Source organism: Marmota monax, unplaced genomic scaffold, assembly GCF_021218885.2.
Source record: "Marmota monax isolate L192 unplaced genomic scaffold, Marmota_monax_Labrador192_F-V1.1 WCK01_AAM20220418_F8-fsc00025, whole genome shotgun sequence".
NCBI lineage: Eukaryota > Metazoa > Chordata > Mammalia > Rodentia > Sciuridae > Marmota > Marmota monax.
The window spans coordinates 13,121,058-13,265,236 of record NW_026691950.1 but is presented as its reverse complement, the minus strand read 5'-3'; the positions used below and the strand labels follow the sequence as shown (position 1 = coordinate 13,265,236).

Below are 144,179 nucleotides of genomic sequence, written 5' to 3'. Positions count from 1 at the left end.
TTGTCCTGGTTACTAGTCACTGAAGAGTGGGTGTCTTTAAAAGCAATAAATATTTTAAATCTTGTCACCTTGACTTTGCCACTGAAACCATCTGTTGATGAGAGAGGGCCTTTATTTTGTAACTATATCTCCTAGAAATCTGACCTCCTTAAGGAACTGGCAAGTTAGCACTCTACCACAGCACACGTGGAATACAGTTCAAAGTAGATTCCATAAAAGTGGAAGCCACTCTTTGCAACCAGATTGCCTGACAAACAAAACCAGAATTCTTAACCACCCGTGCAATTGTATGTGTGTGTCCTGGAAAAGAATTTCAAGTTACGTAGGATTTCTTGTGCAGAGGTGACATCTGAACGTATGCCATGACATACACTTAGGACAAATAAACATTGGATATATTTTAGTATTTTAATATCTGATCCCATGTACTTGAATGCCTACAAATAATGTAGCATGGTTTATAGACCTTGTATTTAGAATTGCTTATAACATTTCTGGGGGAAAATATAGCACTTTATGGGCCAGAACCTGTGGTCACATTTCTGGAGGCAAGAAAATGCAATTATTTTGAGAAATTCCTTCCATTTTTTTTTAATCATCGTTTCTTTAAATTTCGTTGTGAAAGTATTTCAGTAAATGAAATACTCAGTTAATAACACAAATCGTAAGCTACTCGGAAGCGTTGGGACCTAAGCTTCAGCCTTCCTTGTCCTATCACATATGGCCTCTTGAATCACCCCTCCAGTGCTTATGCTCTGATTATTTGAATTATTAAACTGGTCAAATGGTAAGCCTACCCTGCTTTCTTCTGTTGGGTAAAAAATAACCTGCTACTGTAATTTATACTGAGGTTTTTATATAAAGAAGAAAAGGGGGTTAAAATAAAAAAATAATAGGGCATGTTAGAAATGACTTTGGTTTTCACCCAGAGGAAATAAATAATTGTTAGGCAAAAGGGACCGAGAAAAATATCCCTTGCGGTGGGGGGAACAGTACGGGGTAATGACTTAAATATGACACAATGTAAAGAATGTGTTTTAAAACTTTCTTCCACAAATAAAATCAGAAAGGCGACACCTCAGCATACATACTTTCAGCGTCAGCTGTAACCTTCAGGATGCACAGGGAACTGAGAGCCCATTCAGCCTCACTCTGGAGCTGTTTTGGGAAAGCCTCCAGAGCCTGGTGTGTGGGCCAGCGTGGCACCTATTAGCAGCCTCCCTGGAAAGCCTCCTTTCCCTCCCTGGAAAGACTTGACAGACTCCACATAAAAAGAACCTTCTAGCACCAGCCAAGTGTCTGCAGACTTGTTTCCTGAATGGCCCGACTTCACCTGCTCAGTGTCTCTTGCTTGGCTTTCTGGACCCGCTCTGCCTTCTGAGAGTTCCATCAGTGGACTCTTCCCTGGTAGCCTTGTAAATGACGCCATCTCTCCCAGATCCTCCCTGCCACCTTTCATGCTGCCTCCTTAACTCACTGCTCAATTAACTCTATCCAGGATTGGATTAACTCTATTCAGGGTAAACTCATTGTCTTCAACCAAGCTAAAAGTCACTCTTTCCCTGAACACACCAGCAAAGGGCACCCCCACCCCCACATCCCAGTGCCTCCCAAGTGAGACAAAGCCAACAGAAACTCAAGGGAAACTGGAGTCCACTTATCAAAAAATGGAGCAAATGGTATCTCGTCCTTGCCTTCTCCTAAAAACCCAATAATAACTTCTCAAATTAGGCAATACTAGTATTATCTAGATGCTACATTAAGTACAAATATAGGTAATAAAAATAACTTAATTCAGGCATGCATTGTGGCATACATCTGTAATCCCAGCTACTTGGGAAAAATTACAGGAGGAAGGAGGATCATGGGTTCAAGACCAGCCTCAGCAATTTAGCAAGGCCCTGTCTCAAAATCAAATGAAAAGGACTAGGGATGTAGTTTAGTGGTAGAGGTCCTGGGTTCAATCCTCATACCACAAAAAATAATGTTAATTCACACTACCATTCTGATGCAGCAGTTATAGGCTTTTATTCAATGTATTGCATTATGAAACCAATAAAGCAATAATATTAAAGAAAATTCTGAAAAAGAAAAACAGAAATTTACCCACTACTGCATAACCATAAAAAAACAACTATTAACTAAGCTTGGTGGGTACACCAGTGACTCTGAAGGTTAAGGAGACAGGATAGCAATTTCAAGGAGACTAAACAAGACTCTGTCTCAAAATAAAAACTAAAGAGGGATGGGGAGATGGCTCATGGTAAAGTGCCCCTGGGTTCAATTTCCAGTACAACGACAAAAACCAAGAACAAAAAACCACGAGTGCTTTGGAAATATATCTTTCACTCTTTACCTCATACATATTCATTTTGAGAGCAGACATTTTCATATTTTGGTGCCTGAGCACTTCTTTCCCACCTTTCATCTGGAAAATTCCTGCTCTCCTTTCAAAACCCAGCTCCAATAGGGTACCTTCCCAAAATACATGCAGGCAGAGTAGCTGCTGAGCTCTTAAGGTCTCACAGTATCCCAACAATAACTCCGTGACAGCACTTATCCCACCGTGGTAGAATTCATCTGTTTTCACAACTATTCAATGACAAACTACTACTCATGAGAGCAAAGGCCTTTCTTATTCACCTTTACATCCCCAGAACCTAATACACTAGCTACAGAATCTATATGAAGAGAGGGAATCAATCAATTATAGATTACACATAATCTGGGTCCAGTATTAAATTCGTTTTATATCTTAAATATTGTCCAATACCCTTCTCTTGCAACTGCTAGAAGGAAGAAATTTGTTTGCATCACAATCAAGGACTACAAAGCTTAGATGTATCCAATGTGGTAGTTAGCCATTAAGTCCTTTAGGAAACAAGTCAAGATGTGAGTCTATTACACACACACACACACACACACACCTACACACCTACGTACATTACACATTGTCAAGATGTGAAGGGGACCTATAGCCCAGTGTCAGGAGAAGGCCCCACTAGCATATTTTTGTACACAGAGAGAAAACCATGCCCCTATGACAAGTAATTCAGATAAAGTACAGCATGATATAGTTGAAAATGAACTGAATTTGGTTGTTTAGAAAACTCAAGTTCAAGTTATTAACCTGTGAGTTTAGTCCTCCATAAACAAAACATCCTCACACTCTGCTGGCTGCTGTACTCGGTGATGAGAGTCAGGCTTCCCTCACAAGGCTGCCAGTCTGGCAGAGGAGACAGACAGTGAGTACTGGGTCAATATACAGTAGCATGACTGATGCCATATTGGAGGGCCAGGGACAGTATCCTGGAGGAAGCCAAATCCTTAAAGAATTTAGCAAAAGAAAAGGGGATGGCATATAGTGGAGAGGCAAGTGGAACAACATGCCAAAAGGCCCAAGGGCATCTATAAAACAGGAATCTTAATGCCGAATTACCTTACAGAGCAATTGTGTTTCAAGTTGGATTTTTATGTGGAAAGGTAAATTCCTATTAGTGAGATTATCACATTGAAAATCAATTTTGCAATTCTTCAATAACACAGAGAATCAAGAAAGAAACATACCTGAAGTTAAAAAACAGGGGGGTGGGGATAAAAATAAATTACTCAACATCAGTATTTCTCAGTTTTTTTTTTCATTTTCACCCCCGTATTTGTTTCTTAGGGCCACCAAAACAAAGTATCACACACCCTGGGTGGCTTATACAACAGAAATTTATTTCTCAGAGTTCTGGAGGCTGGAAGCCTTGAGACGAGGTGTCATCAGGGTTGACCTCCTTCTGAGGTCTCTTTCCTTGGCTTGCAGATGATGTCTTCTCCCTGTGCTTTCAAATGGCCTTTCCCCTGGGTGTGCCTGTGTCCAAATTTCCTCTTGGCATAAGGACACTGGCTATATTGGATTAGGGACCACCGGTATTACGACCTCATTTTACCTTACTTAACTCTTTGAAGAACTATCTGCAAACACAGCTCCATCAAGGGCAATTTCATCTGTTTGGTGCCCACATCACTCTCAATGAGAGTGAGGACTTCAAAATGTATATTAGGGAGAAACATCCCCTAAAGGAGGCTTTTCTGACATCTTTCTTCCTAATCAGTTCCCTCTCCCATGAAGTCAGTGTTAAAATATCACAGGCACAAAGGTTACACAGAAATTCAGCAAAATGTGCTGGGTTTCAGGGTAAGAGGCTGAAAGAAAGAGAGAGACAGAGAGAGAGAGAGAGAGAGAAAGAGAAGAAGAGGAGGAAGACAGGGATGGACTTAGAAGAGAGGGAGACAGGAATACTGAAATGAATAATGTAGCAATTTTGTCAGCCTGCAGGCAATGAGCCCATGTAATGAGGGCTTGAGGAGGAAAATATGAGTCTATTTGGAACCCAATTTCCACAAAATTCTAGTGTTATAAAAGATAAGCATTTTTCATAACCAGGGCCCCTCAATGGAAGCCATTGCCTTCAGTGGGTACTCAACTAAAGAAATGACTATGTCCAAAACTGGCTGTGTTGCTGGGTTTGGTGGCACATAACTGTCATCTCAGCAATTCAGGAGGCTGACCCTGGAGGATTGCAAGTTCAAGGCCAGCTAGGGCAAACTAATGGAACTCTGTCTCAAAAAAGGGCTGAGGATGCTGACTCAGTGGTGGTTATGGACACTTGGGCTGAATCCCTAGTACCATATATTTTTTTTCTTCTGTGTTGTGTCAACATAAAATGGTGCTTGCTCTCCAACACCACACCTTCCTAAGAAGTTTCAAGGTCAATTTCATCTGTGTGGTGCCTTCCTGCTGACTTTATAACCTAGCCTCATCAGAGATAGTCCCACTGTATACAAGGGAGATGCTCCCCCAGTGCAACATGAGTATCACAGAAGAGTAAAGCCACCTTCCACAAGACAGTGTGGTACCGGCATCAGGACAGACACGTAGATCAGTGGAACAGAACTGAAAGTCCAGAAGTAATCTACACTTAGGGCAAATCTTCAATAAGGGTGTCAGGATAACTCAAAGGAGAAACAACAGTCTTTTCAACAAAGGGTGCAGGACAATAGCATATCCACATGTGGAAGGATGGAACTGGAACCCTACCCCACTCCATGTACAAAAACCAACTCCAAATGTATCCAGGGGCTGGAAGCACAGTAAGAATGCTCATCCAGCATGAGCAAGGCCCTAGTTTTGGTCCCCAGCACTGGGGGTGGGGTGGGGGATCTAATACCTAAACACAAGAGCTAAAATGAAGCCTTTCTGAAGAAAGCACAGGCATAAATGTTCAACTATGGATCAGCCATTAGTTCCTCAACACTAAAAATCACAAATGGAAAAATAAAAAGCAGATGGTGGACTAGGCCACTATTTAAAACTTTTGTGTCTCAAAGATCATCATTAAGAAAGTGAGAGGACAGTCTACATAACGAAAGAAAGTATTTGCAAATCACCTAATAAGGAACTTGTATCTACAATACATAAAAAGCTTTTATCACTCAATAATAAAAAGACGGCCCAATTTTAAAAAGAGTGAAAATACAAACAGACATTTCTCCAAAGATATACAAATGGCCAATAAACAGATCAGAAGGTGCTCAACATTAGCCACTATGGTAATGCAAGTCAAAATCACAATGAGATACTACCTCATACCCACTAAAAGGACAATAATAGCAATGTGCTGAGCCCAGGGGCACACACCTGTATAATCCCAGCTACTGGGGAGGCTGAGGCAGGAAGACTGCAAGTTCAAGGCAAGCCTGGGCAACTTAGCCAGATGCTGTCTCAAAAACTATTTTAAAAAAGGGCTGGGGGGCTGGGGCTGAGGTTGTGGCTCAGTGGTAGAGCACTTGCCTAGCAAGTGTGAGGCCCTGGGTTCAATCCTCAGCACTGCATAAAAATAAATAAAAAATAAACGTATTGTGTCCAACTAAACTAAAAATAAACTTAAAAAAAAAAAGGGCTGGGGGTGCAGTTCAGTAGTGTAATGCTTGTCTAGGCCGGAGGCTTGGATTCTATTCCAGAAACACACACAAAAAAACAAAAACAATAACAAATGTTGACAAAGATGTGGAGAAAGTGGAACCCTGGTGCATGGCAGGTGAGCATGTGAAATGGTAGGCTGCTTTGGAAAACAAGCTGGCAACTTCTCCAAATACATGGAACAGAATCCCCTTTGACCCAGCAATTCCACTCCTAGGTATATACCCAAGAGACTGAAAAATACGTCCACACAAAACCTTATACATAAATGTTCAAGGCAGTATTATCCATAAAAGTTAAAAAGTGAAAAAACTCAAATGTTAACTGGTGAATGAATAAATACAATGTGGAATATCCACACGATGAACTGTTATTGTACAATGAAAAGGAATGATCAGTGATACAAGCTACACACAGAGATGACACTTCAAAACACTATGCAAAGTAAAAGAAGCCAGAAAAAAGGCCATGGGGCGGGGGGTTAGGGTGGAGGGGGCTGGAGATGCAGCTCAGTGGCAGAGCACTTGCCTGGAATTTAGAAGGTTCTGTGTTTGACCTCCCGTCCAAAAAATAAAAGATACATACAGGGGCTGGGTTTGCAGCTCAGTGGTACAGCACTTGCCTAGCATGTGTGAGGCACTGGGTTTGATTCTCAGCAACGCATATAAATAAATGAATAAAATAAAGGTCTATCAACAACCAACAAAAATTTTAAAAAAAGATATCTACATACATATATACACGGTAGAGAGTCATTTATATAAAATGGACACAACAAGCAAAGCCATTGAGACACAGGGTTGCCAGAAGGAGGGAAAAGGAGTGACGCCACTGGCTTCTTTTGGGGTGATGAAATGTTCTGGAATTGGATCTGGTAATGGTTGCATGACTGTGAATATCCAAAAAAATACTAAATCGTGCACTTTAAATGGGTGAGTTTTACAGTACATGAATCATATCTCAAGAAAGCTGTTACTTCTTTTGGGGGGGTACCAGGGATTGAACTCAGGGGCACTCGTCCACTGAGCCACATCCCTAGCTCACTTTTGTATTTTATTTGGAGACAGGGTCTCACTGAGTTGCTTAGTGCCTCGCTCTTGCTGACGCTGGCTATGAACTCATGATCCTCCTGTTTCAGCCTCCTGAGCCACTGGGATTATAGGCATGCATCACCGTATCAGCCTGTTACTTCATTTAAAAGGAGAACAGTAGATGACATTACAACAAAAGTTAACTTGCTTTAATTTACATCATTACTGGATCTGAAGCAACACTGACAGTCAAGCAAGTAAGTCTCCATCTCCATAAACTGTCTTTCACTAATGTTAGCAACTTCCAATGAATTACCTTCAAGTTAAAACTATGAGGGGATACAATTATGGGATGCTATAAAACAGAATATGAAAAGATGCATCCATTCATTCAAAATTTTATGTACACCTTTATGGCACATGAGATAGGAGGCTTTGCAGAAGAATAATTGATGGGAGTGCCTGTATCAACAGAAGCATACCTGTGCTTCTCACACTGTGAGCCTTAGCCAGAGTTCAGACTTTCCTTCAGTAAGAACAAAAATAAATAAATACAAGCTGCTCTAACAGTAACTGAGAACATCCCAACATGTTCAGGTAGAGGAAAACTTCCTAGATCTTCCCTTGACAGGGTAAATATTAATTTTTGACAGAAGAGCAAAAGTAAAGACAAGAGGACAGATCATCCATTACTGTTGCCAAAGAAAACCGATGTTTTTCTGCCCTTGAAACAATAAGGTGTCTATCTGAAAAGACACTGGTGGCTGTAGGCCACATCACTGTAATCAGCATCTTCCTTGCCAGGAACCAATTTTTCTCTTTTCCTGGGTTATCATAAGTTTATTCTAGAAAAAAAGAAAGTGATACCAAAACAAAAGATTTTTTTATTATTATTATTCTTAGTAGTTGTCAGTACAAAGGGGCTGCTATACCAGCTATTATAATTCAGATAATGTTATGGAAAGGATCCAATGTTTTGTTTTTTTCCAGTGCTGGGGATTGGACCTAGGGCCTCATATATGCTAGGCAAGCACTCTCTCTACCACTGGGTTTTACCCCCAGCCCTAGAAAGACCCAACTTACAAGGTATTTTTTACAAGGTAATAAATGCTGACGAGTTTTGAACAGGCCAAGCCAGACACCACACACAGGTTCTGAGAGCAGGGCTCTACCCGGGCAGTCACCAGGTGAAAAACAGTGATTCTCTGCCTTCCTCTAAGAACCCCCCAAAGTAAGCCTGCCTACAGAACACATGGAAACACACACACACACACACACACACACACACACCATAGTCCCTGAACTGCTGCTTTGGGCAGAACTTAACCAGCAGGGCTCCTCTCTGTAATATGGGCAGAAAAGTGTGCAGTAGGCCAGAGGACCGGAAGCTCCTAGGGTTCTGCTCCCCATCATCACAAACCAGGCAGCAACTGAGGCACCCAGAATGTGTCCTGGGAATCAGGGCAGAGAATTTCAAAGCACAAGAGAGTAGGGTGCTGCATAGGTCAGGAAAGAATCCCCAGGTGGCGGACGGATGTCTCATTGACTGTTCTTTCCTTTTCTGTAACTTAAGGAAATCACTGTTGGCTCCTGAACACCCGGCCCTGGTCTGCAAAAGGAAAGTTAAGCATTAAAGAAGTGCTGTTAACAATAATTATATAAGTTGCTCACCCAGAGTTGTAGCCTAAGCTTACATACACATTATCACAATAAGTCCCTTCTAGTCCCTTCCTCTGACTATTTGAAAGACTCTATGATTCTAATTCCTGCTTTGATCTAGTATATTCTCTTCTGGATCAGGGGAAAAGAGAGACCAAGACAGCTTCTTTGCTGCTCTAGTACAATCGTGGCAACTTTCCACTGCCCATATTGAACAGGATTAAGGGGCCTCCCTGTTTTTTCCTCCCAAAATATAAAATGTTCCCTGGGTGCAAGTCATCTGAGGCTAGCATTGGTAAGTTTGACCTGAATCTGTTTCCCTACTTGGACGACAAAATGTGACCCAAGGCAGCCTCTATAGAGACTGCACTGTAGCTTGATGTATAAAAATTTGTAACCCAACTGTGTTCCTCAGCTTTGCTGTGACAAAAATACCTGGCAAGAAAAACTCAGAGGAGGAAAGGTTTATTTGGGCTTGCCGTTTCAGTCGTTCCATTGCCCTGGACCCATGGTGAGGCCCAGAATATCCTGGTAGAAGAGCGTGGGGGAGCGAAGCTGCTCAGTTCATGATGAGTGGGTGCAGCCAGGGCAACCCAGCCATGCCCACCTGCCTAGAGTTACCCCCACAGCTAGTCCATTCAAATTAGGACAGACTGATTAGGTTATGGCTCTCATCATCTAATCATTTTACCTGTGAACATTCCTGCCTTAAGGCAGGAGTTTCTGGGTAACACCATATGCAAACTGTCATTCCAACCTAAGAGTACACCCCTGTAACCAAGCAACTGAGACTCAGCCAATCATAATAGCTGAGCTTCCAGCCAACCAAAGGCTGAAATCCACCACATGACGACCAAATAAGGAAAATGCTGACTATGGCCAATCAAGTTGTTTCCATATGTCACTTCCTTTTTTCTGGCTATAAATAAAACCTGCCCATGTGCTGGGGTAGGGCATTCTGAACCAGTCCCAGGTGGTGGTGAATTCATCTCAGATTTCTTATAACAGGAACTAAAACTGAGTGCCTTAAAAGTAGGAGGTATCTAACTCAATACATAAATTTTCCTTTTGATACTCAGAAAGAGAAAAAGATCCTGTGTTTTTTCCCCAGAACTTCTGCCAGAATGAGTCCACTAGCTGATCTTCCCTAGCTGTTCCTCACTTGCTCAACCTCTGAGCCCCAGGACTGGATCTTTGGATGGATTCTCATCTCTAGACTCTCCCCCTGAGGATCTCACCCGCTCTCATTGGTTTGAACAGCATCTCTATAACAACTCTCAACTTTGTATTTCCAGCCCAGATCTTTTCCCTGAAATCCAAAGCTACTTGTTATTTCAACATGTACCTGTTGATACTGTAACAAATGACCACGAATACAGCAGGTTGAACAAAAACTTATTCCTTGCTGATCTAGGGAGCAAAAGTGCAAAATGAGGGTGTCAGCAGCACCATACTTTCCCCAAAGTCTAGGGGAGGGGACTTCCCTGCCTCTTTGAGCTTCTAGTGGTGCCTAACTTTCCTTGACTCATGGCAGCATAATTCCAATCCCCATCTCCATCTCCAGGAAGCCTCTCCCTGTGTGCCTCTGTCCTTTTCTTATGAGAGCACTACTCATTGGATTGAGGGCCCACCCTAAATCCAGGATAATCTCATCTCAAGATCTTTCACTAGGACTGGGGTTGTAGCTCAGTGGTAGAGCACTCACTTAGCATGTTGTGCGGCTCTAGGTTTGATCCTCAGAACCACATAAAAATAAATAAATAAAATAAAGCTATTTTTAAAAGATGCTTAATTAATTACCTCCGAAAAGACTCAACTTGCAAATAGGGATGTATTCTAAAGTTCTGGAGGAGTTTTTGGAGGGTCACTAGTCAGCCCACTATAGCAATTTAAACTGTCCTAAACCAAACTCCTAATTTCCCCTCACAAGCTCACTTCTCCCTTTAGTCTTTCTTCTTGGAGTCCGCCTTGTTTCCTCTTGCCTCACCCCATCCCCGCTCCCCCCACTCCCACCCAGCTTCCAGACTACAGGTAATCCCCACTGGCTGTGCCTCCACAGTACATCCAGAACCTGACACTTCATCTCCACCACTCCAGCCCAAACTCCAGGCAGCTGTCTAACTGGTTGCCCACTCTTCTGGCTGTTCCCCTGAAGTTAATACTTGATACTACAATGATCCTTTGAAGATATAAGTCAGATCAAGTCCCTCTGACACTTAAAACCTCCTATGGCTTCTTTTGGAGTAAAAGCCAAAAGTCATCAGTCCAGGGGCCCACAAGGCCCTTCAGAGTCTGTCTGCAGTGACTTCCTTTGTGGCTCAGACATGGCACGGAGGTTCTGCCTGTGGCCCCGTGGACTTGCTATTCCCTTCACCTGAAATTCTTTTCCTCTAGGTAACCACATGGCATCTTGCTCCCGGCCTTTCTCCAGGTCTTTGCTCCAATGTCAGCTTCTCACAGAAGGTGTTCTGACCACCCTGTCTAAAGTCACCATCTCCACCATCTCCTCCTCCTGTTTCCCATTCTTCCCTGCTTTTTTCGTGTCTGAACCATGACCTGAATACGTTATATTTCCCATATTAATCTGTTGATGGACCACCTCCTCCCATACACACTAAATGTGAACTCCATGAGGTCAAGTTCAGTCTACTCTGTTCACTGTGCCTTCTCCAGGACCTATTGTGGTCTCAGGCCCATAGCAGGCAAGCAATAAACACTGAAGGGTGGAATCCGGTTCAACCATCTGATCTGAAAAACAAGGTGATGAGAACTCGCCTTATCGTGCAATGGGTTATAGAACTGAGACCTGTTTTTCTGTTAGATGATTAGTGCTCATTAAGCACAACAGTAAGACATGCCAATAACAAGTTATCCCTTCCCAGGCAAAGAATTGCATTTTTAAGAGGAACCCTGGATACCTGGACAGGTATCCAGATCCAAAGAAGTGAAGCAGATGATGGAAATGTGAATACTATGAGGCATTTGGGGAGCAGGCACATGCTTCAGCACAATGTCTGACCAGAATTCCCTGCAGTTGAGCCAGGGAAGAGAACTGGCTCCTGACCCACAAGGTTCACCCTTGCTCCCTGCCCAGCTCAAACCCTCTCCTCCTGCTTCTGCTTTTTCTCCGGAAAAGAATTGTTTATCTGAGTTTAAAAGTTGCCCCAAAATAAATAAATAAATAAAAGTTGCCCATTAGGCACATGTCTTAGCACTCAGGAAGCTGAGGTAGGAGGATTACCTGAAGCCAGGAGTTCAAGACCAGCCTGGGCAACAGAGCTAGACTCCCTGCCCCATTTCATTTTTTCTCCCTTGTTCTTCCTCTTTTCCCATTTTCTACTCCCAATATCCCTTAAGAAATAGAGGCTCTGTGGCTGGGAGGGGGTTGGTGTGGCTCTGCGGTACAGTGCTTGCTGAGCATGTACCAGGCCCTGGGTTCAATCGATAGGGGGGTGGGGGGGAAGGAAGGAAAGGAAGGAAGGAAGGAAGGAAGGAGGGAAGGGGAGGGGAGAGGAAGGGAGGGGAGGGGAGGGGAGGAGAGGGGAGGAGAGGGGAGGGGACAGAGGGCTTCTGGATGAAGACTTAACATTCTTTCCTGCAGATGCAAGTATCTATGATCTTGATATGCAACCAATGCTTGTTCTAGTTTGCAACTTTCCATCTGAACCATCTTGTCTAATTCCAACTTAAATTTCTTTTAAATGCATCTAACTCTAAACTTTGTTCTCTTTTGTCTTAACCCATTTATTTTTCCCTTTCTCCTTTTCTATGCCTTTTCTTTTTTTTTTTTTTTCTATGCTGTTTTCTGGTCACATGAACAACCAGCCACTCCTACTACTTCGGCATTCATTTATTCTTTCATGCATTGATTTGACCAGTTATTTATTTCACTTTTTAATCAACAGAGAACTGTGACAGGTCCTGCATATATTGAGTGTTTGAGGCAAAAAGTGTTCCAGGTAGACACAGAGGGCCAGAGCAAAGCGGTCCTGCTCCCAGGGAGAGTTACCGCTATCCCCCACTGCCCTCTTCCCCACATCTGAGAGGATGAGGACTATTAGATAAGCTACTGACACCAAACTATGATGGACAATTCCTCATGCAGAACCTCATAGCTTTGATAGGTACTTAATAATGCTCCAGGGAGCACTCAGAGGTGGAAGTAATAATATGGTGGTCAGATTTCTTATCTTTTGCATGCCTGGATGGCGGTGTTGGTGGAGAACCACAGCCTCTGCTCTGCACCATAAGGCATTCCAGGGGCACCTTCCAAACTAGCCACTATCGGCAAAAGGTGGAAACAACCCAGATGCCCATCAACAGACCAATGAATCAACAAAAGGTGGTACAGCCCCACAATGGACTAGTACTCAACCATAAAAAAAGAAATAAAATTTTCACAGGTGCTACCACGCAGATGACCTATGCAAAAGGTCTGACACAAAAGGCCACATATTGTATGACCCCACTCACATGAGGTACCTAGAATAGGTAAATCCTAGATGCAAAAAGTAGAAGACAGAGAATCTGGGCTGCAGGGACCAATGGCGGGCAGCCCCATTTGTCGGTGGGTAAAAAGGTTTGATTTGGGATGAGAAGGTACTGCAGGTGGAGAGTGGAGGTGACTGCTCGACGCTGTGTGTACACTTCGTGCCACAGAACTGTACATTGAAAAGTGGGCGGGATGGCAAAAAGTATGTCATGTATATTTTGCCACAACTAAAAACTTTAAAAAGTTAAAAAAAAATAAAATAAAAAACTAGCTGGCCATGAGCCCAGCAAGTGAGCAGGACAGCACGCACGCACTCAGCTACTCCATCTCTCACTGGAGGCTGAAGGTGGCACCGAGGAGCCAGGACTCACCTGCAGGAGAATGAGAAAAAGACAAAGGTACTTCTCTACCAGTGGCCTCTCCCACAGATGGAAGGAAGGAGACAATCATGGAAAGGAATGTCCCCTGGGGCTGGGGTTGTGGCTCAGTGGTGGAGCACTTGCCTAGCAAGTGTGAGGCCCTGGGTTTGATCCTCAGCACCACATAAAAAGAAATAAAATAAAGGTCCATTAAACTATAAATAAATAAATAGTAATGTCCCCTGTCTGACCACAAGGGCCCACACTGACAGGTTCCAGAGGCCTCGTCATTTTCCCCAAGGACTCTGAGAAACACCATGGTGGAAGGACATGACAGAGGAAAGCTGCTCAGCTCTTGGCAGCCAGAGGTGGGGGCGGGAGTGGGCAGTAGCCCATTCAAATTATTAATCCATGAAATGGGTTCACCCACTGATGAGGGTGTAGTTTTCACAACCCAATCATTTCACCTCTGAACATTCCTACATTGCCTAACACATGAGCTCTGCAGGAGACACCTCATATCCAGATCATTACAAAGGCAAACTTCTGAAGAACTAGGGAAGAAGACGTGGATAACCCCTAACGGACATAATGTATATGAACACACTTTCCTATAGTGGACAATGTATATGTACCGTCCACCCTAATATATGTTGTCATTTTGCAGCATGTGCCAAATGTCAAGAGAACAGGCATGTCAAAACTAAGATCTGGAGAAAACCTAAGACAGTGAGGCAGTTACGGGAAATACCTGGGAAGGAGAGTTAGGAAGAGAAGCAAATTCATTATGAATTTCCTGAGAAAAGCTGGAGGCTGAAACATCTGAGAATGAAGGCAGAACTGAAGTGTATGGAACATTCTTGAAATAATTGTTCTGAAAAATTCAATAATGAAGAAGCACAATAAAAAGTCATTGCAATTTTTAAAAATTCTATTTCACTGCTTTTATGCCAGTACTGTATCGGATTTTAAATTTTTTTTGAAATTTTTAATGGAGACATAATTGTACATACTTATGGGGTACAGCGCAATTTTAATTAGTATGTTAATGGAAATGCTTTAGTCCTGGACAAATAATGATGATCCCATCAAGGACAGGGAACAGAGGTGTGTAAGCCTGTGATGAGAGATGGTGGCCAAGGGAGGTGCTCCAGGGTCTGCCAGCCTGGGGTCCCAGGCAATGTTTACGGGTGCTAGGATGGCAAGTGCTGGGGAGAACGGAAATACTGGCTCAGGGTGCCCACACTGAGTCCAAATGTAGGAAAGTGAAAACAGGAGACCGATGCACTGGGCAGCTAGAAAGGGGTAAAAAGGGAAAAGTTGCCGGGCACAGTGGTGCGTGCCTCTAATCCCAGCAGCTCGGGAGGCTGAGGCAGGAGGATCATGAGTTCAAAGCCAGCCTCAGCAAAAGCGAGGCACTAATCAACTCAGTGAGACCCTGTCTCTAAATAAAATACAAAATAAGGCTGGGGATTTGGCTCAGAGGTCAAGTGCCCTTGAGTTCAATCCCAGGTACCCTCCACCTCCCAAAAAATCAAAGGAAAAGTTCTAATAGTGGCCAAAAGGACAGACCAAAGACTGTGAGTAAACGGTGGGGTTGAAGCGCAAGACTTTGGTGAAAGTGGGAAGTTGCAGGCTGCAGGTGGTGCAGGAAGTCCACAGAATAACAAGAGGTGGTTATAAGCCCCCTGAGTCCAGAGTTCAGTCCTGAATCCTGGTTGTCTAAACATGTTTCTCCTCTTTCAACAGTGAGAAAATATTTAGCGGTAGTGGACAAAATAAGATCTGTTAAAACCAGGGCTTCAAACTATTAAAAAATTCTAATTTATTTTGCTTCTCTGATTGCAAGCACAGCAGATGGAATAAAATTTATTTTGAACTATCCATATCACTGGGACCTATGCTGACACCTTCATAGCAGCTGACGGAAGAAGGCCAGAAAATACTGCAAGACTCTCACCTGAGGCCAGGTAAAGGACTCGCCCAGTTCTTTTACAATACTGTTTGGTGCAGTAAAACTGAAATACCCTGAGGGAATACTTGCTTATTGCCTTTTTGAAGTGCTGGGACTCTCTAACCATACACAAATACTACATTTTGAGAAACTACCTGTAAAGATGATGACACAAAAACAAGTCATACAGGGGCAGGGGTTGTGGCTCAGTGGTAGAGCACTGGCCTAGCGTGGGTGAGGGACTGGGTTCAATCCTCAGCACCACATAAAAAAATAAATAAATAAAAATAAAGGCATTGTGTCCACTTACAACTACAAAAAATATTAAAAAATAAACAAGTCATACAGTGACTGGAGGTGTAGCTTGAAGGTTGTACACTTGCCAAGCGTCCACAAGGCTTGGGTTCGATCCCCAGATCACATACACACAAAAACTGTCGCACATACACACATTTATACACATTTCAATAATCCAGTAACCAGAAATTGTTCCAACAAAGCAGTTTTATACTTTTATACCATTATTTCTCTACATAAAAATGAAGATTCAACTGTAGCTAAGAGAAACTCATTGGCTTATACAAAAAAAAAACAAAAAAAACACCCTCCACTGAGTCTATTTGTACAACACTAGGGTCATGGAATTTGCCCATTCTTGAGAACTGAGATGACATCCACACGACTCTGGGAGTTCAAAGGATGTGATGACTAGCTCTGTTCCTGCTTCGATATGACCAATGCTCATTTGTCAATGCTAATTCTGCAGCACACTACACTTGGTGGTATCATGTACACAAAAAGGAGTTCCTCTGGGTTTCCTCTCATCATTTAAAGATGCAACTACAGAAGCAGCTTCCACCTTCCATCTAGAGAAGTGTCAGGAAGCTCCACTACTTCTAAACTTCTTAATAACCCTCAGTCACCTACAGAATTTGTTCTGTTTTGAACTTATAAAATTAAAGCCAAGGGATCCCTTACGGCAACTTATGCTATTTACCTCATGCTGCTCCTCCAACACTTGAGACAGAAGAGTCCCTGAAAATCTATAGGTGAGTGTTTTGCTTCTTTTTCAGCTTCACATATTACCACAAAATGGTCTTTGCCAGATGGAGACAGCCAGCAGGTATACTTTGGTGTTTTCTTCCAGTTGTCCTGAGAACAATGGTGAAGGCGATTTTCTTCATTTTGACAATGAAAACCATAAGCATACACCACAGTGCCAGGTTGTAATCAAACAATGGGAATTCCAGTCAAAAAGGCACATTTCTGGAGAAACTTGGATACAGTCATTGTCAATGGATGGTTTAGAACAAAAAACATTGTTTTGATAGAACAGGAATATAATCCTGTCCCCCCGAAAATAACCAGAGTTATTTTTAATAGCCCTACCTGGTTCTACTGAACCTGGGTAGCTTTTGTCTCACCAACATCAGCGAAAGAAAGAAAGAGAGAGAGAGAGAGAGAGAGAAAGAAAGAGAGACACAGAAATGGCCAATGAGCAACAAATTCATTAGAGCAGTTATTATCCAAAGACAGAAACTAACAAATACTGGTGAAGAGGTAGAGAAACTGGAAACCTTGTGTACTACTGGTGGGAATGTAAATGGTACAATCACTAAGAAAAATAGTTTGGCAGGTAGTCAAAAAATCAAACACTGGGGTTGTAGCTCGGTGGGAAAGCACTTGCTTAGCATCTGTGAGGCACTGGGTTTGATTCTCAGCACTGCATATAAATAAACAAAGACAATAAAGGTCTATCAACAACTAAAAAAAAAATTTTTTTTAAATGTCAAACACACTTGGGCATGGTGGCACAACTCTGTAATTTTAGCAACTCAAGAGGCTGAGGCAAGAGGATTACAAGTTCGAGACCAGTCTCAGCAACTTATCAAGACCCTGTCTCAAAATAAAAAATAAAAAAGACTGGGAATGTAGCTCAGTGGCAAAAACACCCCTGATCAATCCCCAGTTCAAAAAAAAATTAAACAGAATTACTATATGATCCAGCAATTCATGTCTAAGTATATATCCGAAAGAGTAGAAAGCAGGATTCCAACATGCTTAGACACCAATGTTCATAGCGCCCAAAGGTGGAAATGTCCACCAAGAGATGAATGGATTTTTTTTAAAGATGTGTTATAAATGTATAGTGGGATATTATTCATCAATAAAAAGGAATAAAGGCCTAACACATGCTACAACATGAGTAAACCTTGAAAATATGTGAAGTAAATACACAAAAGGGAAAATACTGTATGAACCTAGTTAAATGAGCTTTCTAGCAATAGATAGTAGGACAGAGGTTATGGCAGTAGGAGGAATGGGAGGAATGGGAGGTACTGTCTTATGGGTCCAGAGTGTCATTCTGGGATGATGAAAAAGTGCTAGAAGACTAGGGATATAGCTCAGTTGGTAGAGTTCTTGCCTCACATGCACAAAGCCCCAGCACCACACATACACACACACACACACAAAAAGTGTTAGAGATGGTGGGTGGCGATGGGCTCGATATTTTGAATGTCCTTCATGCCAGCGAACTGTACACTTAAAATGGTCAAAATGGTGTTATGCTATACATACTTCATCACAATGAAAAAATGGTTTTAAACACTTGAAGGAAGAAAAAAAAAACAATAACAAGAGAAATTCAGAGATAATAAACAAACCAAATACCAACCCGTCCTGCTAGTCCATGTCCAAACAGAATTTCCTTTCTTCTTTCCCTACCCATTTCCTTCCTTGCTTTCTTAAGTTTCATATGAAATAACTAAACATTCTGAGAAAGATAGATACATGGGGAAATTATGATTCGAATTTAATTTTTAAAAGATAAATCCCATCACAAGAGGGACCATCAGGATGAGGCAATGCAGATCAGAGAATGTAAACAACAGCTGAACCAAAGACCCAGGAGGCCTTTCTATCTTTAGCAGAAGAGAAAATGCAGAAAGAACAGAAACACATTTGCAAGCCCCAAACCTGTAAGTCATGCAGTCCTGTAACAACTTCTTGCAACTGTCTTTAAAGATGAGATGAATTAAATAATTCATGCCGGGCTAGTTTCACTGGCTGTGAACTACTAGCCAAGGAGACAGATCGACACGGCCTGGATTCGGTGCCAGCACGAGGCCAGGGATTACAGCCACCAGCGCTCCATCTGGCTTCCCCACACTGCGGACACCACGTTAGGAAAACCGATTCAGAACCCCTGGCGGATGAGCCTCTGTCGATGGTAAATCCAGTTCATCCCACCTCGTGTCTCACACACAGAACAAGTCACTTTTAAGCACACCCTTCTGCTGATGATAACTGCTCAACTCTTGCACATCACCAAGAAAAAAGGCTGAGGTCCAAACACAAATGTTTGCCTTCCAAAGTCTTTCATGTGACTCCAGAAGAATCATCTATAAACCAAACTGTAAGACCTCAGGCTAGACCCAGCTTATTAATGATTCTTTTAAATAATCATCATGACACTGTTATGATTATAACAGGCAGACTGGTCTCCTAAGATGCATTCCAATTGTAATTAAAACCGGGCAGTCCCAAAGCTCCCACTTAATTTTAATTTATATTAAAATAACTTAGAAGAGCTCTTGGATACACTGAACAACTGCCTTCAATCCAGCTGGTTAAATGTTGGCAACTTCCTCTTCCACGAACCACTTGATTTTTAGATGAAGAATGTACTGGGGGAAAGAGGTGGGATCCAAATTACCAATGAGTGGCATTTTTTTCTCACGACTATTTTCTAAAATGAGGTGATGCTATACTTAGTGAAGCTATTTAAAAGATGTAGTGCTAAAAAGACTCTGCCCAGCAACCACCATATTGGTGGAACTCATCGAAACTATTAATGTCTACTTGGAAATTGATTTTAATCAATTTGAAGAGATTGAACTCCGATAGCTTTTTACTTAGCTAGATTTATAATTGTAGACCAGGAAGAATTTCCAAATATTCCCACGGCTTCTTTAGTTTCATTCAAATCTCTCTGGACTGTTCTACCTGGAAACAGCACTACATTTTAATCCACGTACTCGGCTTTACTTTCTTTATGGCATTTATCGATACCTGACAACATGCGGTATACTTCTATGATAAATAAATAATTTGGGATGGTTCACGGTCTCTCCCCCAAGGATGTCATCTCCTAGTGCAGGACCTGTATCAGCACGCACAGCAGGCCTAGGCACTGAATAAGCGTCTTTTACTAGACTCTCACCTACCCTTTTCCCTTCCACATGTGACACTTGAGGCCCCAGGGAGTGGAGTGACTTGTCCAAAGTCACGAGGCTAATCAGAGGCAAAGCTGGGTCTTAGAACTAGGTCTCTTAACTCCCAGCCATCCTTCCAAAGTAGATGTGATCACCTCACGTGCTGCCCTGACAGCTCCCCACTCCTAAAAATGCCAACACTTATCTGTTCAGACTGCTGTATCCAGAGTCCATACACTAAGTGGCTTATAAACAACAGAAACGTACTTGTCACAGTTTGGAGGCTGGGAAGTGCAAGATCAAGGTGCTGACAGGTCTGTGTCTTGTGGAACCTGCATCGTCATTTACAAATGGCACCTTCTTGCTGTGCCCCGCTCAGTAGAAGGGGCAAGGGGTGTCCCTTTGCTGTCTCTTTTATAACGGCACTGATCTCATGGACGAGGGCTCCACTTCATGACCACTGTAATCACCTTCCGAACGCCCCACTTCACAGTTCCATCACCTTATTGGGATCTCAATATTTAAACTTTGGGGAAACATCAACATCGCACTAGAGCACTCTCTGACCTTTCAAATCTCTTCTGTTTTTCTTGGTCCACTTTCCTTGTCTTCTCTCCTGCCACTTCTTTGCATGCCCAATGTTTTTGGCTTCCTCTGTTTCCCACCTTGGTGATACCTCTCCGTCTTCTTCCCATCTGTTAATTTCTGCTCATCCTTCAAAATCCAGCTTCATATCACTTCTTCTGTGAGATACCTTCCGTTCCTTCCTCTTTCTACCAGAAAAAAATCACCCCTTCTTTCAAGGTATCAAAGCACTAGGACCTTCTACCTAGCACACTTACTATTCTGCCTTGTCTTCTATACCACATTGTGACTTCTTTTTTTTTTTTTTTTTAATTTTTTTAGTTGTAGGTGGACACAATACCTTTATTTATTTTTATGTGGTGCTGAGGATCGAACCCAGGGCCTCACATGTGCTAGGCAAGCACTCTACCACTGAGCCATGGCTCTGCCCAGATTGTGACTTCTCTATTTTTATATGCACTAGCAACTCCACAATGCCTGGAATAAACAGCTGGAGCAGGCAGGAGAAAAGGGGACACAAGGGACATGTGCCACCTTTCCAGGTTTAACCCCACTCCCAATATCCAAACTGCCTGCCCCAATGACCCTAAGGAGAGAATCTGCTATTGCTAGAAAGGGGTTACACCATTAAATGTGACAGCATGCAAATGGATGCTAATGGATTGTGAACTATAAATCGTATCTGTTCTACACCAACATAAAGATGCAACATTTTTTTTTTCCAAGTTGGAAAAACAACAACAGTTCTGAATACTTTGAGCTGAGGTCTAACATGGTCACATTCAAGTTATCTGTGGTTCTCTGCATGCTGTGCTCCTGGTGCTCAGCACATGGTATATGTTCAGTACAAGGCTTGGTCCCATCAGTTCAAATGGGTTGACAATGACTGGCTGAATGGGCTGTGGCTGACCAGAGTAGTTTTCATTAAACTTCCTAACACAGGAGAAGGTAACCCTTCAGACTGCTGCCTTGTTTTGTTTCTCTGTACCTAGGATCAAACAGGTTGTTTGTGACAGACCAAATACACAGAAAAATGAGAGGCCATTATCATTTATATATACCACTATTCTGGTGGTAATGACATCTCTCCTCATGGCCTCTGCTGCCTCTTTACATGGACAAATTCATGAACATCAATAGCTAGTCTGGATCATGAGACTATCTGAAGTATCAAGAGTTCCCTGACCAAACTATTTTTCACTAATTGTGAATACTTGTCACTGGGCCACTGGAAACAATTAAGTCCCTCAGAACTCTGCATGGGCAAAAAAAAAAAAAAGGATAGTAATATTGTAAATAAAATATTACAGTCACATCTTAACTGCCTATGTTGGCTGGGGGTGGGGGGAAAACTAAGAATAACACAACAAATTTAGTCACAAGGTTTTCCTCCTTCTTATCCTTGCCAATTTAGAACCATTATTTTCAACAAAACTGACAGGAAGACCACATTCTGGAGCCATGACTTTGCACAAGCAAATCGTGGCTCTTTCTTCCTCCCTGGAAACAACAGGGGCATAAGAGATAGGAACTATCAGCTCAGAAGCTCTTTCTTCAGCACACACACAGAACCCTTCACTTCAGCTCTCCCCCACACAGGAGGTGAGGGAGAGGGGCTCAACCCTCTCAACCCAGAGTATTGGTGAGGGAGCAGGACTGTCTTGACCAAGAGACACACAGGAGGTGAGGGAGAGGGGCTGACCTGACCAAGAGACACACAGGAGGTGAGGGAGCAGGACTCTCTTGACCAAGAGACACACAGGAGGTGAGGGAGAGGGGCTGACCTGACCTAGAGACACACAGGAGGTGAGGCAGAGGGACTGACCTGACCAAGAGACACACAGGAGGTGAGGGAGAGGGGCTGACCTCACAAAGAGACACACAGGAGGTGAGGGAGAGGGACCGACCTGACCAAGAGACACACAGGAGGTGAGGGAGAGGGGCTGACCTCACAAAGAGACGAACAGGAGGTGAGGGAGAGGGGCTGGCCTGACCTAGAGACACACAGGAGGTGAGGGAGAGGGACTGACCTGACCAAGAGACACACAGGAGGTGAGGGAGCAGGACTGTCTTGACCAAGAGACACACAGGAGGTGAGGGAGAGGGACTGACCTGACCAAGAGACACACAGGAGGTGAGGGAGAGGGGCTGACCTGACCAAGAGACACACAGGAGGTGAGGGAGAGGGGCTGACCTCACAAAGAGACACACAGGAGGTGAGGGAGAGGGGCTGACCTCACAAAGAGACACACAGGAGGTGAGGGAGAGGGGCTGGCCTTACCAAGAGACACACAGGAGGTGAGGGAGCAGGACTGTCTTGACCAAGAGACACACAGGAGGTGAGGGAGAGGGAATGACCTGACCAAGAGACACACAGGAGGTGAGGGAGAGGGGCTGGCCTGACCTAGAGACACACAGGAGGTGAGGGAGAGGGGCTGGCCTGACCACGAGACATACAGGAGGTGAGGGAGAGGGGTTGACCTGACCAAGAGACACACAGGAGGTGAGGGAGAGGGACTGACCTGACCAAGAGACACACAGGAGGTGAGGGAGATGGGCTGGCCTGACCAAGAGACACACAGGAGGTGAGGGAGAAGGGCACATGAGGTGAGGGAGAGGGGCTGGCCTGACAAAGAGACACACAGGAGGTGAAGGAGACGGGCTGACCTGACCAAGAGACACACAGGAGGTGAGGGAGAGTGGCTGACCTAACCAAGAGACACACAGGAGGTGAGGGAGCAGGACTGTCTTGACCTAGAGACACACAGGAGGTGAGGGAGAGGGGTTGACCTCACAGGAGGTGAGGGAGAGGGGCTGGCCTGGGGCTGGCCTGACCAAGAGACACACAGGAGGTGAGGGAGAGTGGCTGACCTGACCAAGAGACACACAGGAGGTGAGGGAGCAGGACTGTCTTGACCAAGAGACACACAGGAGGTGAGGGAGAGGGGCTGACCTCACAAAGAGACACACAGGAGGTGAGGGAGAGGGGCTGACCTCACAAAGAGACACACAGGAGGTGAGGGAGAGGGGCTGGCCTTACCAAGAGACACACAGGAGGTGAGGGAGACGGGCTGGCCTGACCAAGAGACACAGAGGAGGTGAGGGAGCAGGACTGTCTTGACCAAGAGACACACAGGAGGTGAGGGAGAGGGACTGACCTGACCAAGAGACACACAGGAGGTGAGGGAGAGGGGCTGACCTGACCAAGAGACACACAGGAGGTGAGGGAGCAGGACTCTCTTGACCAAGAGACACACAGGAGGTGAGGGAGAAGGGCTGACCTCACAAAGAGACACACAGGAGGTGAGGGAGAGGGGCTGACCTCACAAAGAGACACACAGGAGGTGAGGGAGAGGGGCTGGCCTGACCTAGAGACACACAGGAGGTGAGGGAGAGGGGCTGACCTGACCAAGAGACACACAGGAGGTGAGGTAGCAGGACTGTCTTGACCAAGAGACACACAGGAGGTGAGGGAGAGGGACTGACCTGACCAAGAGACACACAGGAGGTGAGGGAGAGGGACTGACCTGACCAAGAGACACACAGGAGGTGAGGGAGAGGGGCTGACCTGACCAAGAGACACACAGGAGGTGAGGGAGAGGGGCTGGCCTGACCAAGAGACACACAGGAGGTGAGGGAGAGGGGCTGACCTGACCAAGAGACACACAGGAGGTGAGGGAGAGGGGCTGACCTGACCAAGAGACACACAGGAGGTGAGGGAGAGGGCTGACCTGACCAAGAGACACACAGGAGGTGAGGGAGAGGGGCTGACCTGACCAAGAGACACACAGGAGGTGAGGGAGAGGGGCTGACCTGACCAAGAGACACACAGGAGGTGAGGGAGAGGGGCTGACCTGACCAAGAGACACACAGGAGGTGAGGGAGAGGGGCTGACCTGACCTAGAGACACACAGGAGGTGAGGGAGAGGGGCTGACCTGACCAAGAGACACACAGGAGGTGAGGGAGAGGGGCTGGCCTGACCAAGAGACACACAGGAGGTGAGGGAGAGGGGCTGACCTGACCAAGAGACACACAGGAGGTGAGGGACAGGGGTAAGAGACACACAGGAGGTGAGGGAGAGGGGCCGGCCTGAACAAGAGACACACAGGAGGTGAGGGAGAGGGGCTGACCTGACCAAGAGACACACAGGAGGTGAGGGAGAGGGGCTGACCTGACCAAGAGACACACAGGAGGTGAGGGAGAGGGGCTGACCTGACCTAGAGACACACAGGAGGTGAGGGAGAGGGGCTGACCTGACCTAGAGACACACAGGAGGTGAGGGAGAGGGGCTGACCTGACCAAGAGACACACAGGAGGTGAGAAGAGACACACAGGAGGTGAGGGAGCAGGACTGTCTTGACCAAGAGACACACAGGAGGTGAGGGAGAGGGACTGACCTGACCAAGAGACACACAGGAGGTGAGGGAGAGGGACTGACCTGACCTAGAGACACACAGGAGGTGAGGGAGAGGGGCTGACCTGACCTAGAGACACACAGGAGGTGAGGGAGAGGGGCTGACCTCACAGGAGGTGAGGGAGAGGGGCTGGCCTGACCAAGAGACACACAGGAGGTGAGGGAGAGTGGCTGACCTGACCAAGAGACACACAGGAGGTGAGGGAGCAGGACTCTCTTGACCAAGAGACACACAGGAGGTGAGGGAGAGGGGCTGACCTCACAAAGAGACACACAGGAGGTGAGGGAGAGGGGCTGACCTCACAAAGAGACACACAGGAGGTGAGGGAGAGGGGCTGGCCTTACCAAGAGACACACAGGAGGTGAGGGAGACGGGCTGGCCTGACCAAGAGACACAGAGGAGGTGAGGGAGCAGGACTGTCTTGACCAAGAGACACACAGGAGGTGAGCGAGAGGGGCTGGCCTGACCTAGAGACACACAGGAGGTGAGGGACAGGGGCTGGCCTGACCAAGAGACACACAGCAGGTGAGGGAGCAGGACTGTCTTGACCAAGAGACACACAGCAGGTGAGGGAGAGGGGCTGACATGACCAAGAGACACACAGGAGGTGAGGGAGCAGGACTGTCTTGACCAAGAGACACACAGGAGGTGAGGGAGAGTGACTGACCTGACAAAGAGACACACAGGAGGTGAGGGAGAGGGGCTGACCTGACCAAGAGACACACAGGAGGTGAGGGAGCAGGACTCTCTTGACCAAGAGACACACAGGAGGTGAGGGAGAAGGGCTGACCTCACAAAGAGACACACAGGAGGTGAGGGAGAGGGGCTGACCTCACAAAGAGACACACAGGAGGTGAGGGAGAGGGGCTGGCCTGACCTAGAGACACACAGGAGGTGAGGGAGAGGGGCTGACCTGACCAAGAGACACACAGGAGGTGAGGTAGCAGGACTGTCTTGACCAAGAGACACACAGGAGGTGAGGGAGAGGGACTGACCTGACCAAGAGACACACAGGAGGTGAGGGAGAGGGGCTGACCTGACCAAGAGACACACAGGAGGTGAGGGAGAGGGGCTGACCTGACCAAGAAACACACAGGAGGTGAGGGAGAGGGACTGGCCTGACCAAGAGACACACAGGAGGTGAGGGAGAGGGACTGACCTGACCAAGAGACACACAGGAGGTGAGGGAGAGGGGCTGATCTGACCAAGAGACACACAGGAGGTGAGGGAGAGGGACTGACCTGACCTAGAGACACACAGGAGGTGAGGGAGCAGGACTGACCTGACCTAGAGACACACAGGAGGTGAGGGAGAGGGGCTGGCCTGACCAAGAGACACACAGGAGGTGAGGGAGAGGGGCTGACCTGACCAAGAGACACACAGGAGGTGAGGGACAGGGGTCAGAGACACACAGGAGGTGAGGGAGAGGGGCCGGCCTGAACAAGAGACACACAGGAGGTGAGGGAGAGGGGCTGACCTGACCAAGAGACACACAGGAGGTGAGGGAGAGGGGCTGACCTGACCTAGAGACACACAGGAGGTGAGGGAGAGGGGCTGACCTGACCTAGAGACACACAGGAGGTGAGGGAGAGGGGCTGACCTGACCAAGAGACACACAGGAGGTGAGGGAGAGGGGCTGGCCTGACCAAGAGACACACAGGAGGTGAGGGAGAGTGGCTGACCTGACCAAGAGACACACAGGAGGTGAGGGAGCAGGACTGTCTTGACCAAGAGACACACAGGAGGTGAGGGAGAGGGGCTGACCTCACAAAGAGACACACAGGAGGTGAGGGAGAGGGGCTGACCTCACAAAGAGACACACAGGAGGTGAGGGAGAGGGGCTGGCCTTACCAAGAGACACACAGGAGGTGAGGGAGACGGGCTGGCCTGACCAAGAGACACAGAGGAGGTGAGGGAGCAGGACTGTCTTGACCAAGAGACACACAGGAGGTGAGGGAGAGGGACTGACCTGACCAAGAGACACACAGGAGGTGAGGGAGAGGGGCTGGCCTGACCTAGAGACACACAGGAGGTGAGGGACAGGGGCTGGCCTGACCAAGAGACACACAGCAGGTGAGGGAGCAGGACTGTCTTGACCAAGAGACACACAGCAGGTGAGGGAGAGGGGCTGACATGACCAAGAGACACACAGGAGGTGAGGGAGCAGGACTGTCTTGACCAAGAGACACACAGGAGGTGAGGGAGAGGGACTGACCTGACCAAGAGACACACAGGAGGTGAGGGAGAGGGGCTGACCTGACCAAGAGACACACAGGAGGTGAGGGAGCAGGACTCTCTTGACCAAGAGACACACAGGAGGTGAGGGAGAGGGGCTGACCTCACAAAGAGACACACAGGAGGTGAGGGAGAGGGGCTGACCTCACAAAGAGACACACAGGAGGTGAGGGAGAGGGGCTGGCCTGACATAGAGACACACAGGAGGTGAGGGAGAGGGGCTGACCTGACCAAGAGACACACAGGAGGTGAGGTAGCAGGACTGTCTTGACCAAGAGACACACAGGAGGTGAGGGAGAGGGACTGACCTGACCAAGAGACACACAGGAGGTGAGGGAGAGGGGCTGACCTGACCAAGAGACACACAGGAGGTGAGGGAGAGGGGCTGACCTGACCAAGAGACACACAGGAGGTGAGGGAGAGGGGCTGGCCTGACCAAGAGACACACAGGAGGTGAGGGAGAGGGACTGACCTGACCAAGAGACACACAGGAGGTGAGGGAGAGGGGCTGGCCTGACCTAGAGACACACAGGAGGTGAGGGAGAGGGGCTGACCTGACCAAGAGACACACAGGAGGTGAGGGAGAGGGACTGACCTGACCTAGAGACACACAGGAGGTGAGGGAGCAGGACTGACCTGACCTAGAGACACACAGGAGGTGAGGGAGAGGGGCTGGCCTGACGAAGAGACACACAGGAGGTGAGGGAGAGGGGCTGACCTGACCAAGAGACACACAGGAGGTGAGGGACAGGGGTCAGAGACACACAGGAGGTGAGGGAGAGGGGCCGGCCTGAACAAGAGACACACAGGAGGTGAGGGAGAGGGGCTGACCTGACCAAGAGACACACAGGAGGTGAGGGAGAGGGGCTGACCTGACCAAGAGACACACAGGAGGTGAGGGAGAGGGGCTGACCTGACCTAGAGACACACAGGAGGTGAGGGAGAGGGGCTGACCTGACCTAGAGACACACAGGAGGTGAGGGAGAGGGGCTGACCTGACCAAGAGACACACAGGAGGTGAGAAGAGACACACAGGAGGTGAGGGAGCAGGACTGTCTTGACCAAGAGACACACAGGAGGTGAGGGAGAGGGACTGACCTGACCAAGAGACACACAGGAGGTGAGGGAGAGGGACTGACCTGACCTAGAGACACACAGGAGGTGAGGGAGAGGGGCTGACCTGACCTAGAGACACACAGGAGGTGAGGGAGAGGGGCTGACCTCACAGGAGGTGAGGGAGAGGGGCTGGCCTGACCAAGAGACACACAGGAGGTGAGGGAGAGGGGCTGACCTGACCAAGAGACACACAGGAGGTGAGGGACAGGGGTCAGAGACACACAGGAGGTGAGGGAGAGGGGCCGGCCTGAACAAGAGACACACAGGAGGTGAGGGAGAGGGACTGACCTGACCTAGAGACACACAGGAGGTGAGGGAGCAGGACTGACCTGACCTAGAGACACACAGGAGGTGAGGGAGAGGGGCTGGCCTGACCAAGAGACACACAGGAGGTGAGGGAGAGGGGCTGACCTGACCAAGAGACACACAGGAGGTGAGGGACAGGGGTCAGAGACACACAGGAGGTGAGGGAGAGGGGCCGGCCTGAACAAGAGACACACAGGAGGTGAGGGAGAGGGGCTGACCTCACAAAGAGACACACAGGAGGTGAGGGAGAGGGGCTGACCTGACCAAGAGACACACAGGAGGTGAGGGAGAGGGGCTGACCTGACCTAGAGACACACAGGAGGTGAGGGAGAGGGGCTGACCTGACCTAGAGACACACAGGAGGTGAGGGAGAGGGGCTGACCTGACCAAGAGACACACAGGAGGTGAGAAGAGACACACAGGAGGTGATGGAGCAGGACTGTCTTGACCAAGAGACACACAGGAGGTGAGGGAGAGGGACTGACCTGACCAAGAGACACACAGGAGGTGAGGGAGAGGGACTGACCTGACCTAGAGACACACAGGAGGTGAGGGAGAGGGGCTGACCTGACCTAGAGACACACAGGAGGTGAGGGAGAGGGGCTGACCTCACAGGAGGTGAGGGAGAGGGGCTGGCCTGACCAAGAGACACACAGGAGGTGAGGGAGAGTGGCTGACCTGACCAAGAGACACACAGGAGGTGAGGGAGCAGGACTGTCTTGACCAAGAGACACACAGGAGGTGAGGGAGAGGGGCTGACCTCACAAAGAGACACACAGGAGGTGAGGGAGAGGGGCTGACCTCACAAAGAGACACACAGGAGGTGAGGGAGAGGGGCTGGCCTTACCAAGAGACACACAGGAGGTGAGGGAGACGGGCTGGCCTGACCAAGAGACACAGAGGAGGTGAGGGAGCAGGACTGTCTTGACCAAGAGACACACAGGAGGTGAGGGAGAGGGGCTGGCCTGACCTAGAGACACACAGGAGGTGAGGGACAGGGGCTGGCCTGACCAAGAGACACACAGCAGGTGAGGGAGCAGGACTGTCTTGACCAAGAGACACACAGCAGGTGAGGGAGAGGGGCTGACATGACCAAGAGACACACAGGAGGTGAGGGAGCAGGACTGTCTTGACCAAGAGACACACAGGAGGTGAGGGAGAGGGACTGACCTGACCAAGAGACACACAGGAGGTGAGGGAGAGGGGCTGACCTGACCAAGAGACACACAGGAGGTGAGGGAGCAGGACTCTCTTGACCAAGAGACACACAGGAGGTGAGGGAGAAGGGCTGACCTCACAAAGAGACACACAGGAGGTGAGGGAGAGGGGCTGACCTCACAAAGAGACACACAGGAGGTGAGGGAGAGGGGCTGGCCTGACCTAGAGACACACAGGAGGTGAGGGAGAGGGGCTGACCTGACCAAGAGACACACAGGAGGTGAGGTAGCAGGACTGTCTTGACCAAGAGACACACAGGAGGTGAGGGAGAGGGACTGACCTGACCAAGAGACACACAGGAGGTGAGGGAGAGGGGCTGACCTGACCAAGAGACACACAGGAGGTGAGGGAGAGGGGCTGACCTGACCAAGAGACACACAGGAGGTGAGGGAGAGGGGCTGGCCTGACCAAGAGACACACAGGAGGTGAGGGAGAGGGACTGACCTGACCAAGAGACACACAGGAGGTGAGGGAGAGGGGCTGGCCTGACCTAGAGACACACAGGAGGTGAGGGAGAGGGGCTGATCTGACCAAGAGACACACAGGAGGTGAGGGAGAGGGACTGACCTGACCTAGAGACACACAGGAGGTGAGGGAGCAGGACTGACCTGACCTAGAGACACACAGGAGGTGAGGGAGAGGGGCTGGCCTGACCAAGAGACACACAGGAGGTGAGGGAGAGGGGCTGACCTGACCAAGAGACACACAGGAGGTGAGGGACAGGGGTCAGAGACACACAGGAGGTGAGGGAGAGGGGCCGGCCTGAACAAGAGACACACAGGAGGTGAGGGAGAGGGGCTGACCTGACCAAGAGACACACAGGAGGTGAGGGAGAGGGGCTGACCTGACCTAGAGACACACAGGAGGTGAGGGAGAGGGGCTGACCTGACCTAGAGACACACAGGAGGTGAGGGAGAGGGGCTGACCTGACCAAGAGACACACAGGAGGTGAGGGAGAGGGACTGACCTGACCAAGAGACACACAGGAGGTGAGGGAGAGGGGCTGACCTGACCTAGAGACACACAGGAGGTGAGGGAGCAGGACTGTCTTGACCAAGAGACACACAGGAGGTGAGGGAGAGGGGCTGACCTGACCAAGAGACACACAGGAGGTGAGGGAGAGGGACTGACCTGACCAAGAGACACACAGGAGGTGAGGGAGAGGGGCTGACCTCACAAAGAGACACACAGGAGGTGAGGGAGAGGGGCTGGCCTGACCAAGAGACACACAGGAGGTGAGGGAGAGGGGCTGACCTGACCAAGAGACACACAGGAGGTGAGGGACAGGGGTCAGAGACACACAGGAGGTGAGGGAGAGGGGCCGGCCTGAACAAGAGACACACAGGAGGTGAGGGAGAGGGGCTGACCTGACCAAGAGACACACAGGAGGTGAGGGAGAGGGACTGACCTGACCAAGAGACACACAGGAGGTGAGGGAGAGGGGCTGACCTGACCTAGAGACACACAGGAGGTGAGGGAGCGGGACTGTCTTGACCAAGAGACACACAGGAGGTGAGGGAGAGGGGCTGACATGACCTAGAGACACACAGGAGGTGAGGGAGAGGGGCTGACCTGACCTAGAGACACACAGGAGGTGAGGGAGAGGGACTGACCTGACCTAGAGACACACAGGAGGTGAGGGAGAGGGGCTGACCTGACCTAGAGACACACAGGAGGTGAGGGAGAGGGGCTGACCTCACAGGAGGTGAGGGAGAGGGGCTGGCCTGGGGCTGGCCTGACCAAGAGACACACAGGAGGTGAGGGAGAGTGGCTGACCTGACCAAGAGACACACAGGAGGTGAGGGAGCAGGACTGTCTTGACCAAGAGACACACAGGAGGTGAGGGAGAGGGGCTGACCTCACAAAGAGACACACAGGAGGTGAGGGAGAGGGGCTGACCTCACAAAGAGACACACAGGAGGTGAGGGAGAGGGGCTGGCCTTACCAAGAGACACACAGGAGGTGAGGGAGACGGGCTGGCCTGACCAAGAGACACAGAGGAGGTGAGGGAGCAGGACTGTCTTGACCAAGAGACACACAGGAGGTGAGGGAGAGGGACTGACCTGACCAAGAGACACACAGGAGGTGAGGGAGAGGGGCTGACCTGACCTAGAGACACACAGGAGGTGAGGGACAGGGGCTGGCCTGACCAAGAGACACACAGGAGGTGAGGGAGCAGGACTGTCTTGACCAAGAGACACACAGGAGGTGAGGGAGAGGGGCTGACATGACCAGGAGACACACAGGAGGTGAGGGAGCGGGACTGTCTTGACCAAGAGACACACAGGAGGTGAGGGAGAGGGACTGACCTGACCAAGAGACACACAGGAGGTGAGGGAGAGGGGCTGACCTGACCAAGAGACACACAGGAGGTGAGGGAGCGGGACTCTCTTGACCAAGAGACACACAGGAGGTGAGGGAGAAGGGCACATGAGGTGAGGGAGAGGGGCTGGCCTGACCAAGAGACACACAGGAGGTGAGGGAGAGGGGCTGGCCTGACAAAGAGACACACAGGAGGTGAAGGAGACGGGCTGACCTGACCAAGAGACACACAGGAGGTGAGGGAGAGGGGCTGACCTGACCAAGAGACACACAGGAGGTGAGGGAGAGGGGCTGACCTCACAAAGAGACACACAGGAGGTGAGGGAGAGGGGCTGACCTCACAAAGAGACACACAGGAGGTGAGGGAGAGGGGCTGGCCTTACCAAGAGACACACAGGAAGTGAGGGAGACGGGCTGACCTGACCAAGAGACACACAGGAGGTGAGGGAGCAGGACTGTCTTGACCAAGAGACACACAGGAGGTGAGGGAGAGGGACTGACCTGACCAAGAGACACACAGGAGGTGAGGGAGAGGGACTGACCTGACCTAGAGACACACAGGAGGTGAGGGAGAGGGGCTGACCTGACCTAGAGACACACAGGAGGTGAGGGAGAGGGGTTGACCTCACAGGAGGTGAGGGAGAGGGGCTGGCCTGGGGCTGGCCTGACCAAGAGACACACAGGAGGTGAGGGAGAGTGGCTGACCTGACCAAGAGACACACAGGAGGTGAGGGAGCAGGACTGTCTTGACCCAGAGACACACAGGAGGTGAGGGAGAGGGGCTGACCTCACAAAGAGACACACAGGAGGTGAGGGAGAGGGGCTGACCTCACAAAGAGACACACAGGAGGTGAGGGAGAGGGGCTGGCCTGACCAAGAGACACAGAGGAGGTGAGGGAGCAGGACTGTCTTGACCAAGAGACACACAGGAGGTGAGGGAGAGGGACTGACCTGACCAAGAGACACACAGGAGGTGAGGGAGAGGGGCTGACCTGACCTAGAGACACACAGGAGGTGAGGGACAGGGGCTGGCCTGACCAAGAGACACACAGCAGGTGAGGGAGCAGGACTGTCTTGACCAAGAGACACACAGCAGGTGAGGGAGAGGGGCTGACATGACCAAGAGACACACAGGAGGTGAGGGAGCAGGACTGTCTTGACCAAGAGACACACAGGAGGTGAGGGAGAGGGACTGACCTGACCAAGAGACACACAGGAGGTGAGGGAGAGGGGCTGACCTGACCAAGAGACACACAGGAGGTGAGGGAGCAGGACTCTCTTGACCAAGAGACACACAGGAGGTGAGGGAGAAGGGCTGACCTCACAAAGAGACACACAGGAGGTGAGGGAGAGGGGCTGACCTCACAAAGAGACACACAGGAGGTGAGGGAGAGGGGCTGGCCTGACATAGAGACACACAGGAGGTGAGGGAGAGGGGCTGACCTGACCAAGAGACACACAGGAGGTGAGGTAGCAGGACTGTCTTGACCAAGAGACACACAGGAGGTGAGGGAGAGGGACTGACCTGACCAAGAGACACACAGGAGGTGAGGGAGAGGGGCTGACCTGACCAAGAGACACACAGGAGGTGAGGGAGAGGGGCTGACCTGACCAAGAGACACACAGGAGGTGAGGGAGAGGGGCTGGCCTGACCAAGAGACACACAGGAGGTGAGGGAGAGGGACTGACCTGACCAAGAGACACACAGGAGGTGAGGGAGAGGGGCTGGCCTGACCTAGAGACACACAGGAGGTGAGGGAGAGGGGCTGACCTGACCAAGAGACACACAGGAGGTGAGGGAGAGGGACTGACCTGACCTAGAGACACACAGGAGGTGAGGGAGCGGGACTGACCTGACCTAGAGACACACAGGAGGTGAGGGAGAGGGGCTGGCCTGACCAAGAGACACACAGGAGGTGAGGGAGAGCGGCTGACCTGACCAAGAGACACACAGGAGGTGAGGGACAGGGGTCAGAGACACACAGGAGGTGAGGGAGAGGGGCCGGCCTGAACAAGAGACACACAGGAGGTGAGGGAGAGGGGCTGACCTGACCAAGAGACACACAGGAGGTGAGGGAGAGGGGCTGACCTGACCAAGAGACACACAGGAGGTGAGGGAGAGGGGCTGACCTGACCTAGAGACACACAGGAGGTGAGGGAGAGGGGCTGACCTGACCTAGAGACACACAGGAGGTGAGGGAGAGGGGCTGACCTGACCAAGAGACACACAGGAGGTGAGAAGAGACACACAGGAGGTGAGGGAGCAGGACTGTCTTGACCAAGAGACACACAGGAGGTGAGGGAGAGGGACTGACCTGACCAAGAGACACACAGGAGGTGAGGGAGAGGGACTGACCTGACCTAGAGACACACAGGAGGTGAGGGAGAGGGGCTGACCTGACCTAGAGACACACAGGAGGTGAGGGAGAGGGGCTGACCTCACAGGAGGTGAGGGAGAGGGGCTGGCCTGACCAAGAGACACACAGGAGGTGAGGGAGAGTGGCTGACCTGACCAAGAGACACACAGGAGGTGAGGGAGCAGGACTCTCTTGACCAAGAGACACACAGGAGGTGAGGGAGAGGGGCTGACCTCACAAAGAGACACACAGGAGGTGAGGGAGAGGGGCTGACCTCACAAAGAGACACACAGGAGGTGAGGGAGAGGGGCTGGCCTTACCAAGAGACACACAGGAGGTGAGGGAGACGGGCTGGCCTGACCAAGAGGCACAGAGGAGGTGAGGGAGACGGGCTGGCCTGACCAAGAGGCACAGAGGAGGTGAGGGAGCAGGACTGTCTTGACCAAGAGACACACAGGAGGTGAGGGAGAGGGACTGACCTGACCAAGAGACACACAGGAGGTGAGGGAGAGGGGCTGGCCTGACCTAGAGACACACAGGAGGTGAGGGACAGGGGCTGGCCTGACCAAGAGACACACAGCAGGTGAGGGAGCAGGACTGTCTTGACCAAGAGACACACAGCAGGTGAGGGAGAGGGGCTGACATGACCAAGAGACACACAGGAGGTGAGGGAGCAGGACTGTCTTGACCAAGAGACACACAGGAGGTGAGGGAGAGGGACTGACCTGACCAAGAGACACACAGGAGGTGAGGGAGAGGGGCTGACCTGACCAAGAGACACACAGGAGGTGAGGGAGCAGGACTCTCTTGACCAAGAGACACACAGGAGGTGAGGGAGAAGGGCTGACCTCACAAAGAGACACACAGGAGGTGAGGGAGAGGGGCTGACCTCACAAAGAGACACACAGGAGGTGAGGGAGAGGGGCTGGCCTGACCTAGAGACACACAGGAGGTGAGGGAGACGGGCTGGCCTGACCAAGAGACACAGAGGAGGTGAGGGAGCAGGACTGTCTTGACCAAGAGACACACAGGAGGTGAGGGAGAGGGACTGACCTGACCAAGAGACACACAGGAGGTGAGGGAGAGGGGCTGACCTGACCTAGAGACACACAGGAGGTGAGGGACAGGGGCTGGCCTGACCAAGAGACACACAGCAGGTGAGGGAGCAGGACTGTCTTGACCAAGAGACACACAGCAGGTGAGGGAGAGGGGCTGACATGACCAAGAGACACACAGGAGGTGAGGGAGCGGGACTGTCTTGACCAAGAGACACACAGGAGGTGAGGGAGAGGGACTGACCTGACCAAGAGACACACAGGAGGTGAGGGAGAGGGGCTGACCTGACCAAGAGACACACAGGAGGTGAGGGAGCGGGACTCTCTTGACCAAGAGACACACAGGAGGTGAGGGAGAAGGGCACATGAGGTGAGGGAGAGGGGCTGGCCTGACCAAGAGACACACAGGAGGTGAGGGAGAGGGGCTGGCCTGACAAAGAGACACACAGGAGGTGAAGGAGACGGGCTGACCTGACCAAGAGACACACAGGAGGTGAGGGAGAGGGGCTGACCTGACCAAGAGACACACAGGAGGTGAGGGAGAGGGGCTGACCTCACAAAGAGACACACAGGAGGTGAGGGAGAGGGGCTGACCTCACAAAGAGACACACAGGAGGTGAGGGAGAGGGGCTGGCCTGACCAAGAGACACACAGGAGGTGAGGGAGAGGGGCTGACCTGACCAAGAGACACACAGGAGGTGAGGGACAGGGGTCAGAGACACACAGGAGGTGAGGGAGAGGGGCCGGCCTGAACAAGAGACACACAGGAGGTGAGGGAGAGGGGCTGACCTGACCAAGAGACACACAGGAGGTGAGGGAGAGGGGCTGACCTGACCTAGAGACACACAGGAGGTGAGGGAGAGGGGCTGACCTGACCTAGAGACACACAGGAGGTGAGGGAGAGGGGCTGACCTGACCTAGAGACACACAGGAGGTGAGGGAGAGGGACTGACCTGACCAAGAGACACACAGGAGGTGAGGGAGAGGGGCTGACCTGACCTAGAGACACACAGGAGGTGAGGGAGCAGGACTGTCTTGACCAAGAGACACACAGGAGGTGAGGGAGAGGGGCTGACCTGACCAAGAGACACACAGGAGGTGAGGGAGAGGGACTGACCTGACCAAGAGACACACAGGAGGTGAGGGAGAGGGGCTGACCTCACAAAGAGACACACAGGAGGTGAGGGAGAGGGGCTGGCCTGACCAAGAGACACACAGGAGGTGAGGGAGAGGGGCTGACCTGACCAAGAGACACACAGGAGGTGAGGGACAGGGGTCAGAGACACACAGGAGGTGAGGGAGAGGGGCCGGCCTGAACAAGAGACACACAGGAGGTGAGGGAGAGGGGCTGACCTGACCAAGAGACACACAGGAGGTGAGGGAGAGGGACTGACCTGACCAAGAGAAACACAGGAGGTGAGGGAGAGGGGCTGACCTGACCTAGAGACACACAGGAGGTGAGGGAGCAGGACTGTCTTGACCAAGAGACACACAGGAGGTGAGGGAGAGGGGCTGACCTGACCTAGAGACACACAGGAGGTGAGGGAGAGGGGCTGACCTGACCTAGAGACAACCCTCTCAACCCAGAGTATTGCTGCTTCGTCCCTCAAGGTTCACTCACGCTATCTGCAATCCTCTTTGTAAGAAAAATACATTTTAAAATATGCTTGAATGAGCACTGAATCTATTTATCCCAGGGTTACAACTGTTAATGTCTAAGATCTTAATATGCTTTTCTCAGAACTAAATAAAGCTGCCAGGCCTCTGACCTACATAGGAAGGTAAAATAGCCAAAATAGTAACATTGTAAACAAAATAAAGTCCCCCCACCCCAAGTACCTGAGCACATTATGTGTGAACAACTAGCATAATGTATAAATACATGAACACTCACAAACAAGTCAAGAGGCCCAATATGGGAGGACTCAGGCACAGATCTTACAACTTACAACTGCATGCATTAAATGGTCCTCTGGTGGTTTGAGGTTCCTGCTTTTCTGCAACCTACCCTATTAGCAGGGAGAGTTATAGGCAATGGTAAACCCGGCTCAGTTACTTAACCTCCGAACCTTACCTTTCTCAGTTAAATGAGGGGTTGGTCTAGATCAGCACTTCCCCACAGAAATATAATGTGAGCCAACATGCAAGCCATACATGCAATTTTAAAATTTCTAGTAGACAGACTAAAAAACATAAAAATCAACTGTAATGTTATTCAATCCATCATAGCCAAAATGTTGCTATTTTGATATGTAATTAACATTTTAAAATTACCAGTGACATATTTTAGTGCATTTTCTCATCTCAAATGTTTGAAATTTGGTACAATTTTAAGTTGATAGCACATCTCAATTCAGGACCAGTGGGATCGTTTAGGAGAGAACAGGTAAGACGATCTCTGACATTTCTCTCAACCCTTGAAATTATTTTAATAAAGGAAACAACAGGTTTTCAGATTTAAGTATACTTAGACCAACTGTAACGTGTTTCCCCTGAACATTGTTTATTCTCATTCAAATGGTATTTATTTTCTTTTTTTAACCTTGATTCTTTAATTCAGTGGACTTGGATCTGTAAACCAATAAATAGTTTGATCTACTAGGCTTACTACTATAGTCACTGTCCTTACAAACCTTGGAGGGAGGTTTGTAAGGACATTGAGGACAACATGTAACTGCTGAAGAGAGACACCTAACCAATCCTAACTAGAAAGATAACTGGTAAAATGAGTTCCATAGAAATGATGGAGAAATACATCTGATAACCATGGTATCGTCCACAGATTAAGATAAGGCTGTGAAGCACAAATCTGCATATGATTTGGAATCATCTCTCTAATTACTCAATGTCTTCAGAAAGAGTTCTGTGGCTCCTCCCACACAGTCTCGCTTATTAGTCCCTTTGTGATCAGTGATCTGCCTTGGCCAGATGGCTGGTCTGGGTTAAGAGCACAATATGAGATCAGAGAACAAAGCGAAGAAAGGGGCCTTGCCAGGAACTGAACCTACGATCCTGACCTCATTAACTCTAGGAAACAGTTAACCCGTCACAAGCATGGGCAGCCCCATGATAAATAAATCCAGAAAAACCCACTGCATCTGTCACCCTGGCCATCTGGGAGAGGAAAAGAATCACTCAAGACGTGCTAAGAACTTTTCAGAGGAGAAAGAGACATTTACCAGCTTTGAACATTACATAATACAGGCATGTATCAAAACATCACATGGTACCCCATAAATATGTATAATTTTTATGTTTTCGTGTCAGTCAAAAAAAAATTTTTAAAGATTTTTTTAAATTAAAAAAAAATTGTCTTTTCTTTTTTAGAACTGGGGATCAAACCCAGGGCTTTGCCACTGAGCTACAACCCAACCAGACTTTTAAAATTGAGAAATCATAATAAAAAAGGACTTTTCAAAATATAAAAGAAATTCTAAATGCAATGATTTAGGGCAACCTGGAATTCACCAGTAGTATATCAGTAGTCTTGGCTCCGTCTGGCACCAGACTCCCATATATTGACGGTGACCTCCTGTGGAGCCGGTAAATGGCTTTGGCCATGAGGTTAGGAGTAATAAAAAGATTCCTCTTCAAAAAAAAACAGTGATCTCGGGACTCTCATCTCTCCAAGTTACTTCTCCCAAGTAAGCCATGGGTTAACCACTATATACAAGAATCCAGCTTATCCGAACTAAATAATAACCAAGTTTTCAGGTAACCCTGTTTCACCCTGCAGTGTCCCTATACCTCCCTCTCAGGTGAGTGTGAAGGCCGCTGGGCCTGCTGGTGGGGTTGTTCTTAGCTGCCCCAGCCCAATACCTTTTTAGCAAGTTGTCCTTCCCTTTCTTATAACTGGGAATCATTTCTCTTAGCAGTTACTACCTGCTCTTAAATTCTGTTTGAACAACCTGTGTCTAGTGAGAGAAGTGCTGACTTCTGATTTAAATATTTCCCTAAGTATCTCAGGGTTGCAGTGTCTGTGTCTTCTCCTCCTTAAACTCTTAATATTTAATAGAGCACCAGTTTTAGAAGTAAACTTATTGAAATTTCCTCTTAACCCCTAAAGTATGCCATTTAATAAATCCCACAAATATCTAGAGGAGCTGAAACTTTTAGACTTGCTCAAAAATATATATGCTTTTCAGTTTTGTTTTTTATTGTTGTTGCTACTGTTTTGGTACCAGGGACTGAACTCAGGGGTACTTGACCACTGAGCCACACCTCCAGCCCTATTTTGTATTTTATTTAGAGACAGGGTCTCACTGAGCTGTTTAGCACCTTGCCATTGCTGAAACTGGCTTTGACCTTGCCATCCTCCTGCAGAGACAGACATGAGCCACCATGCCTGGCTGCTTTTCAGTTTTGACATTTTAAATTGTATCACCTTTTCACATATAGACTTGATTGAATATAAAAGCTTATATACAACTTGTGTTCTATTTGGCTTCTTCACTATGTCTGATAACATGTGACTATAAAAATATCCTTTTAAGGGTCTTTTATTTTCACAAAATTACTTAACCTTTCCACACATCCCGTTACAATGCCAGCGACTCAGGAGGCTGAGGCAGGGGCATCACAAGTTCAAGTCTAGCCTCAGCAATTTAGCAAGACCCTGTCTCAAAATAATAAAAAGGACTAGGGATGTAGCTCATAGACCACCCTAGGTTCAAACAGAAAAAAAAAAGTTACTTAATTTTTTTTTAACTGATGGATTAAGAGTTTATAATCTTGGAGCTGGGGGGTTGTGGCTCAGTGGTCGAGCACTTGCCTAGCATGTGAGAGGCACTGGGTTCAATCCTCAGCACCACATAAAAATAAATAAAATAAAAGTATTGTGTCCATTTACAACTAAAAATTTTTTAAAGAGTTTATAATCTTGTACTTCTCATATGTATGGATATCTTAGATCTAAACCTAAAATATTCATATGTATCTGCCTCGCTTACATGTTAGTACAAATAAATATCTAAATTGATTTAGCTTTGATTGCTAAGAATTTTCGCATTAAGAATAAAAAGAACACATATAATGGTAACCACTTTGCTTATCTACTTGAACATACAAATTACAGTGACAGTGACTATTCAGTAGCTATAATGTTTGTTTGTTTCTTTCTTTGATACCAGGGATTGAACTCAGGGTGCTCAACTAGTGAATTACATCCCCAGCCCTTTTTATTTTTTATTAGACAGGGTCTCACTAAGTTGCTTAGGGTCTTGCTAAATGGGTGTGGCTGGCTTTGAACCTGCAATTCTCCTGCCTTGGTCTCCTGAGTCTGTGGGATTACAGGTGTGCACCAGGGTGCCCAGCTAGAATGTTTCATTTTTACAAAAACTATAACAATCCATTAAGGGTCAGGTGTTAGACAAAAGGAATAAGTTAATAAAATAAGCATAAAACATTAGTTTACTACAAGAGTTCACAATTTAAATAGCGGCAAAAAGACTTTTGAGGACCAACTTAAAGATGAAATCTCGTGTTTAACAATAAATGCAATTATGTATTCACTTTAAGGAAAAAATGAGATTGAAAAACAAAAATATGTGGATTTTCAGTTTGATGCTTTATAAGGAAACTGAGGCTTTGATTAAATTATTTGCCACATAAATCATGAAACTGCTTCTTTATCTAATATATCATTGTGTTTACATTAATTCTGATTTTAAAATTGTCATCTTTGAAAAGACTAACCTTAATTCAACAAATAAACTGCTTAAATATATGATTAGAAAGTTAGCCAGGCACAGTGGCTCTGTCCTGTGATCCCAGCTAGACAGGAGGTTGAAGCAGAAGGATCAGGAGTTCTAAGCCAGGCTGGGCAATTTGGTGACCCTGGCTTAAAACAAAAAGGGCTGGGTAGCTCAGTGGTAGAGCACTTGCCAAACATGCTGGAGGCCCTGCATTCCATACCCAGTACCACAAAAGACAAACAAAAAGTTTTAAGCTCCATACAAAGAAGCATCCAAAGCTATAATGCAGAAGTAAGTTTCTATACCTTTAAGCACCTCTTATCATTTTATTTACAAGGTACATTTCAACATGTAGACAGAAATAACGCAAACCACAGGAGTTTGAATCTGTAAGATGTAAGTGTAAACAGTGAAATTTGCTTTTCCATTATTGTTTTAAATTATCTCTGCATATTCTATGTACTATTTTAAATACATATTCCTTAAAAACTGTTTTAATTATTCTGATAATATTTTTTTTAGGTGTAGATGGACACAATGCTTTTATTTTTATGTGGTGCTAAGGATCGAACCCGGATCCCGCCCATGCTAGGCGAGCGCTCTACTGCTAAGCCACAATCCCAGCCCCTATGATAATATTTTTAAGAGGAGGAAAGCCCCAGAAATACCACAATATTAAAATTAAAATGCTATTACAAATGTAAAGAACTGAAATACAAATATACGTATATATTTGGTGATTTCTTACAAGTACTTTATAAATACTGCCTTGTGATTTTGAGACCAATCAATATACTATAAAGCATCCTTTGTAGCTCTTAAGTCTCGTTTGGTGCCTAACAGCCGACATTCATTTGTAATGAAGTCTTTTTATAGTCACACAGCTATTTCATGTCCCTTTTGTAGACACATTAAAACTTTGAGTACTCCATAAAAATGACCAATTAATTGGCTCTATCATGAAAACCTGAAAAGCTACACCAAAATATTTACATCAAAGACCAGCTAAAGCTAGAATGAATTACCAGTCCCCTCAGTAAGCTTCTTTACTTCACCAAGTTGAAAACTGACTTCGAGTCCTTTCAAAAGAAAACCACAGAAAGGACCAGAGTGGGCAAATTCTCAATTTAAACATAAGAAGGAATGAGGTATCTTCAGGAATCACCATGAGGGGACATCAGAACTGAGCACCGGGGCTAAGAGGGCAGACAAGCTTTGGGGTCCAACAGAACTCAGTTTAAATCCTTGCCCCATTCCTCACCTAACTCAAGGACCTTGGGTAAAGTTAAGAAAAAGCTCCTTGAGTCTTAGTTTCTGTTATCAAATGGACACACAAGGCCTCCCAACAGGGCTGTTGTGAGAACTACATTAGAGAATATGTATGATAGACTGCTGAGCACAGAACTTTGACCAACTGTGAATCTCAACTAGCAGTTTTTAAATAAAATAGAGTAAAAATATAAGACCACATTGCACATAGGCAATCTAACCATTATTATCACAATTTTTTTGAAAACTTTACACATATTTATAATGTGTCTATTTAATAGGCACCTCTCTTACTGTGTTCCCCTTCCCCAAATTAAATCCAGTACACAGTTTGTGCTAGACATTATGCTAATTACATACACACATTATACACACAAAAATCCTATAAGGGAAATACTATTACCTCCCCCATTTCACAGATGAGGAAACTGGGCTTTGATGAAATTACTTGCTAAGGATAAAGCATTAGTAATCAGTAAACCCAGGGTTCAAATTCTGCCACCTAATTCCAGACCTTGCTCATTTTACCCACTTCAGAAAGTACTAGGTGGTAAAATACGACTTTTCTTTATATAAAAATTACCCAAAGCCAGGAAAGTGGCACATCCCTATAATCCCAGTGACTGAGGATGCTGAGGCAGTAGGATCCCAAGTTCAAGGCCAGCCTGGGCAACTTGGTGACACCCTGTCTCAAAATCAAAAATGAAAAAGGCTAGGGATAAAGGCTAGCGGCAAAGTTTCCCTGAATTTAATCTCTCATACCAAAAGTTTAAAAATAAATAAATAAACAAACAAAAAAGTTATGCAAAATGTAGACCTTTTCAGGCAGTCTAATTGGAGTAAGATATGCCGGGAAGCAGCATATCATGGAGAAAAGTGTGGTTAAGAGGTAAAAGCACTGGTGTGATTGTTGCTTTAGTGGCATGGAGATGGCAAGTCATTTAATCCCACTGTGTCTGGATTTCCTCACCTACAAAATGGGAATGATAGTATCTGTCCTGCCTCCTCACAGGTCATTATGAGAAAGTATAAAAACAAATAAAGTTCTAGTGTCCTACTCAGTTTTAGGAGATGATCATTAAAACCACCCTATAACTCATAGAAACACATAGCAATTATGATCCAAAAAGAGGCTTCCAGGCTTTTATGAACTACACATGGCAGCACCCAGCACAGTTCCTAGCACATAGTAGGCCTTCAGTAAATGCTCATTAAACTAAAAGAAATAAACCAGTTCTACCTATATGAACCTTTTATCCATTTTCACTTTATTTTTCATTAGTTCATTCTTTCTTAATTATTGAACACCTACTGTGTGCCAGACTAGAAATATGGGCTAGAAAAAAGGATTACAGGACCATTCCTTGCCCCAAAGAATTCCATATTAATTTCAACTAATTATTCCAATATTGTGTAAGAGAAGATGTAATATCTAGCTTCCTCATCTAGCAATAACAACAACTTACATTATTATAGTACAGTCCCTTTTATTCTTAGACCAATTGTCTAAACCTTTCAAGTAGGTATTATATTCAGGACTCCAAATTCAGTACTCTGTGGGTGCTGCAAAGTCTTGAGAGTCAAAGTTTCTCAATTTTTAGAGATGACTATAATAAACATAAGCCTTTGAATCAATTACATTTTAAAGAATCAATACTAGAAACAAAATTAATAGCATGTTTTTTTCTTGCACATTTCTGAGCTAAAATAATCCATAATGTAACCCCATACCTATATATAGCACATTTTCCAAAAAGATTTCTTTAAAAAATATTGCCTTGGAGAAAATTTTTTTACAGGCAATTGTCTTTAAGATACTAAACTAGGATTCTTTTCTCAAAGAATAAAGGAAGTAGTAGTGAAGGTATCTTCTCTTTGTTGACTTTTTCAAAATTACTCAAAATTGACTGTTGTGTTCCTGAGTCACAAACAATGCCAAATAACTGTTAGCCATATTATATATAATGCAACCACTACAACAGATAATTTTTACAGGAGAACACTGATTTAACTGACAATTTAATGAATTGAAAATCTGCCATAAGATTATTTACTAATAACCTAATAAAATTCCCTTATCCTTTGTATTCTGACCACTCCCTCTCCACCACCGCCACCCCCAACACACATACACACACAAACACACACACACACACACACCCTCACTTACACCAGATCAGTTTCCTGGCCATTATTCATAAAACCATATTAAAATTTCACAACACATGGTCATAGTTACTAGGTTCCCCCTCCCCCTCCACTGAATCAATGTGTCTTTAAATATAAATTTGCTCTTGAAACCCACAATTGAGAAAAAAATGGATATAATGCAAAGATCTACTGTAAAATTTAATCGACTGCTCTTCTGTTTACTAATAATCATGAAGAAGAAGAAGAAGAAAAAGCCCTACCCCACCCACCGTGTCCGTAGGGTTAGGAGGTCCAGTCTCTCCACTACAGAGCTCTGCAAGAAAGGACGGTTATAGTACCAGGAAAACGGTCGCAACCAGCCCCGGGAGGAGATAAGGCAACATATTTTACACACTGGCAGCGTGCGGACCCCGGCTCCAGTGCTTGGTAAACAGGGGAAACCTTTGTCTCGCCTCAGCCATCAAACTGGTGGCTCATCAGAACTGGGGCCACAAGAGTTTGTGCGAAACGGTTTGGCAGAGGTTAAACAAAGCAATGCAGCTCTAGGGGAAGAGGGCTCAGCCGGGTCCGCGTCCCAGCTCCCGGACGGCGAGCTCGGGCTCTGCCCGCGCCGCAGCGGGGTCCCCGGGACACGGGAAGGGGAGAGAATGAAAGGTCCCACGCTCTCGCCAAGTTCCCGGGGCGCAGCCCATCGGCAGGTTCCCTCGCGGGGATCCAAAGGCGCGCGCATCGCGCGCAGGTTCCTTGGGGAGGGTCCGCGCCCCGCAGCCAGGGACACCGCCCCGAGTCCTCGGCCAACCGTGCTAGCCCCTGCCCAGGCAAGGTCGGCAATCCCGGAGCTCCGCGGGGGACGGCCCGGAGGGCGCGAGCGGAGGGGAGAAGCCCGCCCGCTGCCCCCATTGTCTGGCTCCAGCCGCGAGCCGAGTAGCTGCTCACCTGCGGTCCCCCACTGGCGCCCCGGCTCGCAGAGCGGCTGGCAGGCGACGCGCGGTCTTGGAGGGCACAGCGGCACAGCCCGCGAAGCCTCCGCAGCAGCAGCAGCAGCAGCAGTCGCAGCAGCAGCCCGGCAGCGCACCCGCCTCTCAGGCGCCCGCGGCCTCCATTGCTCTCCCCGCCGCCGCCACCGCGCGGCACTGCACGCCCAGCCCCGCGCGGCGTGGTCACATGCTCTGCCAGCGCCCAGGGCGCTCGGACCCGCGCCGCCGCCCCGCCCGGCTGCGCCCCAGGACAGTCGCGGGCTGTCGCCGGTCACCAGGAGCGCGTGTTCCCTCCTGCGCCCAGCTGTGCTGGAAAGGCGCTCACCAAAAGACACCCTGGGGCTGCCCAGAAACCCCGAGCCGGCCCCAATAAAGGGCGTGGGACTGATCACTGCCCTGACCACTACTCCAGGGGATGACCGGAGGGAGGCTGAACACGTGGCCTCACAGGTTACTGTAGTGGGCTCACGGCGAAGTGCACCTTGCTTGGGTTAAGAACCCAAGACCATCAGTCACACTTCACGGGACTTAAATCGGCCGTACTCACTTGAGCCGCAGACTAAAGAGCGATGTGCTTCCCAGAGGCAGTTTGGACCTCCAGAATCCCAACCATAAGAATGTCACTGAGAGTCTTACAAGTTGATAGATGAACTTCCACCCCCGAAATAGCAAAACTAGAAATGGTATTGCAGAGTCGCTGTACATCCCAAAGGAGTGATATTGGCATCAAGTATTATTACCCCCCACCGTCATAATGAAATTAAATACTGACTTTGCTGTTTTAAGGAAAATAGTTCCTTATCTTTTCCTTTTAAGGATGAAGCAGAAGCACTGGATAGCTTTCCTCCATACGTTTTGCTTTGGCTATTTCAATGGAACCATTTAAAATCTAGTGGTCTTTTTTAGTTGCTATACTTGCAAAGCTGCTTTAAAAATAATTTAGTGTCTTTTTAAATAGAAAATTTAAATCAAAGCAAAAATCTTTTGTCTGCCACAAAAAGTAGAGAAGATGGAAGATAATCTAAATATGTACTGGATATTGAGGCAAATGTGCCAATGCCAAAAATAAGACAAATAACTTTAATGCAGGTACATGACTTAGGAGGAGCAAAGTTGATCCTGGAAGAATGTAGTTCATTTTGCCCCATCTAATTGTTTTTTTTTCCCTAGTAAATACTTTAATTAATAGTATAAAAATAGGTTGTTTATTTTTGTGAACATAGATATCTTTCAGTTGTTCAATGCTTGCCTATCCTAAACTATGTCTGCTTTGTTCCAAATAAGAATAATGAAGAGTTATAGAAAGAGTTGAGCAAGTTCCTTTTGACTTGATTTAATAGCACTAAAAGTTCCCAGGAGCCAAAACTCCAATCTGTGCAGAACATGTAATTGGGTTCTTGTAGTCTTGCCAACTACATGAGAACTATCCTCTACAAATTCAGATTAACATAAGTCAAGTATAGGGCTACTGTCTTTTTGTTTTGCAGAACAGCCAAAAAAATGAAATCTGTGCAGAACATGTAACTGAGGTATTTTTCTTGATTATTGTAGTCTTGCCAACCACATAAGAACTACTCTACTAATTCATGGCAGGGGCTACTACTGGGCGTGTAGAGAGCAGAAGCCAGAGATACTGTGAAATACACTGCAATACTCAGGACACAACCAAGAATTATCTGTCATGGCCAAAATACCCATAGTGGCAGAGTTACTAAGTGCTGAATTAGACTAAGAACTTCAAAGTCTTTTGAGTCTATAATCCACCATGTCTGGGGATTATCCCTTTCCTGTGTGTATCCACTTTGAATTTTAGAACTTTGGAAAGGAGTACATTCTTTGGATGAGAGATGAGGCTAGAGAACTGAGTGAGACAAAAAAATAATTGTACGAATAAAATCATATCGACAAATAAGAGGAGAAAGCTGAAGTAATGGGAATATTGTGTGTGATGTATCTTAACTGTGCCTTGCAACTTCTTCATAACATGCCTACTCCCAACAGTTTTATCTCCAAAATGAGAAACTGACATATCGCCATTTTGAAAGTTTCCATTAATCTGGCATAAAGCTTTTAATTCCTTGCTGACTCTGCCAGTGTTGTTGGGAATATTCAGAGTCCAAGATGAGTGAGGGGGCTTATGAAAATGGCTCAGGAGACAAGCAGTATTTCCTGAGATGGGTGAGAAGCACAGCACCTCTTCTTTTCCTGTCTGTGGTACTAACTTTATGTGCCTAAGGACAGGACCATCACTTACCTTATATCACTTAACTAAGGATATCTTGGGACATTTCTTCATATCTGTAAAATGAGGGAAACTGTTATATATCACACATGTTGTTGTTGATGTACCAGAAACTAATGCGGGATCTTGTTCGTGTTAAGCAAGCACTCTACCCCTGAGCAAATCCCCAACCCCACAACCTACTTCAAAATTACAAAGTAATTATTGCATCTGAAAATAAAGTAATGGAAAATATAGTAGGCAAATACTAGAGGAAGAAAATATGTAGGCCCCGGCCTGATGGAACATGCCTAAATCCCAGTGACTCCAGAGGCTGAGGCAGGAGAACTGACAAGTTCAAAGCCATCCTGGGCAACTTAGCAAGACGCTGTCTCAAAATTAAAAAGAAAAAAGGAAAGAAGGGAGCGAGGGAGGGAGGGAGGGAGGGAGGGAGGAAAAGAGAGAAGGCTGGGAATGTAACTCAGTGACAAACTCCTCTGGTTCAATCTCCTAGTACACACATACACACACATACACACACACACACACACAAATAATGACAAAAAGCCTGTGGGGGTTATAGCCCAAGAGATTCTCAGTGAAGATCTGTAGGCTTTAATGCATAAATTGGAAAACAAGAAAGGTCAAAACTAAGCTAAGTATAATCAAGAACATAGATGAATAAAAGAGAAAGCAGGAATAAGGAAGGAACGAAAGCAAAAAGTAATGAGATAGAAAATCAACAGTAGATTTGAACATCAAAGTTAAAAATAAAAGTTGATTTTTGGAAAAAAAATTTGATACTCTAGTTTTTATCAGTCAGGAGACAAAAAATAGAAAGACACAAGAAAATAGGAAGTATAGGATGATATTTAAAAATTAGATAAAATAGAGCTTATCCAGAAAAAAATAATCATTAACTAACTTAAGAAGGGGAAGAAATTTTGATTCGTAGAAGCAGCTGAAAAGGTGGTCGATGTTTTCCTATGAGAGTGACACCTGCCTAGATGATGTAATGAGTCCGGCTCCAACAAACTCTCAAAAGAGCTAATAATTTCCATAGAATGCAAAAGATTTCCAGAATATGGGGCTGGGGATGTAGTTCAGTTGGTAGAGTGCTTACCTCGCAAGCACAAGTCCTGGGTTCAATCCTCAGCACCACCAAAAAAAAAAAAAAAAAGGGATTTCAGAACACGGGGAAAAAGGAATTCCCAACTCAGTCCAGGAAGCTAGCATACTATGAGGACAGAGGGGAACAATGCTGCTTGTACACAGCAGCTTGCTCTGGGCCAGACCCACGGGTGAGCATCAATAAAGAATCCAAATAAAATACTAGACACTCAAAATCAATAGTGCTTTGAAAATAATAGTGTAGTTCAGGAAATGAATCGTTGCGATAGTGGCACAACATCGTGAATAGACTTAATGCCACTGAATTGTGCACCCAAAATATAGTAAACTATATCTTTTACCACAATAGAGAAAATAACATTCCATGTGTTGGGAGGCAATTCTCCAAAAATCTCCTTTCTGCACATCTATTCTCCAACTTAAAAATGCCAGAGAGGATTATCACCATCAGGAAAGGGCTACAAGTAGAGATAGGCTAATGGGACAAACTCCTTGTCATCTGTCCCTAGTGAGTAAGCCAGAAGTTGACATGAGTGCCTCTATACTCTGATTTTACAACTTTCATGATATAGTTGAGGTGCTGTTGGTGGGCAAATTAGAAGCCTTAGCTTTGGAGACTAGACAGGGTGTTCTTATCCTTCTACCAGCGAAACTGGCTGGTGACTCCAGGGATATTAGGAGGCCTGCTTGCTAAGTGTCATTTCTTTGTCCTGTTGGGCAGATTTATAATGCACCCAAGGAGACAGACCATCAAAAAGGAAGCTCTGCTCACTATTGGACTTTTTGGTACTGAAGACAGAATGTGCCTCACTTGGGCATTCTGTTTGGTCTTTTATATCAGCTAACCCACGAATCAGCATTCTTTGAGTGGGGCCAAACCAATAGCACTGAATACTCTCTTTGTCCCTTGGATCCTACACTGCAGTTTGGCAACATGTCATATGGTTTGCCTGAGTCAAGAAATTGCAGCAGCTGTCAATCTAACCTGATACCATTATCTGTCATCCCTGTGTGCTATGAAAAGAGACTCTCATGGGCACGGCTGCTCCTGAATCAATTGCTCTACCTAATGCTACCAGTGCAAGCTCCCAAACATGGACTCCACCTTGCACAGGTACAAACACACAAATTGGCATTACCTTTTTTCAGTCTGACTGGTACTAACTCATCTGCTTCTCCTGACTGCCGAGCAGCCTTGCAAGGCCATGTAGGGCTATCAGGGCTATCAGTGGCACGGCCCATTTGATGATCCAGACAATGTAAATGATGGTCCAAATGGAGTTTAACAACAAAACTGAAACTGGAGGACTTTGTGACCCTATGTGTTAGACATTTGTATGTGAGAGAGCCACCAACTGTCTTGTCCATTGTGGATGAGGGTTGCTTTCTTGCGCATTTATCACCTCCTGCCCTTGGTGGTGACACCAGAGATTAGCAGGTCACCCTAAACTGTATGTCATACAAGTCAACACATTAGCTTTAGACCACATCCTGGATTTCCAAATAACACCCACCGCTGTTCCCCATGATAGTCGATTGTGTTTGGGATCCTGGGAGGTGTGATTTCAGCTGCTACTAACCTTTCTGTTGCTGACTAACTTCTTGCTGCTTGGGTTTCTTGCTGTTTGGGTTTTGTTGTTGATTGAAATTAGCTTTAATCAGTATTTTTTTTTGTGGGAGTATTTTTTTGCTTATTCTTTTTTTTATTATTAGTTGTTCAAAACCTTACAAAGCTCTTGACATATCATATTTCATACATTTGATTCAAGCAGATTATGAACTCCCATTTTTATCCCGTATACATATTGCAGATTCACATCAGTTCCACAACCACTGTTTTACATATTGCCATACTAGTGTCTGTTGTATTCTGCTGCCTTTCCTATCCTCTACTATCCCCCTCCCCTTCCCTTCCCTCTCCTCCCAACTTCTCTCTCTACCCCATCTACTGTAATTCATTTCTCTCTCTTGTTTTTTTTCCCCTTTCCCCTCATTTCCTCTTATATGTAATTTTGTATAACCCTGAGGGTCTCCTTCCATTTCCATGCAATTTCCCTTCTCTCTCCCTTTCCCTCCCACCTCTCATCCCTGTTTAATGTTAATCTTCTTCTCATGCTCTTCTTCCCTACTCTGTCCTTAGTTACTCTCCTTATATCAAAGAAGACATTTGGCATTTGTTTTTTAGGGATTGGCTAGCTTCACTTAGCATAATCTGCTCTAATGCCATCCATTTCCCTGCAAATTCTATGATTTTGTCATTTTTTAATGCAGAGTAATACTCCATTGTGTATAAATGCCACATTTTTTTTTATCCATTCGTCTATTGAAGGACATCTAGGTTGGTTCCACAGTCATGCTATTGTGAATTGTGCTGCTATTAACATCGAACATCGATGTAGCAGTGTCCCTGTAGTATGTTCTTTTTAGGTCTTTAGGGAATAGACCGAGAAGGGGAATAGCTGGGTCAAATGGTGGTTCCATTCCCAGCTTTCCAAGAAATCTCCATACTGCTTTCCAAATTGGCTGCACCAATTTGCAGTCCCACCAGCAATGTACAAGTGTACCCTTTTCCCCACATCCTCGCCAGCACTTGTTGTTGTTTGACTTCATAATGGCTGCCAATCTTACTGGAGTGAGATGGTATCTTAGGGTGGTTTTGATTTGCATTTCTCTGACTGCTAGAGATGGTGAGCATTTTTTCATGTACTTGTTGATTGATTGTACATCCTCCTCTGAGAAGTGTCTGTTCAGGTCCTTGGCCCATTTGTTGATTGGATTATTTGTTATCTTATTGTTTAATTTTTTGAGTTCTTTGTATACTCTGGATATTAGGGCTCTATCTGAAGTGTGAGGAGTAAAAATTTGTTCCCATGTGGTAGGCTTCCTATTTACCTCTCTTATTGTTTCTCTTGCTGAGAAAAAAACTTTTTAGTTTAAGTAACTCCCATTTGTTGATTCTTGTTATTAACTCTTGGGCCATGGGTGTCCTATTAAGGAATTTGCAGCCCGACCCCACAATATGCAGATCGGAGCCAACTTTTTTACGCAGAGTCTCTGATTTGATATCAAGCTCCTTGATCCATTTTGAGTTAACTTTTGTGCATGGTGAGAGAAGGGGATTCAGTTTCATTTTGTTGCATATGGATTTCCAGTTTTCCCAGCACCATTTGTTGAAGATGCTATCCTTCCTCCATTGCATGCTTTTAGCCCCTTTATCAAATATAAGATAGTTGTAACTTTGTGGATTAGTCTCTGTGTTCTCTATTCTGTACCATTGGTCCACCCGCCTGTTTTGGTACCAGTACCATGTTGTTTTTGTTACTATTGCTCTGTAGCATAGTTTGAAATCTGATATCACTATGCCGCCTGATTCACACTTCCTGCTTAGAGTTGCTTTTGCTATTCTGGGTCTTTTATTTTTCCATATGAATTTCATGATTGCTTTATCTATTTCTACAAGAAATGCCATTGGGATTTTGATTGGCATTGCATTAAACCTATAGAGAACTTTTGGTAATATCGCCATTTTGATGATGTTAGTTCTGCCTATCCATGAACAGGGTATATTTTTCCATCTTCTAAGATCTTCTTCTATTTCTCTCTTTAGGGTTCTGTAGTTTTCATCGTATAAATCTTTCACCTCTTTTGTTAGGTTGATTCCCAAGTATTTTATTTTTTTTGAAGATATTGTGAATGGGGTGTTTTTCCTCATTTCCATTTCAGAAGTTTTGTCGCTGATATACAGGAATGCCTTTGATTTATGCGTGTTGATTTTATATCCTGCCACTTTGCTGAATTCATTTATTAGTTCTAGTAGTTTTTTTGTAAACCCTTTTGGGTCTTCTAGGTATAGAATCATGTCGTTCGCAAATAGTGATAATTTAAGTTCTTCTTTTCCTATTTTGATGCCTGTAATTTCTTTCGTCTGTCTAATTGCTCTGGCCAGTGTTTCGAGAACTATGTTGAACAGAAGTGGTGAGAGAGGACATCCCTGTCTTGTTCCAGATTTTAGATTTTAGAGGGAATACCTTCAATTTTTCTCCATTGAGAATGATGCTAGCCTGAGGCTTAGCATAGATAGCTTTTACAATGTCGAGGTAAGTTCCTGTTATCCCTAGTTTTTCTAATGTTTTGAACATAAAGGGATGCTGTACTTTGTTGAATGCTTTTTCTGCATCTATCGAGATGATCATATGGTTCTTTGATGTGGTGAATAACATTTATTAATTTACGTATATTGAACCATCCTTGCATCCCAGCTATGAATCCTACTTGATCGTGGTGCACAATTTTTTTGAGGTGTTTTTGTATCCGATTCATCAGAATTTTATTGAGGATTTTTGCATCTAGGTTCATTAGAGATATTGGTCTGCAGTTTTCTTTCTTTGAGGTGTCTTTGTCTGGTTTCGGAATCAGGGTGATGTTGGCCTCATAGAATGAATTTGGAAGAGCTCCCTCTTTTTCTATTTCCTGAAATAACTTGAAAAGTATTGGTATTAATTCTTCTTTAAAGGTTTTGTAAAACTCCACTGTATACCCATCCGGTCCTGGGCTTTTCTTGGTTGGTAGTCTTTTGATTGCTTCTTCTATTTCATCCATTGATATTGGTCTGTTCAAATTGTGTGCATCCTCCTGATTCAGTCTGGGCAAATCATATGACTTAAGAAATTTATCGATGTCTTCACTATCTTCTATTTTATTGGAATATAGGGTTTCAAAATAATTTCTTATTGTCTTCTGTATTTCTGTAGCATCTGTTGTGATATTGCGTTTTTCATCCCGTATGTTAGTAATTTGAGTTCTTTCTCTTTTTCTCTCCGTTAGCATGGCTAAGGATCTGTCGATCTTATTTATTTTTTCAAAGAACCAACTTTTAGTTTTGTCAATTTTTTCAATAGTTTCTTTTGTTTCCATTTCATTGATTTCCGCTCTGATTTTAATTATTTCTTGTCTTCTGCTACATTTGCTGTTGTTTTGCTCTTCCTTTTCTAGGGCTTTGAGATGAAGTGTGAGCTCATTTATTTATTGGTTTTTTCTTTTTTTGAGGAATGACCTCCAGGCGATGAATTTCCCTCTTAAAACTGCTTTCATTGTGTCCCATAGATTCCGATATGTTGTGTCTGTATTTTCATTTATCTCTAAGAATTTTTTTATTTTCTCCTTTATGTCTTCTGTAACCCATTGATCATTCCGTAACATATTGTTCATTTTCCATGTGATGTAGGATTTTTCCTTCCTTCTTTTATCATTGATTTCCAGTTTCATTCCATTATGATCAGATAAAATGCATGGTATTATCTCCACCCCTTTATATTTACTGAGAGTTGCCCTATGGCATAATATATGGTCTATTTTTGAGAAGGATCCATGTGCTACTGAGAAAAAAGTATATCCACTTGATGATGGTTGATATACTCTATATATGTCAGTTACGTCTAGGTTATTTATTGTGACATTGAGTTCTATAGTTTCTTTATTCAACTTTTCTTTGGAGGATCTGTCCAATGGTGAGAGAGGTGTGTTGAAGTCACCCATACTTATTGTGTTGTGGTCTATTTGATTCTTGAACTTGAGGAAAGTTTGTTTTATGAACGTCGCAGCACCCTTATTTGGTGCATAAATATTGATAATTGTTATGTCTTGTTGGTGAATGGTTCCTTTTAACAGTATATAATGTCCTTCCTTATCCCTTTTGATTAACTTAGTCTTGAAGTCGATTTTATTCGATATGAGGATGGCCACTCCTGCTTGCTTACGAGGACCGTGTGTGTGGTATATTTTTTCCCAACCTTTCCCATTCAGCCTGTGTATGTCTTTTCCAATCAGATGTGTCTCCTGGAGGCAGCATATTGTTGGATTTGTTTTTTTAATCCATGTTACCAGCCTATGTCGCTTTATTGGAGAGTTTAAGCCATTAACGTTTAGAGTTACTATTGATATATGGTTTGTACTTCCAGCCATGTTTGATTATTTATCTTTTTTTTTTAATTTGGTTTGTTTCTCCATGATTAGCTTTCTCCCCGCCCTCTGGCTTTACTGAGGTACTTCCCACTGTTGGTTTTGGTTATTGTTTCTCATTTCTTCCTCGTGTAGCTTTTTGCTCAAGATGCTTTGCAATGCTGGTTTTCTGGCTGCAAATTCTTTTAACTTTTGTTTATCATGAAACATTTTTATTTCATTGTTGTACCTGAAGCTTAATTTTGCTGGATACAAAATTCTTGGTTGGCATCCATTGTCTTTCAGTGTTTGAAATACATTGTTCCAGGATCTTCTCGCTTTCAGCATCTGTGATGAAAAATCTGTTGTTAACCTTATTGGTTTACCCCTGAATGTAATCTGCCTCCTTTCTCTTGTAGCTTTTAATATTTTCTCTTTGTTCTGTATATTGGATATCTTCATAACAATGTGTCTTGGCATTGGTCTACTGTGATTTTGTATGCTCGGTGTCCTGTATGCATCTACAATTTGTACATCCGTTTCCTTTTTTATTTCTGGAAAGTTTTCTATAATTATTTCATTCAGCAGGCTACTCATTCCCTTGGTTTGAACCTCTATACCTTCCTCTATCCGGATGACTCTTAAGTTTGGTTTTTTTAGGTTATCCCATATCTCTTTGATGTTTTTCTCGTGATTTTTTACCAGCCTTTCTGAGTTGGCTAGACTCTTTTCAAGATGATATATTTTGTCTTCATTATCTGACGTTCTGGCTTCTACTTGCTCCACTCTGTTAGTTATACTCTCATTTGAGTTTTTAATTTGGTTTATAGTTTCCTTCATTTCTAGAATTATTGTTTGATTTTTTTTATAATCTCTATCTCCTGATAAAGATGCTTATTTGCTTCTTTTATCTGTTTATGTAATTCATTTTCAATGTGTTCTTTCATTGTTTGAATTTGCTGTCTCATATCCTCTTTAAGATTCCATTCCATCTGTCTAAGGTATTCCTTGAGTTCTTTATTTGACCATTTTTCTGATGCCTCTAGGTCCTCCTGAATATTTAGGCTGTCCTGCATTGTTTGTACTCCTTTTCTTCCTTGCTTTTTCATGCTGCTCATGTTACTTCTTGTTCTGTTTGAATGCTGAGTTACTGTTTACTCTTATAAATTTATTTGAAGCTTGGGAGGAAAGGTATTAGAAGGGAAGGGAAGAAGTCACTAAAGAGAATGAGAGTAACCAGGTAGAATTCAAGGAAGGGGGAATAAGGAAATTGAAAAGAAATGAAAAGACAAAAGAAAAAAATAGAAAATAAAAAAAGAAAAAAATTTTAAAAAATAATCAAAAAAAAGAAAATAATAAAAAAATTTAAAAAAAATGAAAATGAAAAAAACCCAAATAATAATAAAAAAATTTAATAAATGCAGTCTTAGAGTTTGATTAACTTCTCTCCCAGTAGGTGGAGCTGTGCCCACTGGGCCAAGCTTCTCCTCTCAATACGCGGGAACCAATCACTGTGTAGCAGCTCCTCCTCCCAGACTGGGTGGGTCTCCAATCCTGAGTGCGTAGGGCCTTTTCTTGTGTCTTGTCACTTCCCCACTTTTCCTCAAGCCAGGCCCAGCTCACCGGTGACTCTTACCACAATACTGGCTACACGCCAGGTCTGTTGCTCCCGGGAGCCCTATTTTCTTGAACAATTGGGCACACTCTCCCTGTTTGCCATTCCCTCAGACCCTAAATTTGTGGAGCTTGGGGCTGAGAACCTCAGCGTATTTTGCTTGCCCTCCAGTAGCCACACCCCCGGTAGCTGGTGCAAGAGACCTCAGTTGTCAGCACTGGTGGGAGCGGTAGCAGGGGTCCCACGCGGCGGGTCCCGTGCCACTCCTGATTCCCTCAGTCTGACTATCATGCTCACGGGAGAGCTGGGAGGGGCCTTTAAGGTTTCCCCGCTGTGTGGAGATGGAAAGCTATGGGGTTACACACCTGTCGCCGCCAGTTTCAATGAAGTTATCTCCTCCGCCACATTCTGGTGATGTCAGTTCTCTGCCATGGTGGTATCCCATGCAAATGGTGACAGTTTGTTCCCTTTGCCGGGTGACCAATGCAATGGGTGGGTCCTGACCGGCTCTCCCAAGCCCTGTCTCAATCCTGTGGCCACTGCCTATGAAGGCTCCGTTAGTATTAACCTCCGCAGGTTCAGAAGGGCCGACCAGTTGTTTCAGTGGGATCGTTTAGCGCTGAGTCACAGCAGTTTGTCTGCCATACGCAGGAGAATGGGAGCTTGAATTCAGCCGATCCGGGCTCGGTGTGTGTTCTGAGAGGCACAGATTGTTCGCCCCAGATCCACGTCAGCTCAACATTGCCTAGTGATCCTGAGCAAACAGCATTTAGACGGTTTAAGACTCCCTATGCCGGTGCATCTGAAGAGGTCAGAGACTTGATCTCTCTGCGTGCGCCGCCATGTTGGATCCCTCAGCTTTAATCAGTATTGAATGAGATAAATTGAACAGGTTTTGGTCCTAGCCTGTGTTGGCCAGATTAAGCAGGGTAGCCAACAGAGTGGGATACTTAGATGAAGATGCAAGTTTGGCTACAGTCTGCACAGGTCATTTCTCAGCATTCTGTTTTCAGTGAGCAACCTTATGGCTTGAAGCACTGTCCACTGGGGCAAAGAGCAGGCTTACTTATTGCCTGCAATGAAAGAGGTGGATCCACTAAGCTCAGTGTTTCTGGTGGCAACCTCAGCATACTTAGCATTCATCTGTGCCTCTCTCCACTGCCTCATAGGGTTTAGTGGTCAAAAGGCACCAATGCAAACATTGCCGCTTATGCTACTTGCTGTGCCATGCGTAATAAAGGCCTTCACATCTAACCCTGCCATTTCCTGGTTTCTGCCAGCATTCATGAAACACTGATATGCTAACTCAATAGCTTGTGAGTAAAATGAAATCAAATCCTAGACCCACTCTCTTTCAATTTCTTCACCATATATTGTTCTAGTTGAAGTCTGCAGTATTTCTTGTTCTGAATTTCAGCACTTTAAATTTTTCTAAATGATGCATTTCATCTGTTGTATTAGCATATTATCATTCTTCGTATTTTTAGATTCTTGTTATCTGATGCATGGGTACTGGTCTCCCTCCTCCTTTTGTTTTGAATTTTATTTTTTCTTGATGAGCCTTGTTTCAAAAAGTTTATTCATCTTTTTAAAGAGTCAACTCTTAGTTGTGCTCGTCTTGATTTTTTGGTTGGTGGTAATTGTTCCTTATCTTTTTTTTTTTTTTTGGTCCTTTACTGATTTCATTATGTATTAGTGGGCAGCAGGGGGTGCTGTGCTCTTTTCTAACCTTTTGAGTTAAATGCTGCTTATTTGTTAACTTTTTATTTCTTGGCTAACAAATGTAAGTCGTATGTTTTCCTCCCATTAGGCCATTTCTGTGCTTCACAATTTTGATTCTTCTGCTTTCATCATTATTCAATTAACATTTCTAAATTATTGCATGTTCCTTATGAATTCCATTTTTACCCAAGAGCGATTAAGAAAGAAGTTTCCAAACACATTAATGTTTTACATTTTAAAAGTTTACACATTGTGGTCAGAAAAATAGTTAAATAGTTAATAGTTAATCCTTTTTAATCTAAGGCTTCCTTTGTGGTCTAATGATTTACTATTATTACTACTTTTTGGAGTGCTAGGAATTGAGCTCAGAGCATCATGCATGACAGGCAGAAGCTCCGCCCCGAACCAAACTCCCAAATTTATAGCCTATTTTTTTTTTTTGAGACAGGATCTGACTATGTCGGTTCAGGTTGGCCTTGAACCTGTGATCCTTTACCTGAGTCTCCCAAGTGGCTGGGTCTGAAGGCATATGAACCTGGCTGTATGTTCTATTTTTTAGATATAAGAGATATGCTTGGGGTAAAAATTAGTTTATTTGGTGTGGAGTTTTATATGTGTATATATGCAAGTAAAGCCATATCCTTATGATAGTGACAACTTGTCCAATTGTTATTTTTACCAGTATATAACACCTTTTAGTCCCTTTTTTCCCCCTAAAATTCTATCTTGTCAGAATAATGAAAGATTGGTACTTGAGCTTTCCCTTTGTTCCCCCATTTGCCTAGTGAATCTTTTATTTTCAAAATTCCTTAGCCTTGTATTTCAAGTATCTCTCTTGTAGTTGACATTATTTTTAAAATCCAATCTGAGCCAGGTATGTTGGTGCACACCTGTAATCCCAGCAACTTGGGAGGCTGAGGCAGAAGGATCGTAAATTTGAAGCCAGCCTCAGCAATTTAGTGAGCCCCTGTGTCAAAGTTAAAAAAAAAAATCCAATTTGATTCTTTCAATTGGCAAGTTTTACCCCCATTTATATAGTTACTTTTGTATAAGGATTTATTTTTGCCCTTGTTTCATGTTTTCCATTTATCATACTTTCAAATTCCTTTATTTTTTTTCTGCTTTCCACTGCAGAGATTAAGTTTTCTTCTGCTGGTTTGAAGTTAAATCTCTTTAAAATTGTCTAAAAGTGACTACATTACTAGTGAATTGGCAGCCTATTTAACTTCTCTTGCCTGTGTGTTTACCTTTAAAATTAGGAGGCTAAAGATAACAATATGCTTATTGTGGAAATTAAACGAGTTAATATGCATAAAACTCTCAGAATAGTGCCTAGAAGAACAAAGCTCTGTGTGTTTACTCTTATATCATTATGATGGTCACTCTTAGGACCCATATAGTGTTATTGCTGGCTGTCGATTTCTGAAACATCAGGATCTATAGTCTCCCAAGAAGACAGTGTTTTACCTTATATGACTTTGCTCTCTTTCCTTCCCAGTATCAAGTATCTAGTTGGTATTATCTAGGTTTTTGGTCTGAATTATTATGAATATACTTTCTCCACTTCTTTTCTGGTCACAAATAGATGGAAATAGTCAGAGGGTAGATATAGTTCATAGTGCAATAGGAAGACAGGAAATTGTACGGATACAGATACATTTTAATAGATTTGGAGAGTTTCCATTTTCTCCATTGGGCGGGAAAGGTAAAAGAAAAAAAGAAAATCCAAAAGCTGAGAGGAAGAGATTTAAAGGTCTGAATAAAGAGGTATGAAATACTTGGGGAGAAATTAAGTGTGGATTGATTACAAAAATGTCTAAGAATTGACAGAGTGCTGAGTCCTTGATTTTAAGGGCCAGGAACTTGAAAAGACCTGGATGGTCATGTTTTTCCAGTTCCATCCACTAGCTTAGGTATAGATGCAGAGCAGCTACAGGAATTGAGTATAAACAAGATTCAAGTTTTCACTCCAGAGGGACAAGAAAATTTAGGGTAATACAAGGACCATGATGTTTTGCTGCAGTCTGGCTGGGCACAAATCACGAGCTGCTGAAGCAGGAACAAACTTTATTTCTGAACTCCACCAGCACATTCCACACACGCTCCCGGGAACTCCTCCCGAACGCCACGCGGCTCATCCAGGAACAAGCAGCCGGAAATATCCTCCGGAAATCCCTCCTCCTGCACTTCCCCAACCAATGGGAACTCTCTGGGAATCCCTGGGAATCCCCATGAGAACTCCAAAGTAGCGTGAGAACTCCAAAGTAGCGGCTGAGGCGGATAGTAATGCCTCGCCTGTCAATCAATACTATTGGCAAAATGCCAGGGGCGATTCCAACTCGGCTGTGGCTCTCAGCATCTCCCCCCACTCTGTTTAATTAAACAACAAGCAATGTGGCTTAGGGACCGTGCCTGTTAGTTTGTCCAATACACATATGGTCCTTACCCGTTATTGGATGAGCTGACCTCTAGGCGTCAGCCCTCTGTCTTAGGTTGGTACCACTGCAATTGGATCATACCCGTCACTGACTACCGGTCCAGCACACAGCTATACTTGTGGGTAGGCCTTTGCACCAGTGGGGGGGTGAGGTTCTTTGCCTCACCTCTGTTGGCCCCCAAATTTTAGACCATCACTAGCAGAAGGGAGGAGGATACAGAAATGCCATGACACTAAGCCAATTGACGGCTCCTTTGAAAAATTGTACCACCGGTGACACCATCAGCAAAGATACTCCAGCATTACCACAATTCGCTGCACCAACAGATAGATCACAATATATACAAGTGATACATTGTCCAGGCAAGTTCTGCAAGCAGTTCAAAGTGGAGGAATCTATCAATATGTCCATTTCCTCCCAAAGTAAATCGACTCCTTGATTGAGCATTACTTGTTGAGTTATTATTCATTGATGCATCAGTTTATACAGTTTACTGTGATAGCTATCAAAGAAGCTGTAGTTTGGTTTTATCTTTGTCTTCACCGGCACTGGGATGAAGATAGGAATTCTGGCAATGATGCTAAAATAAAATTATGTAACATTCCAACAGGCACTAAGAAAACAATTTTCTGAACAATTGACATTATCCTGAACAGAATTATTAAATATAATGAAAAGGAAAGGTGAAAGTAAACAAACAGATCTGTTAACCTCCTTATTTGTGCACACATTAAAACAATCCTCAACAGCTGTTTACCCAATTTAAATTAAACCATTAAAATCACATGAATAAAAAAAATTTGGATCCATTTTTTCATGATCACTCCTCATATATGATATATGGACATATGCACACAAAGACATACAACACGAAACACAAGTGTGCACACAAACGTACAACATATAAGACAATAGTAAAGGCTTTTAGCTTTACACAGGTGAAATCTCCATTGCAATGTTTAAAAACTCCACGGTCAAAAAATAAAACTGATCAGAAAAACATTAACCTAGGTCTGTATGAGCTCAAAAATAAAATAGAACTTTATGATGTGGGAAAAGGCAATAATAAAATAGATATTGAAAAAAGCATCCTGGTTAATCACTGTCGCAGATGTAAGAATAGCCAAGCTGGAGCTCTGGATATCAGCTGTTATGGATTTGAGTCAAATCATCTTCTTTTTGGTCTGTAGAAATCGCTTTGGTTAGTCTCTCTGGAATCCAAATCGGCTGTTGTTCTCCCTGTGGAAACACACAAAGAGAACCCCGACTCCAGACAATCACTGGGTCAGGACCTTTCCATTGTCCTGTTAGAATATCTTTCCAAAGTACCTTAGGCTTATGTACATTTTTTAGACACATATGCCTTTCCCCAGCACTAAGCCCTGATGAATCCAAATTTAAAAAGTTTAGAGTAAAAAGGGTTATTTTAAGTTTATCTTTGGGGGATATATACCCCTTTCCAATTCCCTCTTTTTGCTTTAATAAGTACATTTTAATAGTTTGATGAGCTCTTTCAACTATGCCTTGTCCTTGAGGATTGTATGGAATTCCTGTTATGTAAGTAATGCCAAATGATGAGCAAAATTGTTTAAAAGAGGTAGAGGTATAGCCAGGACCATTATCTGTTTTTAACTGTTTTGGAATGCCCACAGTGGCAAAATTTTGTAAGCAATGAGCTATAATATCTTTAGTTTTTTCTCTGGCATGAAGGGAGCCCATTAAAAATCCGGAAGAAGTATCAACTGTAACATGCAAATATTTTAATTTTCCAAATTCTGGCAAGTGTGTGACGTCCATCTGCCAAATATGGTTAGGTATCAATCCTCTAGGATTGACTCCAAGATTAACTTGTGGTAAAAAGGTCACACAATTTTGACCTTGTTTTATTATTTGTCTAGCTTGTTCCTTAGTTATTTTAAAATGCTTTTGTAAAGTATTAGCATTGACAAGGAACCTTTTATGAAAATTTATTGCTTCTTCTAGTGTAGAGAAAATTTGTATGTAATGTGTAGTTTTATCTGCTAAATCGTTGCCCAAACTAAGGGCTCCAGGCAATCCTGTATGTGCCCTGATATGTCCTATAAAGAATGGATCTTTTCTGTCCCAGATTAGACTTTGTATAGTGGAAAACAAAGAGAAAACCGTAGAGGAAGGAGAAATCCTACCAGCATCTTCAAGGGATACTATAGCATTAACTATATACTGACTATCAGAAAATCAATTAAATACAGAATTTTTAAACATCACAAAAGTTTGTAATACTGCATTAAGCTCTACCATTTGAGCTGATTGTTTTGGTACTAAAAATGTAAAAGTTTGATCAGGGGTAACTATGGCTGCTATACCATTATTTGACCCATCAGTGAATACATTTGGAGCATTCATGATAGGTGTTTTTCTTATCATTTTGGAAAAACTACAGGATGTGAAGACCAAAAAGACAATAAAGGATTAGATGGGAAGTGATTATCAAATGAAACATTAGATTTACACATGATTATTGTCCAAGTATTTAACTCATTAGCTAACTTATCAATTTGATCCATAGTATATGGAGTAATAATTTTATTGGGAGAAATTCCAAACACTCCCTTTGCTGCTTTTATTCCTTTGAGTATTAATTGTCCTACAGCCTCAGGATACCTAGTAAGAATAGTGTTAGGAGAATAAGATAAATGTATCCACAATAATGGACCTTCTTGCCAAAATACTCCTGTAGGAATATTTTTTTGTTGGTATTACAATAAATAATAAAGGCAAACTTATATCAATTCTATGCAAATACATATTTTCCATATATGTTTCAATAATTTTTAACGCCTTTCTTGCTTCAGGTGTTAACATGTGGGGTGAATTTGGATCTGATGGACATTTTAGGATATAAAATAAAGGTCCCAACTCTCCTGTTGGTATGCCTAGATAAGGCCTTATCCAATTTATGTCTCCTAATAACTTTTGAAAGTTGTTAAGTGATTTGAGTTGATCTACTCGTATTTGAATTTTTGGTGGACGGACCATGGTTGAGGATAATAGAACTCCTAAATAATTAATTGGAAAATTTAATTGTACTTCATCTATTGCTATCTCTAGATTATAATTTTTTAATAAATTTGTAAGTGTGGCATAACATTCTAGCAATGTGTTTTTTATCTTTGTGTGCTAACAATACATCATCCATATAGTGAAATATTTGTAATTCAGGATTTTGATTTCTAAGTGGCCGGATTGCTTTGTTAACATAAATTTGACACATAGTTGGAATGTTAGCCATCCCTTGAGGGAGTACTTTCCATTCATATCTCTGATCAGGACCTTCATGATTCAGTGCAGGGATAGTAAATGCAAAATGATAGTAAATGCAATTCATCCTCAGGATGAATTGGAATTGAAAAAAAAAAACAATCTTTAATATCTATAGCTAAAACGTACCAGGTTTTTGGCAAAGCAGACAATTGAGGAATCCCTGATTGAGCAGGTACCATAATAACCATCTCATTATTAATGGCTCTTAAATCTTGCAATAATCTCCATTTACCAGATTTCTTTTTAATGACAAAAATTGGAGTTTTATAGGGAGATATGGAAGGTTGTATATGTCCCTCTGCTAATTGTTGTTTGACCAGGTCATGGGCTGCTTGTATCTTTTCTTTAGTCAGGGGCCACTGAGGAACCCACACTGGTCTATCTGATATCCAAGTAATTTTTATTGCCTCAGTGACCCCTTCTGAAAACCCAATCCATGTCTATTTATTCCTTGATCTATTTGAATTGGTGCTGCTATACCTTGTTCTTGTTCTCCTAATCTTTTTTCTTTCCTGAAACCTCGTCTAGCCCAAATAGTGGGCGCATTTGGATTGATGTTATTTGTTAATGTCAAACCTAATTGATCTAGGACATCTCGTCGCCATAAATTTATAGGAAGATGATCCAATACATATGGCTATATAATTCCTTCACATCCTTCAGGATCCTTCCAATCTAATACCATTGCACTTCTATGGGGATTAGTTGCCACTCCTAGGCCTCGAAGCGTTTGAGTGGCTTGTTGTAATGGCCAACGTTTTGGCCATTCTTGACGAGATATGATGCTAAGGTCTGCACCTGTATCCAGTAGCCCATTAAATTCATGTCCTTGAATATATAGTTTTAGCATTGGGCGAGAATCTAGATTTAAAGACAGCATAGCCCAATCTACACCTGTGGAGCCTAATCCCCTGGAACCTCTTTCTATAGTACTACTGGAAAATTTATCATGTAGGCTGGGTATTATTAATAACTGTGCTATTCTATCTCCTGGTGAAATTACTGATATACCCTTTGGAGAACTAGCTATAATTTTTATTTCACCTACATAATCGGGATCAATTACCCCAGGACTTATCATAAGTCCTTTTAGAGTAGAAGAACTGCATCCTAACAATAAGCCTACTGTTCCTTGGGGAAGAGGTCCTTTTACTCCTGTGGGAATGATTTGAACTCCTATCTCTGGAGTTAGTACTGCTCTGGTGGAGGCGCAGATGTCCAACCCTGTGCTCCCTCTGGTTCATCTGATGAGAGATCTGATGGTTAATGTGTCCTGGGCACTACCCTGATGGTGTTGCTGGGTTCCTCCAGGGTGTTTTTAGGTTCCTTCAGTGCCCCGTATATTTGTGGTCGTGGGCCCCGGAGCATTGGGCTCCCCTGTCCGTTTTTTGGCAATGGAGCCCAATGCCTTTCTCCATGATATCGTGGGTAAACACCTGGTCCTTGTCCTTTTTTTGATAATGGAGTACCCGCTATGGTGGTTTGAGAACGGCATTCATTAGCCCAACGTCTCCCTCTACGGCATCGTGGGCAAATACCCGGTATTCTACTCCTTTGATACCTAGCTTTGTTAAACCCTCCTCCTATGGGGCAACTCCTTTTAAAATGTCCTGTTCACAATTGTAGCACGTTTTTGGCCTGGCATCTAAAGCCTGTTGTACTGCAGCTGCCAAGACTTGCCCTTGTTCATTAATGTCTTTACATAGTTTAATATATGTGTTTAAATCTCCATGTTTCCATGGTCTAATGACCTCTCTGCATCAAGGATTTGCTTGGTCATAAGCCAGTTGTTTAATTAATGGCATTTCTTGTTCTGTATCCCCCAAACCTCTGGTAGCTGTTTGAATAAGCCTATCTACAAATTCAGCGTAAGGTTCATTAGCTCCCTGTATTACCTTAGATAATTGACCTTGTAAATCTCCATGTCCTTGTAAAGTCTTCCATGCCCTAACTGCATCTGCAGCAATTTGTGCATATATAGCAGGATCATATTCAATTTGTTGCCGTTGACCCTCATAAGGTCATCTTCCTAACAACATATCTAGATTTCTTTGAGGGTAACCGGCTGCTGCATTTCGCCTAGCCGTCTCCATGCAAAATTCCTCATTGGCAACCTTCCATAACAAATATTGTCCTCCATTTAGCACAGATTTACACATGCTAGCCAAATCTGCTGGCGTCATGTCCAAGTTGGTAATGGATTCGACCATGCTTACAGTGAAGGGTGCTTGAGGACCATTGGTTGTTACAGCCTCCTTTAACTGCTTCACTGTTTTGAAATCTAAAGCACGGTGAATTCGCTGCTCTCCTGCCTGCTCAAGTACAGGGCATGCTAATCTTTGAGGTCCTGTCTCAGGATCCCATCTATCAACTACGGGGGTTGAGGGCCACTCAGCTGTCTCCATAGGTGGAGCTGTTGGTTGAATTATGCCCTCTGGTGATAGAACGGTGTTAGTAGCAGCCTCCTGTTGTAGCTTTTTCCCTAATAGCTGTTTCTCCTCTAAGCTTTCTTCCTTTAAATTTTCTTCCTCTGACTAGCTCGAGAGACCTTCTCTTTTACTTGATCTAAAATGTCTTTCTCCATGGTCTGAACCTCTAACAATTTACTTAACACTCTTTCGGTTTGTTTTTTACTAATTTCTAATCTACTATAAAGATAACGCAACCCAATAAGATAACACAAAACAAAACCGAAACAGAATGAAACAAAAACGGAACAAAAAATCATTGTATCGATTTTCCTATTTTCTTGACATGTGCATTTGTGGTCTATTTCTATCTCTTCCTCAGGGGCAAACAACTTCAAACCTTGAGCCAACCATTTTTCCCAGTTTGCCTGAGAAAGTTCTAGGGATAGGCAGCTTGAAACAAAAACAAAACAAATCAAAACAAGAACACATTGTTTTTTGAAATGGTCACCCATTCTCTCGCCTTCCCTTAGGGGCGAGCAATTTCACTTAACCCCCCCCCCCCCCCCCCGAGCTTCAGGTGTTCCCCACACGGGTCGCCAAATGCCACAGTCTGGCTGGGCACAAATCACGAGCCACTGAAGCAGGAACAAACTTTTATTTCTGAACTCCTCCAGCACGCTCCACACACGCTCCCGGGAACTCCTCCCGAACGCCACGCGGCTTGTCAAGGAACCAGCAGCCGGAAATATCCTCCGGAAATCCCTCCTCCTGCACTTCCCCAACCAATGGGAACTCTCTGGGAATCCCGGGAATCCCCACGAGAACTCCAAAGTAGCGGCTGAGGCGGATAGTAATGCCTCGCCTATCAATCAATACTAGTGGCAAAATGCCAGAGGCCATTCCGACTCGGCTGTGGCTCTCAGCAATGTTTATACAAAATAAAGGGAGGGTGATGGAATCCATTTTGTAGAGATCTAGTAATATCATACATGTTTGGGAAAGGTGTAACAGAGTGATGTAGATAAAGGGGTGAGTAGGATGCTAGCAATTGAGGGTTTGTTTTGGAGAAAAGGTCTGCCTGTTTCCCAGGCTGGCCTTCTAAGTAGCTGGTACTATAGGCACACACTACCACACCTGGGTATAAATAGAGACTTTGAAGGTAATAAACAAGATCAAGAGCAGTGTTCTTCAAAATACAGGTTGGTCCATTCATGGGTCATGAAATCAGTTTGGTGGGTCAATTTCTTAAAGCAGCACTGTTAACCATGGCACTGTTAGAATTAGAGAATCTAAAGCAATATGGAGATTACTTTGAAAACTAGAAATGGAACCACCATATGACCCATCTACTTCACTCTTTGGTATATATACAAAGGATCTAAAATCAGCATGCAATAGGCATGCAGCCACATCAATGTTTATAGCACCACAATTCAAATAGCCAAGTTATGGAACCAACCTAGGTGCCTGTCAATAGATGAGTAGATTTAAGAAACTGGTGTGGATACACAATGGAGTATTACTTGGCTATAAAAAAGAGTTACAACAATTGCCAATAAATGGGTGGAAATGGAGGCCATTAAACTAAGTGAAATAAACCAGACCTGGAAAGTCAAAGGCAGAATGTTTTCTCTGATATCTAGAAACTAGTCCAAAATAAGGGAAGAAAAAGAAATGTATGTGTGAAGGGGGGGACTTCCTTATCAAAACAGAAGATCAATGGAGTAGAGGAAGGGGAATGAAGAGAGGGCAGAGGAACACAGTAAGAGAAGAAGAGTGGAAAGAATCTGACCTAACTTTTCCTATGTACATATATGACTATATAGCACAGTAAATCTCACCTTCATGTATATCCACAAGGCACTAATTAAGATAGAGGGCAGGTACCATAGTCTAATGGTAATTAATGTTCTTAACAAAAGCATTTGCAAGTAGAAAAAATTTACATCTATTCACAATACATGCACATTTGTTAATGCAATTTGTTGACAGGTTATTAACAGAAATTTTGACTTCATTTCTTCTATTTTGAACTGACTGGATAATAAATGAAAGTCCTTAAAAGGAAAAAAAGGTGCCTGGCACCTAGTTCAGGGATATCATAATATGATGAAATTTGATTTGAATAAATTTTATTTAATTTTAGATTTAAGAACATTGCTAATATAAAAGTTTTTAAAATATTTATAAGAACAAGAAAAATAAATCAACTGGAATGTTTATTGGTAAATCTGTCAAGCTCCATAATTTAAAATTATTTAAAACAAAATTTAAAATATCTGTAAAATGTCAGAACATTTAGTATTTTAAGATAAAACAAATTTTTAAAATAAATTGTAGAATCATGGTTATGAAAACAATTTTATGGCAAGCTATACAATTTTAAATTATAGAAAACTAAAAATGAAATATCTAACAAAATATGTCATGCTACTGCTTTGGGGGAAAAGGTGGGGACAATGTTTTTCATTTTATTTACATATATTTATTAAAAGATTTTCCATGACATTGAAAATAGTCACACTTCCCTTGTATTTTGCTATAATACATGGATGCAAAGGAGATAGGCTACATAAAATTACAAAGACTGTGTGAAAGTAGGCCACCTTATGCCCAAAAAACACTAAAGTACTGCAAAGGGCACACCCTGAACACACACAGCACACAGGTTACAGAAAAAGCGCACTGCCAACCTCCAGTACACATGTGAACTCCACTTCATTAAACCAGCAAGGAAACAAAATACATCATAAGTAAATGATTTTTCATTTTCCTTTCATTAGTTTTTATGTTCTTTTTCAATCATAATGAAATCTGCTAGAACAGGATTTTATTCAGATGTGTACAGTTTAAACACGATTCATTTTTGTATCTGACATTCTATTTTGTATTTTTTTAATTAACATATGCATATACCTAAATTCCTTTAAATTACAACCTTGAAAATGAATTGTAAAAAGCTGTTTCAATTTCTATGCCAAAGGGTCGTGTTTATGTACTATTCTGGAAGACTGGTAAGTTACAACATCAAGATTGGAAACAAAAATTAATATCATTGAATACATATTGGAAGTTTAACAAAATATTTTACTGCACTTACTTTTATATTCTGAAATTTTAGGCTAACATACCAAGGAATTTTATACACTGGAAAAAAGTTCCAAATTTCTGTTCTATTGTTTTACAAAATTCTGAATATAGCTTTTAGCTTGATTTTGATAGAATCTACATTATATGAAGAGCCCATGTGACAATCAAAATAATTAAATATTGTATATAATATACAAATTTATATTTCCCATCACAATTCTTCTGGTTGGCAATAATTAATGACACATGGTAATTATTTTATCAAGACCTCTGATATTAAGACTAGACTTGAATATATTCCCCTTGATGACAGCAAATCTGTGAATAATTAATTTTACATTCAGAAGGAAAAAGCTTGACAGCACAGAATCAAAATGATAATTCTTTGTGAGTAGATTAAGGTATTGGTTATAAACAGAGGCATGAAAACTAAAAACACTTTTAAAATAAGTACTGTAAAATATTTACACACATATATCATGGCTCATTTAGAAATAGATTATTAAAGCATAATGTGCACAATACATTATATTAATTCACAGTACAAACACATTTTAAGGAGTAATTTAAGTCAGGAATAATAAAAATATACATATCACATCAGTTAAGCACTATTAATACATATTTTGTTTTGTCATACATATGAAAATATACATAGAGTTCTTTTCAACCAAACTTTTTACATAAATATTCAGTGATTTAAATAAAAGTTGCCAGAGGTAGAATTTGTGTCAATGCTCATGATTTTCAGGAACAAGTACTTCAAATATTTCATTACTGTTGTGTTCTTTTAAATATCCATAAAGAAACACATGGAAAATCATTATTCTGAAAAGAGTAGGAGAGAAGGTGGGTTAAGAGATATATAATAAACAAGTTTATTCAATGTATCCATAAAAAACTGAAATTCAATTATGTTTTAAAAATATAGTCTCCAAATAAAACCTTATGCCCCAAATCCAGATTATACATAAAGTACTGTTCTACTTCTTCAAATTAAAAAGTGCTATTCTATACTTTAAAATAGTGATTTTGATTTCCTTATTCATCTTTTCTGAATTTTACATTTTCTCAGCATAAGTGACAGTGTGACATAAGAAGAAACACATATTTGGTCTCTATCCCTGCTTTTTGGCAGATGGCTCCTTAAAATCTCCAGAGCGATAGTAGTGTCTTCTCTATGGTAATGAGATGACTGTAGCTTCTGAATAGGGGCCAGTCACCAGGAAGACCAAGGCATGATCTGGGAAGGAAAAAGCATTGAAGGCTGAGTTGATCTAATCATTCACAGCTATGTAATGAAGACTCCATAAAAACACAAATGGACTAGGTTGGGAAGCTTCCAGAAGCTGAACACCAGGAGGTGTCTGGAGTTGATCCTGGAAAGGTCATAGAAATTCTATATCCCTTCCCTGGTACCTTGTCCTTCCACCTGCCTGTATCCTTTGTAATAGGTAAATGTAAGTAAAGTGTGTCCCCAGAGTTCTGTGAGCCATCTAGCAAATTAACTGAATTTAGGGAGAAGGCTGTGGGAAAGTGGACTTACAGTAGGTAGGTCAGAAGCTCAGGTTACAACCTAGGGCTTACAACTGGTATCTAAAGTGGGAGAAAGGAATCCTGTGGACCGAACCTCTTCCCAATGGGATCTGACACTATTTCCAGGTAAAAAGAGTAAGAAGGAAATGACAAGACACCCAGTTAGTGTACAACAGAGAACGTGGTGTTAAAAATGTTGCGCTGAGAGTGTATAAAAGTAGGAAAAATATTTTAGTTTTTTTCTATCTCAAATATCATATACCAGTGGCTGGGGCTGGGGCTCAATGGTAGAGTGCTTGCCTAGCATGTGTGAGGCACTGGGTTCGATTCTCAGCACTGAATATAAATAAATTAAATAAAGGTCCATTGACAACTAAGAAATACTTTTTAAAAATCATGTATCAGGGCTGGGGATGTGGCTCAAGGGGTAGCGTGCTTGCCTGGCATGAGCTGGGCGCTGGGTTCGAACCTCAGCACCACATAAAAATAAAGATGTTGAATCCACCGAAAACTAAAAAATAAATATTAAAAAATTCTCAAAAAAATCATGTATCAGATACAACAGTCAAAAAAGTAAGAAAATTAGATTGTATATTTTAATTACTTAGAGAAACAATAGTCTAAAAAATCATTTCATGGCCGAGCACTTCAATTCTGAGTGCACATGGGGGAATTCTTTAAAATTAGTTTTGGTGACAATATTTAGAAAATGTGAATAAGAATGGATTATTAGTCAAAAATCTCATTAGGATACTTTGAAACTCAATTGTGAATTATTACTAAATTTAAAACTGTGAATTTGTTAACGGTTGTGAAAGTTTTCTAATCCACATGCAATAGGACAGTTAAAAGGAAAAAAAAATAACAAGTATTAGTGAGACTGTGGAGAAAGGAAATCTTTGTACAGTGATCATGGGAACATAAAAATAGTGCAGCAATGTGGGAAACAGTTTGGCAGCTCCTAGGAGGTTAAACAGAATTATTGTGTAAACCAGCAATTCTACTCTTGGGTATACTCCAAAAAAATTGAAAATGAAGAAAAACAGATATTAGCACACCAATGTGCACAGCAGCATTATTTACAATAGCCATAATGTAGAAACACTGATTAAAAGGTAAAAATAAGATGTGGTATCCTGTAAGATGGATGAACCTTGAAAACATCCTAAGCAGAATAAGCCAGGCATAAAAGGAAAATGTTGTATTACTTCAGTTATATAAAAATTTACAATAGGTAGATTCATAGAGATAGCAAAGTAGGTTAGAAGTTATCAGGGGCTGAGAAAGTGGGGGTGTAAAAAAGTAAAGAATTACTGCTTAATGAATACGGGAATTTCTAAAAGGTTTTAGAAATGGTGATAGCCAAATAGCATTGTGAAGGTAATTAATGCCACTGAGTTATATACTTAAAAGAGTTAAAATGGATGGGGCTGGGGATGTGGCTCAAGTGGTAGTGCACTTGCCTAGCATGCATGAGGCACTAGGTTCGATTCTCAGAACCACATAAAAATAAAGATATTGTGTCCACCTAAAACTAAAAAATAAATATAAAAAAAAAGTTAAAATGGGAAAATTCATGTTATGTTTTATAGCCACTCAAAAAAAAAAGTTTTCTAATTGATCTCAGCTTGAGGGATTGCCCTATCAGTGGTTCTGAAAGTCTGTGGATTCCTGAGATTTCCCAAGATTCTTTTAGGGGGTCTACAAGGGCAGGCCTTGTAGAGGAATTATTTGCCTTTTCATGATTATGTCCTCACAGGTTATGAGTGAGTTCCCAGAGGTGACATGATGTGAAAGGCTAGGGTATAAATTTAGACTTGTATGTCATAGGTTCTATCACAACTACTTAACGCTGCTGCTGGAGAAAAGTATTCTCAGTTTGTAAACCATGGCTATGCACTAATAAAGCTTAATTTACAAAAGCAGGCAGTGGGATGGATTTGGGCTGCAGACTCTAGGTTGCCAGCTTCTAATCAAAATTATAACTGTCAATCAAGCATGAGAAAACATCTATCACACTGTACAATGCTTTATAGTAAGAAGGTGAACTGTCACCTAACCACATTCAAAGTAACACAGCAACTTAGAAGTTGTGGGAACACAGAACTCAGAATGAGTGAGAGGAAAATAAATGTTTTAAATAAATAAACATAAAGGCAATCAATCAGGAATTATTTAAACCCAGGCCCTACAAACACATGGGTGTCAGCATGTTATGTTAAAGCATAGCACATAACTAAGTTCATAATAAGGATTCTGAGTCCTCAAGCAAATATCAATTATCTTCTACATATAGTACTTCTATTAAAAGGAGGCAAACAAACACATCAACTTAAAAAAGACTGATGTAACTATTTTTGTCAATGAGTCTGCATTATTCACAGTCACTACTTGTCAAACTCTGGATCTGACTCATGCTTCTTTCCCATTGATTCCAATTTCCAAAGAATTAGCATATCCCTTTGACCCTCAGTCAAATGTATCCTAACTTGTCTTTACAACTACTTTGGAAAATAGTTTTGCCATAACTACTAAAGTTTGAGCATATGCATATTCAGTGAGCCTACAATTTTACCCTAAGAGGTATACCCAGAGCACTTCGTAAAAGTCCACACTGGGAACTATACCATTGTCAGAATGAATAAATGAACTGTGGCAAGTTCACAGAAGGGTATTTCATTCTGCAGCAACAAGACTGAATGATTTACAAGTTCACATAACTGGATGGACAAATCTCACAAATATGTTGTTGAGGAGAAGAAGCCAGAAATCTACGTTTTCATTTATAAAGTGTCCAAACAGGCAAAAAGAATATATGTGACAGTGAAGACACTTTTAGAGCAGAGCTAGTGCCTATAAGACAGTACAAGAGGTAATATTTTGTTTGTTGATCTGAGTTAGGTAGGCTCAGTTTGAAAATTCATTGAGCTGTATAGATATGGTGTCTTGTTCTAAGTATGTTACAATTTACTTTAAAAATTCTGCCCTAGCTTTCAATGTTATAATACTGATTCTAAACTGCTTACACTAATCTTTTTCAAACCTCTTACATATCTCCTTACCTCTAGTTTCTATCCTTTCCAATATGGCTCAAACATGGCTGTGACGTTAATCCACTGAAAACAATTCTTACATCTTTTTAAAAAAAATATTTATTTTTTTAGTTGTAGTTGGACACAATACTTTTATTTCACTTACTTATTTTTATGTGGTGCTGAGGATCGAACCCAGGGCCTCATGCGTGCTAGGTAAGCACTCTACCTCTAAGTCACAACACCAGCCCTAATTCTTATATCTTATCCCCTTTTTGGTACCCATTTTATAGACAGAAGGACCTTTAATGGCTCCCCTGACTTACAGAATAAAGTCTACAATCTCTAGTCTTCACATTCAATATACTTTGTATACTCTGACTCTACTTTCCAAACTTTCCTCCTCTCTCATTATCTCTCCACAACCAGACATTCCAGCCAAGTTGAATATACCATGCCATGTACAATTATGTGTCTTTGCCTACACTTCTACCAGTTATTATTAGCATCTTGAATGTTGTACTTTATCAAATACCTTCCTATAATGCCTCATATTATTATCTTGCATTTTTGCTGCTTTGTTTATCTCTATTTTTTGCTGTGGTAGGCATTAAACACAGGGCCTTGTGCATGCAAGGTAAGTAATCTACCACTGAACTATATGACATAAAATAAAATGCATGTGCCATGAATGTTCGGTTTAATGAGTGCAATTGTAGATACTGATAGAACCACCCCCACCAAAACAGAATATTTCCCATTATTCCAGGAAGCTCCCCTGAACACCTTTCCAGGCAATCTCCCCTCCCGTGACAAAGAAAACTACCTGAATTTTTACAACTTAGATGTTTTGCCTGACCTTGGTGTTAGATACCTACTTTTCTAATAACTATACACTTATATGTTCAGGAGACTGTAAAGGAGACTTCAGAGTAGAACTAAGGGGTGGTGTAGGAAGACCATGTCGACGCATCTCTTGGACTGCTCGTTCTCTGTGGGAAAAGATCAAATAAGACAGATTATATTCAAGCACTATGAAAACTCAAAAAATGGCACATGCAAACATCAGATGCTTTTGGTGTTTTTTTAATTAATTGATGCTTTCTTCTTTTTTTTTTGTGGTAGTGGAGAATGAATCCAGGAAGCTAGGCAATCCATATTTGAATCCACATGCTAGGCAAGTGCTCTACCACTCTGCTATATCCCTATCCCTAATTAATTAGTATTTCTATCAAATTTATTTTATTTTTGTTTGGTCCTGCAGTATGATGCCTAGGCTGGTCTTGAACTTGTGGGTTCAAGTGATCCTTCCACCTCAGCCTCCCAAATAGGTGAGACTACATCACTGCACCCTGCCCTAGCATTTCTACTAAATTTGAATCCTATGTCTTTGTAGGATTTTTAAGCACTAGGTAAAATATTTCAATTAAAAATAATATGCATTGTAAGAGACTGTTCAAAGCAATTATACTATAATCATGTTGTAATAATAGGACATCATTAAAATAATATTTTAGAAATAGAATGCTCATGAAATAGTTACCAAAAAAAGAATACTAAGTTTACAATCAGACAGACACACATAGGCACATACACAAACACATGACTAAAAATGCTAATAGTGGAAGGGAGAAGTTATAATTTTAATTTTCTTCTTTATACTTTAAAAAAACACCAAAATCTGTTTAATGTGTTCTTAAAAACTAAATATTTCCATGATAGCAAGCCAGTTCCTCACCTGACTTGACCTTTCTGTGGGATTTGCTAACCACTCTTGGCTTTCCTGACACTACCATCTCCTGATTCTCCTTCTAACCTACACATTCATTTTTCAGTTCTTTTACTGAATCCTTCTCTTTTGCCTATATTTCACATGGTGGTGCTCTTTGGGCTAGGTTTACATTCTCTTTTCCTAAGCTTTTTTATGTGTCAGTGGTCTCCTATGCTTTGGATCCACATACAAGTTTCTGTTGGATATTCCACACATTAGTGCACACAAGTTAATACTGATTTTAATTCTTAAAGCAGATCTCATGTGTTTATAACATTTGGGGATTGAATTTTTCAACATAAAGAGGATGAACCAAAATAGTAGTATGAAAATGACTAAGGTATAAAGAATATAAATTGTTGAGCTTAAGAGCACAGTCTTTAGAATTGGACCAAAACTCCTGCATTTTAGTGTTGGCTCTGTCACTTACAACCGTGTGACCACAGGTTGCTATAATATAGGCAAAAAAGGCTGTTAGTAGGATTTACAGACAAACACATTCCACAGGTACCCAACACCTCCAACATACCCTAAATTGACCCTTGCTTACTGATGTAGGCTAGGACAGATTTCATTTCCCAGTGGGTCAATCAAATCCTATACTCACTTCTATACCTGCAATTACATAATGTCTATATACAAGTGTGTCTCCCTCATTATAATGTGCTCCCTGAGAATCAGTTATTCATCTGAGTTCCCTATTTAATTGGTATTCTTAGCAGGTGGTACAGTGCCTAGCCTATAATGGAAACAATGATATCAAGACTATCGTGGAGGGGCACACTCCATAATAACAAGTTCTTTTTTATCTTATAGTGAACTACTATAAGATGAATTCAGAAGGACAGGAACACTAAAATATATTCAGTTCCAGTCTATCAGATCACCCTTATGTGGCAAATTACCTCCTGTTTTTAGGTATATAAACCCAACCTTCTCATTACTTTAAAAAACAACCATTTAAACTTTTGTGTAAGGGAAATCGTATATTATCTGCACTTCACTAATTTCTCACTTAAGCCCTAGGACTATGCTTGCTCCTCAGAGGAAAGAGCTTCCAAGTTGTTTCCTCCTCAGTGGCTTCCTTTCCCATCTCTCAATGCACACAAATCTAGCCCTCTTCCTTCTTCCTGCCTCAGAATTGCCATTGTCAGAAATGAAAGTCCATTTTCTCTGATTCTGGGTTTACCCCCACCCCCCAGCAAGCATTATGATTATGCTGTCATTTCCTTTGTGGGCTATTCAGAGTCTATGGCCAAGACCTCAAGTCTATGCCTTGAGTTCTTTGGTATCCAGGATTTCCACCTAGCTCAGTGTTTCTCAAACTTTTTTTCATCACTACTCTCTCAAAGGAATTTTCTTAGACTTTTCTCCCTCAGATTATCCTGTTACCCTTGAAATTTTAGTACACACAAGTTAATACTGATTTTAATTCTTAAAGCAGATCTCATTTGTTTATAACATTTGGGGATTGAATTTTTCAACATAAAGCAAATGAACCAAAATAGGAGTATGAAAATGATTAAGATGTAAGGAATATAAATTGTAGAGCTTAAGAGCACAGTTTCTTTAGAATTGGACCAATACTCCTGCATTTTAGTGTTGGCTCTGTCACTTACAACTGTGTAACCAGTTTGCTATAAAAGGCTGTTAGTAGGATTAACAGACACACACATAGTGGCCTGCAAACATTTGTTAATTGCTCTTATGATGATGATCATCATCACATTCATGATTAGTAATTATTCAACTTGGACTATATTTAGGGGGCTCTTGGAGGGGTTGCTGTTGACTATCTATCTATACCCTCTGAAATATTGCTCTACTTTTGCCCTGTGGAACACTACAGGAAACAATAATACAACATTTGCTATTTTATTTACTGCAGGTTGTTATCTTTCACATTACTTGTTGCCTTTTTAGGAAGAATTACCAAGGGAGTTTACTTTATATATTAACGTGATAACAAAATTTGTTGTTTGCAAGCCATATTAAATCCTTTTTGGAACAGAACAGAGAATACATAAAAGCACTGGTGCTAGCTGGGTGCGATGGCGCACACCTGTAATTCCAGCGGTTCAGAGGGCTGACGAAGGAGGATGGCTGATTGCCAGCCTCAGCAAAAGAGAGGTGCTGAGCAACTCAATGAGACCTTGTCTTTAAATAAATACAAACTAGGGCTGGGGATGTGGCTCAGTGGTGGAGTGCCCTTGAATTCAACCCCCGGTACCAAAACAAAACAAAACAAAAAAACCTCAAAACAACAACCACAAAAAAACCTCACTGGGACTTAAAATTATTTTCTTACCGTTCATATCTTTCAGTTGAAATCTGCCTTTTCATAGTATCATAATCTGTTTGTAATTGTGTCACTTTAGATCGGAGCATGGCATTTTCCCGGCTTTGACTAGTTCTTAAAAATAAATTTAAAGATCACAGAAATAAAAAACAAAAGTTTCATTTTGTTGAGTCAAGTGCTATAGGTTTTTTTCTAAAATCAATAAACACAAATGGAGGTGATTCTTAAGGATAGGAAAATATAAGATCAAGACTTTTCTATAATAATTCTCTAAACTTCCAACACAAAGTTTTTTTTTTTCCCACTCATTTAGTTTACTTATCATTTACTGAGCTTCTAATATCTGTCAGGTACTGCAATAAGTGCTGGAAAACAAATTTGAACAACACAAACTATAACCCAAGACACAAAGTATCTTCATTGGCTCTTTCTTGCTTTTTGCCTCATGAAAAGATTTTAAACTTATTTTAAAAGCCCATTCTTCTACTTGCACTCTCAACTCTGGATTTCCTCCCCTCTCCCAACAAACATGCCCAAAACTTTCCATCTAAAATGAGGTCATTATCAGTCTCCCCAACAGTAATCAATGCACTCAACAAGTGCCAAATCCCTTCTTTTTTGTCTTTTTCTCATCCATAGCTGAGACACAGACCCATCTTCCTGTCCCGACACACTCTTTCCTCCACTGACTTCTCTCTTTATTCCTCACATTTGGGCATTTACCTGAAGTTTACCCTCTCACTCACTCTCACCAGGTACCACCTTGGCAGTGAAGATACCCAAGCCTACATTTCTAAACATAATCTCCCCTGAGCTACTCTTCTGAATTTCCAAAGCAGGAGACAGATACATCAAATATTTTGGTTTCGTACCACCATTCACACTCTCACACTTTACTCTTCTTCCCCCAAATTAAAAAAATTATATTTAACAAGTATTTTTCTCATCTAGGTTGATTTATGACACTTACACTTTGCTTTCTGAAAGGGTTAACTTCTCCTTAAGTAGCTGAATTTCTGTATCCTTCTCGTGGGAGGTTAAATGAGTATGAAATTCTTTATCTCTATTTGTAGCCAACAATGATTCAAGGTTTTTAATCGTGTGTCTCTCACTTGACAGTTGTTTTTTTAACAGCTCTGATTCTGACTTCATATTTTCTAATTCTACCACAGCCTACAGGAAAAGCAAAGATTAATTCAGTATAATTTTAGACTTTGGAAAATTATCTGACAATATAGCTCTGCAGAACTATTTACCCATCCTTTGCTTCATTTGGGGTATTGGTTAAATATTTTAAACCATTTTTTCAATTATAAGAACATCTCATTTTAAAATAATCTTTGCTACTCTAAGGACTTATTTAGTTAAAAGATATTCTCCAACCCTCAAGCAGTTCTCACTCATACTTCGTTGTCAAGAGAGGGTCTTTAACATAAAATTCTAAAATATACCCGCACTGTTGAGAGCCACAGCCGAAGGTGGCAGTTGAGGCTCTGAGGGTTTTTCCTGAGAGGCTGTTTTGTTTGGCGTGTGTGGTTCTAAAAATAAAGTTAGTTTCTTTTGACAAGTGGCTCCTGATTGTGCCCAGCCAGACTGCGGCATTTGGTGGCCCGTACGGGGAGCGACTGAGGGTAAGTGAAACTGCTCGCCCAACAGAGGTGAGGCAAAGAACCTCACCCCCCCACTGGTGCAGAGGCCTATCCACAAGTATAGCTGTATGCTGGACCGGTAGTCAGTGACGGGTATGATCCAATTGCAGTGGTACCAACCTAAGACAGGAGGCTGACGCCTAGAGGTCAGTTCATCCGATGACGGGTAAGGACCATATGTTGAATTGGACTGCCTAACAGACACGGTCCCTAAGCCACATGCTTGTTGTTTAAACAGAGAGGGGGAGATGTTGAGAGCCACAGCCGAAGGGGCCCCAGCAAACTTCCAGCTGCCGGCTGATGATTGGCTCACAGCGGCCCCAGCAACATCTAGCTGATTGGCTCCTCGGCCCCAGCAACATCTAGCTGATTGGCTCCTCTGCGGTGATACTCATTGGACTGTTTCCCTGCCCTTTCAGACCACGGAGCTGCTCATTGGGGGACTTTTTTGGCTCCGCCCACGTGACCCAGCCAATCGGCCTCAAGAGCAGGAGGATTGTGGGAGGTGGAGAGAAGCTTGTGCGGGAGAGAGAGGCTTGTGGAAAGCCGGTGGTGGCAGTTGAGGCTCTGAGGGTTTTTCCTGAGAGGCTGTTTTGTTTGGCGTGTGTGGTTCTAAAAATAAAGTTAGTTTCTTTTGACAAGTGGCTCCTGATTGTGCCCAGCCAGACTGCGGCACCCGCACCATCAGCACGAGGTCCTCTGGTTTACCAAATATACTGACTACATAGTCAAACCAGTCACTTTGAGAACCTGAAAACACACTACTAGATGAGTAAAAATTGAGAACACTCATGTTTGAAAACATATCCTAGGGTATTTAAAGTAACACCTTGGTTTGGAATGGGAAGTTTTAGCAAAGTAAATTTGTTAATTAAATGAAGACTTAAATGCCTTGAGATTTTTATCAGAAAAAGTATTTCACTTAGGAAGCAATGAATTACTCAATCTTTTGTTGAAGTCTAACTTTAAACAAAGAAAAATTGGGATATGTTTCTAATCTATAGTGAGAAAATTTATAATCTCTAAGCATCCACCCATTCCAAAACAGAGAACACCTAATTTGATTACCATGTTTGCCAAAGAAATCTTGGTAAAGAATCCTGGAGTCAACATTCTATCATCAGGTGGGTATGGTGGCTCACACCCATAATCCCCAGTAATTCAAGAGGCTGAGATAGGAGGATCACAAATTCAAGGCCAGCCTTACCAAGACCCTAAGCAATTTAGTGAGACCCTGTCTCAAAAACAAAAAAACCCCAAAACAACATCCTGTCATCAAAAGTAACTGCTATAAAGGGGAACAAATATATTGGGTAATAAATGGCAAAGTAAAACAACTAGAGTTAGCCAATCCCCAAAAAACAAATGCTGAATGTCTTCTTTGATATAAGGGGGGTGACTCAAAGTGGGGTTGGGAGGGAGAGCAAGGGAGGAAGATTACCTCTAGATAGGGAATAGGGATGGGAGGGAAAGAGAGGGAGAAGGGGAATAGCATGGATGGTGAAAGGAGACCTTCATCACTATACAAAATACATGTATGAAGATGTGAATTTGGTGTCAACATACCTGAAATATATAATATATAATCAGAGATATGATAAATTATGATATAATGGTGTATTAAGAATTATAATGCAAAAATAAATAAATAAATAAAGGACTCCAGAAAACAATGCGCCAAGACAACTTCTCTTTAGTTCTTACCCTCTCCAAGTCAAGGCTTTTGGAATTCAATTGTTGGGTCATAACATCTTTGCCTGAATCAAGTTTAATGCAAAGTTCCCTAAGAGAAGACAAGTCACTTAATACTGCTGCTTTCTCATTTTCTTGATGTCTCAGCTCGTCTTCTAATCTAGACATGGCTTTTGCCATTGATGAGATTTGAGATTCATAAGCATGATGTGCATTTACGTGCTGAAGAAAGAAAACAAAATAGGCAAAAAAAGTAATTCAGTAATTAAAGGGACTGACTCTGTACAGCTACAACTTCACTTTAGAAAAATGTGACAGCCAATTTTTGCATATTTTAAAACATTCCCAGGAAGCAGTCTGCTATTAAAAGATGGCCTATTTAATGCATAAAAGGAATGAAGTATAATTATTAATCATGATAACTAAGTACCTCATGTATATATTTGGAAGGTGCAAATATGAAAATTATTGTCAGGGTGTTGTAAATATCAGGGATTCTTATAAGTTATATAAATTTTTCCTTTTTTGCTATAATATTGCCTTTTCCTCGAAAAGTAACGTATATATTTATCATTCCCCAAACATCAATGTGAAAAAACAGGGTTTACTTTAAAATTAAATACCTCAGAAAAAGAATGATTTTAATTCCTTTTTAAAAAATATTTTTTAGTTGTAGATGAACACAATATCTTTATTTTATTTATTTTTATGTGGTGCTGAGAATCAAACCTAGTGTCTCACATGTGCTAGGCAAGAGCTCTACCACTGAGCCATAACCCCAGCCCCAATTCCTTTTGATTTAAATACATAATTTTATAAGATTTTAATAACTTTGAAATGACCAAAATTGAAATACTGATAAAACATTCTACCCAGAATAATCCACATTTTAAATTTCTCACAATTTAAATTTTAAATACAAACTAATTTTATGTTTTGGGAAGACTCCACATTTGAAAAATGATTTTAACAGATGTCACTGATATGAATCAACATTAAAAATCTAATGTTATGCTATGAAGATTTAATAAATATCAATAGGTACAGAAAAGTAAACATCTGAATTTTCAAATATTAACACATTCAGTAAATAAAAATTTCCCCAAACAAGTCAAATATAAACACGAAAAGCCAATAAAAACAATGACAAAGAACAAAAGAAATATCTTCTGAGAAATTCTTTTGGGGGGTTGAAAAGCATTCCTTTAGTTACTATACTCTTCTTATTAGAACATGTAGAGATAGTATATTAGCTTCCTAGGGCTTCCACTATCAAATCATGGTAAACCAATTTATTTCCACACAGATCTGTAGGCCAGAAGTCCACATTTCATTTAATGGAGTTGACTCCTGGACACTCTGAAGCAAAATTTGTTCATGCCTCTTTCCTAGCTTCTGGTGGTTGTGACGATACTTGGTGCACACTGCCTTGTAGACATTTCACCCCAAATCTCTACCTTTATCTTCGTACAAAGTCGTCTGTGTTGTCTGTGTCCACATCTCTCTCATAAGGACAATAGTCATTTATTAGGTGACAGCCTGCCCTAATGCAGCAATAATCTCACCTGAATTTGAATGTATTGCAAAGACCCTATTTCCAAATAAGGTCACATTTATAGGTACTGGGGGTTAGGAATTCATTGTATTCTGTGGTGGGATGATGGGGGGAAACAGGGACCAGGGATTGAACTCAGGGGCACTCAACCACTGAGCCACATCCCCAGCCCTGTTTTTGTATTATATTTAGAGATAGGGTCTCACTGAGTTGCTTAGCACTTCACTTTTGCTGAGGCTGGCTTTGAACTTGAGATCCTTCTGCCTCAGCCTTCAGAGTCACTGGGATTACAGGTATGCACCACCATATCCGGCTTCATTGTATCTTTTTGACAAACACAATCCTACCTACTCTCTGGCCCCCCAAATTCATGTGCTTTTCATGTACAAAATATCTACTCCATTACAAAACAAAACAAAAACCCACGAAACATTCTAGCATCAATTTAAGTTCAAAATCTCATTGAGACATAATCTGAATCAGTTATGGGTGAGACTTGAGTATGGTCCAACTTGGGGCAAAATTCCTCTCCATCTACACACTAAGATAATAGAAAATAAATCATCTGTTTCCAAACTACAATGGTGGTACAGGTACAGAACAGACAGTCCTATTCCAAAAGGGGAAAGTATAGAAGGAATAAATCCAAAGTAAGCTTGGAACATCACACTTCAGTGTCCAATAATCACCATCTGTGGCTCTGATGTTCTTTTCTCTAGGTCTGCGAGAGCAGTCCCACCCTATTGGCCCTCAGGGGTGGTGGCCCTGCCCTCTAGAATTAAGGAGACAGTGGCCCCATCCCCTTGGTCAATGCCCACTAGATTTGTGGTCACAGCAGAAGCTACACCAGCCTCTGTGTTGCCCTTGGCAGCTCTGCTGGGCTTTCAGCCATCCTTAAGAGTCATTTTTCTTTTTCTTTTTTCTTTTGGTACTAGGGATTGAATCCAGGTGCACTTAAACACTGAGCCACATCCCCAGCCCTTTTAATATTTTATTTAGAGACAGGGTCTTGCTAAATTGCTTAAGGCCTTGCTAAGTCACTTAGGCTGGCTTTGAACTTTCGATCCTGCTGCCTCAGCCTCCTAAGCCACTGGGATTACAGGAATGTACTATCTCACCCAGCTGATTCTTCCCTTTTCTTAAAGGTGAACATATGTTTGCAGCCATTTTATATCAGTGAGATCCCAGAAGTCCAATAGCCTTTCTTAATTTTATTCCATTTCTGACCTTTTCAAAGCTGGTAACATTTCTGTTGAGATTACTGAGTCACATACCTACTTTCTCCATCAAAAATTTTGTCTAGCCACACTCTTGATCCTTTCTCCAGAGAATACTTACCTGGACAGCCTAAGTATTATTTCAAAATCATCAAGCTTTGGTTCCTTTTTTGCTTAGTAGTTCCTTCTTCAATTTCTACTTTTCCTGTCACATTTTACTGTAAGCAGCAAGGAAAAATTAGGTAGCCCCTTCCATACTTTGCTTGGAAATCTCCTCAGTTAAATGTCCAAGTTCAATACTTCCAAGTTTGATTTCCTTCCCAATAGTAAACCATAAATTTGTCAAGTTCTCTGCCACTTTATAACAAGATTCACCTCTTTTTCAGAATCTAATAACATCTTCCTTAATTCAATTTGAGCCTTCATGTATTCTATAAATGACAGAAGTTCTCACCAGAGCTGCCTTTAATGTCCATATTCTTCAAGACAATCTAGGCTTTTTCTGTTAAGTACCTCAAAACTCTTTCAGTCTCTACCAATTACTCAATCCCAGAGCTACTTTCATACTTTTAGATGTTATAGCATCGATCTATTTCCTGGCACCAAAATCTGTATTTGTTTCCCAGGACTTCTTTAATTGCTACAAACTGAGTGACTTTTAACAACAGAAATGTACTCCCTTATAGTTCTAGAAGCTGGTAGTCCAAAATTCAGGTGTAGGCAGAGTTGGTTCAGTATGGAGACTCTGAAGCAGTATATGCTCCATGTCAGTCTCCTAGGTTCTAGTGGATACTGGCAATTCTTAGTATTAACTTGGAGATGTATCATTCCAATCTCCTCACGTCTGCCTTCACATGTCCAAATCTCCCTTATTTTATAAGGACACTGGTCCTTGGTTAAGCTTCTAATCTAGTCTAGTATGACTTCCTTTTAACTTGATTATATCTGCAAATATATTATTTCCAGGTAAGAGACTGAGATTTAGGAATTAAACATGCCTTTTAGACATTTTAACCCTATCCTTTAAAGAGAGCTATTCTTTCTCCTGAAATAAGAAAACTTTAAAAACTATATCAACAAAACAAAATATAAACTAGTCTACATTTATCTAACTCAACAGTCCTTGTAGTTTAAATGAATCCAAAATTTTATTATCAGATTTTTGTCTGTTTTTATTTTGGGGGTGGGGGTGGGGAGTGCAGTACTGGCGATTGAAACTAGGGCCTCAAACATGCTAGGCAAGCACTCTACCATTGAGATACACCCCCAGTCCTTTAGTTTTGTTTTGACATGGTACCTTGCTACATTGCCTAGGTTAGCCTCAAACTCAATCCCTCTGCTCAACTTCTTAAGTAGCTGGGATTACAAGTGTATGTGACCATGCCTACCTGGCTTAGACTGTCTTTATGACAAAAGTTTATTTAAATCTACATGCAAGAATGATGTTGGATGTATACCATATATCATATACAAAAATTAACTCAAAATGGATCAAAGACCTAAACTTAAGATCTAAAGCGGTAAAATTCTTTGAAGAAAAATTAAGGGAAAAGCCTTATATTTCTTGGACATGACACCAAAATTATAAGCAACAAACGAAAAATATAGTCAAGCCCAGTGGTACATGTGTATAATCCCAGGTACACAGGAGGCAGGAGGATCACAAGTTCAAGTTCAGTCTCAGCAATGTAGCAAGAATGTCTCTTTTTTTAATATAAAAAATAAAATATAAAGAGCTAGGGATGTAACTCTGTGGTAGAATGATCCTGGGTTCAATTCCCAATACTGCAATAAATAAATAAGGAAGAAAGGAAGGGAAGGAAGGAGGAAATGGGAAAAAATAGATAAATTGAACTTCATCAAAATTAAAGTCTTTTAGGCATCAAAAAGTCAGATAAAGGATCTAAATGTAAAATATGAAACTATGAAACTACTAGAAGAGAACAGAAGAAAAACTTTAGTTGTTGGTTTAGGCAAAGATTTCTTAGATAACTAGACCCCCTAAAACACAGGCAAACAAAGCAAAATTAGACAAACAGAATAATATCAAACTAAGAAGTTTCTGCAGAGCAAAACAACCAACCAACAGAGTGAAGAGACAATTTGAAGAATGGGAGAAAGTATTTTCAAACTATCCTTCTGACAAGTGATTAATATCCAGAATATATGAGGAATCAAACACTCAATAGTAAGAAAAGAAAACGAAAAAACAACAACAAAAAATGGGGCTGGGGTTGTAGCTCAGTGGTAGAGCACTTGCCTGGCACGCGTGAGTCACTGGGTTTATCCTCAGCACCACATAAAAATAAATAAATAAAATAAAGGTATTGTGTCCATCTACAACTAAAAATATTCTTTAAAAAAATCCACCTAAATAATTCAAATTAAAAATGGACAAAAGATCTAAACACGTATTTCTCAAGAAAACTTACACTCAGCCCATAGTATATGAAAAAATGACTATTACCAAAGAGACAAAAAAAAAAAAACAAACAAACAAACAAAAACCACATCATGGTGGTGAGGATATAGAGAAAGGGGAACTTATAACTGTTGATGGGAATATAAGTAAGTACAGACATTATGGAAAATAAAATGAAGGTTCCTCAAAAAACTGAAAACAGAACTACTATATGATCCAATAATCCCACTACTGGGAAAATATCAAAAGGAAATTATATCATTACATCAAAGAAATATTTGTAAATCCATATTTATTATAGCACTATTCATAATAACCAAGATATGGAATCAACAGAGTATCCATTGATGGATAAATGAATAAATCAATTTTATATATATATATATATATATATATATATATATATATATATATATATATATATACACACACACACACACACACATACATACATATATATATATATACATATATATATAAATAGAATATTATTCAGCCATTGAAAAGTTTGAAACCCTCTCATTTGCAGCAATATGATGGAACTGGAGGAAATTATATTAAATGAAATCGCTAGGCACAGAAAGATAAATACCACATGTTTTCACTCATTGGTGAAAATTTTAAGAAGTTGATCTCATTGAAGTAAATAAAACAGTGATCGCTAGAGACTAGGAAGGATAGGAAGAGAGAAAGGTTGGATAATGGATATCAAAATACTAGAAGATAGGAGGAATTCGTTCTAATATTCTATAGTACACAGGGTGATTATAATAATCTATAGCAATTATTTTATATTTTAAAATAATTAGAGAAGAAATGGTCCAACAGAAATGATAATATTTCAGGAGATAGAAATACCAATTACTCTGATTTGATCATTGTATACATGTATCGAATTATCATCTTGCACCCCCTAAATAGGTAAGCCATTAAAAAACCAACCTATCAATGCAGTAAAAAATAACCAAAAAGAAATATCTTTAAATCACATATTTTGTAATCACATATTTCTTCAAAATATATAAAGGACTCCTGTAAGTCAACAACAATAAAAACTGATTTAAAAATGGACAAATATTTAAATAGGCATTTCTCCAAAGACATAAAAATGGTCAGTAAGCACACGAAAAGATGCTCAATAAGACAATATAGGGCTGTGGGTGTAGCTCAGAGGTAGAGTGCTTGCACAGATGAGACCCTGAGCTCAATCCTCAGCACTTAAAGAAAAAAAAATGCAAATCAAAACCACAACGAAATATAGCTTCACTCTCATTAGGATGACTATTTTATCCAAAAAATTTTAAAAAGAAAGAAAATAATAAGTATTAGAATGGATAAATTAGAATCCTAGTACTGCTGGTAGAAATGCAAAATGTTGTAGCCTTATGGAAAACCCTTGGTTGTTCCTTAACAGGTAAACATAAAATTATCATATGATCCAGCAATTCTACTTCTGGGTATATACCCAAAAGAATTAAAGAAAGAATTTAAACAGATATTTGTAAACCCATTCAGGCTTAAAATGAAGTGAAATTCTGATACCATGCTACCAAATGGATGATCTTATGATAAAGTAAATCTCAAGGCTAAGTGGAATAAGCTAGGCACAAAAGGACAAATACATCATTACACTTACACAAGGGACCTAAAATGTTGTCAAATTCATACAAACAGAGAGGAGAATGGTAGTTGCCAGGGGCTGAGGGTAGGGAATAATGGGGGATTAGTGTTTTATGGGTATAGAGTTTCAGCCGGAGAAAGGGAGACAGATGATAATGATAGGTGTACAAATCTGTGAATGTACTTTAATGCCATAAAACTATACATTTAAAAATGGTTAAAATGGCTGGGTTTGATGGTCCATACCTGTAATCCCAGTGACTCTAGAGGCTGAGGCAGGAGGACTGCAATTTCAATCTCAGCAATTTAGTAAGGCCCTAAGCAACTTAAAGAGACCCTGTCTCAATATAAAAAATAAAAAGGGCTGGGGATGTGGCTCAGTGGTTAAGAGCCCCTGGGTTCAATCCCTGGTACCTCCTCCCAAAAAAAGGTTGAAATGGTAAATTTGACATTATCATCTTTTACTATAGTAAAAAAAGTAATGGGGTTCCTATGAAAGTTATCAGAATTAATGACAAATATTTATAACCTCACCTTAATAAAGTACCTTTGAATGTTTTGTTTTACTAAATAATGCTTTTACTAGACCAATGAATGTTATTACCTCCTGAATTTCTTTTTCTAGTAGCTCGACTCTTTCTCGAAGGTGTCTCCTTTCTGTATCAATGGAGAGAAGTTCTAGTCGAACTGAGCTGCTTTCTCCTTCTGCTTGATGGGCTTTGACTTCCCAGTCTTCAGCACGGCTATGAAGCATCTGAAATCTATCTAACAAATCTTGATTTTCTTGTTCCTGTTTTAAGCATAATTAAATTGTTTCTAAATTAGTTAACTGTCACTAAATGGAACACACATACACACTAGGCATTCTGTTCTAAATTTGGGAGCATCAGGTATCTGTGTACTATACTAAAATCTATTGGAAAATATAAAAAGAAGATAAGATCTTAACTCTCAACTGTTTAACAAATAATAGTATGGACAAAACAGACAAACATGAAAAAGTTTTTAAAAAAATCAATGTGAAATCCAACATAAACAATGTTTTTCACCTTAGCAGCCATTAAACTCTCACATCGTGACACCTCAGTTATATAATTATGCACTCTACTCTTCATTTCTTCCTTTTCTTGCATTGCTGCTTCCAATTCCAATGAGATTGCCTATAAATCAGAAATTGAAGACAAATCTAAAGTGAACACGGTACCAAATGAGTTCTATTTATATTCAAATAGTTTCTTTGGAATAAGAGTACAGGGCAAAAGTAATTGTCACATATATTTCCTGGCTGATCTTGGATGTAAGAAACACCAAATTTTTAAAAAAATATTCTTTTCAGTTGAAGATGAACACAATACCTTTATTTATTTATCTTTATGTGGTGCTCAGAGCCTCACACATGCTAGGAGAGCGCTGTACCACTGAGCCACAAACCCCGCCCAGAAACACCAAATTTTACCACACATCTCCCATAACATTCCTCACCATGTAATCTGACTTTTACACTAAGGGCTAGTTATGGTTAGAGCTTGACCTTTTTAAGAAATTCATAATTCTTATAAATGAATACACAAACAATATAACTCCACATCATATATGACCATAATAATTATAACAAGTTATAATTACTCTATGTATGCATAATGTATCAAAATATACTCTACTACCATGTATACCTAGAAAGAACAATTATAACATATGCTTTATGAATAATACTGAAAGTAATTTAAAAAAATTTTTTTAGTTGTAGATGGAAACAATATATTTATTTATTTATTTTTATATAGTGCTGAGGATCAAACCCAGTGCCTCACACATGCAAAGCAGGCACTCTACCACTGAGCCACAGCCACAGCTACAGCCCCCTGAAAGTAATTTTTAAAAAACAGAGTATTTAAAACAGGAAATCATTGGTCTCTTTGTATAATCTTTTAATAAACCAGCAATAAAAAAAATTCTCTCAGCACTTGACATTTTAAAATACTCATTAATTTATTTTTAATCTATTTATTTATTTATTTTAGAAAAGAGAGAGCCTCGCTATGTTGTTTAGGCTGGTGTTGAACTTCTGGGCTTAAGTGATTCTCTTGCCTCAGTCCCCTGATTAATTGAGACTACAAGCAAGTGCCATCATGGCAGGGTAAACTACATTTTTTTATTAGCCTGATAGATGAAATTCTCCTTAAAAAATTACCTATGTTGCTTTACTATTTAGCAAACAACAAATAGGTACTCTGAAACCACCAGCATTTATGCACTGTGTGTTCATACTTGGTTTTCTCTTGCCATTGTACTCAGATCATCTTGCAATCGTCTGTTTTCCTTAAAAGCTATTTCTCTAGCTCTTCCCACTTCGTCAAGTTCTTTGTGATATGCATCAACCTGGCGTCGAAGGCTGCTTATCTCCCTTTCTCGATTAGTCAATGCTTCCTTTAGCTGGCTGTTAAATGAGGAAATAATGAAGCTTTTTAGAAAATTGTAGTTCATTTAAAAGAAAACTACTGAATTAAATATTCTAAGAATATAGGAAACTAGACTGCTTCATTAAGATACTGATTAAGTAAAGCAGGTATTTTAGATCTCTACCAGTCATATCTGCAAATAAATTCACAAAACAGATTTATTATTCCAAAAACCAAGTAAATACAGAACCAAAGCGTTTACTCTAAGTATTAAGAACCAAACATAAGAGATTCAATTGGCAAATATCTATTAAATGTTTACTCTTCCACTATTTTTTTTTTAAGTTGTAAGTAGACACAACACCTTTATTTTTATTTATTTATATGTGGTGCTAAGGATTGAACCCAGGGCCTCACACGTGCTAGACAAGTGCTCTACTGCTGAGCCACAACCCCAGCCCTACTCTCCCACTATTACATAAAATTAAAGGTATGTAAAATAAATATACTGAGTGACTTGACTTTAAGCCCCTTTTACTCTTTCTGGGGAGACTAGACATAAAATGTAAATTTTGTAACTGTTCAAGATAAATTTAGATAGAGAAAAAATTCAAAATTGATACTAAAATTCAAAATTGATACTAATCAACATTTTAAAATTTTAAAATGGTAATGAATTGTAATGAACAGAGACTGGTAATTATAGTAATTATAGTAAAAACAGAGAGTTAAGTAGGAAATGTTAAAGAATAATTATAATTATTCAAGGTAATTATAGTAAAAACAGAGTTAAGTAGGAAACGTTAAAGAATAATTAATAAGATACAAATGTTTAAATGGATGACAGGAAGAATAATTAAAGAGGTAACATTCTCAAGCAGGAGACTGAGAAAATGATGCCACTGGCAAAAAATGGGGAAATTAGCTTATTGCTGATGGCTACTAAATAGATAAAAACTATTCACCAAAAATTTCTTAAAAAGCTGGGTTTCACCTGATTAATTACTTACTTCTTGGATAATTCATACTCTGAGATAGTTTTCTTCATCTGAGCAATAGCTTTCTCCTACAGAAATTGTAAAAATATATAAGATTCTAAATCATTCATATAGAAATGTTTGTAGCTAGATTCATATAATTTGTCACATTTATATAGTTAAGTACATAGTTCAATTATATAAATTATGCATAAAATGTGTAATCGATGTGATTCTGCAATCTGCATATGGGGTAAAAATGGGAGTTCACAACCCACTTGAATCAAATGTATGAAACATGATATGTCAAGAACTATGTAATGCTTTGAACCAATAATAAAAATTAAAAAAAAAATTATGCATAAAAGAGAAAGTTCCAAGTAAACATATTTCCACGTCTCAATTATACTTCACATATTGGCATGTTTCTTTCCACCCTAGGAACTTGAATAGTTTCTTTAAAAAGTTTGCCTAATAATATCTGATAAAATCACATTCTAACAATAGATAAAATCATATTTTGAAGATTCAAATTATTGAGATAAAATGCCCTGGGTCTTGAGGTAAGAACTATGTATGAATCTGAAACAGAATAAGATAATCCTCTCTATTCAGATATTGGAAAATGATATTTAACAGTTATATACTTTATTTTCTAGGTTTTCTTGCAAGTCTGCAAGCTTTTCTGTCTTCTCGTCTACAGTCTCCTGAAGAAAGTCTTTTTCTTTATCAATAACACCAATGGTCTTTTTCATTACATGAGCTGCCTCATTCTGTGAAGTCATCTTAAGGTTTAGTTCATCTATAAATGAAAAGAAATGTTTGTTAGACAAAGTAAATCATGATTAGCAAAGACAAAATTTAAATCACTTACTTATTTTTCCCTCCAGTATTTTAATTTGTTCTTGGGCTGATTCAAGTTCACCTCTTTTTAAGGAAAGTCGGCGCTGATACTCATCAAGTGACCGCTGTAGCTGGTCATTTACTATCCTAAAGAAGCAGTAGACAAAAACAAATGGTATTCTTTATCTCTCTTAGAAATAATTTTTTAAAATGAGATATCTTAAAAATAGTTTTTCTTATTTTTAAATTTCTTTTATTCATTTTAAAGCTCTTCCAGTATAATCAATGGCCTTATATTATTTCTTGCAGTCCATCATTCTTCTCCAAAAATAATAATTTGATTTTTTTAATAAAAAAATCAAATTAATTGTATACTCTAGAATTTTCTAGAGTCTTCTTGGTAGTTTTTAAAGATCTTCTCAGTTTCCTAATATCAACACCCTCTCCCTTAAAATCTATTTCCAATAGTGGAGGCACAAAAAAAAAAAAAAAAAAAAAAAAAAGGTGCTGTTCTTACAGTATGGCCTAACACTTCAGACAGAGTATGCTCCATGAATCCTGACCATCCTGACTAGTGTGAGCTTCTACTTTTTGGATGGCTAGTCAATGGAGGTCATAGTAAATAGGGAAGGCAGGCATTCTTTATAGTGCAATAGGAATTTAAGACTAAAGACTGGTTTCAGGGAGCAAAAGAAAGGATGCCTAGAAGACATCTCAATAAAGACAATTTCAAAGGTGTCTATTACTGATCAGTAATTATTTTTCAGAAATAATATCTCTAGAAACTCAACAGCAAAAATTTGCTCTCTTGGCAAATCTCAGAATGCTCTTAGCCATGGCCTGGGAGTCTTACTCTGCCTGGCTGGAAAGACACATCTGTCACCCCAGGTTATTTGTCAGGAATAGATGTCTTTAGAGGATAAAAGAAGAAGATACTAAGGGTTGCTTAGCTTAGAACTGCCTAATGGAGGAGGCTTGGATTGTACACCTCTAGTAAAATAGGACAACAAAAAAAATTTACTAGCAATACTGAGAAGTATTATGTAAAATAAAAGAGATTATGCTAACTTTTCTATTAGCAAGTTAATCATGACCCAGAAATAGGGAGGAGCTGGGTGCAATGGTGCATTCGTATAATTCCAGCAGCTCCAGAGGCTGAAACAGGATGATTGAGAGTTCAAAGCCAGCCTCAGCAACAGTGAGGCGCTGAGCAACTAGGTGAGTATCAGTATCCCCGCCTCTACAAAAAACCAGGAGGAAAGTTACTTAGAACTGCACAACCAAACCAAACCATGTCAGAAAGTCACTAGGTTCAAGCAGAATGACTTCATAAAATTATAAAATTAGATCCAGGTGGCTAATCAAGATCTTCCTTTTTATTATGTGGGATATAACAACACAAGGCGATACTATCCAAGTTTTACAGAAACAACTAGTAACATGCCCAAGGTCACAAAGCCAGTAAAGGCAAAGAAAAGATGCAAATCTAGGCTAATCTAACATGACATCAATGTTCTTCTACTATATTCTATTGCTTCAATATGCAGAATATAGGGAGACAAATCCTCTACATGGAAAAAGTCTGTCAGGAAGCCATACAAAGTCCTTTCAAAAATAAAAATGGGCTGTGGGTGTTGGGGGTTGTGGCTCAGTGGTAGAGCACTTGTCTAGCATTTGTGAGGCACTGGATTCAATTCTCAGTAGCAAATATAAATAAATAAAATAAAGGTTCATCAACATCTAAAAAAATAAAATAAAATGGCCCCCAGAGTTCCATCTTTAATAAAGGATGCCAAGTGAGTGACTGTGCTTGAAATTCTAAGCAAAAATGTAATAATTTCTTTGCATTTAATTTCATAGGTAGGATAATTTGCTGATGAAAGCAGAGTTGATAAAGGAAAGCAAGATAACAAACGTCTTGATTAATATTCACATAAAGGAAGCCCTTGGGAGAGTCCTAATAATAGCTTTGCTTTTTTATATTCTCATGTAGAAAGAAAAATAGACAACTAAGACTGTATACCAGATCCTGGAAGTAACTTCTGACTGAACTTAGTACTAAGATAAAGGTCTTCTTAATGAAAGAAGTGAGGCAGAAAGTTCCTAAGAAAAAATACCTTAGTGACTGCCATATTATTTGTTCATAAGAGTGCTGTTTCCCAGAAGTCTATGGTTATAGCCCAACACTCAATGAGAAAGATTATTATTAACTTTTTTTTTTTTTTAATTTTAGGCTTCTGCAAGGGGATGATAACTGGTGGCCGTAGTTCCCTTAGTTCTTTCAATTCTAGTTTCACAGGCTCAGCTATCCAATTAAGAGCCCTGCTCATCTTTTTATCTTGGAAGAATATTGGGAATACTCAGAAGAGTTTCTTGACATCCAAGATAATCTATGAGCCTTCTTTCCCTTATCTAAAATGATATTTAATTCCCTTAGCAAATAAACACTTTTCAAAGGAGACCTGTTACATTGGCTTTCCAAATGTATCTAAACAAATCTTAGTAAAACATATCTGTTGGTATAACTTTATGTCTGATTAGAGTTTATGGACTGTTTTCAGGAAAATCTGCTATACCATTTATTTGACTGGATAACTGCATAGCTTGCTATTTATTTATTTGCAGTACTGGGGATTGAACCCACGTCCTTGCACATGTAGGCAAGTACTCTAACACTAAGGTATAATTTCAGTCCTTTGAGATAGGGTCTTGCTAAGTTGCCAAGATGACCCTGAACTTTTGATCTCCTGCTTCAGCCTCCCATGTGTGCACCATCATGGCTGGCAACTTTCAGGTTTTGAACACGCAAAGATAAAAAGCTAAGGTAAATTGAAAAAAGGACTATTTAGTTGTAAGGATCAAGGATATTTGCCAAGGGGTTGAGAAGTTAGTTGTCTAACTAGGCTAGGAACAATTTATCCTTGAGCAGGATTGACAAACTACAGTCTGCTATTTATTTTTGGAAGAACTGAGATGTACAAATGGGTTTATAAATGCTTAAGTAATTGAAGAATACTGACTATTTGTAGAAAATTTGCTAACTTTGGTTCTAGAGCTTGGCTAGCAAGCTCTGAGGAGGCAGTAGGCATCTTTCCTATGTACAGAAATGTTCCCTATTAATAGCATTATGAAGTTTTGATCTGGGATATAAAATACCACATCTCATTAAATACTGCAATTTGAGGGGGACAACAGTCATTTGTTTAATTTTGAAGAGTGGGAATGAATGAAATTTCTATTCATTCATTCATTCAGTGGTACTGGGGACTGAACCCAGGGGTATTCTACCATTGAACTATATCTCCAGCCCTTTCTATTTTCCATTTTAAAGACAGTCTCACTACACTGTCCAGGCTGGTCATGAACATGCAATCCTTCTGCCTTAGCTTCCTAAGTAGCTGGGATTATAGGTGTGCATCACTATGCCCAGCTAAAAGTGGGATTTTATAGTATATCCTCTGATTTACCCCAACAGCTAGACAAAAGGCATTTTATTTGGACAACTACGAGACTGTGCATGATAAAAGAAAATCCTGTTTGGTGACACCTTAATTTGGTGGAAAAAAAAAATGCCTAGCCTCATGAGGTGGATGGGAAAGAACAAGGGCCTCATTTATCTGAGAATCTGATTCTTAAACATGTTTCTATCAAGGAAAAGAGAGGTTGATGTGATTAAAAGAGCAGCAAGAGTGCTCTTCTCTATTAAACATATAAAAAAATGGCACAAGGTTTGGACAACATGCCTTTGTTTTTATAGGTATTATGGTTTGTACTGAGTTTAGCTTTGTATTTGGAACTAACAGCTTGAACTCATGGTTCTAATAATGCTTACTAATGTGGAGAATGTGAATGGCACAATAGCCTCAAAGATAAGATATGTCATAGTTTTCTGTCAGAGCAAAATGAAGTTATAAAATAATGTGATATCCCCAGATTATATAAGGTAGAGAGAAAAATTCTCAGTCCCCTCCTGTAGCACATTGATTAGATTACCCCTAAGAAAGGAAACAGGCAGCTTGCATCCCAGAAAAAAAGGATTTTAGTCTAAGAACAAAAACCCCAAAGGAGCTACAGACTAGGGTGTTCAAGAGAGGGTACTGAAAGCTCTACCTTCTGAACTTTCTGTGAGAAAAGAAAAGGGGTGTCGCTACAATCAGAAGGAAAAGAAAAATGGATTAAATGCCAGATCCTGTCAGATGGATATAGAGCGAAAAGGATATACTAATAATTCTGAGAGACAAACACACAACATGGTATTTGTATTTCGGAGATTAAGACAGGCAGGAACCAGAAGAGGAGCTGGGCCATTCAGCTGTCCTTCACAGAATATAGGTAGTGCTTACAAAAAGAGAATGAAGCAAAAAGTAGTATATGCATTAGTTTTTTCTAAAGTCAACCTTATAAAGACTGCAGTCAATCAGTAAAAGAGCAAAACGAAGATGCTCTAAATAAGTGGCAAACAGTATTCCTTAACTGACCAGGTAACCAGTTTTTGGACTTATTTCCTTAAGCTATTTCATGTATCAGGGAACCCTATGAACAATAGTCTCAGGTTTTTCTTTTCCTAATTATTCCTTTGATTCTCACCTTTGCTCTGTTTTTTCCACTATATACTTCTGTGATTCTTTGTTTTTGTATATTGGATCTGTGTCTTTAAAAAAAAAAAAAATTGAGTAACTGCTGACAAGCTACACATTCTGCATTCTTTTCTTTTTTTTTTTAACCTTTATTTTATTTATTTATTTTTAATGTGGTGCTGAGGATCGAACCCAGGGAGTCACCATGCTAGGCAAGCAGTACTCTACCACTGAGCCACAACCCCAGTCCTATTTTATCTTCTTTTTATAACTATATAAGTCATTAGGTCTTTTGGTTTTACGTATGAAACATTTCTTAGGTTTCAGTCTAGACCTTTGGTGTCCACTATATGCCATCAAGTCTCTAAGACTTCAAATCCATGTTCCGTATTTCTACCAGAGTTAGCTTTCTAAGAAGCATGCTACTCATGTACACCCTCCTTCGTTAAAGATGTCTGCTTTTTAGTCAGAAAGGGTTCAAAATAGAAGATACATATTCAGATTTTACATTTACTTCCTTGAAAGAGGCAAGAAAAAGAAGGAAAATGGCACAGGTAGCAAAAAATTCTATCCTTTTCAGCAGTCCTACCCTACAGATTCAAAAACTTGTTTACAATCATATTAACTTATAAACATTAAAAAAAAAAAATACAGATACCCATCTGGAGGCAGTTGCTCATGCCCCTAATCCCAGTGGCTCAGAGAGAGGAGGATTGTTAAATTCCAGACCAGCCTCAGCAATTTAGTGAGGTCATATGCAACTTAGTGAAATCCTATCTAAAAATGAAAAAATAAAAAGGGTTGGTGATGTTGCTCAATGGTTAAGTACACCTGGGTTCAATTCCCAACACTAAAAACCAAAATCCAAAAACACATACCTAAAATCTATTGAGATTTACTCAGCAAATTTAAAGCCAGAGAGACAGGCCCTAAATTCATACTTTTCAAAAGCTCGAGGTGATTCTGCTTCTAGGCCAACTGTGGAGAGTGGTGATTTAAATCATGGTCTTTTTGACTCCCTCATGGCTGTGTTTGTACTGGGACCTACCTGTGTGAAAGTACAGGTTGAGATGGCCCAGTTGCTATGGTGCTGCAGCCTGAGAAAACTGTGCAAATGCTCAGAGTTATCAGTTGGGACTTTGAGCTCAGGCACCATCTCCCAGGGTCAGAGAATTTTGAGCAAAACAAAATGACCTTAATGTCTTGTCAGACCTGTGTCCTTTTAGATTGTCTGCTTTGTTACAACTTTTCCATAAATAATCTTTTGGTTTTTCGAATATTTTTTTTTTAGTTGTAGATGGACACAGTATTGACAGACAACTCAATATTTCTAAGCTACATATTCTGCATTTTTTTCTTTTAACTTTATTTTATTTATTTATTTTTAATGTGGTGCTGAGGATCGAACCCAGTGCGACGCAAGTGCTAGGTGAACGCTCTACCACTGAGCCACAACCCCAGCCCCAATAAATAGCCTTTTGGTGATTAAACCTATATAATAAACATGCTGAGCTAGCTCTGGGTCACTGTGTCTCCACCAGAGAGCAGTGTCCCACTTGGCCCCACCTTTCTCTCTCTGTGTATCTGTTTGTCTTTTCTTCATCCTCCATGGCTCCTACTTGTCCAGTGTCTTTCCCTGAATTAATGACCGTGGCTGAGAACAAAAATGAGAGGGCCCAGAAAGTTGGTGCCCAAACAGGGACTGGACACAGGGGATCGTCTTCAATGCTCAGATGGGAGGATGCTTCTGAGGCCGGGGTAGCAAAGAAAAGTGAGAAGCAAGTTTATAGGTGGGTCTAAACCATGAAACAACTGGGATCCAAAGAAGGGATCTCTAATTTGCAATGCTTAAGATTATGCTTTCTTAGTTTATGCTAGCTCTCTTTCTCTCTTAGGCTTTCATTTAGAATGTAAACTGCAAAAACTGGTTTGAGACCAAAGGAAAAAAAATGTCACTTTTAAATTCAACCTGCTGCTGTGGGCTGTCTTGTTTTTTCTGGCACCCTGCCACCTTGCTTTCTTAACAAGTTCCTCCCTAAGACTACAGCACAGGGAGACATTGAAATGATTTCCTTTATACAATTTTCTTTTCCTTAAAAATCTTTCTTGAGGATTTCAGGACTCTAAGCCAAAAGTAAACTCTGATCTGCTAAATACTGTTAGCTACATTTGTCTGATATCTTGTTTTTTTGTTTTTAGTATTTTTTTTAGTTGTCAATAGACCTTTATTTTATTTATTTATATATGGTGTTGAGAACTGAACCTGGTGCCTCACACATGCTATGCAAACACTCTGCCACTGAGCCACAACCCCAGCTCTGATATCTTGGTTTTTGTAGTTAAAAATGAGTAAATCAGGTTTAACATCAGTGGGATTTAATCATAAATCTGTTAAAGGAGACATCTGATTAATTTACAAAATTGGGGTGCTAAACATCAACTGCTAAATATACAATCAACTACTCTTGATTTCTTTAATTCCATAAGGTAATAACATTAAATGTCTCACCAGTCCTGCATTCTTCAGATTGTCTGCTCTGCTAAAACTTTCCCACAAATAACTTTTTGATCATGAAACCCATATAATAAATGTGCTGAACTAGCTCTGGGTCACTGGTTCTCCATCAGAGAGTAATGTCCCACCTGGCCCCACCTTTTTCTTTGTGTGTCTGTTTGTCTTTTCTTCATCCCCTAAACCCCTCATTTAGTTTTTGAATTAATGGCCATGGCTGAGAGTAGAGATGGGGCCATGGCATCTGTGGAAACTACTGTTTGGAAATAGTTTGGAAACTACTGTTCAAAGGCACAATCTGAAATGCCATGGTTGTAAATCTTATATAATCAGAAACATGTTCCCAGGAGTGAAATTAAAAAAAAAAAGTTCCAATAAACTTACCTAAGGGAATTCATCTCTGTTTTCTGATGAGATGAGTCACCAGGTACATGGCCAATTTGGCTTATTTGTTGAGCTTGAAATTTTGATTTGTTCTCTAATGACTCTATTTTTTCTTTCATTAGGAACACTTTCGATTGTAATTCACATTTTTCACTTTCAAGCTATAATTTAAATTTAAAAAATTAATAGGCATATGTCTTAATGTTTCAATTTTATTTTTCATAGGCACTCTTTATAATAATAAAATGGTAAAAAACTAAGGAAATAAATTACATGTTTTTTAAACCATAAAAGTCATGTGTATATTAGGTTACAGATTTCAGAATTGGCATACCCATTTATGTCTGCTTCTCACTATCACCAAAATGGAAGAAAAGATACAAACAAACAAACAAACAATAAAGAAAGAACAAATCCATAACCTCAATGAAACAGAAAGGGAAAACAAAATGAAAAATTGGAGGAACTTTTAAAAAAACAAAAAGTAGGACTGAATTAAGGAAAACCCAGAGTAGAAAATGCTGTAATCCAAACACAAAATGGGAGAGATTTATACGAGAAAACAAAAATTTTCTTGAAGGGCACAAAATGTAACCTGGCTTGATATACAGACAACCACGTTTTTGGATGAAAACACAAAACTGTAAATGTACTGAAATTTTCGTAAATAATAAAAATATCCAATGAAATTCTAATAAAATTCCTAACTGAACCTTTTTAAAAAGAGGGTGGCTTAGATATTATTCTAAAATTCATTTAGGAAAAAAGAAAGCTATGAGATAGCAAAACCAGAAAGCTACTATAATTAAAAGAGTGTGAATATCACAGAAATGGACAATATATCTTGTTTATCAAGGGAGTGGGAGAGTTTGGTTTGTATATCCACCACACGGCTTTAAAAATACCATCTAAATCTTTGAAACTACTGTGGGCAGTCCCCAAACACATCTTCCACCCACTGCCCACAGTAACCACTATTCTGTATCTTATGTTTCTCGTTTCTTGTTTTTGTTTTGTTTTGAGATGAGGTTTTACTACATTGCCCAGGCTGATCTTGAACTCTCCTTCTGCCTCAGCCTCCCTAGTAATTGGGACTATAGAAATTAATGTTAGTACCCCACTTCTTGCTTTTCTTTGGTATACTACATTAGCATGAAAACCTCAACAATATACTGGTTAGTTTTACAATTATGTTTTTGAACTTCACATTAGTGGAATCATACTGCATGTTTTCTGCAACTACTTTTTTTTTTTTTTTTTTTAGGTGTCAATGGACCTTTATTTTATTTCATTTATGTGAGGTGCTGATAATCAAACCCAGTGCTTCACACATGCTAGGCAAGCACTCTAGCACTGTCCAATCCCAACTCCAGCAATTTGCTTTTTTGGTATAACTTTTGTACGTGCTGTAACTTTAGGTGTAAAATTTGTACACATTGACCATTAGTAGCTATTGTTCATTTCTGCTTCTCTGTGACACTCCACTGAATGAATTACAACCATTTATCCATCTTCCTCAAAATTGACAACTAGATTGTTTCTCCTATCCTATCAGAGAATAATATTTGAGGCTTTGTGGGCCCGAAAGTCTGTTACCACTACTCCACTGAAAGACGAAAGCAGCCACAAACAATACAGAAATAAATAATCAAATGTGATATGATAAAAACTGAATTTATAAAAACAGACTGGATGGGTTGAATTGGTCCATGGGTCATAATTTGTTGATCCCCACCTAGAGTACATATTTAGAGATGGAACTGGTTATATAACATGCCTTTGCTAGATAATGCCAAATTATTTTATAAAGAGTTAACTAATTTGCACTCTCAGGAACTACATATACTTGCAAATACTTGTCACAATTTGTTAATTTCTGATGACCTGATTTATAAGATGATTTTATTATAGTTTTACTTTGTATTTCTCCTACCATTGAGGTAGGACATCTTCTAACATCAGTAATTCGCAATTTCTTCCTTCATGAAATATCTATTCACACTTGATTTTTCCCCCTAGTACTAGGGATGGCTCTCAGGGCCTCATCCATGCTAGGAAAGAGCTCTACTACTGAGCCACATTTCCAGCTATATCTGTTGAATTTTATGTGTGCGTGTGTGTGGGGGGGTGTCTGGCAAAAGTGCCAAACGTAGCAATTTGTTTTCTGAATTAGTAGTGTCTTTTCATTTTATGGTTAGCAGCTAAACAATGTCTGTTTTGTTAATGTACTTATCTATGTTTTCCTTTAAGGAATTAACTTATGTCTTATTTCACAGCACACACTCTGGACAAGATACCTGCTAGCTATGTGATCTTGGGCAAGTTTTCCTTCTATTTGTTTTCTTATCTATGAAATGAAGTTAATATAGCATTTACTACATATAATTGTTTTGAGAATTATTACCTATATATACATATTACATATGTATCTGTGTATGTATATATGTGTACGTAGATATGCCTGTGTGTATCACATTGAAAAATGTGCCTGACACATAGTAAATGCTATGTAAATGACTGCTCTTATTTCCCCCAAGGTCAAGATTTTCTCCTGCATTTCTTTAATAAATGTGGTTTGTTTTGGATATTCAAACAGACTTGAAATGACTTTTTAAAAATATTTTAGTGTTTAATTTTTTAGTGTTAGGTGGACACAATATCTTTATTTTATTTTTATGTGGTGTTGAGGATCGAACCCAGTGCCCTGCGCATGCCAGCGAGCGTGCTACCACTTGAGCCACATCCCCAGACCTTGAAATGACTTTTTGGGTATGGTGTATCTGAGATAAAATCCAATTCCTTTTTCTTATTTTAATATAAGAAGCTACTGTCCCAGAAACAATTACAAAGTTACGAAATAATCATTCCTATCCTCACTGATCTGAATTAGTTTATGTATCAATTCATTGTGCATTTTGAATCAGAGGACTTCTGTGTTTTCACAATATCTAAATAATATCATTATCTCTTTGAATACTGCTTCTCTCAAATATCGTATTACATCCTCCTCAAATTGTGACACATACCAGACCTTTTCAATCTATTCTCTAACATTTTAACTTCTTTTCTATTTTCTATCTCTTAGTCTTTTTCCAAGGACTTCCAATACTTTCTTCAGATATATTTTCTAGTTTATTAATTCCGGCTTCTGGTCATGCTGGAGTGATAAGAATCAGACTTTCCTGCTTGAAGTAAATAAAAATTGGACTAAATGTAGGAAACAATGGTTTTCAAGATACCGAGAAAAAAGCAATGACAGACAGAAACCGCTGAGAGAGAGAGAGAGAAAGCAAATGAGATGAGTTTTATGATCACTCCAGCTTATTGCATGGAGAATTTCTAGGCCATAGCATAGAAAACAGTAGCCAGGTAGAACCCTGTGGACCCCTCTAAATTCAGAAGACAGGACTTAAAAGTCAAAGCAGCTGGAGTCTGCAGGTCAGATACTGAAGAACTGCACTGAGTGAAAACTCCAGAAATCTGTAAAGGGTGCCCCTTGAATCTTAAGCTAAGTAGAGCTCAGTATAGAAAACTAGCCAAGACTAGGGAAGAATCATCAAGAAGTGACAATACTTGGGCTGGGGATTGTGGCTCAGCGGTGAAGCACTTGCCTAGCATGTGTGACACACTGGGTTCAATTCTCAGCACCACATAAAAATAAATAAATAAAATAAAGGTATTGTGTCGAACTAAAAAATATATTTTTAAAAAAAGTGACAATACTTGAGAAGCATAGCCTCTGGGACAGAAGTCCCTTGTTGTTCTCCTTTGTTATCAAAGCAATAAATCATTTTTCCTCTTTCAAAAAAAAAAAAAAAAAAAGAAGAAGAAGAAGAAGAGGAAAAAACATAATTGACATAGGCATTAATACAATACATAATGTACCCCAATTTGCTTGGTTTGATAAATTACCTGATGATTAATACATGACAATACAAGACCAGGAATAGTTCCTGTTCTTATTAGTCATTTGAAAACCTTATAATTCACAGAGCAACACATAGCATATTTATTTATTTATTTAAAAAAAATTTGTAGTTGTAGACAGACAGAATGCCTTTATTTTACTTGTTTATTTTTATGTGGTACTGAGGATCAAACCCAGTGCCTCACACATGCTAGGCAAATGCTCTGCCATTGAGCTACAGCCCCTAGCTCCGTAGCATATTTAAAAGAGTTTTATCTCAGTAGTGAAAACAAAATTAGCTCAAGACTAAATGCTACTTTGGTTCCACCTAATGAAGCTTAAAATGAAGAATGAATAGAACAAGCTATTTTGCTTATGATTTAACTGCATCCTAGAACAAACCACAAGAGTATCGATTCTACAAACTATTTAGCAACCAAGAGAATAAAATCAATAATGTGTGGCATCCAATCTAAAATTACAAGGTATGCAAAAAACAAAACAAAACAAAAAAAAAACCCAGGAAAATATAATTCATGATAAGGAGAAAAGTCAACTGACCCAAATGACAGAATTAGAAGGCAAATAAATAAAAACAGTGAAAACAGTAATAGAACTTAATTGAAATGAAACAGAAGATTGTTGGGAACACACCAAATTGTTAAAAATCCTATCTCTAGAGAGAGTACAGTTGGTCTTCTGTATCCATGGGTTCCACATTCACAGACTCAGCGAACTATAGACTGAATATGATGGTTGGATCTGTACTGAATATGTACAGCCTTTTCTATTCATTATTCACTAAGCAAGAGAGTATAACAACTACTCATATAGCATTTACATTGTATTAGGCATTATAAATTATCTAGAGATGATTTAATGTATATGAGAGAATGTGCACAGATTATTTGCAAGAATTATGCCATTTTATATAGCGTACTTTAGCATCTTCAGATTATGGTATATGAATGGATATACCCTGGGGATATTAAGAGATGACTGTAATGAACAGCAAGGGTGAATTTCACTTTTTACTCTATGACTGTATTATATAATTATTTTTATAAGACCAAAACCACAATAATCATAACTAACAACTAACAAATGCTTACACTCTGCTTCTTTTGGGGATTAAAACCAGGGGCGCTTAACCACTGACCCACATCCCCAGCCATTTTTATTTTGAGAGAGGGTCTCATTAAGTAGCTTAGAGTCTCATTAAGTTGCTGAGGCTGGCTTTAAAGTTGCCATCCTCTTGTCTCAACCAAATGAGTTGCTGAGATTGTAGACATGCGCCACCACACCTGGCCCAAGTATGCTTCTAAATTCTTCATATGTATTATTAATCCATTTAATTTTCACAAAAACCCTAAGAAGTACTAACAGTACTCCTACATTTTGAAGAAATTGAGGGACATACAGGTCAAGTAACTTGCCTATAGGTGATAGGAGACAAAGGAGGATTTGAACCCAAGTAATCAGCCTTGAGTGTACATATTCCTATTCTCTGCTACACAACATTACTAGCATATTACTTTGTAATTTTAAAAACATATTGTATTAAAACCATAATTGAGGGCTGGGGTTGTGGCTCAGTGGTAGAGCGCTTGCCTAGCACATGTGAGGCACTGGGTTTGATTCTCAGCACCACATAAAAATAAATAAAGGTATTGTATCCATCTATAACTAAAAAAATACTTTGAAAAAACATAATTGACATAGGCATTAATACAATACATAATGTACCCCAATTTGGTTTGATAAATTACCTGATGATTAACACATGTCAAATGTTCAATAGTTTTCTCTAATTCTGTTTTGCCAAAAACATTCATGTCCTGGATATTCTGAAAGAGAATTTTATAGAAAATGTTCATTTATATCAGACAATAAAGCAAAACAACCAAAGTAAGTAATGTAAGTCTACATGCTATTATATTTATCTTTTGATAAAACAGAAATGTTTTAGAAACAAAATCATTAGATAATTTACAAAAACCATGCTTTTGGTTTAAAAAAAAAAAAAAAAGCCTGACAGCTGGAAGTGATATTGGCCAAATTATATTGTTACTTTGTGTGCATGTATGAATATGTAAGAACAAATCCCATTAATATGTACAACTATAATGCATCAATAAAAAGTATAGGAAGAAAAAAAGCATAATAGGTTCTCATGTTTTTACATTATCTACCTCCATACATGATTGCAGCAGAAGACACAGACTGGTATGGGTTCATTCATAAAGACTTACAAGTCAACCTATATTAGCACAACTATGAAGGGAAAAGTTCAGTAGGTTAAGTAACAAGCTTAAGAATATACCCTATAAGAGATGTAAGCAAAACAGCGCATGAAGGAAAAAAATACAAGAACAGAAAGACAGGAAATAGAATACAACACCAGACAGAAGATCAGAGTTTCAAGAGTAGGCTGGTCAACAGTATAAACACAGGGCTAGTTTTTAAAAATTTACTTATTTTTGTTCTTTATACATGGAGTATAATTTATTCTAATTAGTATTCTTTTCTTGTTGTGCATGATGTGGAGCTTCACTGGCTGTATATTCATATATGAACATAGGAAAGTTATGTCCGATTCATTCTGTGTTTCCTATTCCCATCCGCACCCCTCCCCTTCATTCCCCTCTAACCCAATGAGCTTCTGTTCTTCATTCCCCCTTTATTGTGTGTTAGCATCTGCATATCAGAGAGAACATTCAGCCTTTGATTTTTTTGGGATTGGCTTATTTTGCTTAGCATGATAGTCTCCAGTTCATCCATTTACCGGCAAATGCCATAATTTCATTCTTATTTAAGACTGATATTCCATTGTGTATATACACCACATTTCTTTTATCTATTTGTCTATTAAAAGGCACCTGGGTTGGCTTCATAACTTAGTTATTGTGAATTGAGCTGCTGTAAACATTGATGTGGCCAGAACTTTATGCTCATATATCAAAAAGAATCTAATGTCTATGTTCTTTTTTGTCTGAATAATGACATTTAATCTGAACATAAATGATGAATAAGAATTAGCTAGACAAAGGAATTGGAAGGGGTGAAGGAATCTTTCATATGGAAGGTTAGAAGCAAAAAAAGTCTATTAAGTCTGGAACGTTAAGAAAAGTGAGGCAAACAGCAGAGGTGAGTATGTAGAAAAGAAGCTAGGGCCAAATACTGAAGTCTTTGGAAAGAAGTTAATAGATTTTAAATAGGAAGGGACATGATCAGACTTATATCTTTGAAAGATTGACTGTATTGGTCAGCACTTCATGGTTGTAACTAAAATACCCGACAAGGCTAGGCACAGTCGTGTACACCTGTAATCCCAGTGGTTCGGGAGGCTGGGACAGGAGGATCATGAGTTCAAAGCCAGCCTCAGCAAAAGTGAGGCATGAAGCAACTCAGTGAGACCCCATCTCTAATAAAATACAAAATAGGGCTAGGGATATGGCTCAGTGGTTAAGTGTCACTGAGTTCAATCCCTGATACCCAGTCCCCTACCCCCACAAAAAAAATCCTGACAAGAACAAGTTAGAGGAGAACAGTTTACTTTGGGCTCATAGTTTCAGATTTCAATCTTTCAGGCTTCATCATCAGTTGACTCCACTGCTCTGGGCCCAAGGTGAGGAAAAGCTCATGGTGGAAGGACACAATAGCAGAAAGCTACTCAGTTTGTGGCATTCAAGAAGTGGGGGGGGGGGGGGAACCAGAAACACCCATGTGCAAGGAGCCAGAAACAAAAATAACACCCAAGGGGCATGCCCCACCTGCCTATAGTTAATACCCAGTAGTCAATTAAAATTATCAATTCATCAAATGAATTAATCCACTGATGAGGTTCCACCTCTCAGAATCTGTTTTAGTCAACTTTGTGTTGTCATGAACAAAATACCTCACAAAAACGACTTAGAGGAGGGAAACTTATTTGGAGCTCACAGTTTCAGAGGTTTCCGTCCACAGTCAGTCAACTCCATTGCTCTGGGCCCACAGTGAGGCAGAACATCATGTCCTAAGGGCTCCACAGAGGAAAGCTGTTCACCTCATGGCCGAAGGAAGCAGAGAGAGGGAGGACAGAAAAGGAACCACAGAGAACTCGAACTTTTTCAGGACACACCTGCAGAGGCCCACCTTTTCCAGCCATACCATACCTGCCTACAGTCACCACCAAATCAGTCCATTCAAACTAGGATGGACTAATTTGATTGCAACTCTCACAATCCAATCATTTACCTGTGAATATTCAGTATTAACACAGGAGTTTTTGAAGGACACCTCATATTCAAAGCATAACAATGACCCAAGGTGAAGTAAAGAAACTATTAATATAGATATGCAGATTAATGACCCAAATAAGATGGTAGCAGGAAAACACAAAAAAGTAAACAAATTTAAATGAAAGTAACATGAACTTAGGGGCCAGATTCCTTGTGACTTACAGCTGGGAAAGCTTCTGAAAGTTATTTAAACTCACTGTAACTCATAGAACTTACCTCTAAGCAGTAAAAAGCTTCTTTACGAAGATTTACTGAGAGTAGTTTTGATTTGCATTTCTCTAATTGCTAGAGATGACGAACATTTTTTCATATATTTGTTGATTGATTGTATATCCTCTTCTGAGAAGTGTCTGTTCAGGTCCTTGGCCCATTTGTTGATTGGGTTATTTGTTTTTTTGGTGCTTAGCTTTTTGAGTTCTTTATATACCCTAGAGATTAGTGTTCTATCTGATGTGTGAGGGGTAAAAATTTGCTCCCAAGATATAGTCTCTCTATTCACCTCACAGATTATTTCTTTTGCTGAGAAGAAACTTTTTAGTTTGACTCCATCCCATTTATTGATTCTTGGTTTTAATTCTTATGCTATAGAAGTCTTATTAAGGAAGCTGGGGCCTAATCCCACATGATGAAGATTAGAGCCTACTTTTTCTTTTATTAGATGCAGAATTTCTGGTTTAATTCCTAGGTCCTTGATCCACTTTGAGTTTTGTGCATGATGAGAGATATGGAAAAAGGTACACTCATACATTGTTAGTGGGACTGCAAATTAGTGTAGCCAATCTGGAAAGCAGTATGGAGATTCCTTGGAAATCTGGAATGGAACCACCATTTGACCCAGCTATCTCTCTCCTCGGTTTATACCCAAAAAACTTAAAAACAGAATACTATAGGGACACAGCTACATCAATATTTATAGCAGCACAATTCACAATAGCTAAACAGTGGAGCCAACCTAGATGTACTTCAGTGGATGAATGGATAAAAAAAAAATGTGACATACATACATAATGGAATTTTACTCAGAAATAAGAGAATAAAATCATGGCATTTGCAGGTAAATGGATGGCACTGGAGAAGATAATGCTAAGTGAAATTAGCCAATCCCTAAAAAACAAATGCCGAATGTTTTCTCTGATACAAGGAGGCTGATTCATAGTGGGGTACGGAGGGGGAGCATGGGAGGAATAGATGAATTCTAAATAGGGCAGAGGAGTGGGAGGGAAAGGGAGAGGGCTGGGGATTAGCAAGGATGGTTGAATGTGATAGACATCATTATCCGAGGTACATGTATGAAGATATCAATTGGTGTCAACATACTTTATATTTCATATAAAGAGATATGAAAAATTGTGCTGTATATGTGTAATAAGAATTATAATGCATTTTACTGTCATTGATTTTTTTTTAAAAAAATCAACAAAAATAAATAAAATAATTTTGCCAATTAAACAAAAGATTTACTGAGAGAGTTCATATAAAAAGCATTTGGAACAGAATCTCCCACATGGGGAAAGGCTTACTAAATATTTAACATTATTTAAGAGGTAGCACTGATAGGACTTGGTTATTAACTGAAATACAAGAGATTTCAGGGAGAGCTTAGTAAAGTTGCCTGGATTTGACAAATGAGTGAGTAGTAGAATAACAAAGATACTAGAGGAAGCTCAAGGACTGAGATTATTAGTTCAGTTTTTAAGTAAAAGATCTACCATAAAATCACCAAATACTGTTTCCCACAACCCAGAAGTATTCTGGTAATTTGAATATTGCTTTTTTCCAGTTTCCAGTACTGCACTTTTTAAATCATATTTTTAAATTCCTTGAGCATCAACAGATATGGAAAAGAGTGAGTGAGTAGCTTGTGCTAAAAGCTGCCATATTGCACAGAAGTTTTTTATTTGGTAATTTTAACACTTTTTTTTTTTTTATAAGAGAACAATTTCTGGAAGGCAGTATTCCAAAAGATCGCAATTAGAAGCATTCTTAAACTGTATTTTTGGAATGAAAAAATTAACTGAAAATTTGTGACATAAAGACTACCTTTAAAATGCTTGCATTTATTCCTGATTTTAACTGCTATTTTCAAAGTATTAATTTCATAATATTAATTGCTAGAAAACTATGGATTCCATAATAACAACATTTAGAACTTACAATATGCTGAGCACCATTATGTGCTTTACAGGTATTAGTAAATATGTTTTGGGGAGAAAATAGGAAATACAAAATATTGCCTCTAGATATGAAACCAAATGCACAAGTAATAAAAGAATAAATTGAACCTCATCAAAATTAAAAATTTTTGTGCTTCAAAGATACCATATTAAGAAAGTAAAAGGGGGCTGGGGTTGTGGCTCAGCAATGGAGTGCTCACCTAGCATGTGCGAGGCCCTGGGTTTGATCCTCAGCATCACAGAAAAGTAAATAAAATAAAGGTACTTTGTCCAACTGCAACTTAAAAAAAAAAAGTAAAAGGATGACCCACAGAATGGGGGAATGTTTTGCAAACCACAAATCTATTGGAGCTGTTATTAAAGAACTCTTAGAAGCTAATATGAGGCAAAAAAAAAAAAGATTAAAAAATGGTAAATAAGCACATAAAAAGATGCTCAACATCATTAGCCACAGGGGAAATGCAAATAAAAATCATAATGGATACTTCACTCCCATTAAAGATAACAACAAGTATTAGTGAGAATGTGGAGAAATTAGAACCCTTAATCATTACTGGTGGGATAAAAAATGGTATAGTCAACTTTGGAAAACAGCCTGGCCTCTCAATGGTTAAAGACAAATTTAGCAAATCACGCAGAGTTACCATATGACCAGGTACATACATAAGACAAATTAAAACATACATCCACAGAAAAAGTTGTATACAAATGTTCATAACAGCATCATTCTTGATGAACCTTGAAAACATCATGCCCATGAGAGAAGTCAGACCTAAAAACTTACTTATTTGGATTGGGAATTTAGTGTCTATGCAATATGGTAGCTTTTAGCACAAGCACTTATCTTTTTGGTATCTGTTGAAATGACCAAGTGGTGGAGTGCAAAGGTCACTGCAAAAATATACACATATAATAATAATAAATATTTAAAGATTCATATATGCCATTATTTAATTTATATGGAACATCGTAGTAAGCAAATGCACAGAGACAGATAGTGAATTAGTGGTTGCCTATGACTAAGGAAACTTGGGAGAAATAGGATGTGATGTTAATGGGTATGAAGGTTTCTTACTGTGGTGGTGATAAATTTCTAAAATTTATTGTGGAAATGATCATGCAAATCTGTCAATAAAATGAAAACCACTGAATTGTACATTTTAAATGGGTGAACTGTATAGTATTAAAAAACTCCATAAAATTGTTATTAAAAAAAAAGATGTCCATCTTCATATGAAAAATTTCCTTTTGATTTCTGATAATAATAAAAAAAAAACAGATACTAAATATCTTAGGCTTTAGAGCCAAATGTCTCTGTTGCAATTTCTTACCTCTGCCATTGTGGCACAAAAAAGCTTTAGACAATATGTAAATAAATTTCAGTACTACATTATAAACAAAATTCTTTTGATTTGATTTTTTCAGTACTTAGGACTGAACCAGGGGCACTCTACCACTGAGCTACATCTTCAGCCTTTGATTTTTTTTGACAGGGTTTCAGCTTACTGGCCACAGCTGGACACATATTTTCTATTCTTCTACCTTAGCCTCTCAAGTAGCTGGGATTATAGGAGTGTACCACCACACCTGGCATTTTTCAACAGTTTAAAAAATGCAAAAACACTTTTTAGCTATAGGCCATACATACACAAACAAGGTGGCCTGAATTTGGCCAGCATGACTATAATTTGTCAACCACATTTTAATTATATATTCAGAATTGTAACTTCACAGAATATATGAACAAAAATATTTTTCTTAATAAGTTACCTTTCAAAAAAATTTAATTTTACTACTTACTTTTAATTTTTCTTTTAAAGCTTCCTTTTCTTCCATAATTCTTCTTAAGTCAGATAATGCAAGTTCTTTTTCCTTTTCCATAAGACTAAGGAGATTATTTGGCCCTATGCTTTGAGTGGATTCCTGTTTTAGTGCAGATAATTCTTCTTGAGCCTTAAAGAATTAAAAGATATAAATAAAAAACACTTGGGATATGTTCCCTGTTTTAAAAAAAGGCATACTGAACACATGGTACTTTTACTCTCTTCCCAAATCCCAACAAAATGAGAGCAAAAGGATCAAAATTAAATAAAATCAAAAACAACAAAAGAACAAGAAGATTGATAGGCTGCAGCCACAAAATGTTGGAAACTAGATTGCAGACAAATAGGAATTAACTAAGTTGACAAAGAAAGCTAAAATCCATGCCAGCTGCAAGGAAATAATAGAAGTAGATCAATTTATACTACTAAATCCTAAAAAAAGATCAAAAAGTGAAAATAGCTCTTTTAAGTGGACCTTTTAACTTACATGTCTTCTCTTCCTGTAAAAGTAGCAACAAGACTTCATAGGTATTGGTATTGGAAAAATTTTGATGATAGACTCCAGGCTTTGTTCGGCCCCACCTTGCCCTCTGACAAATTAGGCTTTGTAGTGGGGCCAAGTTATACCAATTTTCTCTTCCCTCGAGCAGTTTCTTCACTTGAGGTTAAGTCTTTAATAGCCAATATTTCAAATAGTGGTGCTACCCAAGTTTAAACCTGGGATGCATGCTGGGGCACATATGAATCCCAGGGATAAATTTTGCTCAGAGTCAGGCTAAGACTTGCTCAGGTAGTTTTAGAAGGAGGCTATCTCTAATTGACCATACACATAAATAGGCTAGAAAAGAGCAAGAATGTAAACAAAGAAGGAAATCTCTGCTTTGAGAACACAATTGACCATAGAAGTATAAATCTAATCATGAAGGAAGTCCATATGTTACAGAAATCTGAAGAATACATATACATTCCATTAAAGTTAGCTAGTTCTAAATAATCTATTGGCTTAATTATAGCAAACTTCTTACTTTATTATATAAGACACTTAGTTTATCTCTTTCTGCTGTCAATAATTTAACATTGGACTGTATATCTTCCATATATCTTTCAAATCTTTCTAGCATACGCTGAAGTTCATCTCTTTCTCTTGCAATCAGATGAATATCTGAATTATAATCACCCTGAAACATAATTAAAATACAGAAATTATTATTTGTTATAATCATCATTATTACATGGTTGTCATAAAGATGATGGCGATGAGACTGACTGAAAGAAGCTAACAGACAACAAGAACATAAGTTCCTTTAATGTAACTAAGGAACACAATTGTTTTTTAATCTATAATGAGAGTAGATGAAGGCACTGACAGTACTGGGCAAATTTCCTGGCCTTTAGGTTTCCAGCAAAGGACCCAATTGCCAATGATTCTACCTGATCAGATTCCATCAGATGCTTTGACAATCATTTAGATGCTTTGACAAACATCTACTAGAGATGTTCATATTAGTGGTATTTAAAGTATAACTCTGTATGAGGCCCCTGTGTTCAATCTCAACTACATTAAAAAAAAAATTACAGCATAACCTTAGACCAGAAGCATCAGCAGCATATAAAAATTTGCTATACGTACAAACTTTGAAACCTATCCCAAACTTACCATTAGTTATAAAGGATCCTTTCCTCTCCAGGGAAGGGATAAGGGAGGTATTATTATATGTGCTTATTCACCCAGTACAAGTAATTTTAATAGCCTAGTGTATTCCTCAGTGTTTTCTCTGACTGAATATTAAGATCAATTTCCCCAAGCACATCAACACCAATTGTTCTAGTTTCACACCTACTGAGGTCTATCTCTGGAACTAGACAAATGTAAATATTCTACAAGGCAATGTATATTAAGGATACTAACCAAATTAAGCAATTACTTCCAACATTTCTAAAATAAGAATAAGGCTACTTTTCCAATACAATTCAAAATATTCACTATCTTGGACTGGGGATATAGCTCACTTGCAGAGTGCTTGCCTAGCACGTGTGAGGCTCTGGGTTTGATTGTAACCAACAAAAAAAAAGGAGAAAAGAAAAAGGAAAGATCCACTATCTTCACTGTTATCGTGAAAACTAAAAATGGTAAATTTATAGTACCTTATTTAAAATTTTTTTAGTATAGATGGACACAATATTTTTATGTGGTGCTGAGGATTGACCCTAGTGCCTCACGCATGCAAGGCAAGCACTCTACCATTGAGCCACAATCCCAGCCCAATTTATAGTATTTTAATGTTGAAATATTAAATGTAGAAGTCCCAAGTAGGAATAATCTGATTATTTGGTACAGTGGAAAGAGTCCTGGCCTATATTATCCAGTATCTACTGCACATACAATATCAATGTAGACTTGATAAATGGTAGATAGCTGTGAGGTATATCCCTCACCTTCCATGTGGAAATAAATTATCCTCTTGTCTAACAAGCAAAATCAAGGCATAAAAGATGAGATTAGTTACCTAGACACCTTAAAGGCAAGATGTTTAATAGGACAAAATCAGATCAGGATTTCAGGACTTGATCAAGGCTTAAAACTGGTAAAGAAAACTGTAACTTATCTAAATTTAAAAATCTTACAGAAAAAAGTTGGCCTATACAGATTCTAGAAAAGGAGAGCTCAATGAATAAAGATTTAACAGTCTATTTCCATTACTATTTAGGTCTCGGCTTAAAAGTCATTTTCTGCAAGGAATCCTTCCAGATTCTCTAGTTTAATTTAGATTTTCTATGTTCTTTTAGTTCTGAATCTTTTCTATACATTCTACATTAACCCTTATTATAAATGAGATTAAAAAGTTAGAGGATGGGGATGTTGTTCAGTGGTACCGCACATACTTAGCAAGCATGAGGCCCTTTATTCAATTCCTGGAACTGAAAAAAAAAAAAAATCTTGTTTTTAAAGTATGTTCCACTAAAATTTAAGTTCTATGAAGGACATGATAGGTATTTGGTCTTGTTCACTACAAGTTTGGTGCTCAGTATGGTACCTAATAAGACAAATTCCCTGAACATAATTTGGCTTACATCAGCAAAAACTCTAACTCTACTCTACATATATCTTGTTTAAATATCTACATTTCAATGTATTTATTTATTTATTTGGTAATACGGATTAAACCTAGAGTACTTTACCACTGAGCTACATCTTTCGTCCTTTTTTTTATGTTTCGAGATAGAATCTGGCTAAGTTTCTGAGGCTAGCCTCAAACTTGCAATCCTCCTGCCTTAGCCTCCTGAGTAGCTGGGATTACAGCACCACTGTGTTCAGTTTAAATATCTACATTTATATTATTGTTAATATATAATCATTAATTCCCCTCCACAACTTTATTATTCCCAGCATACAAATGTGACATACACATGCAATGTGAAGGCTCCAAGGACAGGAACTGTCTTCTTCATCTCTGTATTCTCATAGCAGGCACTTGGTATCTATCTACTGAACTTTCTACCTAGATCTGATTTGTTTCAAACCAGCAAATAATAAAGAAATGAGCCATGTATTGGGAACTATGTGTTATGTTGGACCCTTATACAAATTATCTCATTTAATTTTCACAATAAGTTGTAGCTAGTTTCCCTATTCATCAAATGAGGAGACAGGTTTGCATGGAGTAATGCCAGTTTGTGGAGTTGGAGTTGGAACTTGCACTATGCCTCCAACTCCAAAGCACTTTCCCCAGACTATCCTCAAAACTGCCAATAGGAACCATCGTGGATGGGTGGTGTCTTCCCAACACACACACACACACACACACACACACCAAAAAAAAACAAAACAAAACAAAAAAAAAAACAGAATTAACAAGGTTTTGTTGATAAAATTAGTGACACTAAAAATGTCAATTTGTTTTCTGGTTTGTTACAATCCCAAGAAACTACATTAAAACAGTTTGTAAAAAGGTAGGAATTGAAAACTCATAGCTAGTAGCAAATACAGTTTTAGAAAGAAATACAAAATAATAGCTGGGCATGGTGGCACACACCTGGAATTCCAGCAACTCAGCAGGCTGAGGCAGGAGGATGGTGAGTTCAAAGTCAGCCTTAGCAACTTAGCAAGGCCCTAAGAACTTAATGAGACCCTGTCTCTGAATAAAATATAAAAAGGGCTGGGGATGTGGTTAAGTGCCCCTGGGTTCAAATCTTGGAACCAAAAACAACAAAAAAAAAAAAAAAAAGAAGAAAAAAAAATAGCGATGCCACTTGTTTCACTCTTCTTGCAAAGGATTGCCTTAGCTATTCTGAGTCTCTTATTTTTCCAGATGAATTTCATGACTGCTTTTTCTATTTCTATGAGAAATACCATTGGGATTTTGATTGGAATTACATTAAATCTGTATAGTGCTTTGGGTAGTATGCCCATTTTGATTATATTAATTCCGCCCATCTAAGAGAAAGGTAGAACTTTCCATCTTCTAAGGTCTTCAATTTCTTTCTTTAGGGTTCTGTAGTTTTCATTGTATAGGTCTTTTACCTCTTTCGTTAAGTTGATTCCCAAGTTTTTTTTCGTTTGTTTGTTTTTGAGGTTATTGTAAATGGGATAGTTTTCCTCGTTTCTCTTTCAGAGGATTGTCACTGATATACAGAAATGATTTTGATTTATGGTTGTTCATTTTATATCCTGCTACTTTGCTGAATTCATTTACTAGTTCTAGAAGTTTTCTGGTGGAACTTTTTGGGTCTTCTAGGTATAGAATCATATCGTCAGCAAACAGTGCTAATTTGAGTCCTTCTTTTCCTATCTTTTATCCAAAGTACATGTATGAAGACACGAATAGTGTGAATACACTTTGTATATAACCAGAGATATGAAAAATTGTGCTCTATTAGTATGAATTGCAACGAATTCTGCTGTCATACATGACAAATTAGAATTTAAAAAATAAATAAAAATTTAAAAAAATAAACGTAAAGATATTAAAAAAAATACAAAATATTTCGAAATGTAACTGAATTTTAGGTAGGCAATGTACTCCCCAGTTCCCAGGATTCACAATTGCCTTATTTTTCAATAATGTACTTAACCATTATTCCCTACCATACCCACAATTTATTACTGGAACTCTAAAATACTCTGAACACCCTGAATTTCTGATCTCTAGAAAATTAATTCTTAGTCTATGCTAGGTAATATAAAATTTCAAGAAAAAAAATTAAGTTGAACAGAAGAAAAGGTATCTCCTAATTATACCAATACCTTATCAATATCTATCACTTGTCTTTCAATTGTGAATTTATACCAAGCAACTAAATCAAATACTTAGGTTAAAAGCTTTGAGATACTTATCTACTCAATGCTTCTTAATAAATTCTTAATCAATTAAACCAATCAACCATTTTGTGGAAGAGTCTTCTACACAATAAAAACGATCAATTTATAACTCCCCCTCCTGCATTCTAAGTATATATGAAAGATAAACAATTCAATGATAAAAATTAACTTGCACTATAGTTCCCTTTCACTTCATTCTGATAATAATAAATTAGACAGCGTTCACACTAAAAAAATCAAACTATTTATACAACTGTCAATCAAAATTCGGTCATTAGGAAATGAGGTTAAAAAGCAAAAAGTCTAATCAGAAAACACAAAACTATTTGACAATGGACACAGGATCCACAGAGAAAAGACGACAGAATTGGTAAAATCATCCAATTCTAAAATCAAATATTTTGATTTTAATGACTTTCTCCCTAAATTCCCCGAGTTTTACCTACTATGTAGATAATGTTAGGGTCATATATGCTTTTGGGACACATATAAATCCAAAGCTAAAAAGAAAGAAAAAAGAAAAAAAGAAAGAAAAAAATCTAAAGAACTCAAATGATACTCAACAAACATTGAAAATAATTTAAGCCTTAAAATAGTGACATGATTTTAACCTCTCATGAATCGTGGTCACCATTAAATAATACATACAATGGGAGATGTAATTAGAAAATATATACAGGCCAAACGTGGTGGCACATGCCTGTAATTCCAACTACTTGGGAGGCCCAGGCAGGAAGATTTTAAGTTTAAGGACAGCCTTGACAAATCAGTGACTCTGTCTCAAAAAAAACAAAACATGAAAAGAACTAGGGATGTAACTTAGTGGTAGATATTTAAAAGTAACTACGAATAAAGTTAACACAATCATAAAGCAGAAAAGTTTCCTACTGATCCTCTTTTGCCTTATTGATTACTTTTATAAAAGGATATTACCTTTTCAGGTTCAATCCTCAATATTGAAAAAAAAAATGGCTGGGAATGTAGCTCAGTGGTACAGTGTTTGCCTAGCATGTGTAACACCCTGGATTTGATTTCCAATAGCATAAAAGAAAAATAAGAAATAATATATACAAAATAAATATTTTTTTGGAGATAGAGTCTTGCTAAGTTGCCCAGCTGACCTTGAACCTCTTGCTTCAACCCACTGAATAGCTTAGATTAGAGGTATGCAACATCATACCTGGCTTTCAAAGTAACATCTTTAGGGCTGGGGCTGAAGCTCAGCGGCAGGACACTTGCCTAGCATGTGTAAGGCACTAGGTTCAATCCTTAGCACCACATAAAAATAAACAAATAAAATAAAGGCATGCTATCCATAAACAACTAACAACAACAAAAAAAAATTAAAAAACAAAAACAAAGTAACATCTTTAATCTATCAACTTGCAAATGTGGTTGTAGAAGATGGGCAGAATAATCTGTTCAGCTTTCAATATCTACCGCTTTTCCCACAGTATGGTTTGTGGTGAAGATGTTGTCTGGTAGCAGAATGTGACACATCTTCCTAACTGGTCCAACCAAGGATGGAAATGACAGGAAGCCATGTTGTCTGCCATCTGGACAAAGCCACTCTGCTACCACAGAGAAAATGTAGTTAATAGAGAAAGTAAATTCTAGAAAAAAAAGAGAATATGTCCAGCAGCCTGAGTCCCTGAGCTCCAGTTTCTAGAAACCCAGAAGCCTCTGTACTTCTCCCATGACTCAGTTATACAATCTTTTCTTAATTTCCAGAAAATGAGAATGCTAAATGCTGTAGTTGGGTAGTGTCCCTAATTAACGCAGGGTTCCTACGCTACAAGTCACAGACAAAAACAAAAATCAAAATTAGGGGCTTTTTAAAAGCAACTACGAATAAAGTTAACACAATCATAAAGCAGAAAAGTTTCCTATTGATCCTCTCTTGCCTTATTGATTACTCTTATAAAAAGGATATTACCTTTTCTAGTGTTTTAAATATTGAATGTTTTTCACGTGCGAAATGATTTGTAGAGCAAGATCTTCGTTGTATTATATGTTGGAGTCTTTCTAGTTCTTTCTTATAATAATCTCGTTCTTCTTCTATACCTTTCAGAAATGTATCTAAACGAGAAGGTGACCTGTCTCGACGTTTTATTCCATGTTCTAGCCTCATCCTTTCAACTTCCAAAGTAAGTTCTTTTTCTGCAAATTAAAGTGGTTAAATCTTAAAATGATGTTGTATATAAAATGTGGATTAGCCAAATAAATAATATCAATAGCTTTTAGTATGAAAGCTACTAGAAATTCTGAGCTGTTTTATGTATCACCTGCAAGTAGCAGATATATCAAAGGTAAATATTGAAGGGGGGGGGGCAAAATATCAAATGTTTAAATAAAGTCCAAAAAGTCAAAGTCCCCCACAGCTTTTGTCTATCACAAGATGGACACTATTTAGTACTACAAAATGAAACAATAAATTCCCACATGGTATCTTCTAGGGAACTGAAAATGTACTGGAAGAAAATATACCTGCAAATAATTAATCATAATATGTACAAATTTAATATTAACCTTGAATTTAATATAGTACACGAATATACAAAGAGATCACAATAACTCATCTTCCTTCAGAAAAGCACAATTATTAACTTTTAACACAGAAATCAAAAGTAACTGAATGCTTAAATTTTGTGCAGTGCAACTCAATTTAATTACAACTCTGGGGCATGGAATGATTTTCATGATGTATTCTGATTCACTCCCATCTCTTCTTTAATTCATTCAGCACATATGTTTTGAGCATTTACTATATGACAACACTAAGGATTCAAATATAAAAATCACAACCATGGCCAAATAATTATTCTTATAGCAGAAAGACATAAGCTATAGTGTGTAATGCAAACCAGAGGCTGAACTGACAAATTTCATCCAAATGGATAACCAGGAGGAGGTAAGAAGAAAGTAGGAGAGTGAGAAAGGATAGACAATTGTGTTAAATTCTAAGAAGTCAAACAAGCTAATAAATGAAAAAAACACCCATTGCATTTAGCATAATGGAGGAGAATAATGACTTTAACAATAGTAGTTTCTTTGGTGACATGGGGACAGGCCAACTACAGTGGATTGAGGAGTTAAGGGGTAGTAGGTGATCAAACAGAAACAGTGAGTGTGCATTTTAAGTTGATACAACTGTATTTCCAAAAAAAGATTCTATAATTTTCTTTTTCTGACTGGTCTTCTTAGTCTTAATTCTGTTCTCTCTCTATCTCAAAGAAAAATATACTTCCATTGCAAAGTATTCAAGAAGATTCCTTGTACCAATGAGTCAAAATGTAAAAGAATTCTTAAGGTCCTTGAGATTTGTACTTTATCTATAGTAGCTATCATGGTTTCTAGTTCATAGTAATCACTGAAGAAATACTCATTAAGTGAATGAATGAACTATCACATACTATGAAAGATAACATATGAAGAACAAACCACTGTCACTTCTTAGTTAACATTTTAAATCTTACCTATAGCTGCAAAACCTTCCATTTTTTTGCTAAGTCTTTGCTTTTCTTGTTCAAGCTGATGTACAACAGTTTCTAGGTCTGATTTCAGAAGAAGTTCATCATTTAGTCTCTCCTTTTCTTTATGGCATAAACTTAATTCCTGCAAATTTAATTCTATAATTAATAGGTCTATTTATAATAGGTATATTTATATAGTATTATATGTACCTATAAACAACACTATTTATAATAGTATTATATATAATACTATTTCTAATAGCATTTTATATTTATATATAATACTACTATATATACTATATTATATATAATACTATATACTTACATTCATAGTATATTTACAAATGAATATATAGTATTATATATTTACATGGTATAAATATATAGTATATAATATATAATACTATTTATAATAGGTCTATAAAAGGTAACAGGTAAAATACATATTTTTGTAAGAACATTTATAAAACAGCAATTCACATATATATGTGTACACATACTTTTAATTAGTTGAATACAGTTTCAACTGAATTATCAACTATAGCTATAAGTACCATACTTTTATGGTACTTATAAAACCCAATTATTATAATAATGCTCCTTTGTGGATGGTAGAATCCTTAGGTTTTATTTTCTTCCAATTTGTTTAGCATATTGTCCTTTTACCCGCCCTAAATAATCATGTCCTTGTGCAATAAAAACTTTTAAACTTATGTTTAAAGAGAACTGTATAAGGCATACTATTCTCTGTCTACCATATCTATCATATAAATTCACAACTATGTTGGTTATTCTCTCAGCCTCATTTGCAGAACGGATTAGTAAAACCAGGACACCCAGGATTCACTGTTAAGGATCAATCTGTAGATCTGAAGCAATTTGCAGTATCCAGCACATTCACCATGCTTAATAAATGTTAGCTATTAATACCATCATTATTATCTTAAAATACATAAAACACAGCACTAATGAAAATATAAGAAAGGTCAGAAAATACCTACAGCAACATTTTATCTCATCCAACACTACTGAAACTTGGGTTACAGTTGTGAGACAAGCATTATTAATCAAATACAGTATTTATAGTGAGTATACAAAAAAAGAAAAAACAACAAAAATTCCTTGCCCTTATGGAGTTCATAACAAAAACGTCATTGAAACACCTACTTTACATTTATTGACACAAAGGAAGAATTTTATGAGACTCAGGAGTAGACAACATTTACCAGACAAAGTTAATTCATTATTTAGTTGAATTAAAGATTTGTTAAGTTGAATAAAAAAGGAAGACACTGTGGTAAATATGTCGTTCAGTTTCTATACAAAAATCAACAAGTATTTGAGTATCTACTTTGTGCAGCATATACATATAGCATTATATAATGAGAAAACATGTATATCAGTATCAGTCTTTGTTTCTAATTTTAAAGGAAAGTCTTCCAATTTAATAGGCTATTAAAAAAAAAAACTCAATCTTTTGGATGAGCAGCCAATTCACACTGTATGCAAGACATTCTTTCTGCTGGTTCCAGACTGTATGCTATATCAAGTTTCTGCCATCAAGATTATTATTTTTTCCCTTAGAAGACAATCAGAAGAAGCAGTATGACTAGGAAAATAATTTGCTTATACCAAAGCTATTAAAAGAGGAATGAGTGGTTTAAAAAAAATTTTTTTTTGATGAGGGGTTAATTTCCTCCCTTTTTAAGGTTTTTGATTCTCATTTTCTTCAAACTGCTCTCTCTTTTTAAATTTTTTTGTTTGTTCTTTTTAGTTATACGTTACAGTAGAATGTATTTTGATATACATACGTGGAGTATAGCTTTCCATTTTAGTTGCTATATATGATGTGGTGTTACACTGGTCATGTATTCATATTTGACATAGGAAAGTTATGTCTGATTCATTCTATTGTCTTTCCTTGTCCCATCCCCCTCCCTTCCTTTTATTCCCCTTTGTCTAATCCAGTGAACTCTATTCTTCCCCCTCCTCCACCAGTTTATTGTGAGTTAGCATATGCATACAGAGAGAACATTCAGCCTTTGGGTTTTATGGAGACTGGCTTATTTTACTCAGCGTAATAGTCTCCAGTTCCATCCATTTACCTGCAAATGCCATCATTTCATTCTTCTTTATGGCCGAATAATATTCCATTGTATATATGTACAACATTTTCTTTATCCATTGTCTGTTGATAGGCACCTAGAGTGGCTCTATAGCTTAACTATTATAAATTGAACTGCTATATACATTGATGTGGCTATATCACTGTAGTATGCTGATTTAAGTCCTTTGGTATAGGCTAAGCAGTGGGATAACTGGGACAAATGGTGGTTCCATTCCAAGTTTTTCAGAAATTTCCATACCGCTTTCAAGACGGGTTGCACCAATTTTGAGTGCTTTTTAACAATAGCAAATACTACAAGTAATTATCAACTTCTGATTTAATATTAGTGAACTGATAGGTCATACAGTCATTTCAAAGAATGTAAAATTCCTAACAGGTTTTCAAATTTGAATTTTACTTATAAACATATAAAAGATTAAAGAGTTCTAAAAATATAAAATTGTAGTATATCTATACAGAATATTATTCAGCTATAAAAGGAAGGAAGTACTACCATATGCTACAACATGCATAAGCCTTGAAAACATTATGTTGACAGGTGCAGTGACACACAACTGTAATCTCAGCAACTCAGCAGGAGGATTTCAAGTTCAAGGTCAGCCTCATCAACTTAGACCCTGTCTCAAAATTAAGAAAATAAAAAGGGCTTAAGATATAAATATAAAATTTTTTAAAAGTGGTTCAGTAGTGGAATGACCCTGGGTTCAACCTATAGTACCACCACCACCACCAAAAAACAAAACAAAACAAAAAAAAAAAACATTATGCTAAGTGAAAGAAGCCATATACTGTAAGGTTCCATATATATCAAATAGTCAGAATGGACAAATCTATACAAATTAAAAGTACATGAGGGCTGGGATGTGGCTCAAGCGGTAGCGCGCTCGCCTGGCATGCGTGCGGCCCGGGTTCGATCCTCAGCACCACATACAAACAAAGATGTTGTGTCCGCCAAATACTAAAAAATAAATATTGAAAAATTCTCTCTCTCTCTACCTCTATCTCTTTCACAAAAAAAAAAAAAAAAAAAAAAAAAAAGTACATGAGAGCGGTTGCGATGAGAAGGGAATGAAGAGTGACTACTAATGGGTGCTGGGGCTATAGCTCAGTGGCAGCGCTTGCCTAGTACGTGTGAGGCTCTGGGTTCAATCCTTAGTTCCACATAAAAATACACAAAATAAAGGCATTCTGTTCATATACAACTATAAAAAAAGTTTTAAAAAAACTGTTCTAGGATTATATAGTAGTGATAGTTGCACAGCTTTATGACTATTCTAACCACTGAATTGTATACTTAAAAAAAATTAATATTGTAGCCAGGTGCACAGGCGCATGCCTGTAATTCCAGTGGCTTGGGAGGCTGAGACAGGAGGATCTTGAGTTCAAAGCCAGCCTCAGCAAAAAGTGAGGCGCTAAGAAACTCAGTAAGACCCTGTCCCTAAATAAAATACAAAATAGGGCTGAGGATGTGGCTGAGGATGTGGCTCAGTGCTCGAATGCCTCTGAGTTCAATCCCTAGTATCCCCCAACCCCGAAAAAGAATATTGTGATATTTAAATTATATCTCAATTAAAAAAAAAAAAAATATATATATATATATATATATATATAAAATATATAAAATATATAAAATAAAACACAAAACTTTTCTTTCTGAAAATGCTGGCAATTCAATATGACATTAACTTACCAGTTGAAGTTTTGCCATTGTTTCCTCAAGATTCCGCATTTCAGAGAGGTTTCTTTTAATCTCTTTCTAGGAATAAAAGTCTGTTAGGTAAACACTTAAAAGTCTAAGAATACTTATTACTAAGTCATAATGCAATAAGATCAAGTAATTTTTCTAGTGGTTCATGTGTTCCCCTTCACTAGTAAGATCTGAGGCTTTCACTCATTTTCAACAAAGAAGATTCTCTTTAATATTGTGGTGTCCTGAATGCTTACAGGGACCTATCTATAACATCCGAAAGAAAAGGACCACTTGAAAATCTTTTTTTCTTCTTTCATTTTTTCAGTTGTAGATGGACACAATATCTTTACCTGTCCCTTTCTATGTGGTGCTGAGGATTGAATCCAGTACCTCACGCATGTGAGGCAAGTACTATACCAGTGAGCTACAGCCCCAGCCTCCCAAATCTTTTTTTCCTGTACATTTATTTGTAGGACTTCCTTGGACCCTGGGTTTAGAACATGTCCTATGGTACTATCATTTCCTATTCTATTTGTTTTCTCTTCACATGCTTTTACCAATTTGGTTCCTCTGCTTTGCAACTGAAGAGCAGAATGCCAAGATTAAAATATTATGACCCAATATGAATCTTTTATTGAACCAAGCTATCATTTCTGAAGCATTGTCAATGGGCTATGAGAAACCATGTTTGTATATTGTGTGCAGAAACACAAGATGCAAAAGGAGGTAGAAAAAGAGAGGGATGAGATATTATAGTATTGCAATGGAACTAAAGTCACAAAAGCAGAACAAAGTATAACAATAATGCACTAATAAAAACATTTTTTAAAAATATAATTTTTTAAAAAAGGATTTTTAAAAAGCAGCAGCAAAACCAAAACTGTACTAATAATGTCCTTCTTTTTGCAAGAGGTTTTGTCAGTTGCAGTGGCACATGCCTGTAATCCCATAAAGTTGGGAGGCCAAGGCAGGAAGATCCCAAGTTCAGGACAGCCTGAGCAACTTAAAAGAGACCCTGTCTCAAAATATATAAAGAGCTGGGGGTGTAGCACTGGTAAAGTGCTTGAATAGCATATGTGAGGTACTAGGTTCAACACTTATAACCACAGAGGGGAAGAAAAGGAAAAATAAAATGGCTTTGGCTATCTGGGGTCTATTGAGATCTGTATAAATTTTATTCTTTTTCTGAAAAAAATGCCATTGAAATTTTTGATAGGAATTGCACTGGATCTATAGATGGCTTTGGACAGTTTAAGAATATTAAGTCTTCCAATCCATGAATAATGTCTTTCAATTTATCTGTAACTTCTTTAAATTTTCAGCAGTTTTGTAGTTTTCAAATGCTGAGTTTTTCACTTTGTTGGTTAAATTCCTAAAATTCCATTCTTTTTGATGCTATAGTAACATTTCTTAATTTCCTTTTTTGATTTCTTATTAGTGTATAAAATCATATCTTGTTTTGTTTTGTAACTTATAACCTTATTAAATTTATTACCTTTCATGTGTATGGAATCTAAAGATCTAAAGATTATATTATCTGTAAATAGAGATTATTTTATTCTTTCTTTGCAATTTACATGCCTTTTATTTCTTTTTCTTACCATATTGCTCTGGCTAGGACTTTCAGTACTATGTTGAACAGAAGGGATGAAAGTATGTATTGTAGACTTGTTTGTTATTTTAAAGAAAGTTTTCAGTCTTTCAACACAGAGTTTGATGTTTATTGTGGACTGTTCATAAATGGTTTTTATTATATTGAGGGAGTTTTCTTTCCAGTACATTAATTAGTGGAGGTTACATTGTATAAAACCAGTTCAGTGATATAGAGCAGTGTGGTCTTCAATTATATTCCTGGCAAAAAGAGTTCCCAAGTATTATGTAAAACTCTGGTATGTACACAGTTTTAAGGATTCAATAGTTGGATACTTAATTTGCACATACAGTGCTTCTTAAAAATGAATACCTAAGAACTTGCTTTCAGCCTCAGTATCATGTAAGTTATCCATTTCTACTTTCCCTTTCACACTCTTCCAAAGAAAGGCTTATACTTCATTTATGTCACAATGGCACACTGCTTCGGGATATTAAAAAACAACAACAACAACAACAACTTTAGGAATACCAGATAAAAAGATTAATTAGAAGGTCTTGGGGAGGTCGCTCAGTGGCAGAATACTTGCCTAGCAAGTGCAAGGCCCTGAGTTCAGCATTACTCCCTCTATCAAAAACGAGCTGAAATGCTGAAATGTTGGGATTAGCTAAAAGCTTTAAATAAGACATATTGTCTCTCTCATTATATTTCATTAATAGATGTATTTCCAATAAACTTAATTTTATCTTTTTTAAAATTTATCAACACTTGTGGTATTATGATCACGTTTACCCCCAATTATTAACATTTTTCTGAGGAAAATGTTAACAGTTTGAACTTTATAGTTATAGGAAATTTTTTTAAATAAAAAATTTTAATTTGAATACTTTTTATTCCAAACAGGTATAATAGTGAATATAAAAAGATATTTAAGGGCTTGAGGTTGTGGCTCAGTGGTAGAGCTCTTGCCTGGCATGTGTGAGGCACTGGGTTTGATCCTCAGCACCAAGTAAAAATAAATAAATAAAATAAAGGTATTATCTCCATCTACGACTAAAAAAAATTTTTTAAAGCTATTTAAGCATAAAATGTTAAAATAAAATTTTGTGAAAATTTCAAGCAGAAAGGGTCATTTAGATTTCATTGGCTATATCTAAAATCAGACTGGAAATTTCATGCTTTGCATCTATTTTAATTTAAAAATGAAAAAAGTGAGCTATCAACTTTGAAATGCACAATGTCATACAGTTTTAAAAGACACCTTTAAATGATTCTTGAACAAAAAAATGGCAACATAAACTTCAGAAGAATCTCTCCCACTGCAGATAAAAGACAGATAGAAATCTTAAAGGAAAACAGGACAGAGTTTAATGGTCTATCCCAAGACTAGAATATGCTTCAGAAAAACTCCCAGCAGGCCAGAATAAATGCAATCATTTAGTGGGTATAAACAAAACTTAAGAAAATCTTAAATACAAAACAAAAATGAAAAACACAACAAAATAAACAACCTGGATAGGGACATCACTGTGTTCTAGGATACTACAATAATACTTTCACAACCTAAATACATCATTACCTTTGCTTCCCCAAGTTCTTTATCAGCAGTCTCAAGTACTTCTTCTTTATGTCTTTCCAACTGCTGTGCTAACTGGTCTATTTCAGTTAATTCTTGGCAGAGTTTTTCATTTTTGTTACTTAAATTAACAACTTCAGTCGTCACTGTTTCCTTGGTTTTCATAAGCTCTTGAATATGCTTCTCCAGGTCTTTATTAGCTTGCTGAAGAAAGTCAACCTAAATTGAATTTGTAATTCATAAGGCATATGAATTGGGTAATTATGCTGAATACTGAACTTTCAAAATAATATTTCAAAAAGTTATATTTTAAATTAAAACCACAGCTATTTTATATTTATAAACTTAAATACTATTTTATTTGTAAAACTGACAATGTTTAATGAAAAAATATATATCCATTGGCTTTATTTTCATGCACAGAAGAAAAGGATAAGTAAGAAATTTGTGTGAATTTTCTTCCAACACAGAGTTCTAAAAGCATGACAAGAATATCACAATGATATTAGAATGTGCTGTCCAATATGGAGGCCTCTAGCATCTATCTTCATGTGGCTACTGAGCATTTGAAGTGTTGCTAGTCCAAACTGAGATGCACTATAAATATAAAATATACACGATTTCCAAATCCTGGTTTAAAAAAAAAATGTAAAAAACATTAAAAGGTGAATAAGATTTTGAGTATAATGGTAAATATATCAGTATAATTAAAATTTTGGTTTTTACCTTATAAAATCTGACTACTAGAAAATTTTAAATTGTATATTTGGCTCTTATCATATTTCAATTAGACAGCACTGTTCTAGAGCTACTGATGATATTTCTTACTTATTTTATTCTAGTTACAGCTCAGGCAGCTCTGACACACCTAAACTTCTAAAGTTCATGTGCCATGCCTTATGGAACTCTCTTGCTCTTCCACCCTTCAGTCAAATGCATAGCCTAAGTCGATAAAAGGTATAAATTTAATTTACATATATTAAAATCATCTTTTTTACATTATAAAAGGTATACAGTCAAAAATTTTTTAAAAATAAAAACGCCATCTGCTAGAATAATCCATTACACAAAGATAAGTTTTGTTAGTATATTCTTTCAGTATTTTCCCTTTCCAAATACATAGATTTTTTTTAAAAGCAAACTGAAAATCAGACTTTGCCTGAAGTTCATTTTTAAAAAAATGTTTAACATTATGATATATCTTAATTCCTACATCATTAAATATTCCATAACAAGGTTTTTCAATAACTGCAATGTATTTCTTGATACTTTGGTTCTATCAATTTTTTTTCCTACTGTAAATAATACTTCAGTGAACAACCTTATTACTTTTACAAACCCACAGACCATTAAAAACAGTTACAATTTCATATACTTACTGAAATGATCATAAGAGCCATTACCTGAATATTTAAATGAGCAATAAGCTTTTCATTGGTTTTATTTCTATTCTCCAGAGACAGGACATCAGGGGAGCGACCACCATCCAAAGTACCCGACAGTCTTTCTATTTCTCGTTCTCTTAGCTCAATCTGAAGACAGAAAGTCATACCATCATTTAAAAAAATCTAATTGTGGACCATATGAAAATTTTAAATTGCATATTTGGCTCTTATCATATTTCAATTAGACAGCACTGTTCTAGAGCTACTGATGATTTTTCTTACTTATTCTATTCTGGTTACAGCTTAGGCAGCTCTGACACACCTAAATTTCTAAAGTTCATGTGAACATTTATTAGGACATGTTCAACAATGCATATGAAATAAATATTCATACCTGTAACCACACATAAAATGCACACATGTAGAGCAAAAATAAGTAGAAAATGCCAATATAGTCAGGTACAGTGACATACGCCAATAACTTCAGTGAGTTGGGAAGCTGAGGCAGGAGACTCACAAGTCTGAGGACAGTCTTAACAACTTAGCAAGATCCTGTCTATAAAAAATGAAAAGAGCTGGGGGTGTAGCTCAGTGTTAGAGCACCTCTGGGTTCAATCGAAAGAAAAAGAGAGAGAGAGAGAGACACACACACACACAAAGGAAGGAAGGAAGGAAGGGAAGGAAGGAAGGAAGGAAGGAAAAAAAAGAGAGAAAAAGAGGAGCGAGAGAGAGGAAGGAAGGAAAGAAGGAAGGAAGGAAGGAAGGGCCAACATAGTTTTCATAATTATTTTCATTGATTAGATTCTTCCTAATTAATTTTTGGATTTTTCCACCTCCTCTAAGATTAATCAATGCTCATATAAAAAGAAACTTGGTAACAGATTATATTCATGTTCAAATACAAGAACTGAGACCAGTGCCCCATGGAATAAATGTAGTATGAGTGAATGGAATAAATGTGGAATAATAAATGAAAAAACACTCAGAATACTGAGTTGCTCTGAATCTCAGTATTTAAAAAGGACAATAGAAAACACAGACATAATAAAAACATGACTATTATTAACTATGAATTGTCACTAATTCACCCGCCAAAATTTGGAAAAAATACACATACTTCCAAGCTTTGGTTTTATTTTCTAAAGAAAAATAAAAACAAAATATTCAACATTTAATTCAATAAATAATTATTGAGCACAGAACTAGGCAAGCAAAGATACATGAAACATGGTCTCTGATTTTCAGGAACACATAGCTTTATAGGGAAAACCAGCAAGTAAACCAATAATTGCTATATAGAATAGCAATGAATGAATAAAGGAAAAAGGCATATAACACCAAAGTAATTAAGGGAATTAAGTAATTTATTCTGCAATGGTTAGTTTATTGGGGAAATTAGCAAAGACCTTATCAAATAAATATGTCCGAAGGTTATAAATAATGTTATAAAGATGAGTGTTCCAGGCAATAAAATAAAAGCATAAAACAACATGGTATTTTTGAGGTAGGAGAAATGGCTCAGTATGACTGGATTATAATCTACAGTGGAACTTGTGGCTGGAGATGAGTCCAAAGAATTAAACTTTAACAGAAAGAATAACCCCCTACTCACTGTCTTTTTGTGTGTGTGTGTGTGTGTGTGTGTGTGGTACTGGGGACTGAACCCAGGGACACTATACCACAGTGAGCTATAACCCCAACCCCTTTTATTTATTTTTAATCTTGAAACATGGTCTTGCTAAATTACCCAGGTAGTCTTGATCTTGCAATACTCCTGCCTCAGTCTCCTGAGCAGCTGAGGTTACAGGAATGCACTACCACTCCCAGATATACCTATTAAGTCTTTCAAAAGCTGAAATATAAATATTGCTAATTTTACATAAGTCCTGTGCATTACCTGATTGTGCCACCGGTGCTCCAATATTGCTAATTTTAGAGGTAAAAAATAGGAGGTTAAGACAAGCTGATATCACAAGGAGGGCAGTAAATTTGGGAAAGAGCTCAAGAACAGCAAAATGGGTGCAGAAGACTGAACCCAGGGACTTAGACATGCTAAGTATGCATTCTACAACTGAGTTACACCTCTTGCCCCACAAAATTTGAAATGTGTGCTGAGTAAAACAAAATACACTCAAGCAAAAAGAATAGTAATAACTAATAACATATTGGCTCAACTAAGATCAATAACTATAATAAATGGTGGTTTTAATTAGAATGATCAAGCAATTTTCTCTGACCACCTCAGTCACCTCACAGAGATGGTATAGACTGCTCAGTTTATGTTCATAAAGTACCTGGATAAAAATGTGATGAAAGTGTGATGTGAACTAAAAAATACCAACAATATTCAACTCATGTGCACATTTGATATTTTTAACATCTCTTCATAAAATAAAGATCTTTTGTTAATGGTAGCATGATTTCCTTTAACTCTATTTTTAATCCAAGTAATCTTCAAAGTACTTTACAAACTTAACAGTTATACCAAAATATAAGTTATATCTATAATTGTATGTGCAAATCGCTTTTCTCCACAACTGTAACTATTGCAGAAAATGAAAAACCCATTATCCAAATTTAAACTTCAGGAAGCATATTAAGAAAGCTAACTTTTAATTTGGCCAAAGGATCAATAGATATAAAGTGACAAAGCTTGACATGGTTATGATTTAACTCTGCATCTATTCATTCCTCTGCTTCTTGAGTAAACTGCTTTATGAAGTGCTAATGCTTGTAAAGAAAACACAAAAAAATGAAGGAATACAGAAGAGTTATCTCTAAAGAGATTTACATTCAAAATGACAATATCTGTGAGAAGTAAAAAATCATAAAAATGCAATTATCAAACACAGTACACTTCAATAAAATCCCTCCTGATGGAGGAAGTACTGTGATTATAAAATTCTATTTGAGGAGACAGATGTTTCACCTAAGAAAAAAAGAAACAAACCAAATCAAAATAAAAGATGATTATTCACCTCAAAGAATAACAAGGAAATGGACCAGGTGCTTTAAAGCCATCTAAGTCATTTCAGCTATTAATTCTATTAAAACAAACTAATGGAAAAGATAAAGACTATATAAAAATTCAGTATCAGTAATATCAAATATAACTGAATTCTAGTTATGATCACAGAATATTCATTTCAATCCCAAATATGTAAGTAATGAAAATCCTACCTGCTTGCTGTAATCTTTTATGCCATTTTCCATCATTGCTAACTTTTCTTGTAGATGGTGGACTTCCTGCTGAAGCTCTTGAATCCTGAAACATATATGTAACTAATGTCAATATACGTACACTTTTGTTAAGAAAAGACAAAATAACAAGATATGAAAACAGAGGGGGCTCTTTTAAAAAGTTCTGTACTCTGCTTCTCAGTGAGGGATAAAGTGCCAAAGGGTCCCAAAGTCTCAACATAATATAGTATATCATCTTTGAGGGTTTTGTAAGAATAGATTTTAAGAATCTGTAAATAACTGGAAATCTAGATATATTATGCAATAAAACTCCTCACTACTGCATTTTGATCCTTAGGACAACTATTTATTCTTAGATTCAGAAAACTAAGAGTCTGGTTCAAAATTCTCAACATCATTAATTGAGATAAGAGACTAAAATGTGTTTTATGACCCTAAGTGTGTATTGTCTAATGAACTGCTCTGCAATATTGGGAGAAGGAAAATATTGAGAAAATTGCAATTTTACAAATGACTATACTATACAGCAAAATATCTACTCTTTCTTAACTTACAAATTCTAATCGAATCAAGATTTTGTCCAACATACCTGAATTCTACAAATACCCAAATGTATTTATACTACCTCAACATGATATAACCAACTTTTGTATTTGAAAGAAAAAGATTGAAGCAGGTCTGTTTTGAGAGAGATTTTCCATGAGGTAGATTAAGTGAGGTTGGATATAGCCGGACCCTACACCCAAACTTTCTTACTAATCTAATTCAGGAGAATGCATGAATGACTGGATACAAACAAAATGTGTGTGTAAAAACTAAAGTGAACATGCTATCAAAGAGATTCATATCACCTACACAATCCAAATAATTCTTTAAATAATACTAACACATTGTCTGAGAAGTCTTAGATTACAACAGAAGAACAAAACACAAAGTATTTCACAGTTAAAGTAACTATGTATGCACAGTTGGGCAGGATGGCTCACGCTTGCAATTTCAGCTATTCAGGAAGTTGAGGCAGGAGGATTGCACATCCAAGGTGATCTTGGGTGACTTAGCAAGACCCTATCTTGAAAAGAAATAAAAGGGGTTGGGGATATAACTCAAAAGCACAGCACTTGCCTAGCATGTGCAAGGTCTTGGATTTGATCCCCATATGGGGGGGTGGAGGTGTGGAGGACGGGGGTGGTGAGTACATAATATTATATGAGAATAACCAAGTAAAGAGATCCTAATCAGTATCTCAACCAATGCTCTTTTCAAAATTATTATATTAAGATTAATATACTAGAAAAACTTCCCCAAAAATCTCTACATAAAATACAAAATAAAGTTATCTGCACTATTGCCATTAGTGTATTCCATAGTTTGAAATGTTTTTCCAGTTATCACCATAGTGTAAAGTTACCAGTGCTGTTTGCTTTCTCCTTTGAACCCCTTATAATTTTCTTATAACATTTCATGCATTTCTTCTTGTCCCATCTCCACTACTGACTTCAAGCTTCTCAAAAGCAGTAGCAGTACTTCATTCGTCTGTACATCCTCAAAACACTTAACACAGTGCCTTGCCCAGGAGGCTTAACACATTTTTTTTAATGTTATTATGTTTCTTAGACCTTTATTTATTTATTTTTTTAAATGTAGTTCTGAGGATCAAACCCAGTGACTCACACATGCTAGGCAAGTGCTCTACCACTGAGCTAAAACCCCAGGCTCCACTTAATGCATTTTCAATTAAAAGAAATTTACATGATTCCACTTTAAAAGAATACAAACACAGAGCCAGAGAAATCATAAGAATTTCAAATCCAGTCATAAATCTATCCAATTGGCATTTGATATAAATGTGAATAAAGATTCCCGTAAAAGACAACTTAGAGATTAAACTAATGTGTAAGCAACTCTATTGAAATAGGTTCTTGTTAACACAAAATTATTTCAAAGCATGTATGGACAGAAACCCCAGATTCATGATCTATTTGAAATCAAAGTTCCAAAACAAGCAAAAACATTTTACTTTTATTCAGAAAGTATTCATTGAGTGCCTGTGCAAAGTTCTGTGCTAGTTACAGGGGATTCAACAGTTAACAAGACAAGTCTTCCTACCAAGAAACTTACAGTTAACCCAGTGATCAATAAAGCCAACAAAAAGTTATTATTATTATTGTTTTGGGTGCTGGGGATTGAATCCAGGGCTTTGCCCATGCTAAGCACTCATGCTACCATTAAGCTTCACCCTCAGCCCCCAACAGAGAATAATTTAATGCACCTATTATCAGCCACTTCCAGGAGGTCTGCAATGTAAGGGTCATCTGGCTGTGGAACTGGATAACCACTAACTTCAGAAGGAGGAACAGGTTCATCTATTTGCATACGCTGGCGCCTGAAAGCAATGCTTCTTTTCTTGCCACCTAAAAAATAAAACCCAAATGAGTGTCTTAAAAATTAAGGGGAAACAAAATAAAACACCATCTAAGAATTAAATACTTCAGCTGGGCATGGTGGTGCACACCTGTAATCCCAGCAGCTCAGGAGGCTGAGGCAGGAGGATTGCGAGTTCAAAGCCAGCCTTAGCAACAGAGGTGATAAGCAACTCAGTGAGACCCTGTCTCTAAATAAAATACAAAAAAGGGTTGGGGATGTGGCTCAGTGGTTGAGCGCCCCTGAGTTCAATCCCTGGCACACCTCGCCCCATTAAATATTCCAAGATAGCTTCTGTTATAAAGTTTATCTAATTCTTATTACCTTTGTGTTGTTGTTGTTTTTTTTTTTTTTTTTTTTTTTTTTTTAAATTTTTTTATTGTTGGCTGTTCAAAACATTACATAGTTCTTGATATATCATATTTCACAATTTGATTCAAGTGGGTTATGAGCTCCCATTTTTACCCCATATACAGATTGCAGAATCACATCAGTTACACATCCATTGATTTACATATTGCCATACTAGTGTCTGTTGTATTCTGCTGCCTTTCCTATCCTCTACTATCCCCCCTCCCCTCCCCTCCCCTCCCCTCCCCTCCCCTCCCCTCTTCTCTCTCTGCTCCCTCTACTGACATTCATTTGTCCCCCTTATATTGTGTTGTTGTTGTTAATAGAAATTGAACCTAGAAGCCCTCTACCACTGGACTATATCCCCAGACCCTTTTATTCCTCTTCATTTTTTGAGACAAGGTCTCACTAAATTGCTGTGGCTGGCCTCCAACTTGGAATCCTGTCTCAGTCTCTCAAATCAACAGGATTATAGGCATTTGCTACCATGCCAGGCTCACGTTACATATTGATCAAATGTTTTATGCCTTATATGTGAACACCCACCCTGCTCGTTAAACAATGTATTCCTAAAACCTCAGCAAGACATGGATGTAAAACTAATTTTATATGCCTGCATGTTTGGCATATACACCCAGATTTAATTTGTTTCTCAGCCAGATGGGGATTAGCCTTTGGCAAAATTTAAAACTCAGTGTGTCCTGTAGTGTTTGCTATTATGAAATCAAGAAATCATCAGGAATAGAAAACTGCCATATGAGGGGCTTAAGGCAGTGAGAACTAAGATACACATACTGATTAATATCAAAAGAGAAGGTAACAGAATTTTTAAACAGAAAAATTAGAATATGATGGGATATCACCTATAACATAAAGTCAAGCTATAACCTGAATTAGTAGAAAATATTTTCAAAATTATTAACAGATCCATCTTGTCTCGGTCTAAAGCACATGAATAATTTACTTTTTAAGCATTTGGCCCAGATCAGAACTGATTCTCATGAAGATCAAACATAAACCACACTTTTTCTTCATTAGAATTCTAACAAATTTTGTTTGGGGAAGGAATAAGCTTACCCGGAGTTTGTACTACAGCATGCAAATTCTTTTCTTGAAGTTGCTGAATTTTTTCATTCTTAGCTTTGCTTTCTTTCTCCAAAAGTCTGAGTTTATGAACATATTGGTTATTTAGAAATTTCAGATCAGCGGTTTCACGTGCACACTTTTTCAAAGTAGTTTTCAACTCTTAAAATGAAAAAGATTCAAAGACTATTTTAAAGATCAAAAAATCCACTGTCCTTCCATTTCATAAGACACAATAAGACAAATCAATTTAAAAAGCTTCACCCAAATCTTGTAAAAGTTTTGTAGCCTATCACTCTTTCTACCATTGAATAAAACAACTCACTAAACACAAAAAGAAATTACACTTTTCTACTGCTGAAGATGCCTAATGTATACAATGGTTTTTGACCTACTAAATTGAGTAAGAAGCAAAAAATTATTAATTCATGCCCGGTATTAGGACTTTCTACCAAATGTAAGAATTATAATAAGATAACCATATAATTACATTCTGCCTAGTACCTTTAAATCATCCTGTTCTATCTACTTCCCAGATCAAAAACTACTAGACAAAGCAATCCATGGTTTTCACCTTACTTTAATATAAAAAGGGAAAAACAAAAATTGTTTCAAGAGCATGTCCTCATTTCTAGCATTTTAATTCTAAAACTTTAATCCACATATAATACAGCTATAAATATACATTTATTTTCCTTCTCAGGAACTCTTCAATATACCCTATTGTATTTAAGGAGCTGTTAGTAAGACTACTCTCTTTTCTAACCAACCAGTTTTAAAATTAGAGTTTAGCCTTTTCAACACATAAAACTGAAAGGGCAAAACCATTATTTTAAAATATTACCAAATTTTCACTTACCTTTAATGTGTTGGTCTGAGTACTCTCTCTGTTTCATTAATTCCAGGTATAATTCATTATTTTCCCTACTCAATCTTGCATTTTCAAGTTTATAGGGTTCCAATACAAAATCAAAATTGGCACTTTCCTTTTCAGCTTTCACAGTAGATAATTTTGATTGTCGAAGGCTTTCTGTTGTATGAACTAAGTCACTAAAATTAAGGAACAGAACCCATAAATATAAGAAACATTTCATTAATCTTCTAATAACTTGAAATATATTTCTAAAAAGGCTTGAATGTATGTATATCTTAATGTTAAATTATATCAAACTTCAAAAAAGAAGCTGAGCATAGAGGATGTGTCTATAATCCTAGCAACTTTGGGACAATTTAGCAAGACCCTGTCTTAAAATATTTTTCTTAAAAAGGGCTGGGTATGCAGTTCAGTGGTAGAGAGCTTAAATGCAAAGCCCTTTCACTATCTCAAAAAAATGGATTAATTAATTTAAAAGGTAGAAAAGAACACTTATCATTTTTTCAAGGTATAAGGATGTCCTCAAAATTTTTCAAAATAATATTATTATAAGTTATGAAATATATACACATTGAATCATCTTTGAATCTCCCCCCTTGCTTATCTCCTCCAAGTCTGTGGAATCTGTGATTTGTTTTCACTGAGCAAGTATTTATTGATTGTTTGCTGTCTGTTAAACACCAGGAACACAACAAATAAGAATTAGTTCCTTATTTCTGAGAACTCTCAGACCAGCGGAAAATCCACCCAGTAAATATTTATTGAGGAAGAAACATAAAAAAGTCCTCACACCTGTGAAGCTTTCATTCTACAGAGTCTGTCAAAAAGACATACTAGTATATTACAAGCTCAACAAATATTTTGGTGCCTATATGTTCAACCTGATACAGGAGTAACAAAATCAGTCTTTGGTTTCATGAAAGTGGCATTCTAAATGAAGGTAAAAACAAATTTGCAATAATGCACAGTTAAGATAATATGTAACCTAAGTAAAAGAGACCTATGGGAGGGCTGGGGTTGTGGCTTGGTGGTAGAACACTCGCCTAGCACACATGAGGCACTGGGTTCGATCCTCAGCACCACATAAAATATTGAGTATACCTACAACTAAAAAACAAAGAGACCTTTGGGATACTTAAACTTAAAAGCTAAGCAGGCAAGGAACAGAGAGGAGAAAAGATGTTCCTAGGCAGATGAACAGTATACAGAAAGACCAAGGGTAAGAGATTAAGTTTGGGGAGATTCAAGTGATTCAACACAGGGAGACGAAGTTGTGGAAAAAACAGGGATTAGATCATGAAAGGTTGGGAGGTCATGTGAAAGGCCACAAAATATCTTTAATCCATTCTCTTCACCATCATTACTGGTAGTCCTACCTTAAAATCCTTCCCTGTTCCAGTCCAAAACCATTCTAATATAGCTCTTGTAGAAAGAGGTTTGGGGGGAATCCTTTTAATGAAGGTAAGAACCTTTCAGTTAAGGTAAGATGTAATAGTAATGACCACATATTAGAGAACATAATAACAACTTATTAGAGAACCTTAATTAAAATAATAGTAATTTTAAAGATCAGTGAAATAGACATAGAACTTAAGAAAGAGAAAGTTAGGCTAGGAATATAGTTTGCTTAGTACATGTAGAGGCTCTGGATTCAGTCCCAGCACTGAAAAGGACAAGACAGAGAGAGAGAAGGAAAGAAAGGGAAGTATCTCCAAGAATATAAAAAACTATTCACAAAAAAAAATCCTCAGTAATATCACTCTCAACAGTAATAGGATGAGTGGTGACCCCTACACTTTGCAGTGTGGAGGCCCTGCACTGAGAACAGACAAATTAGGACATAAGGAAGAACAGATGATTTAAGCACTTTTCAAAAAGTCTTTGCTAGGTGCAATGGCACACGCCTATTACCCCAGCAGCTGGGGTGGCTGAGGCAGGAGATCTCAAGCTCAAAGCCAGCCTCAGCAACTTGGCAGGACCCTAAGTAACTTAGAAGTAGATTCAGGATCACATATGCTTAGAACTGTATTTTTTATCTTTACCTGAAAAGTTTTTCCACCAATGGTAAACACTCCAATGTCAGAGTCTGGTGGTATCCCAACTGATCCAATCTTTTTCTAATATTAATATACTTTCTTTCTGCAGTTGTAGTCATCTTGTCTTCCAAAACCAGTTTTATTCACTTCTAAAAGTTAAAGTTCTAAAAACAAAAGAATGAAATGTCATTATACTGTTACAGCTACTGTTATCATTTCACAATAAGAAGATTCAATCTGGCATGACAGTGCACGCCTATAACCCTAGTTACTTTGGAGGCTGGGCCAGAAGGATTGAAAATTCCAGGCCAGACTCCAGAGTTTAGGGAGACTCGGTCCAAAAAGTAAAACAGCTGAGATAAGTTCAGTGGTAGAGTGCCTGCCCAGCATGCCCAGGGTTCAATTCCCAGTACTGCAGGAAGAAAAGGAAAAAGAAAAGAAAAAGCTGAGAACAGTGGCACCCATCTGGAATCCCAGAGACTCAATCCCAGTGACTGGGAAGGCTGAGGCAGGAGGGTTTCAAGTTCAAGGCAAGGTGAGCAACTTAGGGAGACCATGTCTCAAATAAAAAGGGGTTGGGATGTAGCTCAGTGGTAGAGTGCTCCTGAATTCAATACAACAACAAAATTTAATATGAAACAATTATTTTTCTGTTTCTCTTCAGACAGGCAGTCTTCTGGGACATTCAGATTGACTTAAATTCAACACATGATCTCATCCATGTAGCTGCATTAAAACATGAATCTCTCCATAAACATAAATATCAAAACTAAAGCAATAAAGATTCTAAAAGAAAACAAAAAAGATTTTTCAGAGCCTGAGGTAGGCAAAGAATTTTTAGAAGGAACTCTTAAGAGCACTAAACAAAAGAAAAACTTCATCAAAATTAAAAACATCTGGGGCTGGGGAATGTGGCTCAAGTGGTAGCGCGCTCGCCTGGCATGCGTGCGGCCCGGGTTCGATCCTCAGCACCACATACAAACAAAGATGTTGTGTCCGCCGAAAACTAAAAAATAAATATTAAAAAATTCTCTCTCTCTCTTAAAAAAAAGAATAATAGAAGCTTAATATTTAAAAAAAATTAAAAACATCTGCTCATCAAAATATTCTATTAAGGAAAAAGCAAAACCAAAGAGCACTAGAAAATATTCACAATATCTGAGACATATATGGAATGTAAAATGAACTCTTATAACTCAACAATAAGATAAACAGCTCAGTAAGAAAATTTATTTGGGCTAAAACTAAAATTTCATTGTGCTAAAGATTTGAATGAGCACTTTGAAAAAGATATCTAAAGAGGAATATCATATGAAAAGGTACTTAACATTAGTCATCAGGGAAATAAAAATTAAAAACATAATGAGGTTCAACTTTTTGTTATTTTTTAGTTGTAGTTGGACACAATACCTTTATTTTATTTATTTTTATGTGATGCTGAGAATTGAACCCAGCGTGAGCGCTCTCCCGCTAAGCCACAACCCCAGCCCATGAGGTGCAATTTTTACCCATATTAGCAATAGCTAAAATTAAAAGAATGGACAATAAGCCAGGTACGGTGGCACACCTGTAATCCTAGCGGCTCAGGAGGCTGAGGCAGGAGGATCACAAGTTGAAAGCCAGCCTCAGCAACGGCGAGGTGCTAACTAACTCAGTGAGACCCTGTCTCTCTAAATAAAATACAAAAAATGGCTGGGGATGTGATTCAGTGTCTGAGTGTCCGAGTTCAATCCCAGTACCAAAAAAAAAAAAAAAAAAAAAATGGACAATATCCAATGTTAGCAAAGATTTGAAGCAAGAAAAAGCCTCACACACTGCTGACAGGAGTAAAAAAATCACCTTGGAAAACAGCATGCCAGTTTCTTATAAAGGTATACTTCTAGCTATAACCAGGTAATTCTTCTCCTAGGTATTTACATTAAAAAAAACAAAAAGCAAACATCCACAAAGACTACAAGAAAATTGAAAAATGAATATAATAACAGTTTTATTTATAATAGCCCCAAACTGGAAAAACAGCTAAACATTCATCAACAGTTGAAGAAACAAACTATGATATCTTTATACAATGTAATATTTCTGTTTCAGGGATAAAATGAAGGAATTACTGATACACATCCACTATATGGATGATTTTCAAAATTCCTCGAACTGAGCTGGACAAGATGGTGTATGCCTATAAACCCAGTGGTTTGGGAGGCTCTCAAATTCAAAGGGGTGGGGGCAGCGCTGGGGTTGTATTGTAGCTCAGCAGTAGAGCCTTGTCTAATATGTGAGGCACTGGTTCAATTCTCAGCACCACATAAAAATAAATAAAATAAAGGTCCATCAACAACAACAAAAAGCCAAGCCTCAGCAACAGTGAGGTGCTAAACAACTCAGTGAAACCCTGTCTCTAAATAATATACAAAATAGGGCTGGGGATGTGGCTTAGTGGCCAAGTGCCCCTGGTTTCAATCTCCCAGTAGCCCCCCCCACCCCCGCCAAAAAAAAAAAAAAGTTTATTTTGAACAGAAAAAGCCAAATACATTAAGTCCAAAAACAGGTAAAATTAAACTATAGGGATAGAAATTTCAGCAGTTGCCCAGGGAGGTGACTGGAAAGATTAAGAACTTTCTCAGGTGATAAAAATACTGTTGAGTGGAGTAAGTGGTTACACAGGTGTATAGATTTATGGAAGCTTTTCAAATGTACAAGTAAGGGCTGGGTACACTGTACTTGGGTTCAATCCTCAGTGTATGTATTGATGGCTGAGTATATAAATTTCATTTCAACTTTTATTTCTTTCTTTATTTTTTGTACCAGGGTTTGAACCACTGAGCCACATCCCCAGCCCTTGAAATGGTCTTGCTAAGTAAGTTAGGCCTCAATACTAAGTTGTTGTGGCTAGCTTTGAACTTAAGATCCTCCTGCCTCAGCTTCCTGGGATTTTTAGGCTCATGCCACCACCCGGGCTCAATTTCTTCTTAATGACACACACATAAGTATCTCTGTACACGTTTTTATATTGGTCTTCTAAAATATTTATGAATACATTCTTTACCAATCTGCCCTAAAATGGAGTTATCCAAAGTTCCTTTCTTTAGAAACTTGGCTTTTTTCTAAATTTTGCCAGCTAAATGTAGTCAAAATATTCACATTTCTAAACCAAACAAAAATTTTGTTTTACATCTATGTTGTTATTCACAATTTGTAAAATGTGGACGCATGTGACTACATGTAAAATTTGATCCTCAAAACAATCCTGTGAGAAATAAATGCCCAATAGTTGTCCTTCAAGATGAAGAAAGGCTCAAGAAAGTAACTGTTTCCCAAACCATGGGCCCACAAAGTAGGTAAACAGTCTCTGGATGCTAGGTCCCCTGAGTCCTGTCTAGCACTTTGGTTTCTGTATTTTCAAATCCCTTCTAAATTACTACCTCTCCTTTGTTACTCCTTTCTATAAATCTCTCGTGGCACTTGCTAGCGTCATCTCTGAGAGCTTTGCAATGCACTTTGTAGGTTCCTTCCACAAAGAGGGACTTAACTGATTGATGCAGGAGGGTGATGCAGGAGGGTGTTTTCTGGAACGTCCTGAACACACCAGAAATAAACCTGACAAAACCAGGCGGCTACCACACAAGCATTTCCCCCAACTCTGGCTGCCCAGAAATAATTCCTCTTTACACCCTGCTTCGGGGAGAAGAATAAGAGGGAATGAGAATAAAACATATATATTTTAAAAATCATGCCCGAGGCCACAAGTCAGATTCCCATCCTCCCAAGAAGGGCAAGGGCTGTGGTCGTCCCATAGATCCCGCCTAAAAACAAAGTTTCTAGCAAAACATCAAAGGGTGACTTTGGGGAACCCACACGCAGACACGCCCAGAGCATCATCTGCTAACCCTGGAGGGTGGGGCTTCATATTTTTACACTTGAGTATGAAGAAACAATCCCGCCCAACAAAAGCGGCCACAGAACCCGTGCACCGAGGTACCTCGGAGTCCCCCGCTACTGAACTCGAAGGGAGACCGGGTGTTTTCCAAGGCGCTGGGCACGGGCGCTCGGGGGCGCTGTTTTCACTAACTGCATGTCGGCTTCCTACCCTGGGAGGGCTTTGTAATTTAAATCTACCTATCTACCAAGCCCGCCCACACGGCCTACGCCGACGCCCCGCGGCGGGCTGGGTCAAGCTCCCGGCCAAGCTCGGGTTTGCAGCTTGGCCCTCGGGTGCGGACGGAAGCGGGCCGGTGGGACGGTGCCCGCGCCCCTCCCGCCCAACCCGGGCCCACGTCCTCCCAACCGCGCGGCCTCTGGCGGCGTCCAGGCCCGGCCCGCGGGGACGACCCGGAAGGCGACGACGAAAGCGCCGCCGCCGGCCCCGCCCGGCCCTCCGCCCCCGAGGCCCGCCTCACCCTCAGCTCCGGCCTCCGCGTCCTCCACCTGCGGCCGCATCTCCTTTTGCACTCGTCTCCCTCGCTGGCTCCTTCCGCTAGGGCCACCGGCTCCAGCGTTAGAGCAGTTTGAAAATGGCGCGGAGAGACGGTCGAGGCCCTCACGGAGGAGGCGCCACGGTTGCCCAGGTAACGGGAGCGGCGGGCGCGCGCGCCCGGTGGCGATGGCGGCGCTGGACCCCGGTGCCCGGAAACGCAACGGCCCGGACGGCGCGGGCCACGGCGCCCCCTAGCGGACGGCGCCCGCGCAGGCCAACCCCGACTTCCGCTGGGCCCGAGTTGACGTTCTCCCGTCTGCGGATTGGGCGCCTCGGCACCGGGTGAAAACGCACCCAGTCGTGGTCCCTGCATGGGATTAGCCTTGCTCTGCGAAATGAACGCCTACTCACGCAACCCCCAGCAGAAATCATCATGTCTTCGCAACTTCGACCACCACCCTGTACAATTAATTGCCCAAACACATCCCCCTAAGACTGTGTGGACCCACGGAATGGAATGCAACCACCCAAACATCACTGTCTGTCTCTTCCTACCGCCCCCGACTGAGAATTCATTAAGCCAAGGATAATTTTATCCTCAGCTACTTTTCCCTAGCACCTACCACAATAAACATTTGCAAGTGGAATTAAATTCAAATAAACTGCTTCAAGAGAACCTGCTCAAAGACGGAAAACACGTGGGCAAATCCTAGAAGTCCATT

The 144,179-nt window shown here is 39.7% G+C and overlaps 2 protein-coding genes across 5 annotated transcripts in view; both read right to left on the bottom strand.

Annotated features, from left to right (window-relative positions):
- The window catches only part of Cracd (capping protein inhibiting regulator of actin dynamics), a 255,404-nt gene extending 209,905 nt beyond the window's left edge, over nucleotides 1-45,499 (bottom strand). For both annotated transcript variants that reach the window (XM_046465908.2, XM_046465982.2), the window contains exon 1: nucleotides 45,340-45,499. The gene's annotated coding sequence lies outside the window, so the exon portion shown is untranslated. The remainder of the gene's footprint in view (nucleotides 1-45,339) is intronic.
- A 22,860-nt stretch (nucleotides 45,500-68,359) lies between these two features.
- Nucleotides 68,360-143,578, bottom strand: Cep135 (centrosomal protein 135). Of its 3 annotated transcripts, none has more exons than XM_046465616.2 (26): nucleotides 143,441-143,578; nucleotides 139,053-139,210; nucleotides 136,996-137,186; nucleotides 136,131-136,298; nucleotides 134,551-134,692; nucleotides 132,261-132,345; nucleotides 129,099-129,227; nucleotides 127,699-127,914; nucleotides 124,529-124,594; nucleotides 120,714-120,852; nucleotides 119,174-119,397; nucleotides 112,943-113,095; nucleotides 111,895-112,047; nucleotides 105,410-105,487; nucleotides 99,734-99,894; nucleotides 92,292-92,407; nucleotides 92,065-92,219; nucleotides 91,451-91,506; nucleotides 90,310-90,478; nucleotides 89,091-89,201; nucleotides 88,646-88,831; nucleotides 81,240-81,449; nucleotides 78,857-79,059; nucleotides 77,896-78,000; nucleotides 74,695-74,808; nucleotides 68,360-70,491 (listed from the first exon to the last, which is right to left on the bottom strand). In XM_046465616.2, the coding sequence occupies exons 2-25, from the start codon at nucleotides 139,163-139,165 to the stop codon at nucleotides 74,706-74,708; spliced, it is 3,432 nt and encodes a 1,143-aa protein (XP_046321572.1). In that variant the 5' UTR covers nucleotides 139,166-139,210; nucleotides 143,441-143,578; the 3' UTR covers nucleotides 68,360-70,491; nucleotides 74,695-74,705. The 3 variants fall into 3 exon arrangements, with proteins under 3 accessions (XP_046321572.1, XP_046321641.1, XP_046321776.1); XM_046465685.2 differs by having other exon boundaries at nucleotides 68,360-70,076; XM_046465820.2 differs by lacking the exons at nucleotides 68,360-70,491; nucleotides 74,695-74,808; nucleotides 77,896-78,000; nucleotides 78,857-79,059; nucleotides 81,240-81,449 and adding an exon at nucleotides 82,325-84,217.
- Nucleotides 143,579-144,179: the final 601 nt, after the last annotated feature.

What these genes read in the sequence shown, in the direction of transcription:
- Cep135 (XM_046465616.2), bottom strand. Translation starts at nt 139,165, where the DNA reads ATGACTACAACTGCAGAAAGAAAGTATATTAATATTAGAAAAAGATTG. An exon ending in CAATGGCAAAACTTCAACTG is followed by an intron (nt 120,853 to 124,528) that starts GTAAGTTAATGT and finishes TTAAATTTGCAG; the next exon opens with GAATTAAGTTTATGCCATAA. An exon ending in CAATGGCAAGAGAAAACCAA is followed by an intron (nt 89,202 to 90,309) that starts GTATGAACACAC and finishes TCTGATTTATAG; the next exon opens with GCAATCTCATTGGAATTGGA.